This window comes from Crinia signifera, chromosome 3 (genome assembly GCF_055691185.1).
Source record: "Crinia signifera chromosome 3, ASM5569118v1, whole genome shotgun sequence".
Classification (NCBI taxonomy): Eukaryota; Metazoa; Chordata; class Amphibia; order Anura; family Myobatrachidae; genus Crinia; species Crinia signifera.
The window spans coordinates 101,229,164-101,362,930 of record NC_139219.1 but is presented as its reverse complement, the minus strand read 5'-3'; the positions used below and the strand labels follow the sequence as shown (position 1 = coordinate 101,362,930).

Below are 133,767 nucleotides of genomic sequence, written 5' to 3'. Positions count from 1 at the left end.
AATGTCACATATGAGGGTGACTGTGGTCTGGGGCTGGAATGAAGTGGAAGCTAGGCTCTTTAATAAATTTTGTCCACATTAAGGGAATCCCTAAATATATAAGGATAGAGTCCGAGGTACAAAGGAATACTAGAGCACAGAGGATCAGCTGGAACTGAATGAGAGAGTTCAGAATTAGTAGAGTAGTAGACACAATGCTGAGGTATCTGGATAATGAAGTCAGCTCTGACCAAAGCTGACCATTGATGGTCTATGGAGACAACAGAGGAGCACTGAGAAAGATACCATTTACGCAGCCATGGGAGAGGTCCACCGATGATGGCTGTAACCGATATTAATACACTTATAGTAAACTTGGATGGTATTGGGTAGATGAGTAGAAAGCAGATTAAGTAAGCAGTGAACGATGGTGAGCAATGGTATCGCAATGGTATAGCGATGAATATCAGATAACCAATGATAGTAATAGGCTTGGATGGAACCAAGGAGGATTCACAGGGGTTTATTCTGTTTCACTCCTTCAGGCAAATTCCTTTTCAAATGGACAAAACCATGTGCACTGCAGGTGGGCAGATGTAACGTGCAGAGAGAGTTAGATTTGGGTGAGTTATTTTGTTTCTGTGGAGGGAAAATACGGACTGCTTTATTTTTACACTGCAATATAGATCTCACTTTGAAGTAAAACCCCACTCATATCTAACTCTCTCTGCACGAGTAACACCCCACCTGCAGTGCACATGGGCCCTTATTCTAGTTGATTCGGAAGGATGTGTGTTTCGGACAGGAACCCAGTGTTCGTAGCCCCGCCTACCGTACGGATCGCTCACACCGCCCAAATGCGGTAAGACGCCAAGCGAACGGACTGCGAGTGGATGTTTCATGTGAACACCTCCTCCATATGTGGGAACCTCCCCCATCCTGGACTGATGGACCAATCGAATGGAGAAATAGATATTGAATCAATATATCATGCGCTACAATTTAGCAGCCTGAGGTACAAAACCAAAAATGGAGAACCACTCCACAGATACAACATACAATACCAGACAGAATATGGGATTGTTGCCCTGGGCGCTCTTGATGTATGGCAATTTAACTCCTCAATCAAGATGGAGAATACCGAAAAAAAGGAGAGTACACTATTTTGTACTCTCTTTCCTTTTTTTCGGTATTCTCCATCTTGATTGAGGAGTTAAATTGCCATACATCAAGAGCGCCCAGGGCAACAATCCCATATTCTGTCTGGTATTGTATGATGGACCAATCGGTCAGGCAGCACGAGTGCTCCAGACCACTCAGACATTGTTCCGTATGAAACCAGGGATATGGACGGGCAGCTGACATCCGGCTATGTCAGCTGCCCCCCCCCACACACACGTTTGTCACAGCCACATTACCATACGTATGCCCAGCATTTTCATGGGAACGCCCATGAAACGTGGACCATATGCATATGGTAATAAGCCCAAACAGCCCATCACGCCCCTCTCCACCCCCTGCTCGGATGGTTCCGCACAATCATTTTCTGCACAGACCTCACAGACCTCACACCGTGTTCGTACGTGCGAGGCATTCGCACTTGCGCAGATACTGTATGCCTCTGCACATGCGCGAACACCAAACATTGGTTGTCCGACCACACTCGGAGCCATCAGACTCAATCAGAATAAGGGACATGGTCCAAAGGACACAGCTACTCTGTGGACATCATTGCAATGATAATTGGCCAGTGTTCCTCCCAGCATACTTATAGCAACAGGGTGTAGGACTGTTTCTAGACAATTTGGCTCTCAGTGCAAACAATTAATGTGTTTAGATGGCCATACACTACTGCGTATTCTCACAGTAGTGTATGACCATCCAATCCCTCTTGAGCCGGCCAGATCATTTCACATATGATGTACACATGGAGTAGGTCTCATCCTTGCTGGCAGGTCACCAGGACGTCCCCTCTGGCGACCCGCCAGCAGCCTCGCCAGCTAATATACTGAGACGTGCGTGCGTCTCACGCGCACGCGCATCTCAGTCTCCGTCGCCAGCGCGACGGAAACCCTGTCCGTCTCCGCCTCAGGGAGACGGACAGGGTTAGGGGGGTTAGGGGGGGTGCGGGCAGGCGGCGGGGACCCCGGGTTACCGCCGGCAAGCCGGCGGGGACCCGGGGGAACGGATGGAAGCGCCGTCTGAAGGGGACGCGCGCGCCTCTCGTGCGTGCGTGTCCCCTTCGCGCCACGCCATGGCGCTGGCGGGGGATGGCGTCTGGCGACGCCAGCGCCATCCCCTGCCAGGATGAGAGCTGCTCCATCTGTATCACATGCAATCCCGTTCCCCATTCCCAGGAAGGTGTCCTAGTTAGAGGGTCTAGTTGTCCCTACTCCCCCCACACAAACACACAGCAAAAACAGGGACATTATAATGCCCATTACACATTATGCCACACTCCGTAATATTCATTACATATTATGCCACGCACCATAATGTCCATTGTAATGAATTGGGGTGTTAGAAAAACTTTCCTACTTCTCAAGTGTCTCTACAGGCTTGTTCTGCGCAGGGGGTGAATCCTGACATCCTGATACACATGCTGTTAACCAACGTCTGTTAAACACTGTATCAGCACATCATACTGTAGTGCTCACTGTCATACTGTAGCGCTCCCTCCTGACTCTGCTGTGTCTGCATCACCCTGTGATACTCAGCACTGCTCTCCGCCATGACTGTAGGCTGCAGCCATGCTGCATGCAAACCAAAGTTCCCTCCATTTCCTGGTATGGGTGTTGCCATCTTGGATTCAGTCACATGATCGTTTACAACCAATACAAGATTTCCTGGTTCTGACCCCATGAAGTCCAGCCAATCCCCATGTAGCTCTCCATATATCTATAGTGGGCTGAGCCCATGCAAATCGCCAGTACAATGATGTTTCCAGAGTAAGCTGCATGTCTCTACAGCTCCAGGGGGAGATTCTCTAAAGCAGATGTGCGGTAAAAAACGTTATCTGGGTTTTTACCGTATTTCTTTATGCTCTGTCCCCCTCCGCAGTAACAGCGCTGCGGAAGGAGTCACCAGCAAAAGCTGGCGATTCCCTGTTGAAGCCTACCGCAATGCAGAGTGACGGGGACGGCAGGGGGGCATGCTGGGAGGCATCCGTCATGGATCCCTACATGATGGATGCGCAGACGGACTCCCGAATCTCTGGCCCGGAAGTCCAGTGCCGGCACCGCATCGCAAGGGACAGCTCTTATCACAAGAGCTGTCCCTTGCATTAATAATCGCATACGTTAGATCATATGCAATTATTAAGAATGCGGTGACCGGCGAAGGGGGGCAAAAATGGGCAGCGAATGTTATAACATCCCACCCCCAGTGAGATCCTGCTGTCTCTCCGTGCACTTACCATGCTGCTGCATGCTCTGGCGTTCTCCAGTGTCCCCGGAGTCTCCTCTCAGTTCCAGCTGAGTTCTGCATTGCTATGTCCAGTCATCTGTCCGCTCCTCCACCATCGATCATCACTATCGACTGTCACAATTGACTGTCACCATCAACTGTCAATATCGATAGGCACCATCGATAGTCACCATCAACATCTATTGTCAACATTGACTGTTTCATTGATAGTCTTCATCATTTGTTATCATCAGTTATCAACATCGACAACCTCCAATGATTGCTACTATCGATTATCAGCATCGACTGCCACCATGGATTGTCATCTTTTATTATTCAAACCATAGACTGCAAACATCGGTCCATACCAATGACCACTAACTTCACAAGCATTGCTCTCTAGCACTCTCGTCGCACTCTAGCATTGATTTAATCGATAACTTGTTATTGTTTGCTTCTGCTGATTTTAAAGTTATTGGTGTTCATCTATACTTTTATCTCCTCAAGTACTATCTCTGCCCAGTCACCTTCAGAGATATCCTCTACCATCGGTATCCAGCAATGTTAGCCATCATCACCAGGTGTACCTCCCTTTGTTCCTGTTGTGTCAGTACTCAAAGTTCTGAAAAGAGAACAGAGCATAGTCTACCAGTGTCTTCTAAGATACTTACCTTTTCTTCCTCATCCATTGATGGTCAACCTCAGACATCAGTGATGACATCCTTCGGCTATTGTTGATTCCACCTCTAAATGGTTCCATTCCAGCCACAGCCTCCACTCGGGCAATCCTGAGTCGAAAGACTACTACAGTTACTACTGATTCCTCACTCGGGCAATCCCGAGTCCAAAAACTCTTCTTAACTTATTTTGTATAATTTAAGATTCTCTCATAGGGGTTTATTCTAGTTCATTCTTTCTGACAAAATCCTTCTTAGATGGACAAAACCATGTGCACTGCAGGGGGGCAGATGTAACATGTGCAGAGAGAATTAGATTTGGGTGAGTTATTTTGTTTCTGTGCAGGGTAAATACTGACTGCATGATTTTACACTTCAATATAGATCTCACTTTGAAGAAAAACCCCACCCAAATCTAATTCTCTCTGCACAAGTTACATCTGCCCCACCCGCAGTGCACATGGTTTTGTCCATCTAAGAAGGATTTTGTCAGAAAGAATGGACTAGAATAACCCCCATAGTAACAATCATTATTTAATTACTGTTCATTAAATATCAACATTTATTTTATTCTTGTTTCCTCCACCATTGGTCATGCCTTCGGGCTCTGGATGCAGCACCCACACCTGTGGTTATCCACTTATATGGACAAAGCTCCTAAGGGAGCCTAGCTTCAAATTCCCAATAAAAAATACTTGACTTGACACCCATTACACATATACCACACACTGTAATGCCCATTACACATGATACCACACACCAAAATGTCCCTTACACATGATACAACACACCATTAAGGCCAGTACACATTATACCACACACCGTAATGCCCACCACATATTATGCCACATAAGTGCCGCTTACCTACGTACCTACGTACGTGCTCTTTGCTAGGGGTTACATGTGCAATGCCAGGGGTTACATGGTTGTTGAAAGGGATTACAGATGGAGCCCCTCTCTTCTTTGCCCAGAGCTAACCAGAACGTCCCAGCTGGAAAGAGCCGGCAGAAAGGGACTCCATCAGACTGAGACGCGCGTGCCATGGGGGAGTTTACATTCTTGTTGCCATTGGGAATTACATGCTCATTGCCCAGGGGGATAACAGCTCTGGGGTCTGGGTTTAGTGTTCTGCGGTGGGGCTTGGGGATAGGAGAGTGGTGGCTGTCGCTCAGTGACTGGAGTCAAACTGACTCTGTAAAGGGTGTAGAAGTTGCTGCAGATGGACATGTGCAGCAGCACTCCTCGATGACCAGTAAGAGGCAGCCCTGGCTGTCACTAGAACTTTTCAGGCCCCATAGCATAGTTTTGAAAGGGCTCCCATATGCAGAGACTGGAGATATAGGGTATATATGTATTTTGCCTGTTCTCCTGACTACTGCACACACAGTAATGCAGGCCCTATCAAAGGAAAAAATATTGGAATGTACAGTACTTTTGGCACTGAACTACACATCCCAGCATGATTTGCAGTTTTCATAGCAAAACTGGCATGCTGTCATGTGTAATTTAACAACAGCTGGAGTGCCAAAGTTCCCCATCCCATATTATTGAATATGCCCCTTACAAGTACAGTATGTATTTTAAAAAAACGTTAAATAAAGTACTGTAAATAAAAACACATTAGGATGTACAGCACACGTTTAGTTATTATAACTAATTTAGTGCTGCAGTGTATCAGAGCAGACACTGATGTTGTGTGCTGCTGTAGCACTGCTTACTGCCAAGCTAAAGGGCCATACTGACCCCAGGTACTGAGTCACAGTAGCAACCTAAGCTTAGTAGCAGGCAGAAGGAGACCGCATCTGGCCCTGTATTCCCCTCACCTTACATCTGACCAAGGCAGCCAACCTAAACCCCCCCCCCCACCATTTGCCATACTCACGGACACATTCTTGTTGAGACTCCCGGGTATGACCAACAGACAATAAAGCTCCAGTGCTCCACTAAGCCCACCCGAGCAGGGAGAGATCAGCAGCAGCTGTAGGAGGACGGAGAGAGCTAGCCGGGTGGCTCTTCCTCATCCCCGCCAGTGTTGGCTGCACTACAGGGAAGCCCCTGCTTCTCTACAGCCAATAAGCAGTGGGCTTGGTTCTGGGAGGGATCAATCAGTCTATGAGCAAGATTACCTTGTGCTCCACTGGTGCAGCCAGGCAGTTTCATGCGACACGGCTGCAGTAAACACCCACACCCCACTGGCCAGCATTCTTAGCTGCCCACGGCTCGCCCACCAGTAAAAATGGCACCCATCTGCTCCACAGGAGGTTTCTGTCCTCCCTGAGCTTGCCTTAGGACACCTGCGTTACGGTTTGACAGGTGTACCGCCCCAGTCGGACTCCCCACCTGCCATTTTTACTTGCACTGATCTGGAGGCCCTAAGCCCCCCAGCAGAGGGACTCCCGGGATTCTGCAATGGTTGTCCTTGTGCCTGCTCTCTGTGCCCCCCTGACTGCTAATGCCCGGCAGCAAAAGTCTCCGGAAGTTACGCAACTCTGCAGGATGATGTCAGAATGGTATTGATAGGATTGGCTAAGAAACATCTTGTGGAGGAATCCAAGATTGCTGCATCCATACTGGGAACTGGAGGGAAAGTCAGCATGCAGAGGAATATGCCTGAGACCTGCACACATGGTAGAGGCAGAGTGCTTTCAGAGAAAGGTCTCAGCTAATCAGTGGCTGCCCATTAATTTGTATGGGCTTTTTTTTGTAAGCACACCTGCTGCCCTGGTTCCTCTGTCTGGCACCCTGGTCCTCTAGATGGCATCCGCCGCCCTCCCTGCTCCCTCCCCCGACTCTCTGGTCTCCAGCATCCCCCTGTCCACTGCCGACCCCTGCTCACTGGTCCCGCCACCGGCATCCACTGCCCCCATGCTCCCTCTACCTGGCTCTCTGGTCGCTGGCATCCCCCACCTGCTGCCATCCCCTGCTCCCTGTTCCCCTTGGTGGTGTCCGCCGCCCCCTTGCTCCCTCTGCCTGCAGCTCCCCGGGAGTTGCATGTTATAAATCGCATGCAATTTTTTTCACATGCAATACTTGGCACATGAAGTGCCTAATCACGTGTGACCCCTCCCGGGGAGATGCCAGGACAATCAGGTCCAACTTGACCTTAGGACTAATGTATGGCGGCCTTAAGGCACCTGGAACCTTTAATAAGGCCCTATCAGTCTGCCAATCTATACCAGGTTGTCTTAGATATCAAATCCCAGATCAAGCAGATATCCCAACACATTGATGTTACTAAGGTGGGCTGGGCGAAAACGAAAATCAAACACTGCCACAATCTAAAAAAACATTACCATGTTCTGAATAAATTAGATGACAATAATCTTAAAGTTGCTGGTTGATGTGCATCTACAGATTTATTGTGCGATCTGGCTGGTAGGAACAAAAACCTGGTAATACTGTATATGAGAGCAAACGACAGTTGACCATTTGCTTCGAAATGCTGTAAAATGGACAAAAACAGTAATTCAGCTATAACTAGATTTTTATTCAAACCAATCGGATTGGACAATAAATCTTTAGGTGCATGGTTAGCTTTACTATACAGTACATATCAATTTTTGTGTTATAAGCATATTACTATGCATTTGATAAATACTTATTATTTATTCTTTATCTTATTGCTAATTATAAAGTTGTTTATTAAAATTATTTAAAATTGTTGCCCTCATATCTATGATTCTGACTATATTTTATCGACCTTTTTGCATCTCAGAGTCATACTGTATGGAATCTTTCTTGTGTGTATCTTAATAAACAGTTATACAAAAAAAAAAGTAATAGGGTGTATTGTGAATAACGGACACTACTGCATGATGTAACGTGAATAAGACACTTTTGTGATACAGTATGTGAACTATTTTGCATTCATGTGAAGCGTAATTTGAATTGAGAATTGTACATGCCCTTTCCAAGTAAGAACATGCCCTTTGTTGTTTTGCACGCCTTCGGCACGCATTGTAGCTATTTTAAATAAAGATGGTGGGTGTGCAAATGGTCTGGCTGCTAAAGGCACAAAAATTAGGATGACTATAGGTGAGGGGTGATGGTTCTTGACAGCTACTGCTGTGATCTATGGTGATGGGTGCTGAGCTGGGTCAGAAACAGAATTAGGACAGGTGATAGGAGGCACCAGCCAAAATCTTGTCTAGGGCAATAAAGGTAAGCGGTCATCTATTAGAATGAACTTAGGTCTACAGTCATTAGGTCGACCCCACTAGGTCGACTGGCAGGAAGGTCGACCTGACTTAAGGTCGACATGGGCCAAGGTCGACATGACTTAAGGTCGAATTTGCATAAAGGTCGACATGAGGAAGGTCGACTGGTCATAAGGTCGACATGGGGTTTTTCACTGTTTTTTGAGCCGACATGTGCCGACAGGCGTTATTTCATGCCCTACCATCCACTAGGGCGAGGAGGAGGTTATTAAAGCTGTGGCGAGCGAAGCGAGCCACCGTGCCCGAAGCATTGCGAGTGAAGCGAGCGATGCGAGGGTCCGATTCTCATTGCCAACTGTGTCCATGTCGACTGTGTCGACATTCGGATAAAAAAAACAGTGAAAAACCCATGTCGACCTTATGACCAGTCGACCTTCCTCATGTCGACCTTTATGCAAATTCAACCTTAAGTCATGTTGACCTTGGCCCGTGTCGACCTTAAATCAGGTCGACCTTCCTGCCAGTCGACCTAGTGGGGTCGACCTAATGACTGTAGACCTAAGTTCATTCTGATAGATGTACCGATTCCTCAATAAATTGGTTATGCTCTTAAAAACATGATAGTCATTAAATATAAAATCAAATACTGGGTGTCTCGTATTAATGAAACAAAAGAAGGAGTTATTTTATAGTTATGTGGAATTCATAAGGTTAGCCATTGTTCAGGATGCTGGTAATCAGAAGACTCAGCATCCCGAGTAGGGTGGGCGTGGCCAATCCCAGAATCAGCAGGATCCAGGGATTTGGCCTCAAAAAGTCTGGGATTTCAATCCCGGGATTGGAGTATCCAATCCCGGGATTGAAATCCCAGACTTATTGAAACTGGAAAGATTGGTGTAAATGGGGAAAATGTTGCATAAAGGTCGACATGAGGAAGGTCGACTGGTCATAAGGTCGACCTTTATGCAAATTCAACCTTAAGTCATGTTGACCTTGGCCCGTGTCGACCTTAAATCAGGTCGACCTTCCTGCCAGTCGACCTAGTGGGGTCGATCTAATGACTGTAGACCTAAGTTCATTCTGATAGATGTACCGATTCCTCAATAAATTGGTTATGCTCTTAAAAACATGATAGTCATTAAATATAAAATCAAATACTGGGTGTCTCGTATTAATGAAACAAAAGAAGGAGTTATTTTATAGTTATGTGGAATTCATAAGGTTAGCCATTGTTCAGGATGCTGGTAATCAGAAGACTCAGCATCCCGAGTAGGGTGGGCGTGGCCAATCCCAGAATCAGCAGGATCCAGGGATTTGGCCTCAAAAAGTCTGGGATTTCAATCCCGGGATTGGAGTATCCAATCCCGGGATTGAAATCCCAGACTTATTGAAACTGGAAAGATTGGTGTAAATGGGGAAAATGTGGTATAACGTTGATACATGTAATTATTATGGGAACAAAAATGAACAAGCTACTTATAGGCTAAATGGAGTTATTATAGGGAATTCTGTAGTAGAGAAAGACTTGGGGGTCATCATAGATGAAACATTTGGTTATAGTGCACACTGCTCAGGAGCAGCAGCAAAAGCAAACAGATCCAGAACAGGTTGCATACATTAAAAGGGGAATGGATTCAAGGGATGCCAATGTGATAGTGCCTCTTTACAAGTCATTGTTGAGACCACACTTGGAATACTGTGTTCAGTTCTTGGCACTGCACCTTAAAAGGACATACATGAATTGGAACAGGTACAGAGAAGGGCAACTAAGCTAGTAAAATGTCTCGAATCACTAGAATACAAAGATAGGTTAACCAGGCTGAATATGTTTTCACTGGAGAAACGAAAGTTGAGAGGTGATATGATTAGTATGTTCAAATACAGGATTGGAAATCATAAGGTACTGGGAGATGATTTGTTCACTAACAGGCCTATACTTAGGACACATGAGCATGTACTGAGGCTCAAGGAAAAAATATTGTACCGAATTAAGATGATTTTTCACCATTAGGCCAGTGGTTCCCAAACTGTGTGCCTAGGCTGCCCTCAGGACACTTTCAGGGGTGCCTTGGGTTGGTGGACCAGGATCAATACATATTATTTATGGTCAATGTACCAGGCAAAACCAGTGCTTGTGGCTGCCAATCATAATATATGTGGACAAACAGAAGCAAATCCTGTCCCTCACCACATAACTGTGACATATAAACACAATGCACTTAATATAATATTTCTGAATTTCTCGATAAGAAGCATTTTGCCTAGGGGTGCCTTGAACGTATTTTGATGCTCTAGGGTGCCGTGATTCAAAAAAGATTGGGAACCACTGCATTAGGCCCTTATTCTGATTGAATCATTCGGATACGTTTGTTCATTCGTTCGGATTTCGTTTTGCTGCTGAGTGCGCATGTGTACCATACACATTGCGCATGTGCAATGGCAGCACTCCGCACTCGGTGGGAACACTACAAATAAAAAATCTCCTCTGAACATGGTCCAGGGGCAAACGCAGGATTTTCAGAAGGGGGTTTCCAGAGGGGCGGAGCAAAGCACGGTGATGGACACTTAGGTGACCGAGTATATGCCAGGTAAGTATTATAGATAGACCAAAAGTATATAAATAATAATATATATATATATATATATGTGTGTGTATACATATATATACTGTACACACACACACACACACACACACATATATATATATATATATATATATATATATATAGAGGAGCGGGGTCCGGCACTCCCAGTAACGTGGTATCTTAGCGATTGGTGCCTTCACTGCAGGGGTATGCTGAGATAGACGAAGGAAGGTGCGGCACTCACAATCTGTCACTCAAATAACTGGACGCTGCCACAGAAATGTCATCAACGTTTCAAAACTTTACTGTTTTGTCATCAGGATAAGGAATAACAAATTGACTGACCTTAATATAGAAGAATACATACACCACGTGCAGACGCCGGTACGGAGTGCGGGACTGGGTACCCGCCCCTCAGACCAGCTTGAATGACGTCACCATCCGGGGACGCGCATTCGGTTTGACAACCCATCACCATAACAACAGCTTGTGTTTTTGTTTTTTCATGTTGTTATGGTGATGGGTTGTCATCTGACGAAAACTGGAAGGCATCCAGTTGAAACGGCTGTTGGGTCAGCCTTGCTGCACTTTACTTTGCATTATGTTTTGAAATACACTTTTTCTTCACCTCTAACTCCGTGAGTGCTGGTCTTTTTCCTAACCTGGTCCACAGGATAGGTAAGTGCTGCTTATATATATATATATATATATATATATATATATATATACATACATACATATATACATATATACATACAGGGGTGTCAACAGCAGTGTAGACCCCTAGGCATAGCAATGTATTGTGGCCCCTACCGGTCCTAGGGGTGGTAGGAGTTATTATATCAACCGCTCAGCATGTAGGGCCTGGATTAGTAATTTCCACTAATTACCCCTTTACTGCACAGATGGTGGGAGATGGGGTGGGAGAAGGGGGCATTGGGCTGAATGGAGGGGTCCTGATACGTAACTTCCAGGGTGGTAGAGTATGTTTAATACGCAGAGGAGGGGTGTATAATGGAGTGGGCTTATTATTCATAATTTTCTGGTGGGAGGACAGCTTGCTTGACTGCAGATATCTCCAGTTCCCGGTAATAGATTTCTTAGATTTTAATGGAATTAAAAATTAGAGAATCTCACCTACCAAATTAACCCATTAAGTCATTGCAGCGTACACATGGAAGCCAGACATTTGTTAAAATTGTGACATTAAAGAAATTCATATCTATTATTGATGCCATGTGCATTTTTTCCACCATTTCCCCCATTAATACATGTGTTTCTCCTGTTAACACAGTACGGGCCACAATTAAAAGTAGTCGACATGTGTCAACTCTAGTACTTGCATGTAAAATAACCATTATGTAATGACATACATCTATATGATCATGTACTCAAAGCTTACTGATGTGTTAACAAACATGATTGATGCCCTTGTTTTGGATAACTTTTTTTTGGCCTGTCATGCACATGTCTCCATTACCATACATCAATGCTGTTTAGGGCCATTGGCCCAAAATTCTTTAGATGTGTATTGTTGCTATGGCCAAACAATCACATCCTCTCTACTATCTTCTAGAGCAGTGGTAGCCAACCTTAGTCCTCGAGAGCTACCAACAGTTCACATTTTCCAGACAACCTAGCTGCTGCACAGCTGCACTCATTAATCACTGACACATTTTAAAAGATACACAGATGGAGCTAATTAGCTCACTTGGGATTCTGTGAGGAGACCTGCAAAACATGCACTGTTGGTAGCTCTCGAGGACTAGGGTTGGCTACCCCAGTTCTAGAGGGTGCAAAATCAATAGTAAGTAGACTCAGATTGGTTGCCCATAGCAACCTCACGTGTGAAATAGAACTCCCATCTTGGTACATTTCCCCCAATGCACACATGTGTCCATTCCTGAAATAATAATACTATAATATTACTTCATCACTCTCCAAACACAACACAATATGGGTGTGGAGACCCACATTGCACATAAATCTAGCTGCAAATCTGCAGATATATCATTTCACAAACAACACAAAGTTCACTTTAAATCAGTTTTTATTTTATTTTTTTACCTGTTCAGTTTCACAGGAGAAATAATAATGTAAAAGTAAAACATAAGCAAAAAATAAACACAGGCAAGATAAAATATAACATCAGCAGAAACATCTGTCACACAACAGGTGTTTGCCCAAGTGATACACCACACCAGCACTGAATGGGCATCAGCCAAGAATCCTGGCAGCCATGGTCAACATGAAGAAACAAAGAAATAGCATTTCAAGAGAAGGTACGTGCAATTTTGTACCTTTTGCACGGAATTAGATAGAGATTAGCCACAAGAAGCTGGGCCACTCAACAAAGGACAAAAGTAGAGACAAAATAATGGAGATCAATAAGGATGGCACCACATCATTTTCTGCAGGCTGTTTTGGCCTTGGTTTGGCCCTTAGCTGTTCCCACAGCTCTTCGGCCCAGTCGGGCTGGGAGGTTGGGGGGGGGCAGCTACTGAGGAAGGGGGTGATGGTGGACACCTTCGGCCAGCACGGAATGGTGCAGGTTGATTTGCGGCAGAAACGACGGACACTAAGGCCCTGTTGGTGCTGATAAGCTCCGGCACAAGATCATTGTGGCGGCTGAGAAGGTAATTGTGGCAGCTGACGTCATTTTGGTGGATGGCTTGCTCTGCTATGATCTTGTGTGTAGCAGCCATTGCCTTCAGCACCTCCTGGGTCCTATCCTGATGCTCTGCTGCTTCCACTCCCTGCTGCATAATGGCCCTCAGCAGCTGCGTGCCAATATCCCCCTTGGCCTGTGTGGCCGCATGATCTTGTCGGCCATGTTCAGGGGTGGGAGACCCTGGTGTGACAGGAGTAGCTGGGGACGGTGGAGGGACATCTTATTCGAAAAATTGGTGAAACAAATGCTATAATACAATGGAAGCAAACAATAAAACGCCAGGTTCAACATTTACCTCCAAGCTCAGTGACAAACACCTCCGCTGGGACCTCGCTGTTCATATTGGCCACTCCCCGGATCTCCTCAATTGACACACAATGCTGTGCCAGGAGATCCAGGGAGGTGAGCACAAGGTGTTTTGGCATTGGGCCAGCCCCGGTGGTCTGTCTGTGCCTCCCCCATCCAGTCAGCTTTTTCTTTAGTGTGCATTTGAAATCATGCCACCTAAAAAAGAGAAATGACACCTGAATACATAATAGACCAATCCTTTTCATTTTTTTCACCATTATTTGCATTCAATTTAAAGCATGTACATTGTACTTACAGCAATTTACCCATTTTACATGGTGTGTTCATGCCGCCCCCATATCACACCAATACAAATATACATAATTGTTGAACTGTATAAGGTCAAAAAATCTATATGGGTACTTATGTAATATCTGGGCTCCCGTTTTTCTTATGAGACTGTGTCCCCTCGCGGGGCTCGCTGCGCTCGCCACGCTTCGGGCACGGTGGCTCGCTGCGCTCGCCACACCATATAAAATCAACTCCATGCGTAGTTGGATAGTAGGGGTATGAAAAAATGGGGTGCATTTAACATGGGAGCCCAGATAATACATAAGTACCTCTATATGTTTCCCCCCATACTTAGATTCATAGGACAGTAAGGTGTGATCCACCCCATGGGGTGTAATTTTGTAAGATGTGAAATACACTTAACAGGTCATGTTGCTATGGGCAACCAATTACATCCTGTCTACTATCTTCTAGAGTGAGGTACATAAATAAGAAGTACACTCAAATTGGTTGCCCATAGCTACATCACATGTGAAGTGTATTTCACATCTAAGGCCCCCCATACATTAGCCCGACTTGTCCTAGGGACAAGTCGGACCCGATTTCCCCGGCAGCTCCCCGGGAGGTTTCCATCATGATAAGGCACTTGATGTGCCAAGTTGTGCATATGATAAATCGCCATGCGATTTATCATATAAAACTCCCGGGGAGCTGCAGGGGGAGAGCGGGGTGAGGGACACTGGGGAGCAACAGGGGGGGAGCCGGGCATTGTAGCTGTCAAATAGGCAGCGGGCGGTGGGGGGGCGCTGGAGAGCCGGGCTGGGGACACAGGCTGCAGCGGGCGGGGGTGGACGCCGGTGAACGGAGCTGGCCGGGCGCAGCATGACCGGGGACGGGGAGAACGCTCTCAGCCAATCACTGGCTTCCAATTCATTTGTAATGTTTTTTTTTTTTTCTTGCAGCGTTCTCCCCGTCCCCGGTCATGCTGCGCCCGGCCAGCTCCGTTCACCGGCGTCCACCCCTGCCCGCTGCTGCCTGTGTCCCCAGCCCGGCTCTCCAGCATCGCCCTCCCCAGCGTCTGTCACCGCTGACGCTGCCCGCTCTCCCCCTGCCTGGCTCTGGCGTCCCCCGCCCGGAGGCTGCACATAAGATTTAGGAAATCTTATGTGCAGCCGGTCCGACTGCCCGTCTCCGATCCGATGCGCACGGGACTGCGCATCGGATCGGGGGGGCTGTCAAACCATGCGATTTGGGCCGATTTCATGGCCCGATTTATCCGAATCGGGTGAAATCGTGCCCAAATCGTATAGTGTATGGGGGCCTTAAGTCTTATTGATCTCCTCCGTTATTTGTTCCCAGATTTTGCCTGGCTTATCTCTTGGGAAGGCACCTTCTGTGATCCTGATGTTTCTGCTGATGCCGTATCTTGTCTTGCCTGTGAGGTGCTGCCTTGTTCCTCACTCCTCTGCCGCTGATTGTCCCACTGCCGCACGCTGGAGGTCATGGAGTCCATATTTGCATGAATGAGGTGTGGGTCACAAAGAGTCTGAACCAGACATGTTAGCAGCATAGGGTCCTTCTGTTTGGGCCCCTATAAATATCCCTAAAACATCCCTCCGCCCACCCTCCCACTCAGCGTACCTTACTCACAGAGATCATTAGGCGTACACGCAGTGAAAAACCCACCGAAAACCTGGCGGGAATGCCGGCGAAATTAAGAACACGCGTGCAAGCAATTGATTACACACAGGTTGAGTAGAATGTGTAATCAGTGCACATGCCCCACTATGTTGAAGTGTAATGACACCTACTCAATATGTACTTTGTGCTTCTTTATATGTGTTTGTGCGTTTTGCAGCTACATTGCATTCCAATTCAAAAATCCATGCCAGTCTTTCATCAAGCAACACCAGAGCAGCTGCCATTACCTGATGCTATGCCTAACACATGTAACTCACCTATATATGGCATGCTTGCAATGTAGTTGTCTCCCAGTGTGTCCAGTGTCATGGAAAGGCAGGTGAGTTAGGATATGTGTGTCTCATAGTTGTTATTTTCCAATGGTTGCCTCTGGAGGTGTTTAATTTGTATTAAATCAAGTGTTCTATTTGTGCCACCATGAAGGAGCAGGAACATCTGCCATAACAGGAATATGTTCCACTTACTTAATGTGATGTTGGTATGTGCATTTTGTGTTTGGTGTACCCAGGAGTACCTTATATGGTGCATTATAATTGCCTATTTTTTTTTTTAAATGCTGCTTGTGTATACAGTAATGCAGGTATGAGAATACACATGCATAGATACAGTGATACGATTCGATAGCCGTATATTGTTAATGTATTGACAATAAAGTTAATACCAAATAAGAATGTTTGCATCCAATCAGAGTACACCATAATTAATATGTCTCTGCCTTTGTTTACTGCGCTATTGCCAATATGACTTCCCACAGGGCTGCACCCTTCAGCCTTAGGGAGCTAGAGGCCCTCGTGGGAGTGATGGAAAGGAGGCTGGGGCGTGCAGTCCCCTATGTGTCCAACCACCAGAAGCATCGGGCGTATATCCTCACCCGTACGGGCATACGGAGATGCCAACTGGACCTGCTTGCTTGCCTGAGGCGCCGAATAAGACGCTGTGAGTATATGTGCATCAAACACAGGTTCATTGTTGTTTGCAAATATTTGCATGCGTTTATTCATATTTGCCCATGTTAGCACAATTGTTTTTATTGTGTGAGACGTGGTACACGTTTGTTTGTGTGTGTGTGAGTGTGTGTGAATGTGAGTGTGTGTGTGAGTATGTGTGTGAGTATGTGTGTGAGTGTGTGAGTGAGAATGTGAGTGAATGTGTGTGTGTGTGATTGTGTGCGTTTTGGATTGTTTTTGTTAATTTTTGCAAAAAAGACAGATTTATTTTTTGTAAAGAGCCCTGTGTATTTATTTCAAAATACAGCAGTCACAGTATAATGTACAGTATGTTTTTCTTTTTTCCCATTCTCCCTTAATCCCACCTACAACACATAATCTACAATCAAAAAATCAATACACAGCACATGCAAGATCAAGCCAGCAATCCCATACACACTCCTAATCCCCTACCCTCTACCAATCCCCTACCCACTCCCAATCCCCTACCCTCTACCAATACCCTACCCTCCCAACACCCGGCCGGCAACTCCATCGGCTCCCCGCATCGGACTGTCAGCGAGGAGCAGAGATCCTACATCCTCTGCGCCTCTCATCAGAATGATTCTATTGGCCGCTAGGCGGCCAATCAGGATCCGACTTTCGCAGCTCCTGATTGGCCACCTAGCGTCCAATAGAATCATTCTAATGAGAGGTGCAGAGGATGAAGAATCTCTGCGCCTCTGACAATCCGATGCGGGGAGCCGATGGAGTTGCCGGAGTGTCACAGAAGGTGACAGAAGACCAGGAATACGTTGAATCAAACTTCAGAGCTTCCATGGAGGACCTGGGTGAGTAGGATTTCCTTCCACAGGTCCCCCATGGATTTCTTCGGAACGGATGGACGCCGACAGACGCCGCCGACACAGACGCCGTCGACATGGAGCCCACCGCCGACATGGAGCAGGACAATGCACTGGATCAAGACCCTGGGACCTACCTATGGGATCAAGACCCTGGGACCTACCTACGGGATCTAGATAGGTAAGTATCAGTATGTGTGTAATGTATGTATTAAAGTTTTATTTTTCTTATGTGTCAGTGTGTATTTATTTAACTATTTTTTTTACTGTGGAACTACAAGTGCCAGAGGGCCCTTTAATGCCCCGCAGGCTGGGACTTGTAGTTCTCCAAGTCCCAGCTTGCGGGGGAGGCTTGCTGGGACTCATAGTTCCACAGTTTAAAACAATAGTTTTTACATCTATTTTTTTACACTGAATCAGCCTGGTGGCCACCGCACAGGGCCACCGGGGACAGCACCAGGCTTCAGCCTGGTCAGGTAAGTCCTGGAGGGGGGGACCCCTTTATTGGGGGGGGGGGGGGGTCCCCACTCCCCCAGGGCCCCTGGCCAGGCTGACTGGTCAGAGGGTTAATGCATTGGCCGGGGGGACGTGAGTAAAAAGTCTCCCTCCGGCTGTGGCATTACCCTGCTGGCTGGTTTGGCCTGGGGCTGGTTCTTAAAATACGGGGGACCCCTACTCATATGTCCCCCGTATTTTGGGAACCAGCCCCGGACCTGGAGCCTGGGGCTGGTTTTAAAAAATCGGGGATCCCCTATTTGTCGGGTTTCCTGATTTTTTATTTCTGCCTAGTAAATTTCCCCCAATATTGTAGTGGTGCAAAGGTCATTGCAGTATGCAAAATTTTGAGACACATAAACACAGGTAGTTTGGAAAATGCCACATTCTAAAGAATACATTGAAATGTCGTAAGGGTTAATGTAAAGTGCAATTTGGGTAGAAAATTATTTAATTGAAAGTAATAAAGAACATTCACGTTGGATACTTGTTTCATGGGTTAGAACAGCGGTTCTCAAACTGTGGGTCCTGACCCCAAAGTGGGTCCTGATCTTCTCAGCATGGGGTCACGACTCCATGTTGCTGACCATCAGGCTAATGACTTTTCTAATCAGTCAGTGATTCAAGGAGTCTGAAAAATCTGTTCAATTGTCTGTTATTTTAGACTCCTCCAATCATTTAGTGCCTCCACAATGCTGCTATGTATGTGCTGTCTGCTGCCCACACATGTGACGTGATGACCTTCTGCAGTAACTTGCTGGGGTCCTGTCATGATTTTTATTGTCTGATGGGGTCCCAGAGCAAAATAGTTTGAGGATTGCTGGGTTAGAAGAATTAGGTCTGTGCAGATTCGTGATGTGCTGTGTAAATCTCCACCAGAGGGCGTTCGGTCAGCTGTCTGGTTGCTTGGATGCAGAAAGACCATGCAAACTTTGTGAGTTCCGTCGGCACATGGTGGTGTTCATGCACAACCAAGCCATTCCCTCTTATGTGGTAATCTGTGTGAACAGATGTGGTGGCCTTGTAGGTGTGTCTTCGCTCACTATGTCGGTGTGGTTCGTTCGGTCGAAAAAGGTCCGAACACATATCCGACCGAGTTAACCAGAATAAGGCCCTTAGACCAGTAAACATCTGGAACTCATTGCCGGTGGGGGCTATTACAGCACCTACTGTTAATGAATTCAAATCAAAACTGCATGCATTTGTGGCCACTAAGGAAATCCTATAGATATGACTTACTCAAGTCAGTAGTTACAAGTCAGATAGGTTAAACTCGATGGACTAACATCTTTTTTCAACCTTAACTACAATGTTAATATATAGATCTTGCAGACTAGGTTGTCTAGTTTCAGTGGCAAATGCAGGATTTTAAAAGGGGGGTTTCCAAATAATTGGTTACAGACCAATGGAAAAAATAATATATAATATAATAAGGTACTCTTTACTTAGAAGGGCGCCCATCTCGGCCATCTCGGGCATTGAATGCACTAAAAAATCAGGTGCGATGCGACAGACGAGATGCCCGAGATTTCCCATAGGGAACAATGTTAAATGTCTCAATTGACCCGATTTTCCTGTTCAATGCCTCAATTGACCCAATTTTTCCATAGGAAACAATGTTAAATGGGCCACAGAGGCCAAATAGGCACCCTGAAGTGAATAATGGCCACCCGAATTGTTAACGCCACCCCACGATCAACGTCAACCAGAAGCGTGGCGAGCGCAGCGAGCCCGCGTGGGGCGGCGGTACGCGTCCTACGACCTTTTCATACCCCCACTATCCACGTCGGCGTGGAGTTGAGAATAGAAAGTGTGGCGAGCGCAGCGAGCCACCGAGCCCGAAGCGTGGCGAGCGGACGCGGATACCTTCACAGGTATCCGCGTCCCCTCGCGGGCTTCACAGCTGTCCGCGTACCCTCGCGGGGCTCGCTGCGCTCGCCACGCTTCGGGCTCGGTGGCTCGCTGCGCTCGCCACACTTTCTATTCTCGACTCCACGCCGACGTGGATAGTGGGGGTATGAAAAGGTCGGAGGACGCGTACCGCCGCCCCTCGCGGACTCGCTGCACTCGCCACGCATCGGGTTGACGTTGATCGTGGGGTGGCGTTAACAATTCGGGTGGCCATTATACACTTCAGGGTGCCTATTTGGCCTCTGTGGCCCATTTAACATTGTTTCCTATGGAAAAATCGGGTCAATTGAGGCATTGAACAGGAAAATTGGGTCAATTGAGACATTTAACATTGTTCCCTATGGGAAATCTCGGGCATCTCGTCGGTTGATCGCACCCGATTTTTTTAGTGCATTCAATGCCCGAGATGCCCGAGATTTTTTACTAACGATGCCCACGATCAAAATCGTGGGCGCCCTTCTAAGTAAAGAGTACCTATAATAATATAGAAAGACATCACAGCGACCATTATATCCCAACACGTCAAACAAATCCATCCCCCCCAGTACAGCCAGGGCCGGGTACACTGATACCTCTGGGGGCCCCCCAGACCCACACAAAGAGATTAAGGGAGACATTCAATTGGTGCCGAATTTTTCACAGTCAAAAAAATCAACACTTTAAAATGTTTTTAGGTCGAATTTAGATTTGACCTACTCATTGAAATTGCTGATTTTATCACCCAGGTGACAAATTCGTCACGGTCAAGAAATATGTAGATTGGCGAATTACTCATTGTTAATACTACGGGAATTACACGTATAAGCTTCATCTTCAACTTCATCTTCTGTCACCTCGACAATTTCGACACCTACAGTACTTCAGAATTGTTGCTGATTTTAGTTCTACCAGCTATACCCCTATTTATGCTGTAGTTTATCAACACACCCAGGCCCTTATTCACATTGGCGCGTACGCATGCGAATTCGCACGTTTCACCCTGCTACCCCCATTGCGCATGTGCAGCTAGCGCACTGCGCATGTGCAATGTAATTAAAAAATACTCGCAAGCAAACTTTCACAGAGATTTCTCCGTGCGAACGAGTGCATCAGTAGTAGGCGTGCAGTGGGCGTTAGCATTGGCGCGACCATTATAATGAGCAAAAGTGGGCGTACACATGGGCGTACACATGGGCGTTCACTATGAGTGGTGGGAGTGCTTTCGCATGAGTGCAAGAGGGATTGTTCCCCTCCAACGCAAAACTTTTCGCCAGCTCAAAGCAGGTTTTTAGTTTCGCACACCTTGCTCCTTCTAATGTGCTCATTCGTACGGAGCAAACACACGCACGAAATGGCTAAATCAATGGGTAAATCTATGGCACCTGCACACTATTGACACCAATACATGGTTGATTTCATGAGACAATTTCCTCAGCACAACTTCTGATTGCATACCACCAGCAATCAAGTGTTAGCAGATACAAACTTCTTCTGTTGCTAAAGTTATTTTGAGGTGAGTGTGCGTGCGCAAATGTGTGGGTGCGTGCGACCAGTTACACGTACGCGCAATGATAGACCACCCCCCTTCTTAGAATGGTTGCGTGCGAATGATTTCGCAAGCACTGTAGGCGTGCCTTCGCCCGCTGCGTGCGTGTGGTTTTTTCCATAAGAGTGCTTGCGAATGTGCATACGAGCGTATGAACCTGAATGAGGGCCCCTGTACGTTACCTTGTAATTTGTTTTTGTTTTTTGTTTGCTATGTACTGTACGATGCTGCGGACACTTTGTGGTGCCTTATAAATAAACAAACTACTACTACTACTAAGCGGTGTTACTACTGTGGGTGTTACATGTATAATCGGCTTTACTACTGAGGGCATGTAACGCCCACAGTAGTAACAATGCTTATACACATAATGCCCACAGTAGTAACGATACTTATACACATAACGCCCACATTAGAAATGATACTTATACACATAACACCCACAGTAGTAACAACGCTTATACACATAATGCCCACAGTAGTAACAACACTTATACACTTATACACATAATGCCCACAGTAGTAAAGATACTTATACACATATACACGATACTTATACACATAACGCCCACATTAGAAATGATACTTATACACATAACACCCACAGTAGCAACAACACTTATACACATAATGCCTGCAGTAGTAACAACGCTTATACACATAACACCCACAGTAGTAACAATACTTATATACATAACGCTCACAGTAGTAACGATACTTATATACATAACGCCCACAGTAGTAACGATACTTATACATATAACGCCCACAGTAGTAACGATACTTATACACATAACACCAGCAGTAGTAACAACGCTTATACACATAACACCCACAGTAGTAACAATACTTATATACATAACGCCCACAGTAGTAACGATACTTATACATATAACACCCACAGTAGTAACGATACTTATACACATAACACCAGCAGTAGTAACAAGGCTTGTACACGTAATGCCCACAGTAGTAACAACACATACACATAATGCCCACAGTAGTAACGATACTTATACACATAACTGAATATGTAACACGTCTGCCTATGGGGGGGGGGGGGATCTGAATATGTGAGATGTCTGCCTATGGGGGGGGGGGGTGCTGAGCTGGAGGGGCATCTGAGTTGTCACAGTGAGTCTGTGAGTCTAATGCATACAGCAGCCAGTCACAAACAGTCGCAGACCCCCTTCCCCCCATATGCAGGCATGTCACATGTACACAGAATCCCCTCCAGCACATGTCCCTCACACACAGTAGGCCCCCACTGTTAGTACTTTTATCATTCCCTAACAACGTTGCCAGACCAGTGCTGGTCGCCCCAGAGCCCAAAGTGTGACTCATATTGTTCATAAGGCTGCCCGGCCACAGCGCTGCTGCTCCTCGGTCTCTCTCCCCTCTCAGGCTGACATCATTAGCCTGAGAGGTGCCAGTGGCTGTAACTGCAGCTCATTGCAGCCGCAGCAGCAGGGAGGAGGGAAGTAGCACGGCTCAGTGTTACTCGTGGGGGCCGGCTGCGAAAAACATCGGAACCGGCGGACAATATATTGGTCGGCCGGGGGGGGGGGGGGGGTTTAGATACTCGGAAAACCCCCCTGAGTGTGCCCCTGAGATATATAATATTATTTGGTATATTCAATAATATTATTTATAAGAGAGTCAAAGGTTTTGTCCACAATTCAATATACTGTGCTGCATCATTTTTAACATAGGCCTTTGTAATACACTGTAATTCTCTTCTTACACCTGGTTACCTTTCTCTTTTTCAGGTTCGGGTTTCTCCGTTGCGATCAGGGCCGGCGCTACCCGCTCAGCAAAGGATGCAAAGCAGGGAGGCGCCAGCCGAGAGAGGCGCACTCACTTGCTCTGCATCCCCCGCTGTCTGTGTGCTGCTATCGGCGGCTGCTGCTGCCGCTCCTGTCACACTATCTGACAGGCAGCAGCAGCAACATGATCTCCGAGTCCTGCGCATAGCCCACACACACTCTGCTCCTCCGCGCTGCAAACAGCACCGCCCCCTCACCTCCGTTCAGTGGGAGCATCAGACCAGTCACAGTGCTCTGCTGCTGCTGCTCTCAGTCTGTACTTTGCTTCCTGCTAGAAGCAGGAAGTCAGTCACACGCTGCTGCACATGTGACTGTGCATCGGAGGAGCCCAGGATGGCCAGGACACAGGAGATGAAGATAAGCAGCCTTCTCCCCTGCCAGCCACACAGAAGTTTCTGGTAAATTCTACTAATTATAAAAGGGTTTGGGAGAAGTAATGTGTGCTAGGGGAAGACAAAATGTACCTAAACAATGTTTCTTGTGGGGGAGGGGAGGGAGGAGGAGGACAATTTATCTGATCAATATGTGCCTGGGGAATTCTTTATACTGTACCTGAGCAATGTGTGCCGGGAGCGGGGAAGGAATGATGTATTAATGTGTGCTTGAGAGGAATGGCGGATTAATGTGCGCTGGGGAGGGGTGAAGGAATGGCATATTAATGTGTGCTGGGGTGGGGCGGAGGGATGGTGTATTAAGGTGTGCTGAAGTGGAGGAATGGCGAATTAATGTGGGGTGGGGGAATAATGTATTATTTTTTGGTGGGGCGGAGAAATGGCACATTAATATGTGCTGGGGTGGAGGAATGATGAATTAATGTGGGGTGTGGCGGAGGAGTGGTGTATTATTTTACAGTGTGGTGCAGGAATGGCGTATTAATGTGCACTGGGCTGGGGTGGAGGAATTGGGGAAGTAATGTGTGCTGGGGTGGAGCAAAGGAACGTCATAAGAATGTGCGCTGGGGTGGGGCAGAGCAATGGCATATTTGTGTGCTGGGGTTGGGCAGAGGAATTGGGTATTTGTGTGGTGGGGTGGGGCGGAGGAATGGCTTATTTGTGTGATGGGGTAGGGCGGAGGAATGGTGTATTTGTGTGCTGGGGAGGAATGGCGTATTAATGTGTGGTGGGGTAGGACGGACACCAATTCCTTTTTTGGCACAGGGCACAAAAATTTCTAGTTACAGCTCTGCTATCGGGCACATTATGGGGGTTATTCTGGTTCACTCACAAAGGCACATTCACTCTGTAATGGACAATACCGTGTGCACTGCAGGGGGGCAGATGTAACATGTGCAGAGAGATTTAGATTTGGGTGGGTTATTTTGTTTCTGTGCAGGGAAAATACTGACTGCTTTATTTTTACACTGCAATATAAATCTCACTTTGAAGAAAAACCCCACCCAAATCTAATTCTCTCTGCATGTTACATCTGCCCCACCTGCAGTGCACATGGTTTTGTCCATTTGAGAAGGAATTTGCCTTTGCGAGTGAAGCAGAATAAGGGCCTATGTGTATAAGAGGCCCTTTTACTACGGGCATTATACACCTTTTATTCTCAGCGTCTGTCACACGCTGCCTTATTGTAAAGTATGGGAGGGCGCAAATTTATAGTTTGCAGGGGGGCGCCGAACACCCTAGCACCGGCCCTGGTTGCGATGCTTTTCTTCGTTACAGGTAGGTACAGACGGTTGGTTTTGTAAATAGAGATTTATTATAACGGTAAGGAGAGCAGAGTAATCCAAGAACAATGGCTTTTCAATCTTGACCGGTTAGATCACAATACACTATCGTATACAATGCATCGTATTAAATTGCCCAAACTATTTCAACATGCTGCAGTAACATTTCCTACCGACATATATAAATGAACATAAAAAGGTTGGTAAAGTGTATTACCTTTCAACTTTCACAGGTTATGCCAAAATACTTTATAACCTTCAATCGTTTAAACTAGAAACTGCGCCTTTAAACGACACAGCATAACTTTCGTAGACCAAATAATTAACTTTCGGTGAATATTACAATCTTCACTTATGCACTTATAAAGCACTTACAGCAATACCAACTCTCAACTATTACTCTATGGTCAGTTTTGCCGGTTAAGCACACACAGTTAGTACTTTCTATTAATGATATATATTGTATCCCAGATAGGTACTCATAAGTCTTATGGAATAGTCCAATAAATAACAAAGTAATAGTCGCACGCTACAATCTGGGATCCTCAATGAATTTCCTCTCTGTAGTAGCAATACTGTCGCTACAGTGTACAATTCTGTAATCCGGGGGTATAATGAATCGCTAGACTTTAATGAATACAGTTGAGGAACAATGTATCCTTCCCCTGTCTATTTATATCCTATCAATTTATGAGAAGTTTTTCTATATCCTGCCTGGCTTGTACTTGCAGAAACTGAAATCAATGTTCCATAGGGAGTAAGACTCCTGCCTGGCAAATATCTTGTGGAATTACAGCTACTTGTTATGCTTCCCATAAAAAATGTTCTGAAAAAGTAGGCTTATACTCGAGTATATATGGTATATGCAATCCATGCAGAAGCAGGATTGCATAGTTCCATTGAAAGATCTGAATGTACTGTTCAGTGAAAGCTTTTGTTAGCAATCATTATCCTAAGTAAACGTCACAAGTGGAAGAACCCGTTTTGTAATATAATTGTCACATGCTGTCCCATTCCTAAGCTATTATTAGAGAATCTCAGTAATTACGCAAATGCAAATATAACTCAATTGAAATGTTGTTTATATTAAAGAATTGGCTGCTCCAGTAGGTTGTAGTCACAGCCCACTATTTACAATTACATGACTTATGTCCCGTATATTTTGTCCTTCCAATTTTAGGTCCCACAGGAGCCCACGGAATCACTGAACCGCAGCAATGGAAATAAAACACCTGAAGAATGTTATCATTGTTTCTTTTGGATTTTTACTTCTGTTTACTGCATTCAGCGGACTACAAGCTTTACAGGTAAGCTGTGTTTTATTAACATTTTTACTGGACTGATTATTTACACTATGTAGGATTTAGGTGCAAAGATTGGTACAGTAGTAATGTTTTCACGTGTAGATGATGATTGTTTTATTTAGTGCTATAGTGTAAAAAATATGTTACATTTAATGATTAATTATTGTGTGTGGGAGTGCTTATGGGCCCTCATTTTTCCCTAGTAAACCTAATTTCTTATTACTGCATATCAATATGAGCCAGTCCCAGCAAAGCCTAAAAACGAAAGTGATTGCTAACCTATTCAGTTTAGGTCTGGGTTTGACCAGTCCAGCACAGAACAAAACAGAAAAAATGCAGATGCTCATTCTACACTAGAAATACATACTGGCAGGCGCTCAGTCAGTTTAGTGAGATCACCCAGGTGCGTGAAAGGGAGGGTTTAATACTGAGTAAGTATATAGTTACATAGTAGATAAGGCTGAATATAGACTTGCGTCCATCGAGTTCAACCTACTGTAGCTTATCCCTTGATATATGTAGTGTACTATTCTGATATTTATAAAGACAGATTATGCTTCTTATTTGTACCCCTGGATGTTTTTAACCAATTAGTGTTTGTCCAACCTTATTTTAAATGTATTTAAGTAAAGCACATTGTTTCAGAGCAGTACAGTCGAGTACAGAGCATGCTACTGTAAGTCTGCATCAAGGTAATATTAGAGATGTAAGTGGACAATGCATACTGATTTCACCTCATGTTAAGGACACCCCGCCCCATATACTATGCGACTTTGCATATGATCTCCCTTGAGCCATCGGGGACCTTTCATGTAGGCATGTGGGTAATCGCACGCAATCTCATTCCCCACCGGAAGCAGGCTCAAGTCAGAGGTCAGGTGCAGCACATCCGACCTCAGACTATGGTCCAATGCGCACAGGACCACGCATCGGATAAGAACTCATACAAATGCTATTTGGGATAATTCACCTGATTTCTCGGCCCATTTTTGGTTATGCACCGATGTGCCAATTTTTCATCGATTCCTCAAGCGACTGGAAGACCCCTGGAAAGATATATATAGGTGCAGGATCTTGGGTGAGAATGGACTGCTCCACCATGCCCCAGAGCAGGGGTACATGAAGTCCATGCAAATAGTCATTAAGCAATGCAACGTAGTGGTTACCAGTCATGATGCGTGCAGTCGAACCGGCTGACCTGACCCATAACATGTGAACACTATGGAACCAGCACAAGCCCATACAGTTAGCATCTGCAGGGCTGAAACTAGGTTTTTGAGCACCCTAAAAAAATGTTTAAGTTATGCTCTGCTGCTGCGACAGTTACAGGGTGGCTGGTGGGGAAGGGATGCAGAGGAGACACTAGAGACTATGGACGGTGAGTGGCTAGATATATTTATTTTAAGTGTGAAGAGGAAGATATTATCAGTAATTAATAATCATTAAGTACCTGTCTTGGGTCACCTGTTGCTCACCTCACAGTAGTCGCCTATTATGACATTTTAATTTTTTCGACCCCCCACCCAAAAAAGAACAAAGTAGTAGCAGTTCAACATGGCATTAACCAGGATGAAAGTCTCAGCTAGGGAGGCCAATCCCAGAAGTCCCGGAATATTTGGATTTTTCTTCCAGACACTGTGGCATGCTTTGATCTGCTGTAAACCAGTAGTTACAGTAAGGGGGCAGGTGCTGCTAAAAGGGTGGGCAGGCGCATTGCTGCACAGGGTGACCTCTTACGTTATACCAGCACTGCATGGCACGAAAAGGTCAAATGTGGGGGTCTTTTTGATCCTGAAATCCCTGTATTCAAGGCTCAAAACATTTCTCAGTACTTGTGTAGTTCCACGGTGGCACGCTAGGCTATGCTGTCAGTCATGGTACTGCCCCACGAGCTGCAGCTCTGTCCACGGCGTCCGTGTCAAGCCTAGTGAGCATCTCTCACACAGCGCCGGTAACCGCCAGCTCCCCTGCGCTGGCGGATGCCGGCGGAGAGGCGATCATGCGGGCGCCGGCGGAGAGGCGCTTCACCTGCCTGAGACGCACAAGCTTCTCATACGCTTGTGCATTTCAGTAATTTGTGCAGCAGGGTACGGCAACCCTGCCTGTGTCCGCTTCAGGGAGACAGTCAGGGTTAGGGGTTCAGGGAGGGGGAGTGCGGTGCGCAAGTGCGTCTCTTGCACAATAAAGGACGCATTTGCCAGTGCTCCATATTACATACTGGCAAATGCCTCCATTTCAAACCCCCACTTTCCACGTCAGCTGGAAGCGTGGTGAGCACAGCAAGCCCAGAGTGGCTATGCGTCCTCCCGACCTGTTCATACCCCCACTATCCACATCGGCGTGGAGTTGATACTATAAAGTGTGAGGAGCGCAGCGAGCCCCTGAGCCTGAAGTGTGGCGAGTGGACGCGGAAAACGAGCCTGTGGTGAGAGGACGTGGAATAAACGTCAAGTAATCTGCGTCCCCTTGCGGGCCTCGCTACGATTGCCACGCTTCTGGCTCGGTGGCTTGCTACGCTCGCCACACTTTATAAAATCAACTCCACGCCAACGTGTATAGTGGGGTTATGAACCAGTCGGGAGGACACATAAAGGGGGAAATTTACTAATATGAAAAACCTAGTTTTTCTTATTAGCATTTTCCCTACGACTGCATACGACTGTTTCAGTTGTATGCAAAGTCGTGTTCCGGAGGGGAAATTACAAAGCAGTCATATACGACTGCTTTGTAACCCTCCGATGTTGTATTCTTTTGTATTAGCTGGCCTTATATACGGCCGCTAATACGAATTTTTCTGGCAGTCTGCACGGATCAGTCAGATCCGTGCAGGCTGCAGTGTGTAAAAAAAAATAGAAAAAAAATAAATATTTAAAAAAAACAGCGTGGGGTCCCCTCCACAGCTGTAACCAGCACCAGGCTGAAAGAGCCGGGGCCGGTAATTAAAAATCAGGGAACCCGAAAAACCCTCGGCGCCTGGACTAAGACTGAATTCTGGCCAATCAGAAGCCGACTTTCCTGGCTCCTGATTGGCCGCTAGGCGGCTTCTGATTGGCCAGAATTCAACTACAGGAACTACAAGAGCCAGCGGGCCCTTTAATGCCCCGCAGGCTGGGACTTGTGGTTCAGCTTGCAGGGGAGGCTTGCTGGGACTCATAGTTCCACAGTTTAAAACAATAGTTTATTGTTCTATTTTTTACACCAAGATCAGCCCGGTGGCCACCGCACAGGGCCACCGGGGACAGCACCAGGCTTCAGCCTGGTCAGGTAAGTCCTGGATGGGCGGACCCCTTTATTGGGGGGGTCCCCACTACCCCAGGGACCCTGGCCAGGCTGACTGGTCGGTAGGGCTGAATGCTTTGGCTGGGGGGACTTGTATAAAAAGTCTCCCCCCCGGCTGTGGCATTACCCTGCTGGCTGGTTTGGCCTGGGGCTGGTTCTTAAAATACGGGGGACCCCGAGTCATTTTGTCCCCCGTATTTTGGGAACCAGCCCCGGACCTGGAGCCTGGGGCTGGTTGTTAAAAATCGGGGAACCCTTATTTGTCGGGTTCCCTGATTTTTAATTACCGGCCCCGGCTCTTTCAGCCTGGTGCTGGTTACAGCTGTGGGGGGGACCCCACGCTGTTTTTTTTTTTTTAATTTATTTATTCTTTCTATTTTTTTACACTGAAGCCTGCACGGATCTGACTGATCCGTGCAGGCTTAAAGCAAATACGACAGGGAAAGCAAGGTGTATTTTCCTGTCGTATTTGCGTGCCTGTTTTACACCAATTAGCAGCCGTATTCTCAACACGGCTGCTTAGTACATCAGGAACCACCATTCTTTTGAATGGTGATTCCTGTCGTATTCTATCGATGGTGTAGACATTCGTATTTGTAAATACAAATACGAATGTCCCATCATTAGGAATACGAATTGTTGTATTTTAGGGATTGTAAATCCCGAAAATACAAATGTGTAAAAAATAGGTGTATTTCTGCCTACGAATACACCTATTTTTTACGAATCCATTTTGGTATATTTCCCCCAAAGTGTCCCCTCGCTGGGCTCACTACACTCAGCATGCTTCGGGCTGACGTGGATAGTGGGGGTGTTTCAGGAACACATTCAGACCTGTCATGTCAGGCAGGTTAAAAATGGTCAATGGTTTCCACAAAATGTAATAATCGCTGACACAACACTGACTGACTACGCTAACTGCGTAAGCTCCAGTTAGGCGTGAACGTACACACAGTCACAGACACAAGCTAACTACGCTGGTCGCGGGAACACTACGCTAATTCTGACGGACACTGCGCTGACTACGTAAATGCTGCCGTGAAACTACACAAGTACCCATTTCTCAGTATAGTGGGTTGTTGTTACCATCAGTTTATATGTAATTTTACCAGTAAAGCAGCACTGTGACAGACTGTTTAAAGAAAAACTCACCTGATAAGATTATCTCGACTGGCAGAAGCGGCCTGGGGAGTTTTAAGGCTTTATTTGCACAGTGTGTATTGCAAGCACCTGAATTTTGAAAACAGTTTGTGTTGCAATGCAGTTCATTCACAATAATTAGTTTGAGAAGAAAAGTCCATTTTATACTTAAACAGGGAATTATTACACAGAGAGTGCAAGAATTCCACTGTAAAACGAGAGTGCTTGGCAATTAAATCATTGATAGAATCCCTAAGGTAATATCTGTTAGGTAACTTACGGTATATATAGTTTTGTCTAGTTATGGAGCATGCACCCTTTCCGAGGATGCACATGATCAAAGAGGTGACCCATCAGTTTTTGGACCTACAGCCATTTAAATGATCTGATGTGCAACATTGCACTGGGAAGCTCAACCTTCAATCCTGATCCTCCAGTCAAGCCTGCAGTAAATTTAGGTGAGGGGAAGAGGGTAAAGAGGAGGTGGAAGAGGCATCTTCCTAGATGGGCAATGGGAACAAAGGTAGGCAGCAAGTATGATTGCAGACATCTGTCAGCTTTTTTTTTTTTTAAAGGTGTCAAACAGAAGCAACAGGGCTCCTGACTGTGATCTAGTCACTCAGATGATAGACCAGGGGGTGGCTACTGTTAGTGCTCCTGGATCTCAGTATTCTCTGGAGAATTTACAGCACTGTTGATAAAGGTCTGCCATGAACAATGATTTTCTGGTAACTACTGTAATAACTGCCTTTCTGTGGAAACGCTTTGGGAAAATAAGCCTAATGGGGCTATACATGTAGCGTTGAGCATTCTGTGTGATTTTAGATCTCTCAGAATGCTGAGCACACATCACTGCACAGCAATGTGCCACTGAGCGATCTGTCAGGGCCAGTGTTCTCCTGACCCCGGCGATTAACTAGTATTATCCATCGTGCTGGTTATTAAAAGCTGGCGTGATAGTATTGCGCGGGGCTGCACATTGCTCTCGCTATGCTCCTCCACACGGAGCGATGTAGGGGCGTTTTCTAAGTGATCTAGCACACCTTAATCGCTACGTGGCTGATGACCATGGCTGATGACCCATGTGGCCCTTGTGGCCTTCTTGGATGAATATTTGGGGAGGAGTTGTCTTACAAATATATATATATATATATATATATATATATATATATTTCAGCCACAGGACATGGCCTTAATCATGACCACATCAAAAGAACAGACAAAAGAAAAACACAGGTTTTTTTTGTCGGTCCTTCTCATGGTTCTGTGGCCTAAACGTTGGCCTAGACCTGATGCTCTATGTATTTCCTCTTTGAGGATTAATTAATCTGCTGTGTAGTGTTTAGTGAAAAGCCCTGGTGAGTGCCATTCTTTATTTGGAAATATATATGTGGCTCCGATGAGGGATCACCGTTAACCCCAGGCATTTATAAGAGGTGAAGCGATTGCCGATCTGATCTAGGATATATATATATATATATATATATATATATATATATATATACACAACACCGACAAAATTACTGGAATTGCGCTATCAGTAAGTGGTCGCCAACTACACTTAGCTCCCTACTAGCGGAGCTTCCTCTACCCAAATACTACCCCAATAGTGTTATTGTTGGGCGCCCTAGAGTTATTGTAAAGATGATTTCTGTCTTTCCTTATTTTCAAGTTTTTTCAAAAGAACCATACATAAAATTTACACATAAAAAAGTATTTATTAAAACATGAGTTTCTTAAAACAGGTTCTTCTTGGCATAGGAGTACAATCTGGTTTTACAGATGAAATCAGATACCCAACGCGTTTCGTCTTTTAACAAGACTTCATCAGGGGTAAAAACATTTTTTTTACAGTAATCTTCGTTGGAAAGGACAGTAGCTACTGTAAGAGGACCTTATTAGGACCTCCTTAATAGTTCTGAACTTTGAAGTGGACCATACAAGGATAAGTCCAGTTCCTGTAATTACATTTTTTTGATCAACTATACTGGTGTTGTCTTCATTTTCGTCCAACCAGGAAACTAAAAAATATATACAGTACAACCCTTTCTTATCAAGTTCTTTTAAATCTTAATTCTAGACCATTCGTAGGATGTTTTTCACTGTAGTCCAGTTATAGAGTGAACCTTATCCATTCAATTTATTCTGATGGAATAAACCTTAACCCCTTACCGCCGCAGCCTGTTTTTGCCTTCCTGACAGAGCCCTTTTTTTCAAATCTGACATGTATCACTTTATGTGGGGATAACTTTTTTTTGCTTTTACTTATCCCAGTGATTTTGAGATTGTTTTCTCGTGACACATTGTACTTCAAGTTAGTGGTAAATTTTGGTCGATACAGTCTGTGTTTTTTTGTGAAAAATACCAAAATGTCGTAAAAAAATTGAAAATTTAGCAATTTTCAAAATGTTAAATTTTCTGCTTGTGAGACAAATAATCATACCACTCAAAATAGTTAATAACTAACAAAGACCATATGTCTACTTTATGTTGCCATCATTATTTCAACCTCCTTTTAATTTTTTTGGACACTAGGAGGCTTAAAATATGAATAGCAAATTCTCAAATTTTCAAGAAAATTTCAAATACTGATTTTTTTAGGGACCAGTTCAGTTCTGATGTGACTTTGAGGGACTTGTATGTGAGACACCCCCATAAATGATGCCATTTCAAAAACTGCACCCCTCACAGTATTCAAAACAGCATTTTGGAAGTTTGTTAACCCTTTAGGTGTTTCACAGGAATTAAAACAAAGTGTAGGTGAAATTTCAAAATTTCATTTTTTTTGCAGATTTTCAATTTTAATACATTTTTCTAAGGAACACAGTAGATTTTACTAGAGAAATGTGACTAAAAATTGATTCCCCCAATTCTTTTGTGTTCATAAGGCTTCATAATAGAAGGAGCACCTACTTGATTTTGGAGCCTCCTTTTTATGAGATTATTTTTTAGGCACCATGTAGGTTTCTAGGCACCATAAGATGCTAAAAGTTAGGAACCCCCCCACAAGTGACCCCATTTTGCAAACTACACCCCTCAGGGAATTCATCTAGGGGTATAGTGTACATTTCAAACCCCCAGGGGTTTCACCAATTTTGGTACAACTGGGCTGTGAAAATGAAAAATTACATTTTTTTACACAAAAATGCAGTTCTGGCTCAAAATTTTTCATTTTCACAAGGAATGAAGGAGACAAAGCACCCCAAAATCTGTGCCGCAATTTCTCCCGAGTACGGCAATGCCTCATATGTGACCAAAAAATACCATTTGGGTGCATGGCAGGACTCAGAAGGGAAGGAGTGATATTTGGATTTTGCAGCACAGATTCTGGTGGAATGAATGGTGGGTGCTATGTCGCATTAGCAAGACCCCCGAAGCACCAATACAGTGGAACCCCCCCACAAGTGACCCCATTTTGCAAACTACACCCCTCAGGGAATTCATCTAGGGGTATAGTGTACATTTCAAACCCCCAGGGGTTTCACCAATTTTGGTACAACTGGGCTGTGAAAATGAAAAATTACATTTTTTTACACAAAAATGCAGTTCTGGCTCAAAATTTTTCATTTTCACAAGGAAAGAAGGAGGCAAAGCACCCCAAAATCTGTGCCGCAATTTCTCCCGAGTACGGCAATGCCTCATATGTGACCAAAAAATACCATTTGGGTGCATGGCAGGACTCAGAAGGAAAGGAGTGATATTTGGATTTTGCAGCACAGATTCTGGTGGAATGAATGGTGGGTGCTATGTCGCATTAGCAAGACCCCCGAAGCACCAATACAGTGGAACCCCCCCACAAGTGACCCCATTTTGCAAACTACACCCCTCAGGGAATTCATCTAGGGGTATAGTGTACATTTCAAACCCCCAGGGGTTTCACCAATTGTGGTACAACTGGGCTGTGAAAATGAAAAATTACATTTTTTTACACAAAAATGCAGTTCTGGCTCAAAATTTTTCATTTTCACAAGGAATGAAGGAGACAAAGCACCCCAAAATCTGTGCCGCAATTTCTCCCGAGTACGGCAATGCCTCATATGTGACCAAAAAATGGCAGGACTCAGAAGGGAAGGAGTGATATTTGGATTTTGCAGCACAGATTCTGGTGGAATGAATGGTGGGTGCTATGTCGCATTAGCAAGACCCCCGAAGCACCAATACAGTGGAACCCCCCCACAAATGACCCCATTTTGCAAACTACACCCCTCAGGGAATTCATCTAGGGGTATAGTGTACATTTCAAACCCCCAGGGGTTTCACCAATTTTGGTACAACTGGGCTGTGAAAATGAAAAATTACATTTTTTTACACAAAAATGCAGTTCTGGCTCAAAATTTTTCATTTTCACAAGGAAAGAAGGAGGCAAAGCACCCCAAAATCTGTGCCGCAATTTCTCCCGAGTACGGCAATGCCTCATATGTGACCAAAAAATACCATTTGGGTGCATGGCAGGACTCAGAAGGAAAGGAGTGATATTTGGATTAAAATTTTTTTTAAAAAAACCCCACAGCACCCTCAAAAAAAAAAAATGCTGATCAGTGATGCAACACTGATTAGCAGTGAGGGGCAGCAGGCACACAACTTTTTGTGCAACCTGACAGGGTATATTTAAAAAAAAAACCTGCTCCCCAAAAAAACTTGCTGATCAGTTAATTTATACTGATCAGCACAAAAGGGGGGCAGCAGGGGGCAGCAGAGACAAAATTATATCACACAATATTATTCTCTGACACAATGACGGTGCAGCAGCAGCAGCAGCAGCAGCTCAAGCACCAGGAAGTAACAGCAACCAGGAAGCAGCAGCAGCAGCTGGCAGCACGGATGCCACCAACGCTGATCAGGTCAGTATAAGGGCACAGATGGGCACGGAGACCGCTCTGCACGCTGTTCCTGACCGGAATGGCGGCTGCAGGGCTGTCTCCGGTATTTTCTATGTGGTGTATTGGCTGTGATTGGTCCGTCGGTCCGACGGACCAATCACAGCCTTTGGGGGCAGGTGGGGTGAGGTGGGGTGACCACCAGTGACACCCTTACACCCGGTGGTGATTGGTGCTGTACTTAACAGCACCAATCACCACCGATCCCTGTGTCACCGAGCGACGTTATTCGCCGGTACACAGAAAACGCTGTAATTGGCTGTTCACATTTGAACAGCCAATCACAGCGATCGCCGATGGGGGGGGCATCGATGCCCCCCCTGGGCAATGAGGGAAGATGTCTGCTGTCAGGGACAGCAGACATCGTCCCTCTGTCACCGCGTCTATAGACGCGGTGACAGTTTAATGGCATGACGTACATTTATGCCATGTGTCGGGAAGTACATCCCGACCATGACGTAAATGTACGTCAAATGTCGGGAAGGGGTTAATATTTTTCCTATGTATCCTTAAAAGTACAAAGTGGCCATTTAGTATGCCTATGGATCTGAACAGGAATACTGATAGCTCCTGGTGTGGTGATACTTGTGTTCTCCTCAGAGTCCAAAGTACAAGGACTCTGAGGAGAACACAAGTATCACCACACCAGGAGCTCATACTTATCCTTGTATGGTCCACTTCAAAGTTCAGAACTATTAAGGAGGTCCTAAGAAGGTCCTCTTACAGTAGCTACCATCCTTTCCAATGAAGATTACTGTAAAAATGTTTTTACCCCTGATGAAGTCTTGTTAAAAAACTAAACGCGTTGGGTATCTGATTTCATCTGTAAAACCAAAGATTGTACTCCTATGACAAGAAGAACCTGTTTTAAGAAACCCATGTTTTAATAAATACTTTTTTATGTGTAAATTATATGTATGGTTCTTTTGAAAAAACTTGAAAATAAGGAAAGACAGAAATCATCTTTAAAATAACTCTAGGGCGCCCAGCAATAACACTATTGGGGTAGTGTATATATATATATATATATATATATATATATATATATATATATATATATATATATACACACACAACAATAGTGGAGCGCCAACCAATTTCACTTTAAAGATAGACCTATACCTCTATTCACAGATCATCTGCAAACCAAATGTCTGTAAATAGAGGGCCTATCTTTAAAGTGAACCCTTCATTGTTCCTATTTTATATATTATATAAATATATTGACCAGGATCTTGACCAGGGTTGGAGTGCCTGGGTTTAAGACCCATGTTGACCCTTTCACACCAGGGTTTTTCAGCAAATTCCCGGGTGGAAAAGCTTTAACCTGGTAAATTGTTGGGTGGTGTGAATTGTGGTCAGGCTGCACCTGGCAAAATGACTCAGCACTCAAAAGTGCCGGGTAATTGCCGGGTGGCTGGTGTGAAAGTGGTATTAGTAGCAGCTATGCAGAAAAAAAATATTGATGTGGGTTTCACATTCAGTTGATATAGATATACAAACTGACAATACATGTGGACTGATAACTACATGTACAGTAGCTCTGTGGGTTATTCTGGTTGAATTGGTCCGCTACATGCGCAGACGGAACACGGGTTTTTACCACTGCGCATGCGTACCTTACGTAATGCGCAACGACAGCACCCCGCTAGCGGAAGGTACTCACCAATCAAAAAGACTAGTCCGATCACAGACGTACAAAGTGGGCGTATTGTGGGCATTTTTATGGGAGAGGCTAGAAAACAGGGCGAAACTTGGCGTATCCCTGGGTGTACATAAGGGCGTGCACCCAAACTGCACGGAGGTGCATCCGCTTGGCTCGCCGAGTGGTCGGGACACTTTTGTCACCTAAAATACTGACACCTGAACGCAATAATAAGCAATTTACTATAATAGCTCATTTGAGTACCTGCTAGCCATACACAGCCCAGATACACATTGGAAGGTTCACTTTCTACACTTGCCACGGTAGGATTGTTTTTATTGTTTGGTAGCCCAAATACACAAGTTGGAATATGGGGAATTAGGTCTCTTTTAAACATCTACCCCCTTGGTGCAAGTGTGCCTGTCATGTTAGGACAACAAGAACACACAATTCACAGAAGTCGACATGTGTCAACACTCACACTTGCACAAAACCATTCACTTCACATCATTAAATTACACACCTCTATCAGGTTGAACAACACCACTGATATGTTTCTAACCCTCTTTTCCTTTCAATGTTTTAGAAATATTTGCCTTTACTCTGTCCTGCTCATGCACACATTATGGGACACAAGTACCAAGCTTACAAATTGTTAACTTGGACACTGATATTCAACCAGGCAATCTGCTCCTAACTGTCTTTTTCAGACTGTATGTAAGATGGCAGGTAGGACATGATTGCCTCCACCATAGGCGAATCTAGAATTATGGTAATGGGTGGTCCCAGATCTATACACAAGAGGAGGGGGACCTTTGCGTGGCGTAGCCGCGCATCAAAAAGGGGGGGTGGCCTCATGGAAAGTAGGCGTGGCATCACAAAAAGGGGTGTGGTATTACACTTTAGACCATACACAGTAATGCCCATTACACATTTTAGCAAACTCCGTAATACCCATTACACATAAAGCCACACGCCGTAATGCCACACACCATAATGCCCACACACCATAATGCCCATTACACATTGTGCCACACATCATGATGCCCATTACATACTTTATAACAAACCGTAATGCCCATTACATATTGTGCCACACATCATGATGCCCATTACATACTACAGAACAAACCGTAATGCCCATTACATATTTGCCACATAAGTGCTGCTTACCTACGTGCTCATTGCTAGGGGGTTCTTGCTTGATGGCACCATCGTACCCATTACACATGATGCCGCACACCATAGTACCCATTACATATGATGCCGCACACCATAGTACCCATTACACATGATGCCGCACACCTTAGTACCCATTACACATGATGCCGCACACCATAGTACCCATTACACATGATGCTGAACACATAATGTCCCTTACACATGATGCTGCACACATAATGCCCCTTACACATGATGCTGCACACATAATGTCCCTTACACATGATGCTGCACACCGTAATGCCCCTTACACATTAAGCCACACATTATGCGTAATGCCCCCACATACCGCCACTTGTAGCGTCCCTTAAGCAATGCCCCCAAAAGTGGCACTTACTGTAAATTTTTATATGAGCCTTCGCTGCTGCTGCAGGGAGAGATGGAGAGCGGTGCAGCTGCTTCTATGGGGAGATGAGCAGTGCGCAGCGCAGAGCACGCTCCTACTCCCCTCCTGGTGTCCCCTCTAGCCGAGTGGACATTTGAAAAATTGTGCGCGACGTCGGGGGAGCACGCCGGGCGCCGGCACCACATGATTAAGGGGGGGGGGCGGGCTGAGGTGAAAGCGCAGTAGCGCACGCAGGGGGGGTGTCTGAGTACCCAGAAACCACCCAGCCTGAAAGCTGAGGGTCCCCTCTTTCCATGGGTACAAGAATTTTAAAAATCGGCCCTTGGAAATCGGAGATATCTGACTTCAAAGCAGTGGTCCCCATCCAAACCTGTTAATTGCTTTTCCCAGTCAGATATTTCAGGTTCTGTCTGATGTAGAGTTTTTCTGAGGGTATATTACAAAAGCTGGGACTCTCCCCCTTTGACGGACCCTAGTCGCTTGTCTCTACTGTGCACAGAACCAGAGATATCAGCCTTCTAGCAGCTGGTTACTGCTCCAGCTCCACACACCTGGTATGTAGTTGTATATACTCGTTGGCAAATTGCTCTGCCTCCTGAACTCTGATCCCCTAGTCCTCCATATAATTTATAGGTGGGATTCTCTAGTTTTTAATTCCATTAAAATCAAAGAAATCTATTTCTGGGAACTGGAGATATCTGCAGTCAAGTAAGCTGTCCTCCCACCAGAAAATTATGAATAATAAGCCCACTCCACTATACACCCCTCCTCTGCATATTAAACATCCTATACCACCCTGGAATTTATGTATTAGGGCCCCTTCTTTCAAACCAATGCCCCCTTCTCCCACCCCATCTCCCACCATCTGTGCAGTAAAGGGGTAATTAGTGGAAATTACTGATCCAGGCCCTACATGCTGAGCAGTTGATATAATACCCCCTACCACCCGCGGGACATCAAAGCTTCCCCCACCCCTACCGCTGGAGGATAGGTAGGGGCCCCAATACATTGCTATGCCCAGGGGTCTACACTGCTGTTATGTATGTATACAGTATATGTGTGTATTATTATTATTATTATTTATATACATTTGGTCTATCTATAATACTTTAACTGACCCGGCATATACTGGGTCACCTAAGTGTCCATCTCCGTGCTTTGCTCCGCACCTCTGGAAACCCCCTTCTGAAAATCCTGAGTTTGCCACCTTAGCGGGGAGAAGAATTGGAGCGGAAGCTGCAGGGGAGACAGTCATTGACAGCTGGGCAGAGAGCAGGGGGCTGCCCGGCTATATTCAGAGCACTGCAGGTCACGGCTGTTTGAAATAATACCCCTTTCACAACAGAAAATGCAGGGATTTACCCTGGAATATGGTCCCAGGATCATGCAGGGACATTCCCAGGCTGACCCCTTATACACCAGCCTAGTCTCTGCATTTTCTGATGTGAGGGGGAGAGACAACCACTCCACTCTCCCTACCCCTCTTTAACCAACCAGCTATATCTTCGGAACCCACTAACCAATTTACATGAGACCAGCATCATATTGAAGAACTTTTGATTTGGCTTCAAATGATTTTGGTCTGGGGTGTTTGGTTACAGAGAAATCTGCCCCCAAAGAACATAAACAGTCATGAAATTACATTTAAGAAATGAAAAAAAAAACGGTTTAACCTCAATATCCCTGGAACCAATTAACCCATATGGATCCAGCCTGGTATCAGATTGAAGGCCCAGCGATTTGGGTTCGACTGAGATCAACCTCGAGCTTCAGTGATGCCGAAGGTGGAACTGGCAGCCATTGAACTGGGCGGGGGTCAGAATTAGCGGGTCCCATGTTATCTTGTAGGAAAAACGTTCCAGCTTTGCCTGGCAGTATCTCCGGTTCCAAGGGGGCTAGAGACACGGGGCAGGGCTCGTTGGAAATCCCATCCCTCAGCTACAAAATGGGCTAATGGGTGGTCCTGTGCACCCCCGGACCACCCCCTAGATTCACCTATGGCCTCCACCTATCTCTGGTTAAGGCTTCCTACATCTGCCCACCACTCTGTAACATTTTTTTTTTTATTTACAGTTTCTTATGTAGCCCAGCATATTCCGTTGCACTTTAACATTGAATTTGGTAGTTTTTTTAGCTGACTTTTTACCACTCTACATTTTTACACTTTTGGAGGAAACACACACTGGCCCTCTACCACTCACTCTAGCCATCCATCACTGCTGTTTGGGAACTGTGCACACATCTTTGTTCCTCTCTTACAAATGTCACATATATCCATCACTTCATCCACTTCAATACCCTACATAATATGTGTGTGACACATACACACAAATTATTAATAGATCTGTAACACTGCACAGAAAACATTTCACAATAAACTCGTTGACTTCTTCACCCCAGCATAGGACCTGCATCATCCAGGAATTATGCTAGGCAGGATATGCAACATAAAAACAAGACCGTACATTTCCAGAGTGTGAACTTGGGATTTTGGTACCCTTTGCATGGGAATAGAAAGAGTTTGCCCACAGGAAGTGGCCCTCCACAGCAAAAGACAAGATTTGGGGCAAAACCACAGACACAGTCCATAAGGTGGCACATTATATCTTCCGGCCTTTTTTGCCCTTGGCTGGTGTTGACTTGGGGGCGGTCGGTCTGCGTCCTCGTCGGTCCGTGGCCTGAGGAGGCTCAGTTGCTGAGGAAGGGGTGGTGGTGGGTCCCTTCTGGCAGCATGGGGTGGGGCAGCAGGTGGATTGGCTGCCTGGGCTGCTACAAGTGGCCTGGTGATGCTGGCAATAACCACCAGAATGTTATTCTGGTGGCTGGGCTGCTGCACCAGATTGTTAATCGCAGCAGCCAGAATGTCATTCTGGTGGCTGCTCTTCTGCACCAGATTGTTAATCGCAGCAGCCAACTTGTCCATAACCACTACTTGGCACTCATTGCACTTTCCAGTTTCCACCCCAAGATGCCTAATGTCCCTCAGCAGCTGGGTTCGGACATCCTCCTCAGGCTGTGTGGCGTGCTGCTGTTCGCGTGGCCCTGAAGTGGAAGCTACTGGTGACAGTGGAGGCTCCTCCTCAGCTGTGAAAAGAAAATAACATTGTCACCATCACATCAATATATGATGTATGTTAACACCAACAAGGCATTTGCCACATTTACCTGCTAACTCTGCAGCAAAAACCTCTGGGAGCTCACTATCCATGGTAGCTACCCCCCTGATCTCAGCCTCATCAATTACATCTTGTGCAATACGATCCAGGGAGGTGAGCTCCAGGTCTGATGCATACTTGCCTATTTTTGAAAACTAGTTTCAGGGAGATTATAGTTGCTAGTAGAATTTTGCACAGCACCCCATTGAGGGGCCCTGTCATGCTCCACCGAAAGGGCGTGTCTAGTTCCATATATGGAGAAATTGTGAAAAGTTTGCGAAAGTGGCACCTAGAATCGTTAGTGTGTACTGCTACATCTGTGAGGAATCTTTTAAAATGACTTATATCCAAATGTAGACGAGCCCCAAAGCAGTTAGTAAGAGCTACTATACTTGCTAAAGTGCTGGGAAATGGTTCTGATGATTCAATGTAAATGTATCTATCTCTCATTCATTTTTCCCAAAAAATTTAACAGAGTAATGTGGGCTAGGTTAAATGAGGGAGATTGGTAGACTTATGAGGGAGAGAGGGAGATTGCTGCTATTTCAGAGAGTCTCCTGCAGAATGCACATCTAGTAATGGCACATCTTGTTCTGCCTGGTTGATTGGCCCCAGTTGAGCCTCAGAACTTGGGCCTGCTTCTGGCTGTGAGGCTGCCTTGGTCTGACTGGGTCCTTTGGGCTCGCCTCTCTCTCTCTCTCTCTCTCTCTTCCTCTTCCGCTCCTCTGCCTTCCTCTGTATATTTTCAGTCATTGACTGTAGCTTAGACAGGTCGAGAAAGCAGCGCTGGGTTTACAGTGAAAGAAATTGACCAATTTGCAGTAAAAAATAAATTTTATATAGCAAATAAAAATAAGTATAAACAGTACATTCAATCACATATAATATGACATAATAAAAAAGTAAAAAATATTTAAAATTCTCACTCTTAGATTGGATGGGTATCTGAAGGGGCATTGGCCCCTTCAGATACCCATCCAATATAAGAGTGAGAATTTTAAATATTTTTTACTTTTTTATTATGTCATATTATATGTGATTGAATGTACTGTTTATACTTATTTTTATTTGCTATATAAAATTTATTTTTTACTGCAAATTGGTCAATTTCTTTCACTGTAAACCCAGCGCTGCTTTCTCGACCTGTCTTTGTTACAAACTTTTGTAAAAACCCGCAGGGAGTGACTTCCCCTGCACCCCAGCAGCTGCTTGGAGAAGCAACACACACTACAGGCGCCCTTATTGCTCTCTGGTAGAGCAACCTCCTTTTCTCCATTGAATGTAGCTTAGAAAATGAGTTCTTGGTCAGAGATGGACCCATCAGAACTGAAGTCAGACATGTTTGCAGTAAACTTTCCTTCTAGGCGGTCACCTATATGTACGCAGAATCCTACCTTTTTTTGCAAAACTCCTGTCGAAAAAACGACGTAAATTACGCAAACTTAACGCACGTGTGCATGCGACAAAACACAGAGACTGAGTTGAATGTGTGGTCCATGGCCCAGTCTGTAGTGTCATTCCTTAATCAATATGTATGTAGAGTTTCTGGGTGACAATTAATAGGGAGTGATTCGCTGCTTTTGGCGATTTCTAGCCCAAAAACGGGTGAAATCGTCCATTTTTCAGAAATCGTCAACTTAATGATATGTGAATTGCGGCAAAAATCGCAGTTTTTGCCGCGAATTCGCACATTCTGAAGTGGCGATTTCTCAATTCGCATCCAGATGTTTTCCCATTGAAAAACATACAATTCGCAAATTTAATGGGGTGCGAATTTGGAAATCGACAAAAAAAATGTGCAAAAATCGTCAAAAAAATAGACCAAGTTCTGACTGGTGAATTTGTCAGAAACATGCACAGATCATTGCGATCTGTGCATGGTTCTGGTGTTAAAAAAAAAAGAGTTAAATTAAAAAAGTGAAAAAAAAATGGCGTGGGGTCCCCCCTCTTTAGCATAACCAGCCCTGGGCTCAAAGAGCCGGTCCTGGTTCCCAAAATACGGGGGACAAAATGAGTAGGGGTCCCCCAGTATTTCAAGAACCAGCACCGGGCCCAACCAGCCAGCAGGGTAATGCCACAGCCGGGGGGAGACCTTTTATACAAGTCCCCCCAGCCAAAGCATTCACCCCCTGACCGGTCAGCATGGGCAGGGGTCCTGGGGGAGTGGGGACCCTCCAAAGAAGGGGTCCCCCCTACAGAACTTACCTGCCCATGCTGAAGCCTGGCGCTGTCCTCGATGCCCCTGGGCGGTGGGCATCGAGCTGATACTTGTGTAAAATGATAGAAAAACTTTTGTATACTGCTGTGGAACTATGAGTCCCAGCAAGCCTGCACCACATGCAGGGACTTGGAGAACCACAAGTCCCAGCATGTGGGGCAATAAAGGGCCCACTGGCACTTGTAGTCCCACAGTAGCACAAATAGTTAAATAAATACACACATACACACGTACAGTACAACTTTATTACACACGGAGCCCATTCATCCATACATACCTATGTTGCCACGAAGGATCGGTCCCCTTGTCCTGTAGAATCCACTGGGGTACCTGTGGAGATAAAACATACTCACAGCCGTCTTCAGCACTTGTCCGGGAGCCCAGCAGCACTGTAATTACGGTTCAGTGTTCTGTTTACATCTGGGGCTCCGCCCCAAGACCGGGACTTAGGCCGGCTCACCAGCCAATGATGGTCCGGCATGGGGGTTTCTCGGTCCATGATTGGCTGGTGGGCGGGCCTAAGTTGCTGGGACTCATAGTTCCACAGCAGTATACAAAAGTTTTTCTATCTTTTTACACAAGTATCAGCTCAATGCGGACAGCCCTGGGCTTCAGCATGGGCAGGTAAGTTCTGGAGGGGGGGACCCCTTCTTTGGGGGGGGGTCCCCACTCCCCAAGGACCCCTGCCCATGCTGACCAGTCAGGGGGTGAATGCTTTGGCTGGGGGGACTTGTATAAAAAGTCTCCCCCTGGCTGTGGCGGATTCGGCATGAAAAGCCGGCGGTCGGGATCCCGGCGTTCAAAATCCCGACGTCGGAATCCCGAACGCCGAAATCCCAACAAGGGGGGGACGTGGATAGCCCCCCCCCCCTTGCGGGCTCGCTGCACTCGCCACGCAGCGGGCCCGGTGCCTTGCTACGCTCGGCACACTTATTTATTCTCCCTCCGACGGTGTCGTGGACACCCACGGGGGGGAGAAAGTGTCTGGATTTCGGTGTTCGGGATTCTGGCGTCGGGATTTTGAACGCCGGGATCCCGACCACCGGGATTTAAACTGCATCCCGCTGTGGCATTGCCCTGCTGGCTGGTTGGGCCCATTGCTGGTTCTTGAAATACGGGGGACCCCTACTCATTTTGTCCCCCTTATTTTGGGAACCAGGACCGGCCCTTGAGCCTGGTGCTGGTTTTATAGAATCCAGGTAACCCCAACTTGTTTGTTCCTGTGATTTTATGAAACCAGGACCGGCTCTTTGAGCCCGGGGCTGGTTATGCTCATGAGGGGGGCCCCACGCCGGTTTTTTTTTTTTTCACATTTCTTTTTTTTTTTCATAAAATCGCACATTTCTGAAAATGTGCCGATTTTCATGCTCGCATATTCGCATCTCATTAAATATGCGAATTCACCGCAAAAGTGCGAATTTTTAAAAGTGCGATATAGGGCGATTTAGGACAAAATCACAATTTGTAAAAAACTGTAATTTCACTAAATCTCGCCCTCTATGTATGTGTGTGTGTTTGTTATATTGCAATCCGGATAGAAAGGCCATGCGACACTTTACCAAAAAGGACAGCATAACAGGTATCATTAGGTTATATATATATACATATTTGTAAATATGATTTTATTCAGATGCAAACTATTCTCCGAACAATTGCTTGCAGGCAGGCCAGCTGGTCCGTTTTTGTCTGTCGTATAATGTATAATTCATACGTACTATTAGCACAGTACAATAACAATATGGGCAAGCATGTGTACGCCCATGTAGATATTAAAGTCTGGCGTAAATTTAAACACACAAATACTGTCAATATTGAAAGGATTAACTCCTTCACTGGTAATCCCGAGAATTTTCCAGGCTATACCTCAATTCCCAAGCTGGCAAGCCCGGAAAATTCTCAGGATTGCCAGTGACTAGCGCTCCTCCGCTGCGCCCCCGGCTCACCCCGCCACTCCAGCTGATACATTACATCCTGCAGCGCCAGCTTATGACAAGCCAGGTCGCAGCATGTAGGGGTGGGGAGCCGGGGCACAGGGCCAGGCAGCGGCTGATTGACGGTTCAGCGGCGCTGCCCGGACCCGGGGAGACAATGGTGGGGTTTTTTTTAGGTAGCGCTCCCCGTAAAAATCTCGCCCAGTGGGGATTGCTCCCTAAAAAAAAAACCACACCACTGAAGGGGTTAATAAAGTTTATACCAAATAAGAATGTTTCTAATCGATCAGTGAACAGCATAACTTATATATGTACCTGCAATTATGTGCTGCGCCATTGCCAATATAACTTCTACTAGGGCTGCACCCTTTGCCCCAAGGGAGCTGCTGGTGCTGGTCGAAGTGATGGACCAGCACCTGGGGCCCATGGGCCGTTGTATTAATAATGTGGATACGGGCCGGGCGTATAATGCTGCCCAGCACAGAAACCGTGCCCGCACGGGCGTAAGGCATACCGTCACCCAACTAGAGAGGAGGTGGTCAGACCTCCGGAGGAGGCAGCCCAAACTGCTGCGGAGGATCCACCGTTATGTCCGCCACTGTAAGTAATGTATATTTTAAACATTATGTTTGCTGGCGAATGTTTGCAAAATGTGTGTGTATATGTATATGTGTGTATGTGTATATGTGTGCATGTGTACAGTATATGTGTACATATGTATATGTGTGCATGTGTATATACACATGCCGGGGACCAAGACTGTGGCCGGGTCCTGAGCCTCCGGTGAAGTCCCGGGGGCCGAGCTGTGTGCCACTGGTGTCGTGCGGGCAGCTGGGTCCAGTGCCGCGTCCTGTTCCGACTCCTCTGTGCACCTCCTGCATGGAGGTAGTCCTCATGCCAGGGCCGTGGGGGGTGCACTCGTCCCGGCCATGTGGGGGTGGTCATCATGCCGCCAGTGGCTGTGCTGTCAGGTCCTCCCTATTCCTTCTCCCCTTCCATCCTCCTCCGTCCACAGGGCACCCTTTCTCCGGGGGCTGAGGATGTAAGCTCCGGCGGATGAGAGCTCACATGTGTTCGACCATCCCCGGCCCTTACCGGAAACTTTATATTAATTTTGCAGTATCAGGCAAATTAATGTCTTGTTTGTTTGAAGCTGCCTATATCTAAAAAAATAGGAACATGTTTTAAGAACAAAAATTTATTTTAACCCCCCCCCCCCCCCCACAAAAAATAACAACAATAAATGGTACTTGTTTCCTAGCTTGGCCACAATCTTCTTGGTCGTGTGCCTTAACTTTAAGGCACACGATGCCCACGATGGACCCGATTTTCCTTCAAATCAGGTCCATTTTACCGGCAAATGGAAAATCGGGTCCATCGCGTCGGTCGTGTGCCTTTAATAAGGCACACGACGCGACCGACGCGATGGACCCGATTCTCCATAGGCTTCAATGTTAAAAATATTTTAACATTGAAGCCTATGGAGAAATCGCGTCCATCGGGTCCATCGCGTCGGTCGCGTCATGTGCCTTAACATGGCACACGACGCGACCGACGCGATGGACCCGATTTCTCCATAGGCTTCAATGTTAAAATAATTTTAACTTTGAAATCGTGTCGGTCGCATCGGTCTTGTGCCATTATAATGGCACAAGATAAGATGGACTTGATTAAGTCCATCTTAACATAGTAATCAATGGGAAATGGGCCAATATGGGCCATTTCTCATTGTATATGGCCCCGTCATGCCCCCCCATTGTAAACGCCACCCCACTATTGACGCCAACCCGAAGCGTGGCGAGCGCAGCGAGCCCGCGAGGGGCGGCGGTGCGCGTCCTCCGACCTTTTCATACCCCTACTATCCACGTCGGCGTGGAGTTGAGAATAGAATAGTGTGGCGAGCGCAGCGAGCCACCGAGCCTGAAGCGTGGCGAGCGCAGCGAGCCCCGCGAGGGGACGCGGATACCTGTGAAGGCCGCGAGGGGACGCGGATACCTGTGAAGGTATCCACGTCCCCTCGCGGGGCTCGCTGCGCTCGCCACGCTTCGGGCTCGGTGGCTCGCTGCGCTCGCCACACTATTCTATTCTCAACTCCACGCCGACGTGGATAGTAGGGGTATGAAAAGGTCGGAGGACGCGCACCGCCGCCCCTCGCGGGCTCGCTGCGCTCGCCACGCTTCGGGTTAGCGTCAATCGTGGGGTGGCGTTACCAATGAGGGGCCATTTCAACCATCAGGGGTGCTGAAATTGGGGTCTGGGGGCTGTTTTACATTGAATCCTATGTAAAATCGGGTCCCAGGGACCATTTTACATTGGATCCAATGTAAAAATCGGATCGCATCGGTCGCATCGCATGCGACCAAATCGCATGCGATGCGACCGACGCGATTTTTCCGACATGACCATCCTGATGCTAATCGGTGTGGCCGTGCTAGGAAACAAGTACCCAATAAATAAATAAAATACATTAGGACACCTAACAGTGCTAACGGGGAAATTAGCATTTTCAGAAAAATTCACAAACAGTGGTGGCTCCTGTTTAGGTCTGCACATGTACAATCACACAAATCAAGAAGCCAGCTTCTAGGGACTTCCCATTGGAAACGCTCTCTGCAAAACACAGTATAAAACAACACTTTCCCTGCAACTTCCTGTCCAGAGTGTGATTAGCACAGAGGTCCTTAATACTTGGACAATTAGGGTGATGTGAGGACCATGTTTTGGGGACTTTGAATGGAAGGCCACTGCAGTGCAATCACTGGAGTGGCAGATTTTGCTGTGGGGTAAAATCTTCCACTGTTTATAAACCAGAAATTAAAATTAAATTGTATTCTATTTACAGAGCAGCTTGAACCCAGAGAAGGGCCTGGGTGTTGCATCATTAAGCGTCATCTATGGATGTCTTATTGTGTCATCACTTTTTCTTCCACCCATCATAATTAAGAAAATTGGATGCAAATGGACAATTGTGGCAGCAATGTGCTGTTATATTACCTACTCTATTGGGAATTTTCATGCAAACTGGTAATGAAAAGTATTTTACATATAAATAATTGGATAATGATATAATTGCCAATTGAATTATATAATTAGAGGGTTTATGCAGGATGATACACAATAACGACTACAGACTTTTAAATTGGTCACTATCACATATTAATTTTTTGATTTGATTGCTATTATGAGTATTTTACATTTATTTTAGATATGTTTTATTCTAGCTTGTTTTGTGTGGGTTCCACTGATTTTTATATTTTATTCTAGTCTATAATTCTCCCTTTTTGATTCAATTAATTAAAATCAACAATATCTTGCAAATCCTGAATTTTGGTTTACAAATATGCACACTGTCTGCTGTATAACACTGCAACACAAAGCTTGTGTCTAGTAGCTCCACTTTAGCTGTATTGAGGCCCTTTTCCCCCATCTCCTTATGGCTCTCACTGGCTGCCTGCTAGGTACAGGCGCAGCCTTACTTCTCCCCAGCCGGCAAGGCCAGCACCTGGATCTGGGTCTCCCACATAAAACACCCAAAAAGCCAGAGTTGAAAGAGACATAGGGGGCATGAAGTTGGAAAGAAACAGATTTATTGCTGCAAAAAAATAAAAAAGATATAGTTGAGTCATAAGGCTGGAGAGACATAGGGGGAAATTCACTAAGAATACGAGTATGACTCAAGGTGCCCATACACGTCCCAATGCGGGTGAGCATTTTGAGCTTAAATAGCACGCATCACATCTCATTGCATGCCTTGTGAATGCTATGTGGATGCAATGCGATTCGATGAAAAGCAAGTACAAAAAGTATGTGCAGCACATACTTTTTGTACTGTGCGATGAGGTGCCGCGGGAGCGCGCACCTCAAAGCACAGATCGCACCGCCCGCATCGGGACCTGTATGGGCACCTTCAGTCGTATTTGTATTCTTAATACAACAGAATACAACTGTCATTTTTGTTGGAAATACAATTCGTAAATAGGGCAGATTTACTAATTGGAAGAATATACGGCCGCTAAATACAAATACGAGTCGGCAGCCTGCACGGATCAGTCAGATCCGTGCAGGCTTCAGTGTAAAAAAATAAAGAAATCATTTTTAAAAGTGGTGTGGGGTCCCCCCCATGGCCATAACCAGTCCCAAGCTCAAAGAGCAGGTCCTGGTCTTAAAAAATCAGGTAACAAACGTAGGGTAATGTCACAGCCGGGGGACAATTATTATATAAGGTCCCCCGGCCAAAGCATTGACCCCCTGACCAATCAGCCTGGGCAGGGATCCTATGGAAGTGGGGACCCCCACAATGATTGGGGTCCCCCCTCCAGAATTTACCTGTCAGTTAGAAGCCTGGGGCTGTCCCCGGTGCCCCTGGCTTTGGGCACTGGGCTAATGGCTGATGTTTGTATAATTTTTTTTTAATAATACAGGTTGAGTATCCCGTATCCGAGTATCCGTTATCCAAAATATTCCAAAAACCATACATTCCAGAAAGTGGAAAGTTTTTTTTGGGTTAAAACATACTGGGGACAACTGTAACAGCACTAATGATATGTAACTGGCACTATATATGTGCAAGAAAATGATTGCTTGCCATTCAAATTCAGTGCCTGAGATAGTACACACATTTTGTTTCATGTTTTGAAACCTTGTTTTTTTTTTTTTTTTCATGTTTAAATTTTTTATTGATTGTTACAAGTCAAGTTTTACAATAAAGCAATACAAACAAATCATATGAGTAACAATCATTATTTAGGGAGTGGGTACAGAAAGAAGAAGAAAAGGGGTGGGGAAGGAGGGGGAGGGGGGAAGGTACGGTGCGGTTTTGAAGTTATCCTTTCTTGAGAATTATCCTTAAGCTTATATTTTACCTAGCAACTGAAACTTCCCTGTGTGGTGTTCACTCACGCTGCCCATATTTCGTAAAATTTGCCCATTTTGAATTCTACCCATGGTGTCCACAATTTGGTCGCCTTGGTGTTAGGCGGTACGAAGAAGCGCCATCTTGTTGCTTCAAATTCGAAGTGGGATTGTACCTCCTTCAAGATCTCTGCCAGGCCAGGCACCGTCGTTGTTTTCCAGCAACGGGCTAGTAGCCGCTTTGTGGTGGCCAGTATGTGGCCTATTACATATTTGTCAGGAGGCAAAGCCGAACCAGGCAGGATATGAAGTAATGCCACTTTTGGTTGGGGTATAATGGTTTCATGTAGTATAATGGAGATACATCTGAAAACTTGATTCCAAAGGTTTATAAGTGATGGGCAGGACCAGAATACATGATAGAGGGAACCTATTCCTCCACACTCGCGTCAGCATGCACATGGGTTAGTGTTACTAATCTTATTGAGAAGGGCTGGCGTAATATATAGCCTATGCAGTACTTTGAAATGTTGTTCTACATGAGTTGTACAGTTAGAAAGCTTAAAGCATATTTGGAATGCCATTTGCCATTCCTCTTCTGACAGGCTTAATCCAATATCCTTCTCCCATTTAATCTGGGATGCTAGTTTGACGTATGTTTTAGGAGTGTTGATACAAGTGTACCATCTAGATATTGCTCCTTTTGAGTTAGTTTTAAGCAGTAATGCGCGTATGTCATTGGGTAGGGTCTTAAGAGATTGGGGTGATGGAGATATCGTATGCAGCCAGTGTCTTATCTGCAGGTATTTGTAAAAATCCGTTTTAGGTATTTCAAATTTTTCCTGCATTTGTGTAAAAGATAATAAAGTATTAGCCTCAAATAAATCTTTCAGTGTCCTAACGTTCTTGGTCGTCCATGTATCCAGGGACAAATTTGGTATTAAGCGTGCCATTCCCCCTATAGACAAATCTAGGGTAAGTTGAGTTCCCTCTGACGCCATTGACCTCAAGGCATACCAGGCTCTGCATGTCGTTTGTACAGCAACAGAATTTTGTATGACGTGTTTAGCCTCCTGTGGTGGAAGCCACAGAAGGTCCATTAGCGGGAACTGGGAGACCATTCCCCTCTCCACTGAAACCCATGGTTTGGGCTCATCTGATGCCATCCAGTCTCCCAAGGAGGAGAGCACCGAAGCCAACTGGTACGCCCTGAGGTCTGGATATGCCAAACCCCCATGAGATTTAGGCAGGGACATGGTCTTCCTTGCTAGTCTGGGCTTTTTCCCCTTCCAAACATAAGAAGTAAATAATTTATTAAATTTAGCCAGTAGGGTTTCAGTTAGCAGAATTGGTATGGTTCTAAATAGATACAGTAATTTTGGTATAAGGACCATTTTTAAAGCTGCTATGCGCCCCATCCAAGATACATGTTGCATCATCCATTCCTGAGTCAATTTTTTAAAGCTTGACAGCAGTGGGATGTAGTTCCGTAGTAGTAAATCCTGAATCTTTTTCGGGACATGTACACCCAAATATTTTATACTAGTTTCTTGCCAGGCGTATGAGTACTTATTTTTCAGTTGGTTTACCAAGGGGGAGGGGAAGTTTATCGGTAGTGCCTCCGTTTTGGTACAGTTTAATTTATAAAAGGACACCGCTGCATACTCCTCCAAAACTCTATGCAGACTCTCCAAGGAGGTACTTGGGTCCGTGAGGGTCAAGAGGACGTCGTCAGCGAACAAACAAATCTTGTGTGATTGACCAAACAGCGAGGGCCCTGAGATTGATGGAGTGGATCTAATTGTCTCAGCTAATGGTTCAATTGCAAGGGCAAAGACCAATGGGGACAACGGGCAGCCTTGGCGGGTACCGTTTGTTATAGGAAAAGGATTTGATAACAATCCATTAATTACCACTTTTGCAGTGGGGTTCGAGTAGAGAGCCAATATTGATGATAAGGCCCTACCTCTAATCCCAAACTTCATTAACACTTCTTTCAAATATCCCCAGTGCAGACGGTCAAATGCCTTCTCCGCGTCCAGGGAAAGCAACAGTAGCGGTTCCGAGGCCGCGGAGAAGGCGTCAAGAACATCTATCACCCTTCTAGTGTTGTCAGACGCTTGGCGTCCCCCCACAAATCCCACCTGGTCTTGATTAATAAGGGATGGTAACAGCTTTGCAAGCCTGTTAGCTATAAGCTTTGCGTAAATTTTCACATCCGTATTAAGGAGTGCTATTGGGCGGTAGTTGGCCAGCATAGAGGGGTTTTTCCCTGGTTTGGGGAAAGCAGCTATTTTAGCTTCCAACATTTCAGTAGGGAATGTCCCCCTCAGGGTCGCTTCTTCAAATACCAATTGCATGGGGTGGGCTAGGGTGTCTTTAAAAGTTTTATAAAATTTATTTGGGTATCCGTCAGGGCCGGGAGCTTTCTCTGAAGGGAGATCTGATATGACTTTGCTTATTTCCTCCACTGTCCAGGGTTTCTCTAGAGATTCCAAGGAGGACTGATCTAAGGAGGGGAGGGATATTTTTTCTAGGAAGTTTGCAATACCCTCCTTAGTGGGTTGGGGTGTGTTTGCATCATCTTTCAGATTATATAGTGAAGAATAGTATTCTGCGAATGCATTGGCTATGTCGGCTGGGTCCGACAGTTTTGTTCCCTTTAAGTTCACTATCCCCTTAATTCTCTCTTGTGCGATTTTACCTCTAAGTTTGCGCGCCAGGAGTTTCCCTACCTTGTCATTTTGTGAGTAAAATTTTTGTTTTAGCCTGAATAAGTTTTTGTTAACTTCCTGCAGGGAGAGTATGTTCCATTCCTCTCTTACCTTGAGTAACTCTTTATACAGAGATTTATTCGTGGGGAAGGATTTAAACCTAGCTTCTAGTTCTGTCAGTCGAGTTTCAATCTCACTCATTTGCCTGTTCAATTTTTTACGTCGCCTAGCTATTGCTTGTATCAGTGTGCCCCTTAGAACCGCCTTCAGCGTGCACCAAAAATTAAAAACCGTGGTATCCCTGGGGTCATTAGTGTCCAAAAACAACTTTAAACTTTCCTGCACCGATTCTTTGATACTTGGGTCGTCCAATAGATAGTCTCCCAGTCGCCACCGTCCCGCGGACGGACCCTGGTAAGCCATGTTCCATCCCAGAGACAATGCCGAATGATCCGACCAAGGTATAGGAATTATATTAGCTTTTTTTATCTGTTGCAGCGTCCATTTATCTGATAAAGCCAAGTCAATTCTTGAAAATGAATTATGGGCCTGAGAATAAAACGTGTAGTCTCTACAGGTGGGGTTTCTGGCTCTCCAGATATCATAAAGGGCAAACTCATTAAGTATTCGCCTAAACTGATGTGACTGATCTGTGACTGTTGTTTTGGATAGAAGGTGTCGTGGGGAGTATTTATCAACGTGAGGGTCTAACACTTGGTTGAAGTCGCCTAGTAGTAGTACCTGGCCTGATTGGTTGGCACGCAAAGCCATACAGAATTTCCGGATGAACCGGGTTTGCTTGGTGTTAGGTACGTAAACATTTGCCAATGTCACTTGCTTATCTTCTAATTTACCCACAAGGATTAAGTAACGGCCTTCCTCATCTGCTATTTGCTTGTCTAATGCAAACTTACAGGTTGCGGAGAAAAGAATTGCTACCCCCGCCTTTTTTCTAGGTCCGTTGGAGGTATAGATCGTCGGGAATTTGTGATTAGTGAATTTAGGCGCTGAGGGGGCCATAAAATGAGTCTCTTGCACTGCCACCACGTTCGCCTTCAATTTAGCAAAGTGGTGCAGCGCTAGGTTTCTTTTATTTGGGGAGTTAAGACCCTTAACGTTTAATGATAGGACGTTAACCATAGTCAAATTTCAAGGGTAAAGTGCTAACGGTTACTGTAGAACAAGTCGGAGCTTTGGCCGCGTTGGCCGAGACCAGCTCGACCCCCGTGGTTCGCTCCACTAGTTGGGAACTTCGGGGACTAGAGGCGCACCATCTGCACCGTACCGTAGGGATGGGCAAGGAGGGTAAATTAGGGTGCCATAAAGGGGATTGAGAGTACCAACTTGGCACTGTTAGTTATGGCCGCCGCTGGGGGCAGCTCATTTAGGGGGCGTGGAGAGAAATTTGTGCCTCCGTCCATCCTAAAACTTTATAACTGACTGGGTGTCAATAGTGCAATATACTAATAAAATATTAAGTGAACGCAACATTAATAGCATCCATATCATAACCATTAACATATCTACTGCAAGCCAAACTGCCATTTACATATGTCAGTATCGGGAGGGGGGGCTACCCCACCCGCCCACCCCCGCTCCGGTTGCACATGTGGTCTGACCCATATTCAAGCCTCGTCGGTCTGCCCGGGCAGAGTGGCGTCGGCGGAGAGTCCCCCCCCCCCTCAACCACAACATAACATTAGATGCAATCATAGAGCATGGCAGTTCTCAACAGTAATTCTCAGCTCAACGGAGCATAAAGGTTACTGGCAAGCAGTAGCAACCAATAACAAATAAGATCGTTCAATTCACTTAGCCTTGGACCATTCCGTTTCGATCCTGGGGTGTCTTGAGTTCGCCGCTGAAATATCATTTAAGTTCCATTTCACAAGGAGCTTGACGCCGTCCTCCGGGGTTGTCACCACCGTAGTAACCCCGTTCTTTCGAACAATCAGCTTAGTGGGGAAGCCCCATCTGTACTGAATTTCCGCTTTCTGGAGTGCCTTGGTAACTGGTAGAAATGATCGGCGACGAGCTATGGTGGCAGCTGAGAGGTCGCCAAATATTTGGAGATTACCGAGGATTGAGTCCGCTCGTTCTTTTGATCTTGATGCTTGTAGGACTTTTTCTTTAATGTGGTAATAGTGAAACCTCATAATAGTGTCCCTGGAAGCCTCCTGGGGCGCTGTTCTTGCTTTCGGGAGTCTGTGAATACGATCCAACAATAGATCTTGATCGCTGGCGTCTGGGAGCAGATCTTTGAGTATTCTTGTGACATAATTTTCTAGATCTGAGTTATTTACTGATTCCGGGATTCCTCGTATCTTGATGTTATTTCGTCTAGATCTGTCCTCGAGTTCTCCCACTTTGTTGCGCAGAAGTTCCACCTCCGCCAACAGTTCCTCATGAGATGTTAGGAGGGCATTGTGAGATGTCACCATTTCTTCACATTTATTTTCCAGATGTTCTGTTCTATGGCCAATCTCATCTATAGATTGCTGGCACGAATGCAGGGCTGTTTTAAATTCCGCCGTCATGTCTGACTTAAAGGATGCCAGCAGTTGTTTCATCAGACCCACGGTTAATGGGGCGTCGTCGCCCATATTTGAATCGTCCGTTAGGGTGTTCCTCCTTTGATCGCTCGTTGACTCTGCCGATTGGGCTTTGTGGTTCGGCAGGGCAGGGGAGGACGAGGGCTTTGAAGTTGATGGGGAGGGTTGGGTTCTGAAGAAATTTGTTTGTGGGGTATTGGAAATGTCCTTCTGTCGTTTCGTTGGCATGCTTTTTCCGTATTGGGTTTTGGTTGAAAGATTCTTGTTATGACGCTTTGCCCTTGGTCTCGGTAACGGAATGGGCTCTGAATGCACTATTTTCGATAAGTAGGATGGCAAAGGCACTTTTATAGAGTTACTTCATACTGGAGCCTATGCAAAGGTAAGGTAAATGAATTATTGGGTGTCTTTTCTCCCCTGAGCCACTGGGTGGTGCTGTGGGGCTATATCAAGTGTAATTGGCTTGTTTCTCCAGGCTCTGTTCACTGAGTCTGGAGGCCTGCTTTGTTTTATTATAAGGTCAGTGAGGAATGATGCAGTGAGTAATCTTATCCTGACATGCACAGAGCACAGCTCACAGCCCGCACAGGCAGTCTCTAGGGTGGTCAAAGCTGCCCGGTAAGCGATGGGGCTCTGAGGATCTGCACTTTTTCCCTCTGGAGGGGGGGCTCACTGTTTCCTCCGAGTCAGTGACAAGGGCAGGGAGAGGAGGGTTTCAATTATATGCCCCTGCGAGTATTCCCAGGTCAAAGGGGGGCCAGGGGTTCTTAGGAAGTTGGCACAGGGGGGTTAATGTTGTATTCTTGGAGGTGCTCTGCTCTGTTGGAGGCCCAGCCACCGCGTGCGCCTCCTCCAATATGGCGGCCGCAACTCGGGCCGCGCTGCTTCAGGCAACTTCCCTGGACTTTCTAGTGGGGTGCCACCTCTATGGCTAGCGTTGCAGGGCTGAGGGGGCTCTTTTAAAGGTGGCTGCAGGTATCGCCGCTCGCTCAGACGGCCTCCAGAGCTCGCGGCGTCCCGCGCGCCACATCCAATATGGCGGCAGCGACTTAGGCCTCGCAGCTTCAGACGGTTCCCCTTACCTCCCTGGCCGGGATAACGCTGGGTCCTCAGTTGGTAGTGGGCAGGGGGTGCCTCCTCTCCGGTGGACTCCAGTCAGTGATCGCTGGGAGGTCCTCTAGATGGGCTAGCACCTCTCGTCAGGCGGCGATTAAATCGAGGCCCCGGCTCCTAGGGGGTACTAGGCCGCAGTCCGCAGGGACCTCCAAACACGGTCCCCCGACTCCGCAGCCGTTCCCTCACCTTCCCCTTACTGTCCCCAAGCTGCTTCTGGTCCCTGGGGGCACGGATGGGCACAGATGGCGTGGATTCAGCCTGGATTTAGTGGCGCTGGACAGGAGCTCAAGGAGATCGCGTCCTGCTCCTTCCACTGTCAGGCCACGCCCCCTGAAACCTTGTTTTTTGAACAAATAAAATATATTTGTGTGCATTTCATGTGGTTGATGTGTTTATACAGCATAAATGCAAGATACTTCAAAATACATAATTGAAATATTAAAATATTCTGAAATACGGAATAATCCATTATCCAAAATTCTGCTGGTCACGAGCATTTTGGATAAGGGATACTCAACCTGTATTGTGTATTGCTGAGGAACTATGAGTTCCAGCAAGCCTGCAACACATGCAAGGACTTGGAGAACCCCAAGGCCGGCATGCGGGGGTATTAAAGGGCCCGCTGGAACGTGTAGTTCTACAACAGTATAAATAGTGAAATAAACACATACACACAAACCATTAAAGTAAAACTTTATTACAAACACAGTCCATACATACAGATGCCTACCTTGACACGTAGGTTTGTCCGTCCGTCCACTGGTCCTGAAGATAATCCATATGGGGTACCTGTGGAAGGAAACCAAACCATTCATTCAATGGCGTGTACATTCGTATTTGTAAAAACTAATATGAATGTGCCATGAATACAAATAGTAATAGTCATATTTTCGAATACTCCTAAAATAGGTGTATTTAGCTTATACGAATATGCCTATTTTTAGTAAATTTCCCCCATAGGGTTTTACAGCGGCGGATTGGGGATTAAAACCATTCCGAGAAATATCTTGAAGCAGCCCTAATGGGGGGCGGTCTCCCCAAAATCCATATGCATACCTCCCAACATTGGCTGCATTAAAAAGAGGGACCTAAAAAAGGGATCTCTATATGCTTAATTACTAGTACATAGTGCTATTTTTCAAGCGGGTGATGTCATCCGCCCACACAAGATTCTCATTGGCGGAACTCTGGGTTTAAGCTTCTTCGGGTATTCATGAAGCCATGCCCTCTGTCGAAGTCCTTGTGACGAAACGCGTTATGGCGTGGCTTCAGATAACCGCTTGTCACCCAGCGTTTTCCCTGGTCCATGTCCTCCATAGCTTCCGAGGTTGGAGATTCCAGAGCGCAAGCCAGCATCTGTGGTTCCCCGAGATTCAGCGTTTGTGGAGTGTACATTGGAACATTGTGCCCCAGGTATATCTGTATATATATACATATAGAGAGAGAGAGAGAGACAGAGAGCACAGCAGGATATTATTACTGACTGTCACTCACTGTACTGTAGCCTGGCTGCTGCTCACTCCTGTTTTCAGCACCGCCCGCCAACGCCCATCGGATCCCCACTCCTGTGTACTGCCGCTGCGTGCTGCCTGCTGGGGTCAGGTTCATGTGGCAGCTGGTATCCTTCCTCTTAGTGCTGCGGGAGCAGCTGTGTGTGGCCGCGCATGCGCACCAGTCATCCCGCGGCTATTTTAAGTTTGGGCGAGCCGGGGCTGGCCGTGGCCATCTTAAAAGTGGGCATAGTGCTGCGGCTGCTAACCATGTAGATGGCGGTCCGCGGACCAGCAAGGGAGGGCGGCGGCCACATATATACTTAAATGAGCCGACCCACCAGAAAAATACCAGTTTCCCGGCAGGCCAATCTGCCCCTGGGGTTTTATGAAGCTAGAAAGGAGGAGACATGAGGCTGAAGAAACTCAAGGCAAGCATGAGGCTGTAAGGACACATGGGGGGGGGGGGGTTACTTTAGACTGTACGTAACATTATGGACAGTATGGGGCTGGTGAGAAGGGGGGATATGCTACATGGCAACCACACTAGCTAGTGATCATGTCATAAATAGTAGTTGTTTAATAATGTGAGATTTTCAAATTAGCCATAATATTCTAGAATGTCATCTATGTTCTTAAATAGTTATCTTGTTTTCTTTTTTTGCTATTTCTCTACTAAATTGTATAAATCATTTCAAATACTACTTTGCTTACCTAATGTTTTGTTGCTGCATTAACTATGGGCATTATTGAATGAATACATTTAAACATACTGTACTGGTTGTTCGAAAAAGACTTACAGTATGTGGATATTGATTAAGGGGTGACCTACGCTAGTTATTATTTCTTAACATTTTCTTAGTTACTGTAGCACCGCAAATTCCATTTGCACTTTACAATAAGAAAGAGCAGCAATAAAACACACAAACTGCAACACATAGCTTTGGTGGGTAAGTGTGTTTAGCATAAACACAGAGCTGCAGTTGAGGATTAAATTATGTGGTGTGTGAGTCTTCTATTGTTTCAAATACATTCAATAGTACAGCAGTGTATATACGGTAGGATTAGGATTTATTGTACAGTACACAGCTTTTCATACAGTGAGGTCATTTCAGGTATTACCAGCAGATGAGCGGCAGAGAGGACGGCTTTCCGTAGTGTCCTGCTATAGAAAACCATTCACCTGTGGGGAACATGGCTGGGCAGGGGGAAACACGTTCAGTGTGTATGTACTGAGCATTTTTCAGCCCAGCGATTTTCCCCATCATGCACCATACACGCTGGGCATAATCGCCCAGTGTGTATGGACCTTAAGTATCTTCCCCCAAACTTTGCAGCTGCAAAGGCAACCCATGGAGGCTTGGGCCAGCGCATGCACAGTATGTATGAATTTAATGCGCATGTGCTGGCCCCGTGCAGGGGACTGGCGGCCGCGACCAGACCTGAAGGCGACCGGACTCGGAGCGCAGCAGAGGTGGAGGCCGAGGCACCAGAAGTGGAGGGGAGCGCATTGTGGCAGCCACCCCCCTCATAAAGAGTAAGAGCCGCCACAGCACCCCACCATAGAAATCATGGCCATATACGGCCATATTCTGTCGATAGTGTATCGATTCATAAACCAGAATTCGGTTGAGCGTGCTGTATATAAATACAGCACAATCGCCAGCCCCTGCAAGCATGAAAGGGGCTCCATCTGTAGTTAACAGTTTATCCATGCCTACCCCCAGGGGCATAACTAGAAGTCTGTGGGCCCCATAGCAAATTACTGAAAGGGCCCCCCCACCATCCCACCACTGTCAATACAATGGATGGTGAAGAAAAGAGTAAGGAGAGTGAGAGACAAAGAGGGTCTCAGGGAAATAGACAGAAAAAGTGAGGCAAGAAAAGCAGGAAAGAGGGGTGGTCAGGGAGAAAGAGAAGACTTCATGGATAAAAAAGGGATGAAAGCAAGATGAGAGAGAAAGAGAGAGGGGACATAGCAGCATATGGTGGTACAGACTGACAGGAGGGGGTCGGGTGCTTACCTTCCCCAGGTCTGCCAACAACCGTGTACTCCTTCCTCTACTTTATGCCTTAGCTCAGAGCAGTGGCAGCAGCAGCACCTCCATTCCAGGTATCGGCTCCTCTTCCCGATTCCCCCCACCACATCAGAGCGGTTTTGGGCAGCAGCAGGGGGTCCTTTCCCTCTCCTCCACCATGCAACATGGGTGGCAGAAGCGTGACCACTCTCCGTTTCGCCGCCTCCGCCTGACACGGAGTGGCTCCAATAGTGCATCCTCACTCCTTCCCCCTCCACGGAACAACTAGGGAGGGAGATAGAATGTGCAGCAGGTCCCCTGAACGACCACATAGAGCAGCTCCGGGCAGTATAGGTGCCTCTCCTCCCCAGCACCACGAAGCATCTTCATGCAGCAGCGTCTGTTCCTCCCACTATGCCGTCATCACTGATTGCCTCCCTTCAGCGGCAGCCCCATCGGCTCCCCTTTCCCTCTCCCTGTCTCCAGCAGTGCTTCCCAGGCAGCAGACGGACCTGCTTCTGTACCTTCACCACACACTAACGCTTGCTTCATCACAATTCTAAAGGGTGCAGGGGATAGCCTGCTGGACCATGCCCCCCCCCCCCAAGCCGCCTGGCCCAGTAGCAGTTGCCTCCCCTGTATCCTCAATAGTTACACCACTGCCTACCTCTCCTAGTATGTACTGAATAACAGATACAGTATGTGAAGAAAATGTAATTCATTTTTAAGTACTATTTTACGTAGGTGTTTTTCTTTCTATCTTTTAAGGTACAGTATGATAATCACCTCTGCCATTCTGGGATTTGGAGGTGGATTGCTTTGGGCTGCAAACAGTACCTATCTGACTACCCATGGAAGTAGGTATGCAGAGCTGACAGACAAGAATAAAATGGATGTTCTGAACCAGTACTTTGGAGTATTCTATTTAATATATCAGACATCGGGGATATGGGGAAATCTCATCTCATCACTTGTGCTGGAACAAAATCATGATAAGGGTAAGCATGTAACAAAGTAATAGACAGAGGGCTGGATTAATGGGGGTGGCCACTACTCACATAGAAAGTATCAGGTTTCTGGAACTCCAGCTGCTGTGAGTAGGTGTTCTATCTGAGCCTGTGAGTTTGTGTGTCATGCTTACCAACACTTCTGCATTCTGCGAGAGACTCCTGTTTTAGTCATCAGTCCCCCAGTGCTTTGCAGAGCCCTCCCAATCCCCCGCAATACCCAAGCCCCACCATAAAATCCAGACAGCGCATGCATGAGTCTGGCCGTGATGGGGGAGTGATGGAGAGCTACCGTGGAGAGCAGCTGGTGGGGAAGATTTATAACCCGGGCCCGCTGGGAGTACGGAGTAGAACATATTTGCCTACTTTTGAAAACTAGTTTCAGGGAGATTATAATTCGTAATAGATTTTTGCAAAGCACTACATTGAGGGGGAGTGTCATGCTCCACCCAAAGGGCGTTTCTAGTTCCATAAATGGAGAGATTGTGAATGTGGCACCTAGAAGTGTGGGTGTGTACTGCTACATCTGAGAGGAATCTTTTAAAATGACATATAACCAAATGTAGATGATCCCCAAAGCAGTTAGTAAGAGATACTATACTTGCTAAAGTGCTGGGAAATGGTGGTGATGATTCCATTTAAATGTATTTATTTCTCATTCCTTTTTCCCAAAAAATGTAACAGTGTAATGTGGGCTAGGTGAAATGAGGGAGATTGCTAGACTAATGAGGGAGAGAGGGAGATTTCTGTTAATTCAGGAAGTCTCTTGCAGAATGCAGGAGGGTAGGTAACTATGTAGGAGAGGCTAGGGGGAGGAGCAGGGGCAGACTGGCAACTTTCAGCCTGGGGAACAAATGGAACGTGGCCCATAGCTTTTCTACTAGCCCATCCAGCATATATCCCTTACTGTCCTCTCCATAGCTGTCTCATATGAGGGGGGGGGGGGGGGGGGGGTGTATTCAATCTCTGCCAATACTTCCTGGTAGGGTAAATATAAAATATAGCAAGTATTTGCAAACCCTGTACGCTGCAAAAATTTACACTATAATGCCCCTTAATCATAATGCCATACACCATAATGCCCATTAAACATAATGCCAGACACTTTAATGCCCATTTAACATAATTCCACACTTCATAATGAAAATTAAATGTAATGCCCATTAAACATAATGCCACACATTGTAATACCCATTAAACATAATGCCATACACCATAATGAGCATCAAACATAATGCCCATGTCAAAACCTAATTAATATCAAACCGATGGATAATAAGTGAAGTGCGCAGTTTACGTACTTTGTCCGTAAACTTACAACCTTTTATTCCTAGCTATGTGCGACCTAAATTGTAGCACCACGTAGCGAACCTTATCCGTGTATCAAACACACTGAACCGACCCCCTGATGGCGGGATCCTTTCGCGGTACTTAGTACTTAATTGTAAGAAAAAAAAACACGGTGTAATTTCCTTTAAACTTTTCCGCTTATTGCGAATAATAGTCAAGACTCGGTATAAATTCCGGAATAAGGGTATAAAGTCCTTAACCATATATTTGAGTCCCTAGCGGACAGCAGGGGGTTACAGAAATATATATATATACAAGTAACAGGATATACAGATCACAGTACAATAAAAAACAATACAGTATCTACTTACAAAGGGGAAAAACAGATATAAATACAATCAGCCACAGTACAAATATAAATGCAAGACATTGAACAGTTACCATCTCTCAACACGCGGGCGCAAAGCGGATCCGAGTATCCTGTATTCTATCCGGAGTACAGTCCAAGATTGAAGATAGTAGAAGGGGAGACTTTATGCTGGATTCATCATTATATAGTGTCCGAACAAAAGGGGACAGTAAAGTTCTCCATTGGCCAGGAGGTCAGATTTCGCTACTCCTTGATTGGTACAGTAGAATGCCCTTTGTCCACAGGCTTCGTCATAGGTTTAGAAGTCAAGCTGTGCAGTCCTGTTATATCCTGTTCTCCCAATTTTACATCTGCTCCCCTGCAGTGCACATGGTTTTGTCCATCTAAGAAGGATTTTGTAAGAAAGAGTGAACTAGAATAAGGCCCAATGTGACCATTAAATATGTATTTGTTCCAAAACTTTCAGCTGTTACAAGTTGCATACTTTAGACAAGAACCGGAGACAGAACACACAGATGCAAAATATGTTTAGAAAAGATCGTGTTTTACCATTTATACTATGGGAAGCAAATTTTAAACTATATGTCTACATATGTTAATGCCAATTTAACATAATGTCACACACCGTAATGCCCATTAAACATAATGTCACACACCATAATGCCCATTAAACATAATGCCACACACCGTAATGCCCATTACACATAATGCCACACACCATAATGCCCATTAAACATAATTCCACACACCGTCATGCCCATTAAACATAATGCCAAACACCATAATGCCCATTAAACATAATGCCAGACACCGAAATGCCAATTTAACATAATGTCACACACCCTAATGCCCATTAAACTGTAATGCTCATTACACATAATGCCACACACTATAATGCCCCTTAGACATAATGCCACACACCATAATGCCCATTACACATAATGCAACACACCATAATGCCCATTAAACATAATTCCACACTGTAATGCCCATTAAACATAATGCAAAACACCATAATGCCCATTAAACATAATGCCAGACACCGTAATGCCAAATTAACATAATGTCACACACCCTAATGCCCATTAAACTGTAATGCCCATTACACATAATGCCACACACTATAATGCCCCTTAAACATAATGCCGCACACCGTAATGCCCATTACACATAATTCCACACACCATAATGCCCATTAAACATAATGCCATACACCGTAATGCCCATTACACATAATGCCACACATCGTTATACCTATTACACATAATGCCGCAAACCTTAATGGCCATTACACATAATGCTGCACACCGTAAATCCCATTACACATAATGCTGCACACCGTAATGCCCATTACACATAATGCTGCACACCGTAATGCCCATTACACATTATCACATACACCACAATGACTATTACATATTAGGCCACATAAGTTCCACATACCTGAATGCTCGTTGTCAGAGGTATAATCCTCAATGCCAGGGGATACATGCTTCTTGCAAGGAGTTTCATTATCGCTGCCATGAAGAATTACATGCTCGTTGCCCAGGGAGATTTACATTCTCATTGTCATGCCATTATATGCTCATTGCTAAGGGAAATTACATGCTTGTTGTTATGGAGGGTTACATGCTAGTAGCCAGGGGGATTTACTGTATATGCTTTTATCAGGGGCAAGGGGGGTTTGCATGCTTGTTACCAAGGGGACTTACTTGCTTGTTGCCAAGGGGACTTATTTGCTCTTGGCCAAGGGGTCTTACTTGCTCATTGCCAAGGGGGTCATACTTGCTTTTTGCCAAGGGTTCTTACTTGCTCATTGCTAAGGGGTCTCAAATGTTCGTTGCCACTTTTGGGAGGTGGTAAATGCTCATTGCCTTGAGGGGGTTCCTTTCAAACAGCGTGCCAGCCATACCGGAATCCACACTTCCAGGTAGCACTGGGCATGCGCTGCGCTCCTCCGACAGACACTAGAGGTATGGCAGAGGTATGATATTTTAAAACACGAGTCCCATTCCTCTACTGTGAGGGCCCTGGCCAAATCTGTCAACCATTTAAATTGGGCCAGCATTTAGTCTATAGTTAATTCCTTGGGGAAAGGGACTTTACTGGGTTGTCCAGATAAATGACTGCTTAACCAATGGCAAAGCTGTAAATACTTATAAAAATGCTGCTTAGGTATATAATAATATGATTGTAGATATGAAAATGGTGCTAACTCTCCTGCTAGACAGTCATCGTTTAAGAGGGAGAGACCTAAACTATTCCAGAATTCAAATCATAACCCATATATTAAATGTGCAATAGTTTATAGGGACAGTTGTGGAGGAATCTCTCTCTCTCTCTCAGCCAATCAGAGGACTACCCAGGGTTTTAAATTGTTTTTTTAAATTCTGCCACCGCTGCTGAGACCCGCCGCCCCCAGCGCTCTTTCACAGTGCTACGCTACACTGCTCCAGTCCCCACTCCACCGCCACCAGCATTCCAATCCTGCTCTGCCAGCCCTCTTCCAGCACCCGATGTGGCAACGCAGATGGCATGCGACATTGGGTACTGAAAAAAAACACACTGGGCACCACAGATGTGATGGGACATCGCATTGCAATGTCACATCACATAAGTGTATGGGCACCATAATTTATGCCAGACTAGTGAAGTGGTACGCACTGCCTTACCGAGTCCCGACCCAGAAGGGATAGCCATTATCAAGCACACACAGCGCTGACACATCTACATTGCTCAGATCACTCAGCAGTGTCGCCCTGTGTGTAGGCCCCTTTACTACTGTAGTGCATCGAGCACCTGATACCTTTTTTCAATACTTCTCATTAGTTTGTTTAAAAAATGTTTTTTTTTCTGCACTGCTTAGTCCACTCTTGGTCGAAGGCATCTCGTTAGACACCTAAATATAGTCGACAGGGTCTAGAGCGACAGTGATGGGAGTTAGACGCAAGCGGGAGATCAACGGAGATGAGGTCACCACCAGTTTTTTCATTTATTTTGGTGGAAACCAACTTGGTTCGTACTTTACTATCCAAGTGGACATAGAGCTACTGTAGATTATAATAGTGTGCTGAGCATATCTTGAAGCATGGCTAATGCAGGGAGCCCCTGTGATATTCGGCACAAAAAAAACCTAATGATGTGGTGACTGTTAACCTTGTCTCCTTCAATCTCCCACTTGCATCTAATTCCCAACACTGTCGATTTAGACCTCGTTGACTACCTTTAGGTGTCTAACTAAAAGCCTTCGACTCAGAGTAATCGATCCCATAACTTTTGATCTAGGCAGCATTGATAGTGTATTCCATAACCTAGGGTAACATGGTATTACCCAGTTATTGTCTTGTTTATTCCCAAATCAGAATCAGACTGCAAGGTAATCACATTATGTTTGTAGCAAATAGTATAACAACTTTTTATTTTCCATTGCAGTGGTATCTGACAATGCTAGTTACTCTTACTGCGGGGCAAATACATGTCCATCTCCTTCTGTTGGATCTAGCAACTTTACTGTACTGCCATCTGGTGTATCAGACAACCTACGTTACATTCTTATGGGCATTTATACTGGTAAGTGTGATTCACACAATTAATAGCTGTCATGTATTGCAATGGTTACTACCTTACATTACTCTTATTTATTTGTCCAGGACTGTCAGTCTGTGAGTGTGTGTATAATGCTGGGTGGAGTCATACACACTGTCACAGACTCATCACACACACTATAGCTGCCGCAGGGCACCAAAATAGTCACCCATCATGTGCACACATCCCGACACACAACTACTATTTACATGGGAACACATAATTACCAACATCCACTGATATCGCTGCTGGAGGCGTGCCCTTGCTCCGATAAGGGGCGTGCCTATATGTAGTCACTCACCTCACATGCTGCCGTCTTTAGATGTGGGAGGAGCCGCTGCAGTCCCAACAGCTGTTTACGTATGGCGCTGGCACACCGCCCATGACTGCTGTCCGTCCAATGGCCACTTGCCACCCGGCCTGGTACACTTTTATTGGTAAAAGGGCCACTCGCAGCTGTCCCCTGCATATACTGTGTATTGCTGGCTGCAGGAGGTTGTCAGTGTGCATCTACTGCGGATGCTCCCGGACGCTCTCATGGCCATACTATTGGAGCAGCCGGGCAGCTCTGCCTCCTTCAGCTCAACTTATGTGATCTCTGGAAGAGCAGTGACAGTGTGTGCCACTGCAGGGAAGAAGGAAGTAAATAGGAGTGAGAGTCACTTATATATATCACCAATTCACATGACAGTAAAGTAAAGGTAATTTTGCTGCTGCTACTGCCACCGTGGGGCGTTCTTTGGGGGGGGATAGTCAAATTGCTAGGTGGAGGAGAACACTGAAGGGGGAGTGCTGGAGGGGATACTGAAGAGCAGGGGGTGCTTGAGGGGGGTAATGAAGAATGAAATGGAGGGGAATACTGAAGAAGAAGGACGTGGGGAAGTGCAGAAGGGGGTACTGAAGGAGCAGGGGGTGGGGAGGTTCTAGAGGGGGGGTACTGAATGGGCAGGGGGAGGGGAAGTGCTTAAGGTGGGTACTAAAGGAGCAGTGGGGAAGTGCTGGAGGAGGGTACTGAAAGACCAGGTGGAGGTGGAAATGCTGGGGGAGGGTACTGAAGGCAGCAGGAGGAGAGGAAGTGCTGAAGGAGGGTACTGAAGGTAGCAGGAGGAGGGGAAGTGCTGAAGGAGGGTACTAAATCAGCAGGGGTAGGGGAAGTGCTAAAGAGGGGTAATGAAGGAGCAGGGACAGAGAAAGTGCTAGAAGTGGGTACTGAAGGAGCAAAAGGGAGGGGGAGTTTTGGAGGGCGGTAATCAAGGAGCAAGGCAGATGGGGAGTTACCGTATGGAGAAGCCACATAAGTGTATGGGGACCTTAAGGTTAAGCACTAGGGGAATGTTAGGGGGCAGGGCAGCCTGCATGACACTGCTGCATGTAAACCTGACAATCCCCCACCCGCAGTACACATGCACCCATATGTCCACCACAAATCCAACCACAAAACACCTTACCCCACCCATCCTACCACCAGCTGCAACTCGCCCACCCCGTGGGTCCCTGCACCCCTCACTCACCCACCCCAACCCCAAGCACCTTACACCAACCATCCCTCCCTTGCACCTGACCCTCACCCACCTAACATACCCCAACCTGCAACAACACCCCACCTGCAACTTGCAGTATCTGCACTGCTGCATGTGCACCCGACCACCCCCCACCCACAGTACACACACACCTATCCTTCTCCCACCCACACCTTAACTTGCCTATCCCACCTTGCACCCCCACCCTCACCCACGAAAGCAACACTACCTGCTACTCACCCAGCCCATATATACCCGCAACCCACACACACCCTACCATCAAGCACCTTCCACCACCCATCACACTCTTGCACCTTACCCTTCACCTCTCTACTAACATATATTCTCTTCAAGCTCAACTTCATTACAACTTATTTTATACAATAAAGACCTTCACAGGGGCGGATCCCATTACAATGGTGTGAAGAGCACCCGTAGGGCACAATGAATCACCTAGTCTTTTATACTACACAAGACAAAGATAGGATTTAGAGAACCCAATGTTTTTCTTATGTCCCTCTGGTCACAACACTTGAGAATTGCTAGCATTCCTGGGAGGGTGGACCAAGGGAGTTTCAGGGACTTTTTCCTTTGACCCTGTCGGCCAAATTCCGATATACATTTTAAACAACCATAGAGTTTCTTAGAAGAACAAAAGGTGCAATAGATATCTTCTCATTACAGCCCCTTTGTGCCCACCATGTCAGATTAGACCTGCAGCTGGTGGGCATCTCGATAGACAGCCTAATAGCTTAGCTGCAGCATTAGCCATAATGGTCGCAGCTGCTACTGCTGATTAGAAACCACCTCTGAATCAGACACTAAAGCTGGGTACTGTCACACGCCCCCATGCGGTGACACGGCAGGCACAGTACTCACCCGTCCGTGTCCGCTGCTGGCTGGCATGTGTCCGGTGGAGTCCTCGGTTGGGCTGGCGGCAGCAGGTCATGGCAGCTCAGGATGCTGTCTTTGAAATGCTTGTTGGAGGCGTGGCAGTCTGACTGTGTGTTAGTAGATGCTGGGAGGCTGGCGCCACCATTTAGGAAAGGAACAAAACAGTGATTGGCCAGGTCTGGGTCTTTCCCTCCTCCTCTGTCCAGGTAGCCAATGGCAGCAACCCCCTTGCCATAAAGGGGATCTGCCTAGGCTATCAGTGCATCAGTCAGTGCAAAGAGTCTCTTGGGCAGTACACAGCTCTGGGAAGATCCTGACTCCTGCTAGTGCCTCTGCTCACTGTGTCCTGCCAGTCAGTAGTCCTTGCTGGCCTCTGACCTCTTCTCAGCCTCTTCCTGGTATCCGGCACATTGATCCACCTCCATTCCCAGGGAGCCACTGGACCATCACGGTACCCTCCAGTTCTACCTCCTGATTCGGATTCAATCTCCAATCTTCAGTCATCCAATTGTCCAATCATCCAATCATCCAATCGTTCAATCATCCAATCATATAATCTTCAATCATCAAATCTTCTAATCATTCAATCTTCAATCATTCAATCATCCAATCATTCAATCGTCAAAACTATCTTCAAACACCAATTCCCATATTTATGCAAATACTTGTTTCTCAGTTCTTTCCAAGGTTATTGCAAAGACTTATTATGTATGATTTGTGACTGCTTATCAAATAATTATTTGAAGTATTTTATTTAAGATTATGTCATTTATATATGAATTCTTTCATTAAACCTGCTCGTTTTAAACATACATCTTCTGGTCAATCATCCATTCCTGTGCACCACACAATACCATCTAATCCACCACCTGTGACAGTTTGCACTGACCAGATGGAATTCAGTGGGAATCAGGGAATACCCCCAGAAGTCCTGTAAAGTGTTCTGAATCGTCTGGAGCAGCTTGAGGCATCACAATGGCAAATGGCTCAGTACTTACAGACTCTCGCATTGCCTCGCACGGCTCCTACTACTACTGCTACTTCATCATCTACAACTTCTACAGTTTCCAACTCGGCCTCAATCTCTACTACACCAAATCATTTGCAGTTACCCACTCCAAATGAATATGACGGGTCGTCCAAAGCCTGCTGGAGGTTCCTAACTCAGTGTGATGTACTCTTTACTCTTCAGCCATCCCATTTCCCTACTCCTAAAGCTCAAGTGGCCTACATTGTGTCTTTACTCACGGGTCCAGCCCTGGATTGGGTTTTGCCACTTTGGGAGAGGTCCACTACTCTCTGACTATCCTGCCTTCCTCTCTACCTTCAGAAGAAACTTTGATGAACCTGGCAGGGTGTCTTCTGCAGCAACAGAGATTCTGAGAATTCGACAGGATAGTCGACCGGTGGGTCAATACATTGTACAATAATAATACAATAATTCCAAACCCTGGCCTCTGAATTGAGTTGGAATGAGGAAGCTCTCATAGCTGCCTTCTGGAATGGTATTTCCAGTCATCTCAAAGATGAACTTTCAGAGTTTCCGGTGGGCGGACCTAACGAACGGCTGCATTCTCAGCAAGCTCCCTGCTCCAGTCTGAACCGGCCTGGCTAATGAGCTATTCCCCAGCCACGAGCCAGGAAGTAACCCCCTTTAAAACAGGGATCTTGGAGCCTGAATACCTCGGAACTAAACCGCCCACATCATCGGCGGGATGCACCATCTCCCACCGGCAGTAAGATCTCCCATGCCTGGTTACCTTACTGGGAGTCCGGGTGTGTGTTAGCGGGTCTTAGATGCCAGAGGGAACGGAGGAAGAGTGGCAAGCTGACACGGCGCCGGGAGCGGAGATGAGGTGGCGCTTGGCGCTATTGATTGATACGCCGACTGGAGAGCCGCAGTGAGGGAGCTGCTGGCATCCTCATGCTGAGCCAGTGGGAGCTGCCGGCGAGTGAAGGGGGAGAGAGGACTGTGAAATCTCTGGCTGTGTGGGGGAGAGCGGCCGCCCTCCTCCTCCCTTTGACTCCCTTCTAAAAGTGCCAGTGAGTGTCAGTTACTGTGCACCTGGGAGCCTTGTTGGCTAATAGAGCACTGGAAAGGTGCTGGTGCACTATAAGCAGCAGTGAGGAATAGAAGATCTGGGCAGAGACTCTACCCTAAAGTGTAAAAGAAAGCTCCTGACGAGGATAATAATGGGGACAAGCTGGGGGACATTCATACTCCCCTATACAAGCACTAAAATAATATCTCTAAACTCGCTATGGACAAATATATGGGGAAATCACAAAAAGGAGGAAAAGGGAATGTGGCGACACGGCCAAAAGACAGTAAGAACAAAGGGCAGCCTGCCACTAGTCCCTCTGCATCCTTGTTAGAGGAGAGCTTGTTGAGAGATTCAAATGAATCCTCAAGACAAAGTCTTTCCCCAAGTCTTAAGGCACAAGAAATATCAGCCATTTTAGCTCCTTTATTGGATAATAAACTGGCAGGGTTAGGAGAAGCTATTGAATCCGTGTCAACCCAACTCAGAGAGTATAATTCATGGTTTGAGGAAGCAGAGAGGAGAACTTTAGCTATAGAAGAAGAACTGGATGAAGCAAAGATAACTATAGCAGCCCAAGTGTCATCCTTAATAGCGGTACAAGAAAAATTAGAAGAAATAGAAAACAGATGCCGCAGAAATAATATTCGCTTAATTGGCCTACCAGAAACCATGAAAAGTAAGAATTGATGGAGATCGTTTCAGAATGGCTGCCTAAAGAATTACAGTGTTCACCAATAAATGGCCCTATGTAAGTAGAAGGAGTGCATTGTATCGGTCCAGAACAGCAACCAGATCGACGTAGACCGCGACCAGTGATTTTTAAAATGCTAAACTATACGGATAAAATTAAACTTATGGACGCATTCAGGAAAAATCAAGTTCTAGAGTTCAAAGGAGAAAAACTTTTGCTCTTCCAAGACTTTTCACACCAAGTGGCAATGAGGAGGAAGGAATTCACACCCATATGCAGCTCACAATGCAACGCAGGGATTCCTTTTGCATTGATGTACCTGGCAAAGCTGAGGATCTACCATGGGGGAAAACACCATGTTTTTTATACTGTACCCTCGGCCCATGCCTTTGTGACAACAATAATGAATGGACGGAAAGAGAATTCGGGACATGGGAATTGACTATAAGATGGACACGCAAGTATAGCATTGCCTAAAAAAAACTGCTATAAACTATTTACATGATTGGTTGGTTTGACAGGGATATTAGTTTTTTTCACCTATTCCAAGCACTTATTGATGTAAGAAGATGGAATTTTCAATTTTTTGAATTCAGGAAAATGCACTATTTCGTAATAGGCAGGTACAAATGTTTATCTAAATTTTCATGTAATTCACTATATAGGGGTTTAATGAAACATTGTGATGACGTCTGGAGGGGGAAAGGCCTTCTAGCATTCGAAGTAAGGAGAGGGTCGATAGTATAATTATTAATGTACATAAACTTATAAAGAGCACATATTTGGGTCATGTAAACACAAGAGATTGTAAGATGTCAAGTTTTAATTGTGGAAATATAGAGGACACTATTTTTATGGTTTGTGAGAGGGCGCGGATCCCTAATGCACATATAAGGATAAACATCAGAAGGATTGTTAATATTGTCTCACTTTGTGGGAATTTGATTAGTTTTGAACAAAGGGAATATAGGAGCACTAGGAAATGTTATTATATCATATACTTGCTAAGTAGAATAGTCATGGCAAATATTAAAAAACAAAATACAAAGGGAATTGATATTTGGGATACTTTGAGGTATCCAGCGTCCCGGATGTTAATGTATTTGTGGGAACAGTGCTACGAACTAGGGCACTGGGGATGGATACAAAGGGGAGAAGAGGGGGAGATGTCAAGTTACAAGACTGTAATGTGGGGACGGTATGAATGCATTGTTAGCGTTAGATCTTAATACATAGAAAGTTATGGTTATAGGAGATAGTTCATATAGGTATACGAGAGATCATCAAATTCTTGTCATGGAATGTAGAAGGTCTTAATAACCCCCTAAAAAAGAAGAAGATACTTCAGCAGTTGAGAAGGTATAAGCCTGATATAGCTATTGTAGATATTATACCAGCATCATACACCGCTAAGCGGAGAGGGGTCTTGGTTATTGTTAATACGTCACTACACTACAAAATTATAGATCTATTAAGAGATCCAGAGGGGAGATTCTTATTTTTAAAAATAGAACTAGAAGGAGAGTTATACACGACAGTTACAGTATATGCCCCTACAGGCCCCAACACGGCATTCTTTACCGACATATATGTACAATTACAGGAATGGGCGGAAGGATATATAATAATGGGAGGAGATTTTAATACCACTATCAACCAAAGTTTGGATAAATCTGATAATATTAGAAACAAAGCCCCTCCACCGGCATTATCCTTAATAATGGACTCCCTACACCTCACTGATCCATGGAGATTCCAACACCCTGTTGATAGGGAATTTACATTCTATTCCAATCCACATGGTTCCTCATCCAGGATTGATTTCTGGTTAATCTCAAATATCCTTTTGAGTAGAGTGATATATTCTAAAATTGAAAACATTGTGGTCACGGACCATGCCCCCATATGGTTCACCCTTGCATTATTAACTCCTTGATCTTATGCAAGGAATTGGAGAGTCCCTACATACTTGACGGAATCATTGGATTTCAAGGTATATCTGGAACGTCAGTTCTTAAATTATACGGAAGACAACAATATCGAACAACGGGTCTTTTTCGGCCTCACAGCGCTCCCTATAATCGCTGCCTGGTTATTCGTTCAAGGAGCACCACTCCCTAACACACGTAGTCACAAATACAAAAGAACAATAACCGGCGCTGATTATAAACAATGACTTGTGTGTAGATTTCCTCTTTAGTCTCCACAAGTCCTACTGGAATCCCAATGGATTTCACTAGTTGGACCACACTGACCTGAGTGTGGGTCCCTATGTACACATAGCGTTTTCTTTGTCCAAAATTCCTTTAATCACCAATCCACACGTCACAAATAATTTCAACGACTGACCTGGGAAATGGTCCCTATATTCACATAAAGGTATCTTTGGACAAAGTATGTTCTTCAAATAGACTCCAGAATCAACCAGCAAGGCACATCAATGGCATAAGGAACCAAACTGACCTGTATATAGGTCCCTATGTTCACGTAGCGTGTTCTTTTAGTCGCTCACTCCTTTCTTTGGACCAAATATACACGATAATCGGATTTTCTCCAAAACACGTTTTAATTTCCAAGTGGATAAAAAATACAATAAAATGTAGTAAAAAATGGGAGCTATTCACAGGTATAGACCAATAACACTCTATTATTCCTCCTCACCCGGAATGAGTCGGAACAATCTGTGCCTGATGGTAGGGTGGATATCGGCCTCTCCTGTGTCCAGCGTCCCTGTACACCAACGCGTTTCTGACGTCACCGTCCTTCCTCAGGGTGTGAGGTACACATAGAGGATATCAACTTATTTTGGGCTACATCAAAGCCAGTCCTACAAGGGTACATTATTGCATATGTGGCATCTAAATGTAAGCAGCTTAGTAGAAAGTTGGAGGAACTCAGCAGAGAAGTCTCAAAAGCTTATTCCTCTATGTTGGTTATAAACACCCCTGTATCTCGTAAAGAATATTTGGACATAAAAGCATTATATGATGCGGTTTGCACAGAGAAGGCGCAAATCAGTATAGACTGTCAAAAAAATGATATTTTAGGGAAGGGAACAAAGCAGGAAGGCTGTTAGCTTCCTTGATAAGGAGCAAACAACCAATAACATATACAGTATTTCTAAATTAGTGGCTGGATCACAAGTGAATTCAACAAATGAGATCGCTAGCTCCTTTTTAAAATATTATTCACAGCTATACGAAGCGCCAGAAGATAATCCTTCTCTAGGGATGAATTTTATTAATAAAAGCTAATGCCCCTCAGTTGTCAGATGCGGAAAATATGGAATTATCGAGACCCATATCAGAAATAGAAATCAGGGAACGTATTGGTAAACTAACCAGGTGGCAAAGCCCCCGGCCCAGATGGGCTGAGTGCGGAGTATTATAAAATGCTGACACCACACTTGATACCACATCTGCAGACTCTATTTATTTCTATATTAGAGGGTAAGACCCCATATAAGGAATTTAATAAAGCGAGGATTATAGTACTGCCTAAACAGGTAAAGACCCTACCCATATATCTTCATATCGACCGATATCTTTATTGAACCAAGAATTCAAAATATTGATGGCTATTATGGCAGAACGATTGCAGAGGGTACTCCCTAAATTGTTACACCCTTCCCAACTTGGGCTTATACAGTACGTGGCAAATCGTCAGTCCATAATATCTGTCAAGCTATTGCAGCTATAATCCAAGCGGAATCTAACCCAGAGGGGAGATCCATAATAATAAGTTGTGATGCTGATAAAGCATTTGACCGGGTGTCCTGGGCTCATCTTCTTAGAGTATTTCATTCTCAAAACTTAGGGGTCGGTTTTATTACCTTTTTCCAAAAAATGTATGCATCACCCACAGCAACTATAACCGGTAATGGAGTGAATACCCCAGAATTTACCCTCTTTCGTGGCACTAGGCAAGGATGCCCACTATCCGCTTTGTTGTTTGATTTAGGGATAGACTCCCTGATAAGATGTTTCCACTTGGATAACACATGGAAAGGAATTCAGATTGGTCAAACAACATTAAAGGTATCAGCCTACGCTGATGACCTATTACTATATTGTTCAAATCCACATATAGAAATTCCAGGTATTATGCAAGCACTACAGGAGTTTGAACAGGTGTCTGGGTTTAAGATAAACAAAACAAAGACTAAGGCTCTAGCACTTCATAACAAAGCAAAACAGGAATGGGTAGAAGAATTCCCTTTTACATGGGAACCCTCATCATTGATTTATTTGGGAATTAGTTTATCAAAAAAAATACAAGATATCTATTATAATAATTTCCAACCTATCATAGAACGAATTTTGAGAGACTTTAAATCATGGAGATGTCTTCCATTATCGTTCATTGGAAGATGTAATCTGATTAAAATGATGGCATTCCCACGTTTATTGTATTATGTCCAAACTTTGCCATTCCTCCTCAAGAAAGTAGATTTAAAAATATTAAATAGGGCGATCAGTACCTTTATATGGGCAGGGAAAACCCCCCGGATATCAATGGCCAAATTAAGTCAAAAGGCTAGTTTAGGAGGTATAAATCTACCATGCATACATAGTTATGCCCTTGCAGCAAATTATAGATATGCAATCAACTGGATAAACAATACTGATAACTACGCTAATGTTCTGATAGAACAAGCGTTCTGTCTAGACATTCCATTAAATAGCCTCTTGCATATGAAACCTGCAAAGCTTCCAATGGATATAATAAATAATCCTCTTTTAGCAACTACCTGTAAGGCTTGGAAAATGACTCGGTCTAGACAAGGAATGTCCCCATGAAAATCAGTATTCTCCTCGCCATATTTTTAATATATTATCTCAAGAACCTTTGATACAAAATAAGAAAATAGTTCAGAAATGGAGAAATGCAGGTATAAGATCAATAATAGATATTGTAGAAGTAAAAGATGCCTCAATATTATCACTTGAAGGGTTAAAGGAGAGGTATGAGGATTTGGACATTAATAGTTTTCAATATCAGCAGATGAGAAGTTACTTGAATGATGAGGGGGTAAAACCAGTAAAGAAAGATATTACAGAAGGTTTGGAAATATTAACAGGAAAAGCCAAAGAAAAAAAATGTACTACGTCAGTGCTGTACGCACAGATTAAGAGGCAAATCCAAGCAGACAATATAAAAACGGGGTTGGCAAGATGGAAAGAAGATCTGCCGGATTTGACTAACCAATCTGTGCTTGCGGCATTCATGCGTATAAATAAAAACTTGGTTGAGTCATCTTACATGGAAATGCAATACAAATTGCTGCATAGAGTATATTATACCCCTTAAAGGAGATACCAAATGGGTATATCTACAGATGCTAACTGTTTTAAATGCTCAACGTCAGATGCAAATTTGTTACACTGTATGTGGGGTGGTAAAGAATTTCTAGGATACAGTAGCTCAATACGTGCAAAGGGTATATGATATTAAAATACCCCTTAGGCCAGAATGGGCAATATGGGATATTAGACTATAGACAAACTAAACTGTCCCATGGACAACGGATATTTATAGCTAAAATTGCCACAGCTACAAGGAAAACGATTCTCTCTCAGTGGATACTGAGAGACACATTAACACTATCGTTATTAATTCCTAGAATAGAATATCTATTCCAAATGGACTGGATAGAAAAGAATAATAACAAAAAAAAAAAAAGAGAAAAAGATCAAAAAATTCTTTGATATTAGGCTCCCATATGTTAAAACGTTACCCCCATATACAAAAAATTTGCTGAAGAAGGCAATTGCAGCAACAACTTGGTATAATGAAGAGTTGACTATAAAGGGAAAAGATCCGTTTTGAGATAGGATATGAAAATAGCTGCCTACTTTGGTGTTAATAAGAAAGGAAAATTGAGAATTTTATACTGTTTAAATGAGGCGCCATTGGAATAGATATATAAGATATTATATTTAGAAAGAAGATAAGTGCGATTTAATAGAACAACGGTATAGGAATATTTATATTGTTAATACTGAGTGTAATGTATGTAATGTATGTAATGTATGTAATGTATGTGAAAGTAAGTGTTTTAATGTTTGTGTTGTATTTGTGAAAGCAATAAAATACAAAAAAATATGAACTTACCACCCGTGATATGCCCGCCAGTCTGGCTGATTTAATCTCCTTATGTAATAAAGTAGATCTTCATTTACAAGAGCGCCAGTTGGAGAGGACTCGTTTGGACCGTCACAGGTTTTGGTCTTCCTCAAGTCCTGACACCACACACAGGCCAAATTCCTCTCCAGCCCTGCCTCCTGAAGAGCCTATGCAAGTTAACTTCTTTTGATTGTCAAATGAGGAGAAAGCTCACTGAAAAAAAAAGAAGAAGTTATGTATGTACTGTGGTTCTTCTTCCCATATGCTTTCAACCTATACCCGCCGTCCGGGAAATGATCTCTCCTAGTCTCCACGGAGGAGTTTAGTCTAGGAGTTTTACTCTCATCCTCCACAGCCGGTGATTCCACTATCCTCGTCAATCTTGTTACTTTCTTGTTAAAGAAAATCAAACTTAAAGCCTTGTTGGATTCCGGAGCAGCTGGGAACTTCATCTCCTCTAAAATTACTTCTCGGTTATCTCTTCCTGTACAGTCCCTGGATCAACCATTCAACCTCACGGCAGTTGACGGCAGCCGAATTCTTAATGGACAGATTTTTTTCCAGACTCACCCCCTAGAACTCTGGATAGGGGCGTTACATTGTGAATCATTAGAACTCCTTGTAATTCCTTGAACCGCTCATGATATTGTCCTCGGAATGCCTTGGTTATCTAAACACAACCCTTGTATTGATTGGCCTACTATGGAGATCAAGGCATGGAGTAATGACTGTTTTTCTTCTTGTTTGTGTTGTACATTACCCTTGCAGCAGGTTCGTTCACTGGAACCTCCTTCTTCATCTCCTTCTTTGCCTCCTCAATATGCCTCCTTCTCGGACGTCTTTAGCAAAGGAGGTGCAGATGCTCTTCCTCCTCACAGACAGTGGGACTGTCCCATCAAGGTAATACCCGTGAAGACTCCGCCCAGAGGTTGCATATATCCCCTGTCTCTTCCAGAGACCGAGGCTATGTCCAACTACATTTGAGAAAATCTGCAGAAAGGTTTCATCAGGCCTTTTACATCACCTGCTGGTGCAGGGTTCTTCTTTGTTAAGAAGAAGGATGGGTCCCTCAGACCATGTATAGAGTATCGTGGTCATAATAACATTACAATCAAAAACTGGCATCATTTTCCTCTCATCACCGAACTGTTCGTCAAAGTCAAGGGGGCCACAGTCTTCACAAAATTCAATCTACGAGGCGTCTATAATCTGATTCGCATTCGTCAGGGGAATGAGTGGAAGACAGCCTTCAATACCCATGATGGACACTATGAATATTTGGTAATGCCATTCCGCCTATGTAATGCTCCCGCTGTCTTCCAACAGTTTGTTAATGATATCTTCAGAGACTTGTTATACACTTCCGAGGTTGTTTATCTGGACGATATTCTCATTTTTTCTTACAACATTCATCATCATAGAAAGACAGTAAAGGAAGTTCTACAGCGTCTTCGTCAGAATTAACTGTTCTGCAAATTGGAAAAATGTGTCTTTGAGGTTTCCTCCATTCCATTCCACATTCTGTCCAGCACTGGGTTAGAAATAGATCCCCTGAATGTAAAAGCCATTCTAGACTGGACAGCACCCAAAACCCTTAAAGGGATACAGAGATTCCTGGGGTTCTCCAACTACTTCCGCTGCTTCATTCGAAACATCTCTACCATAGCGGCGCCACTCACAGCCCTCACCCGAAAGGGGGCAGATCCAAGTCATTGGTCCCCTGAAGCCATCAATGCCTTCCAGCTATTGAAACAAGCCTTTGTGACCGCTCCCATTCTTCAACAGCCAGAGGTAGATAATCCTTTTTCCTGGAGGTTGACGCATCCTCCGTAGGAGTTGGAGCCATCTTGTCACAGAAAGGAGAAGACCAAGAACTGCATCCCTGTGCATACTTCTCCAAGAAACTGCTACCCGCCGAGAAGAACTGTCCAATAGGTGAGCAAGAGCTGTTGGCAGTCAAACTAGCCTTCGAGGAGTGGCGGTATCTGCTTGAGGGAGCTCGACATTAGATCACTGTCTATTCGGATCAAAAGAATATCTCCTTCTTTCATAATGTCCAGTGCCTCACTTCTCGACAAGCTCGGTGTGCGATGTTCTTCGAGTGCTTTCACTTTCACATAAAGTACCGTCCAGGTCCTCAGAATGTGAGGGCAAATGCACTATCTCGGTCCTTTGATACCGCCAGTGACGAGCAGTCCTCTTCTCAACACATTCTCAACCCAGTGGTTTTTGCACAAGTTAGCACTCATCCTAGACCACCTCCAGCCAATTTGTTCCACCTGATCTTTGTAAAAGTTTGCTGACGGGCTCATTCTTCTCATTTCACTGTTCATCTTGGAATTCGGAAGACTCTGGAGTTTCTACTATGGTCTTATTGGTGGCCTACCATTCGAACCGACGTAACCAACTTTGACTCTTCCTGTATCAAATGTGCACAGCATAAAACTCCTCATATTTCTCTAGCCGGAGCTCTCTTGCCTCTTCCAGTGCCCACGGAACCCTGGACCCTTTTGTCCATTGACTTTATATCTGAATTGCCTCCTTCAAAGGGACATTCTGTTATTTGGGTGGTGGTTGATAGGTTTTCGAAAATGGTCCATTTCTACCCTCTAAAAACTCTCCCATCAGCACCAGTTTTTGTGCAACTCTTCATCAATACCATCTTCAAGCTCCACGGTCTCCCCAAGGAGATTGCTTCCAATAGAGGAGTACAATTTGTCGCCAGATTCTGGAAATCATTATGTTCTGCTGTTCAGGTGAAACTCATGTTTTCTACTGCTTACCATCCTCAAACCAACGGTCAAACTGAGCATGTCAACCAAGATCTGGAAGCCTTCATCCGTCTTTTTGTAGCTTCTTTACAAGACGACTGGTTCGACTTAATACCCTGGGCAGAGTTTGCTCATAACATTTCCTATCACTCCTCTTCAGGAACAACTCAATTTTTTACCGTCTTTGGCAAACATCCCAGAGCTCCAGAAATCAGGAGTTTACCAACAGCTGAGATTCCGGCAGTAACCTCTTCCTTGCACCATTTTCCCCAAATCTGGTCCCAGGTCCACAAGTCTCTTCTTAAAGCCTCTGTTCATTACAAAAGATTTGCTGATAGGAGGAGAAGGGCAGTTCCTAATCTAAAGGTAGGGGACTTAAGGGGTTATTCTAGTTCATTCTTTCTGACAAAATCCTTTTTAGATGGACAAAACCATGTGCACTGCAGGTGGGGCAGATGTAACTTGTGCAGAGAGAATTAGATTTGAGTGGGGTTTTTCTTCAAAGTGAGATCTATATTGCAGTGTAAAATCATACAGTCAGTATTTTCCCTGCACAGAAACAAAATAACTCACCCAAATCTAATTCTCTCTGCACATGTTACATCTGCCCCCCTGCAGTGCACATGGTTTTGTCCATCTAAGAGGATTTTGTCAGAAAGAATTAACTAGAATAAACCCCTTAGTCTGGTTGTCAACTCAGAACCTACAGCTACGACTTCCATCAATGAAGTTGGCCCCACGTTTAATAGGACCATATCCGATAATTCAGGTCATCAATCCTGTGGCTTATTGCTTGAGACTCCCATCCTCAATGAAAATCTGAAATTCTTTTCATATTTCTCTGTTGAAACCGTTGAGGCTAAATATGTATCAGAGACGGGTACCTAAACCTCCAATCATCAATACAGAAAGAGACACTGAATTCGAGGTCAAGAGAATTCTGGACTGTCTTTATCACAATGCTCGTCGACAGTTCTTGGTTGAATGGTCAGGTTATGGTCATGAAGAGAACTCCTTCGTAGAGGAGACTGATCTACATGCTCCAAAACTTGTTAAACTATTCTTTTGCAGAAATCCACTTAAAAGACGTAGGTGTCCAGAGGCCACCCAGAAAGGAGGGGGTTCTGTCCAACTCCACCGTGTGTACTCACCTGTTCGTGTCTGCCACCGACAGGCATGTGTCCGGTGGAGTCCTCGTCGGGCTGGCGGCAGCAGGTCATGGCGGCTCAGGATGCTGGCTCTGAAAGGCTTGTTGGAGGCGTGGCAGTCTGACTGTGTGTTGGAAGGTGCTGGGAGGCCGGTGCCACCATCTTGGAAAAGGGCAAAACAGTGATTGGCCAGGTCCTGACTCCTGCTAGTGCCTCTGCTCACTGTGTCCTGCCAGTCAGTAGTCCCTGCTGGCCTCTGACCTCTACTCAGTCTCTTCCTGGTATCCGGTCCATTGATCCACCTCCATTCCCAGGGAGCCACTGGACCATCACGGTACCCTCCGGTTCTACCTCCTGATCTGGATTCCATCTCCAATCTTCAATCATCCAATCGTCCAATCTTCAAACATCCAATCATCCAATCATCTAATCTTCACTCATCCAATCGTTCAATCATCCAATCATCTAATCTTCAATCATCCAATTGTCCAATCATCCAATCATTGAATTGTCCAATCTATCTTCAAACACCAATTCCCATATTTATGCAAATACTTGTTTCTCAGTTCTTCCCAAGGTTATTGCAAAGACTTATTATTTATGATTTGTGACTGCTTATCAAAGAATTATTTGAAGTATTTGATTCAAAGTCATGTAATTTATATATGAGTTATTTCATTAAACCTGCTCATTTTAAATTTACATCTTCTGGTCAATCATCCATTCCTGTGCACCACACATTACCATGTTATCCACCACCTGTGACAGGTACACACTGGAGACAATGGGGGAAATTTACTAAAGGAAATTTGTAAAAAAAAAAATAGGTGTATTTGTATCCAGAAATACACTTATTTTTTACATTTACTATACCGAAAATACGGCAATTTGTATTCGTATTGATGTGCTATCAATACGAATACGAATTGCCCTATTTTCTGGATAGTAAATGTCAAAAATAATTGTTTTTCTGGATACAAACACACCTATTTTTTACAAATTTCCTTTAGTAAATTTCCCCCAATATGTTAGCCTGATAGGCTGACATATTGGAACCTGGGAACACATTAATAAAGGTCAAAGTGACATATCACTTCTTCCTTCATTGCACATTCCATGGTCGCTAGCATTATTTTCAGATGTGTGCAGCACATTCAAACTGATGATGTCTTAATTTAAGCAGCCGCAGGTACTTGCAAATTTGGCATACACACTACACGATCTGGTCAATATGTTGTTCCAATTTGGCTTCAAATTACATATTGTGCTGATCTGGCTCCAGTGTGTGTGCCCAGCTTTAGAAAGACAAATGCATCTACAGTATAGTAAAAATAAGTTTTCTACGTAAAGCATGTTTCATCTAGTTATAGGGAATTTCTGCTATAGGGACCACAAACTTTGGTACTTGTGTATTATCTGGGCGCCCGATTTTTTAATCTTATGTCATTGTACAACCAAAAATGTGATGCAACGCGATTGGACCCGATTTTTAATTGTACAAGCACCCAGATGAGTAATGACTATGTCAAATGCCCCCCCATTGTTAACGCCAACCCAAAGCGTGGCGAGCGGCGGCGGTACGCGTCCTCCGACCTTTTCATATCCCCACTATCCACGTCGGCAGGGAGTTGATTTTATATAGTATGGCGAGCGCAGCGAGCCACCGAGCCCAAAGCGTGGCGAGCCCAAAGCGTGTGCTGATCTGGCTCCAGTGTGTGTGCCCAGCTTTAGAAAGATAAATTTATTTATTTATTTATTTACAGTTTCTTATATAGCGCAGCAGATTCCGTTGCGCTTTACAATAGTAGACAGTGATAAGACAAACTGGGTAACAACAGACAGACTTGGAGGTAGGAGGGCCCTGCTGCAAGCTTACAATCTATAGGGAAATAGGGGGGAAACATAAGGACAGGCACCAGTAATAGCATAGCAGTTACAAGTCCAGAAGGAAGCTATATAATACATAAGTGCCTCGGAGGGTTATGCATGTAGAACTTAAATATGATAGGCTTGCCTGAAGAGGTGAGTTTTCAGGGAACGCTTGAAAGTTTGGAGACTGGTGGAGAGTCTTAATGTGCGTGGAAGGGCATTCCATAGGATGGGAGCAGCCCGATAAAAGTCCTGTAATAATGAATGGGAGCTAGTGATCCGTGCAGAAGAGAGACGCAGATCTTGTGTAGAGCGTAGTGGTCGAGATGGGAGATATTTTGTGATAAGTGCAGAGATATATGCTGGTGCAGTATGGTTAATAGCTTTATAAGCAAGTAGAAGTGTTTTATATTGAATACGGTAATATACAGGCAACCAATGGAGGGACTGGCAGAGCGGATCAGCAGACGATGAGCGTCTTGCAAGGAAGATCAGCCTAGCAGCAGCATTTAAAATTGATTGCAGTGGTGAGAGTCTGTTCTTGGGAAGACCAGTTAGGAGACTATTGCAATAATCAATGCAGGATAGAATGAGTGCATGGATAAGAGATTTGGTAGTGTCTTGTGTGAGATAGGGTCGTATTTTGGATATGTTTTTTAGATGCATGTAACATGATTTGGAGACAGATTGAATGTGGGGAAGAAAGGACAGTTCGGAGTCGAGGATGACCCCTAAGCAACGAGCTTGTGGGGTAGGGTAGATTATCGAGTTGTCAACAGCGATGGAGAGGTCAGGATGGTAACTGTTCTTAGTTGGCGGGAATATAAGTAATTCCGTTTTGGAAATATTGAGTTTGAGTTGGCGACAAGACATCCAAGATGAGATGGCAGAGAGACAATCAGAAACTCGACCCAAAACCACTGGTGACAACTCTGGGGTTGATAGATAGATTTGAGTATCATCAGCATACAAGTGATACTGAAATCCGAAAGAGCTGATTAGTTTGCCAAGAGAGGAGGTATAGATTGAGAAGAGCAGAGGACCTAAGACTGAACCTTGCGGAACTCCGACTGATAGAGGTAATGAAGAGGAAGTAGAGTTAGAGAAGCGAACACTGAAAGAGCGATCAGATAGGTAAGATGTGAACCAGGAAAGGGCTGTATCATTAAGACCTAGGGAGTGTAGTGTTTGTAAGAGAAGAGAGTGATCAACGGTGTCAAATGCAGCAGAAAGAAGAATAAGTAGTGAGTAATGGCCTTTAGACTTAGCCGTTACCAGATCATTCACCACTTTAGTCAGTGCTGTCTCAGTGGAGTGTTGAGAGCGAAAACCTGACTGAAGTGGGTCTAATAGGGTGTTAGAGTTAAGAAAGTTTGTGAGGCGAGAGTAGACAAGTCTCTCCAGTAGCTTGGAGAGGCATGGGAGCTGAGATATAGGACGATAGTTAGAGAGAGAGTTAGGGTCAGAATTCTGTTTTTTTAGAATAGGAGTTATCACTGCATGTTTGAGCAAAGAAGGAAAAGTACCAGTAGTAAGAGAGAGATTGCAGATTTTAGTTAAGGTTGGAATAATCACAGGAGATAGATTTTTAATGACTTGCGCAGGTATAGGACAAATGCATCTACAGTATAGTAAAAATAAGTTTTCTACGTAAAGCATGTTTCATCTAGTTATAGGGAATTTCTGCTATAGGGACCACAAACTTTGGTACTTGTGTATTATCTGGGCGCCCGATTCTTTAATCTTATGTCATTGTACAACCAAAAATGTGATGCAACGCGATTGGACCCGATTTTTAATTGTACAAGCACCCAGATGAGTAATGACTGTCAAATGCCCCCCCCCCCCCCCCCCCCCATTGTTAACGCCAACCCAAAGCGTGGCGAGCGGCGGCGGTACGCGTCCTCCGACCTTTTCATATCCCCACTATCCACGTCGGCAGGGAGTTGATTTTATATAGTGTGGCGAGCGCAGCGAGCCACCGAGCCCAAAGCGTGGCGAGCGTAAGCGCATTACTTCACATGTATTCCGCGTCCCCTCGCCGGGCTCGCTGTGCTCGCCACGCTTCGGGCTCGCCACACTATATCAAATCAACTCAACGCCGTCGTTCATAGTGGGGGTATGAAAAGGTCTGAGGACGCGTACCGCCGCCCCTCGAGGGCTCGCTGCGCTCGCCACGCTTCAGGTTGGCGTTTATCGTGTTGTTGCGTTAACAATGGGGGGGGGGCATTTTACCTAATAATTAACCATCATGGTGGGTATACAATTAAAAATCGGGTCTGGGGGGCCATTTAACATTGGGTACAATGTAAATATCGGGTCGGTCGCATCGCATGCCATTGTAATGGCATGCAATGTGACCGATTTTTACATTGTACAAAGAACGTCTAAAAGGCCCGAAAATCGGGTCCCACCGCTTCTCATCGGATGCCTTAAGTGGCATGCAATGAAAAAATCGGGCGCCCAGATATTACACAAGTTCCCAAACTTCTAGTTATGCTCATACGCTCTCCCCATGTTGGGCATAAAATTGGCTAAAAGTTCCCGTTTGATTGTTCAAAAATCTGGGCTTGCGTGCTTTGAATGCACAAACTAGATTTTCAACATTTTTATTTGTCGCACCTCTGAAGGCTGCAAGAAAAATGTGTGCTGTTACTGCCCCAATCACCAGCAGCCTGGCATTGTAACTGGAGCCACAGAGCTTTCACTACACATGAGCCCTGATACTGCTTAGCCTCCAACAATGAATCATACCCAGCGTTACTTCCCTTTTTTTTTCTTTGAGTCCACTCAATAATTCAAAGACATGTGAAAGCACAGTATTAGGTTATAGAGGCTGATTGTAAACATTTCTTTACAAATAGGTTTTCTGTGGTAACCTGTCACCAGGGAGATTCAGCTTCTGGGCATGTTTTGTTATGTGTGGCATTTGTTTGCATTCTTTTCTTACCCATTTAGGTTGTTATTCTTGCAGAAGTTTTCACCAGTCAATGGGAAGATTTGGGAAGAGTGAGAGCATCCTTGTTGAGTGCAGCTTTGCGGAGCAGTGCACAAAAACAAGAATACAAAGTAAGGATAAGGTCACTAGGTCGACCCTATGAAGATTGACATACATTAGGTCCAGTGGCGGTTTAAAACTATGGGCTGCAGGGCTGCAGCCCCCCAGGTAAAAACCGCCACTGTAGTGAAGCCAGATGCAGTCAGTGAGACTGCACTGGCTTTACTGTGACTGGCAGTGACTTCCTAGTGAAGCCCGGTCAACATGGCAGTCCCAGTGGGAGGTGTCCCCTCTTTCCGGGGCACCTCTCTACGGCTGCCAAGCATAAGCCCCTAAAACCTGGGAATTACGCATGTGCAATACCTACTGTACGTCAGTACTGCACACGCGTGAGTCCTGGTGCCTGTCATCTGTATTATACAGGCTCTATGGCCATGATTCCCCTTCTATGGGCTGTTGCCAAAGCAGCAAATGGAAGCTGGGCACATGCCAAGTACAGAGGTTTGTACTGTGCATGCGCCAGTCCTGGCACCTGTCATCATAGTACAGGCACCGTGAACGCAGCGTGGTGGGGCTTGGGAAGAGCGGCAGTGGCTGTGGCATGGGAGGAGTCTGCATCATGGCCAGTGGCAGCCTCCCTCCTGCCATAAGGTACAAGCCGCCACTGATTAGGTTGACCACTGAAGGTTGACAGGGCTTAGGTCAACACCTGAAATATTTCAACATGGCTAAGTTCGACAAGGTCGGAAGGTCGGTTCGAGCATTAGGTCGTCAATAGGACTGTAAATGACATGATTTTAAAAAAAATTGAGCCGACGTGCTGACAGGCAGTATCTCATACTCTACCATCCACTGTGGAATGGTTAGAGAATATAATAGTGTGCCGAGTGCAGCAAGACATGAGAGGGGTACACATATACGGTGTCAATGTCAACTATGTCAACATTCAGGACAAAATACATTAAAAACCCATGTCGACCTTTTGACTGTCCAACCTTCCCATTGCTGACCTAATGCTTGTGTGGACCTTGATTGATTGAATTTATTTGTTTTGGCAGTGTAGTAGGTTGTGCTGCCATTTCACTGGGTCTGTCACTGTTACTGAGATATACACTTTGCGGCAAGACAGGGCCTGATATCAGTGTCATCAAGCCCCGCCCTAATCCACCAAATACCGGGATTTGTGGGTCTCCGACGAGGGGGTGGGGCTAAAATGATGTCCTCAGGATTTAAACATCAGGGAAGAGGGTCCTGGCCAATCCGGGAGGGTAGACAATCCTGATGTAATCATACATGTAATATATGTCATGGATTGATCCCCTGGGTATCAGTGGTTGAAAGTAGCAGAAATACATTAACCTCTAAGTTCAGTCAGGATCCTTCCAGTGTTTGACAGGAACAGCAGAAAAGTAGAGAACTTTTTGTTGATGGCATGGGCATCTATATAATAGGTGCAGTACGGGCCCCCAGATTGCTGTAAACTGAATTTATAATAATCTCCTTAGATCTGTTTTGTATGGAGAGAAGAATATTGTTGACTTGTGTATTATCGGCACATGTAGATGTGGTAAACATTGTCAAATTATTGTTATCTAATCTTTATTTGACCTTTTCATTTGTACAGCTTAATCTCTAAATTCTAATTCAAATTTTACAGCCTCCATGCTCAAATATTTGCTTGTAATTCACTACATTATAGAGGGACTATTAGTAATGTTTTCATAGCCACTCAAAGCTTTTCTTATTTAAAAAAATAAATAAATTATAATGATGATGCTGTATAAGAATGTGCATGCCTCAGAATTCAGGCATTTCTTCCATCTTTTTGTTATATCTTCATACTGTATGTGCCTTTGCAAGCCACACAAGCTGCATTTGTGAAGGTAGGTATGCTCTAGAGCAGCAGTTCTCAAACTGTGGGTCCTGACCCCAAAGTGGGTCCCAACCTTCTCAGCATGGGGTCACGACTCCATGTTGCTGACTATCAGACAGATGACTTTTCTCATCTCAGTCCGTGAATTAAGGAGTCTGAAAAATCTGTTGAATTTTCTGTTATTTTAGACTCCTCCCATCATTTAGTTCCTCCACAATGCTGCCATGTATGTGCTGTCTGCTGACTACACATTTGAGCAAGATGGAGGAGGGAGGATGCCATCTGGATTCGTTCTCATGTTTTGGTTTTGCAAAACTCCCTTCAAGTGTTTTGGGGCTGGATTTTTCTTTTTAAGGAAAAAATTAAACCTCCTAAAATCATATAAATGTTGCAATCCAAAACCATTCCAACATCCAAAATTCAGATGTAAAATCTATGGTTCATTTCAGATCCACAAAATTCAGGTAGGTTCTGATGGCTGGGGAACTGAACTGTACATTTCTAACATTGGTGTAGGAGGGAAGAAAGATAAGGGAAGACAGGGGAAAAGAGGGGGAGGAGCATATGAGGAGGTGGAAGAAGCAGGCATAGTAAAGGAGACTGTAGCGAGCATGCATGGAGGTCCGTGTATATGAGCATAGAGGGAGCGTACGTGACTAGCATTGATTTCAACTTACATCATACAGTATAACATACAAGCATAAATACTGTAGAAAACATTTAAGATTTTGAAAAGGCTCCAATTTCTGTATGTTTTGGTCTATTGTAAGGCCTAAAATGCATGATACTATTTGAATGGATTTATCCTTATTTGCATGCTCATCCTGGACTTAAAGTAAAAGCATGTTAGGCCACAAGGATGGTCCAAGTTGAGGGGCTAAACACAGTGGTTCCTAAACTGTGTGCAGTGGCTCCCTGGGGTGCCTCAGGTCACTTGCAGGGGTGCCACGGGTTGGTGGTCCTGGACCAATTCAAATTATTTATGGTCAATTATTTATGGACAAAACCAGGGCTGGTGGCTGCCAATCATAAAATATGTGTACAAACAAAAGCATATCCTGCCATTTACCACATAGCTGAACCTCAGGATCACATATAAACACAATCTAGTTATTTTAACATTTTTGTCTACATTTTTTGGGGACCTAGGGGTGCCGTAAAACAATTCTGATACTTTAGGGTGTCGTGATTCAAAAAAGATTGGGAACCCCTGCCTAACCAACAGTCACTAGTAACATACACTAGAGGGGAAATTTACTAAAGGAAATTTGTAAAAAAATAGGTGTATTTGTATCCAGAAATACACTTATTTTTGACATTTACTATCCCGAAAATACGGCAATTCGTAATCGTATTGATGTCCTGAAACTGCAAGTGGGGCCCCAGGCAGTAGGGCCCAGTGTGGGTTTACCATGTACCTCTGTGAGCCAGTCCGACCCTGGTGGGTAGTGTGTGCAGCGGTGTTGCATGAAGCAGTTCTGTGAAATTGTGATGTTCTTAGACAATGTAAAGTGCACTTGTGGACGTGTGATGTTCTTTAAAATCACTTAGTACAATGCCAAGCTGGGTAATACTGAACAACCCACCCACATCACTAGTTGGATAACTTTAATCTTGCATGACTTTGTAGGTAAGGTATTTTCCCATAACCTTTGGAGGAAGAAGACATTTGAAATCCCTTATTTTAGAGCAGAATTTATCAAATTTCACCTAGGTTTTATGCAGTGGACATAACAAACACTGATTGACACTATTAGACTTCTACTAATTCCTTACATTATTTGCAGACTAGTAGGCCAAAGCAAAATTGTGGCTTGACAATGGGAGCTGTAGTCAACTATAATCTGTTCCATGAGTTCCATAATATTTAGAAAAACTGGTACTCATGTCCAATACTACATATCAATAAAAAAAAAAATTGTTTGTCAAAACCTTCTCAGTCAACCACATATGCAACTCACTATTTTCACACTTTGGGTTTTTTGTGGTACTGGCAGGGAGGAGACAGGATGTACTGTAGTGCTTTCTCATATACTAAAGTACAAGATTAACAGAGGAGAGTTGAGTGAGGTTTAGAAGATTTAATGATAAACTCTTGCAGTAAACCTCAATGAAACGACAAGCAAAACTGATATTTGAGATGCAGTGAACACAGGCAACAGTGATAACAGAAGCAGTTTGTATATCGGTAGACAGACTCTTGCCTGTGGCGTAAGTTCATACGATGTGATTGATAGTGGTGCCCCTACACACAAACACACACACGCACTTACACCTCTCACCCCCTGGCCTGGACCACTCACCTCCACATTACTCACTCCCCGCTGTAGCACAGGATACATGCCGTCACCAAGTCTGTGGACAAGGTTTTTTTGAGCGCTAGGGGCAAGTGTGCTGTGTGTTGTACAGAATGCTGCCCTCTAGTGGAGGGTTGCCGCCCCCTACAAGAGAAGCTTTACAAAAAGGAAAACCAGTGGGCGCCTTCTTTACACTAAAATAATTTAATAAGCAATACACATAACATATATCACAATTCACAAAAACATAAAACAATAACTTGCATGCATGCAAAAAAGGCAAAAAAATAAAAATATATACTCTAAAAGGCCATTTCGGTACTTGTGACTTATCTGGGCACCCGATTTTCTTCATCGCACCTAAAAATCGCGTCAAATCGCATCGCATACAATCAGATTGCATGCGATGCAATTTGCCGCGATTTTAATATGTAAAGGCACCCAGATGCATGTTTCATATGTGAAATGGCCCCCCAGACCCCATTTTTTATTGTATACCCACCCTAATGGCTAAATGCCCCCCATTGTTAACGCCACCCCACTATCAACGCCAACCCAAAGCGTGGCGAGCGCAGCGAGCCCGCGAGGGGCGGCGGTACATGTCCTCCGACCTCTTCATACCCCCACTATCCACGTCGGCGTGGAGTTGATTTTATATAGTGTGGCGAGCGCAGCTAGCCACCGAACCCGAAACGTGGCGAGCACAGCGAGCCCCGCAAGGGGACGCGGATACCTGTGAAGCCCGCGAGGGGACGCGTATAGCTGTGAAGGTATCCACGTCCCCTCGCCACACTTCGGGATCGGTGGCTCGCTGCGCTCGCCACACTATATAAAGTCAACTACACGCCGACGTGGATAGTGGGGGTATGAGAAGGTCGGAGGACGCGTACCAACGCCCCTCGCGGGCTCGCCGCGCTCGCCACGCTTCGGGTTGGCGTTGATAGTGATAGTTGATAGTAGGAGGTTTTCCGCTGTGTGCCTTTTACCGAAACTGGTGATACACAGTGTAGCCTGCCTCTGAATAACAATGGTGAGATGATGTTGCTGTTGCTGCAGTTGGTGCTGCTGCTGAAGGCAATACATCCACCCAGTGAGCAGTCACAGACATTTAGTCTTTTGTTTGCCCTGTTCCGCTTGTCCACATATCCGTGGTTAAGTGGACAGTGGGTACAGAGGCATTTTTAAGGACAGTAACAACACTTTTTTTAATGTCCGTGTACAGTCTGGGTATTGCCTTCCTGGAGAAGTGGAACCTAGATGGAATTTGGTAACGGGGACACAGGATCTCTAGCAACTGGGTAAAACCCACCGAATTAATTCCGGATACTGGACGCACGTCTATTACCAACATAGTTGTTATGGCGTCAGTAATACGCTGTGCAACGGGGTGACTGCTGGCATACTTCATCCCCCTTGCAAAGGATTTACACACAGTCAGTTGCTTGGCTAAGTGATCAGGACTAGCATTCCTGTCCCCTTCCTGGAAGCAGCAGCACCAGCATCAGAAGCAACAGGTGTAGCTGTTAAGGATGCTTCTGAGGAATCCAGGATAGGAGAGGATTCAGTCAGGATCATGACATTGGGCCTTATTTTGGTTCATTCTTTCTGACAAAATCCTTCTTAGATGGACAAAACCATGTGCACTGCACATGTTACATCTGCCCCACCTGCAGTGCACATGGTTTTGCCCATCTAAGAAGGATTTTGTGAGAAAGAATGAACCAAAATAAGGCCCATTGTGTGCAGGACTACTTCCCAATCCCATAATCTCTGAGGATGTGGATGATGCAGGTGTTTGAGGAGATTGCAGGCCCTTGGATTTAACAGAGAAAGGGGAGCAAGACGGTGACGCTGGGCAGGCTGCTACATGTTTGTTCACAGTTTCTTTTGACAAAAACATCTGATGGATGCGCTGAAAATGACGTAACAGTGAGGAGGTCCCAAGGTGCTGCACGTCCTTACCTCTACTTACAATAGCTTTACAAACGCTACACACGGCTTGACAGTTGTTGTCCGGAATTGGGTAGAAATAATTCCATACATACGAGGTGGATTTTTTGGTCTTTTGCCCTGGCATGACAATGGGCTTTTCGGTACATGTGTAGTTTCACGGCGCCAGTATGGCGCCGTGCGTCTGAGTCCCCTTGCGGGGCTCGCTTCGCTCGGCCACGCTGCGGGCTCGGTGGCTCGCTACGCTCGCCACGCTATTTAAAATCAACTCCATGCCAACATGGATAGTGGGGGTATGAACTATCCATGTTGGCATGGAGTTAAGTTACTTTTTTTAACATAGTTTGTGGCGAGCGTAGAACCCGGAAGTAGCACAGCGCCATGCTGGCGCCGTGAAACTACACAAGTACCGGCTTTTCCATACCCCGGACAACAACTGTCTCCGTCGGTGCCTTAAAACAAACAACATCATCCTCAACATCGTCATCATCCGCATCCCTCTGTGTGCCAGCTTCACCAACAGAATCCACATCCTCATCCAATTCCTCAGAAGCATCCTCAATAACCAGGTCAGCATCTTGACTGGGGATGCTCTTGCACACACTTGCAGAGGGCACGCAAATGGTGGAATGAACCTCCTCTTCATGAACAGTATTTGAAAGGTCCGGCTCACATATGGCATCCGCGGACACACTTAGACTCTCTTCTAATTGTGACACTTGTGAACTCGCCTTTGTCTTAAAAACTTTCATTCTTTTTTTGTAGTAGCAGAAGGGCTACCATCATTCTTCTGAGACGCTGTACCATCAGTCAGAAACAAAGGCCAAGGCCGTAGCCTTTCCTTCCCACTACGTGTGGTGAACGGCATATTGCCAATTTTATTTTTCTCCGCACATGACTTTTTTTTTTTATGGACCATTGTAAAATGAGATTTCTGCTTTGCTTTTACATGGCCTCTAGGCCTTTGACCATCGACCTTGCCTTCATGAATCTGACTGGTGGTAGCAGCTTCAGTACTTCTATCAGGTTGCTGATCTCCCACTAACTTCTCCTCCATCATCCTCCAAAAATTTGTTTTTATTTTAATACTTTTATTTATTTTTCTTATTCTTTACACTGGACACAGCCTGTTACACTGGACACTGGATATATGGCGTCACACTGGACACTGGATATAGTCCGTCACACTGGACACTAGATATATATGCCGTCACACTGGACACTGGATATATGTCGTCACACTGGACACTGGATATATGTCGTCACACTGGACACTAGAAATATTTCGTCACACTGGACACTGGATATAAGTCGTCACACTGGACACAGGCTATATGTCGTCACACTGGACAATGGATATATGTCACGCTGGACACAGGATATATGCCATCACACAATGGTTAGATGTCACACTGGACACTGGATATATGTAGTCACACTGGACACAGGATATATGTCGTCACACTGGACACAGGATATATGTCACGCTAGACACTGGATATATGCCATCACACAATGGTTACATGTCACACTGGACACTGGATATATGTAGTCACACTGGACACAGGATATATGTCACACTGGACACTGGATATATGTCGTCACACTGGACACAGGATATATGTCGTCACACTGGACAATGCATATATGTCAGGCTGGACACAGGATATATGCCGTCACACAATGGTTACATGTCACACTGGACACTGGATATATGTAGTCACACTGGACAATGGATATATGTCACACTGGACACTGAATATATGTCTTCGCACTGGACACAGGATATATGTCACACTGGACACTGGATATATGTCATCACACTGGACACAGGATATATGTCGTCACACTGGACACAGGATATGTCACACTGGACACTGGATATATGTCATCACACTGGACACAGGCTGTATGTCGTCACACTGGACAATGGATATACGTCACTCCTGGACACAGGATATATGCTGTCACACAATGGTTAGATGTCACACTGGACACTGGATATATGTAGTCACACTGGACACAGGATATATGTCGTCACACTGGACACAGGATATATGTCATGCTGGACACTGGATATATGCCGTCACACAATGGTTACATGTCACACTGGACACTGGATATATGTCGTCACACTGGACACAGGATATATGTCGTCACACTGGACACTAGATATATGTCACACTGGACACTGGATATATGTCGTCACACTGGACACAGGATATATGTCGTCACACTGGACAATGGATATATGTCACGCTGGACACAGGATATATGCCGTCACACAATGGTTACATGTCACACTGGACACTGGATATATGTAGTCACACTGGACAATGAATATATGTCACACTGGACACTGGATATATGTCGTCACACTGGACACAGGATATATGTCGTCACACTGGACACTGGATATATGTCGTCACACTGGACACTGGATATATGTCGTCACACTGGACACAGGATATATGTCGTCACACTGGACACAGTATATGTCACACTGGACACTGGATATATGTCGTCACACTGGACACAGGCTATATGTCGTCACACTGGACAATGGATATATGTCACGCTGGACACAGGATATATGCCGTCACACAATGGTTAGATATCACACTGGACACTGGATATATGTCGTCACACTGGACACAGAATATATGTCGTCACACTGGACACAGGATATATGTCACACTGGACACTGGATATAAGTCGTCACACTGGACAATGGATATATCTGTCACACTGGACAATGGACATATCTGTCACACTGGACACAGGCTATATGTCGTCACACTGGACAATGGATATATGTCACGCTGGACACAGGATATATGCTGTCACACAATGGTTAGATGTCACACTGGACACAGGATATATGTCGTCACACTGGACACAGGATATATGTCACACTGGACACTGGATATAAGTCGTCACACTGGACACAGATATATGTCGTCACACTGGACAATGGATATATGTCACACTGGACACTGGATATATGTCGTCACACTGGACACTGGGTATATGTTGTCACACTGGATATATGTCGTCACACTGGATATATGTCGTCACACTGGACACTGGATGTATGTAGTCACACTGGACACAGGATATATGTCGTCACACTGGACACAGGATATATGTCACACTGGACACTGGATATATGTCATCACACTGGACACTGGATATATGTAGTCACACTGGACACTGGATATATGTCGTCACACTGGACAATGGATATATGTCACGCTGGACACAGGATATATGTCGTCACACTGGACAATGGATATATGTCACGCTGGACACAGGATATATGTCGTCACACTGGACAATGGATATATGTCACGCTGGACACTGTATATAAGCTGTCACACAATGGTTAGATGTCACACTGGACACTGGATATATGTCGTCACACTGGACACAGGATATATGTCGTCACACTGTACAATGGATATATCTGTCACACTGGACACTGGACATATGTCGTCACACTGGACACGGGATATATGTCATCACACTGGACACAGGATATATGTCGTCACACTGGACACAGGATATATGTCGTGACTCGTGACACTGGACAATGGATATAGGCCATCACACTGGACACAGCACCTTGTATTACTGCAGCCCCTGTACACAGTGTACTACTCAGCAGCACTGCAGCCCCTGCGTGTGAGCACTGCAGCACTGAGTTAGTTAAATCACACAACACAGGGCTCAGGACTAAATAAATCACAACACAGGGCTTAGGGCTAAATAAATCACAACAGGGCATGGGCCACAGGACAGCCCCTGGACAGTGGACACTGCAGCCCCTGCGTGTGAGCACTGCAGCACCTAGTTAGTTAAATCACACTACAGGGCTCAGGCCTATAAACAGTCACTGACTCTCAGTCAATACAAGTCTACAACACAGTGCACAGGGCAGTAAGGGCACAGGGCAGGTCACGGAGCACAGCACAGCATGGCACGGAGCACAGCACAGGGCACACGGAGCTTCCCAACCACCCTCTTTCCTCTCCAAGATTGGAGTGAAGATGGCGGGGCGCGCGTGCGTCTTTTATAAGATCCCGCGAGAATCCGACAGCGCGATGATGACGTTTTGCCTCGTTTTCGGTCCGGAATTGAGGCGGGAACTTCCGAGCCGTCTCGGATCCTGAACCGGATCCCGAGATTCGGATCTGGCGGATCTCGGGATCCGGACCCGCTCATCTCTAGTTGGCATACCTTGGTTGTCTTTGGGTCTTTTTGTGCACAAGTTTATGCCCTAACACCGCTGTTAGCAGTGTTAGCCTCCCCTTCTGCTGTTACTAAGCAGAATGCATGTGGGCATCTCCACATTTCTCCACCAAAGCATCTCCTTTCTTTTCCAACTGCACTCACACACTATGCAAGAACAACACATCTCAATTCATCTGCAGCCTGAAAATGGCTGCTTCAATGCCAAGCACCACTTAGAATCCATTGTTACATAGGACCTTATTCTAGTTCATTCTTTCTGAAAAAATCCTTCTTAGATGGACAAAACCATGTGCACTGCAGGGGGGCAGATGTTAAGGGGGAAATTTACTAATATGGATTCGTAGAAAAAAGGTGTATTCGTAGGGAGAAATACACCTTTTTTTTTACGAATTTGTATTTTCGGGATTTTCTATCCCGAAAATACAACAATTCGTAGTCCTAAAGATGGAACATTCGTATTTGTATTTACAAATACGAATGTCTACACCATCGATAGGATACGACAGGAATCACCATTCAAAAGAATGGTGGTTCCTGATTTACTAAGCAGCCGTATAGAAAATACGGCTGCTTTTGTCCACAAAAATACGGCAGAAAAATAGAACACCATTTTCCTGTCGTATTTGCTTAAAGCCTGCACGGATCAGTCAGATCCGTGCAGGCTGCGGTGTAAAAATAAATAAAAATTAAAAAATAAATTAAAAAACGGCGTGGGGTCCCCCCCACAGCCGAAACCAGCACCAGGCTGACGGAGCCTGGAGCCGGTAATTCAAAATCAGGGAACCCGACAAATAGGGGTTCCCTGATTTTTAACAACCAGCCCCAGGCTCCTGCTCTGGGGCTGGTTCCCAAAATACGGGGGACAAAATGACTGGGGGTCCCCCGTATTTTAAGAACCAGCCCCAGGCAAAACCAGCCAGCAGAGTAATGCCACTGCCGGGGGGAGACTTTTTATGCAAGTCCCCCCGGCCAAAGCATTCATCCCTACCGACCAGTCAGCCTGGCCAGGGGCCCTGGGGGAGTGGGGACCCCCCCAATGAAGGGTTCCCCCCCCTCCAGGACTTACCTGACCAGGCTGAAGCCTGGTACTGTCCCCGATGCCCCTGGGCGGTGGGCATCAGGCTGATTATGGTGTAAAAAAAAAGGATAAAACTATTGTTTTTTACTGTGGCACTACAAGTGCCAGCAAGCCTCCCCAGCAAGCTGGGACTTGGAGAACCACAAGTCCCAGCCTGCTGGGCATTAAAGGGCCCGCTGGCACTTGTAGTTCCACAGTTAAAAAAATAGTACACAAAACACACTGACACACATTTTAAATAAAAGTTTAATACACACATCACAAACACACTGATACTTACCTATCTTGATCCCGTCGGTAGGTCGCTGGCTCCGGTGTCAGCGGCTCCGGTGTTGGCGGCTCCAGTGTCGGCGGCTCCGGGTCGGCGGCTCCGGGGTCAGCATCCTGTCTGAAGAAAATCCATGTTGGACCTGTGGAAGTAAATCCTACTCACCAGGTCCTCCATGGATGGTCTTCTGTCTTCTCTCTTCTTTTCCAGGACTTATTTCTTTATCTTCTGTCTTCTTCTTTCTTTACGCTGCTGCCGGGACTTTCAGAGCTGGAGAGATGTTGCCTCCTCGACGTCTAGACTAAGAATGAATTCTAGCCAATCAGGAGCCGACTTTACTGGCTCCTGATTGGCCACTAGGAGGCTCCTGATTGGCTAGAATTCATTCTTAGTCCAGACGTCGAGGAGGCAACATCTCTCCAGCTCTGAAAGTCCCGGGAGCTGCCGGCAGCGTAAAGAAAGAAGAAGACAGAAGATAAATAAATAAGTCCTGGAAAAGAAGAGAGAAGACAGAAGACCATCCATGGAGGACCTGGTGAGTAGGATTTACTTCCACAGGTCCAACATGGATTTTCTTCAGACAGGACGCCGACCCCGGAGCCGCCGACCCGGAGCCGCCGACACTGGAGCCGCCGACACCGGAACCAGCGACGGGATCAAGATAGGTAAGTATCAGTGTGTTTGTGATGTGTGTATTAAACCGACGGGATCAAGATAGGTAAGTATCAGTGTGTTTGTGATGTGTGTATTAAACTTTTATTTAAAATGTGTGTCAGTGTGTTTTGTGTACTATTTTTTTAACTGTGGAACTACAAGTGCCAGCGGGCCCTTTAATGCCCAGCAGGCTGGGACTTGTGGTTCTCCAAGTCCCAGCTTGCTGGGGAGGCTTGCTGGCACTTGTAGTGCCACAGTAAAAAACAATAGTTTTATCCTTTTTTTTTTACACCATAATCAGCCCGATGCCCACCGCCCAGGGGCATCGGGGACAGTACCAGGCTTCAGCCTGGTCAGGTAAGTCCTGGAGGGGGGGGACCCCTTCATTGGGGGGGGTCCCCACTCCCCCAGGGCCCCTGGCCAGGCTGACTGGTCGGTAGGGATGAATGCTTTGGCTGGGGGGACTTGCATAAAAAGTCTCCCCCCGGCTGTGGCATTACCCTGCTGGCTGGTTTTGCCTGGGGCTGGTTCTTAAAATACGGGGGACCCCCAGTCATTTTGTCCCCCGTATTTTGGGAACCAGCCCCAGAGCAGGAGCCTGGGGCTGGTTGTTAAAAATCAGGGAACCCCTATTTGTCGGGTTCCCTGATTTTTAATAATCGGCTCCAGGCTCCGTCAGCCTGGTGCTGGTTTCGGCTGTGGGGGGGACCCCAAGCCGTTTTTTTTTTTTTCATTTATTTATTTTTTACAAATTTTTTTACACCTTGCAGCCTGTACGGATCTGACTGATCCGTGCAGACTGCTACAAATAATTAGTATTAGCAGCCGTATATATGGCCAGCTAATACGAATTGTTACACCATCGGAGGGTTACAAAGCAGTCGTATATGACTGCTTTGTAATTTCCCCTCCGGAACACGACTTTGCATACGACTGAAACAGTCGTATGCAGCCGTAGGGGAAATACCAATACGAAAAACTAGGATTTTCATATTGGTAAATGTCCCCCTAAATGTGCAAAGACAATTAGATGTGGGTGAGTTATTTTGTTTCTGGCTGCTTTATTTTTACACTGCAATATAGATCTCACTTTGAAGTAAAACCCCACCCAAATCTAATTCTCTCTGCAAAAGTAACATCTGCCCCACCTGCAGTGCACATGGTTTGGTCCATCGCTAAGAAGGATTTTGTCAGAAAGAGTGAACTAGAATAAGGCCAATAGAACCTTACTGCTTTCTCTTTCCTGGACTTCCAATGGACTGCACATGCATTTAGAATTCCTCCTCCAGAACATGCTAAAAAACATAGGCCCAAAGATTGTAGCAATCCTCAAACAAGTCAACAGGGGGAACCAACAGAAGAGTTACCCTCGCTTTTGAGGTTTATAGCACCCAGACTCTCCAACATTTGTGGAACTACTGTAAAATTTCAAGCATAAAGGATGTGTGTATCCACAAAAGATGAGAGCCAAAGGTTGCCCAATCTTAGAATAAAAATAATAAAATCTAAATAATTAAAACCAGACGAGAGAGAGAGAGAGAGAGAGAGAGAGAATGAGATAGAGTGAGAAAAATAAAGGAGCAAGTTAGAGAGGGGAAGAAAGAGTAGAGAAACTGTTTTAATGGGAAAAGAGGGAATAGTGGAAAAGAGACAGTCTCAGGTGAGAGAGGAGCAAGAGAGTGTGTTAGGGAGAGAGGGATAAGTAGCAAGCAGGATAGACACTACTTGATTACAGCAAAGGACGGGGGGAGTTATCAGGGGCGTCAACAGCTCGGCTGGGCCTTGGTAAATTAAGGAGGGGCCTACGGAGGGGGCATGGCCATGTTCCCATCAGAAAAAAATCAACAAGACTGCTGCTGCAGTTGTCTCTCTCCCTAGCTCAGCAATCGGCACTGAGCAGTGTGTACTGAGCTGGGGAGAGACGCTGTGCAGCGGTTGGAGTCTGTCATCTCTCCCCACACATTCTGGCTCCCTGCAAAAGGGGGGGGGGGAGCGGGCCCCGGGCCCCTCCAGCAGACCTGGTTAAAAAGTGCCCGTTCTGCCACCCCTCTCAATAGTTCTGGGAGTAATAGAGGGTCAGATGAACAAGGAAGGGCATGGATGGATGGATGGTGCCATTGACTGACAAATGAACACATGGAGCACCATATGGGGGGTATAAGCGGACAGACGAACAAACAGGAGGGGGCATAAATGGAAAAGATGGGAGGGGGCATGGACAGACCAACAGACTTATATGGAGAGACACACAGATCCATATGTGGGCATAAACAAATGAATGGATAGAGCACCTCCCTCCTCCTCCTAGGAAGCACACTGCCAGGCCCCCAACATTGGGCATCAGCAGTAGTTAATGATAAAACAAATGGGAAAAAATAGAGGTTGCAGTGGAATTGCCTTGGGACCACCAAGCAGATATCCCCAATAACAGCTACATCCCCTGCACCCTCTATAGTTACACCACCGCATGTATGGGTTGTTATTACAGTGGTATAGTGTGGAATACTGTACTCGGATTTCAGAAGAAATTAAAGAAGTCTGGCCAATGCTGAGCAACTAGAGGGCTGGAAACTGTCCTTTGGCTAAGGTCATGTGTGTTTTCTCAAAATCAAGGTTGCCAGCTTCAGATTGGCTAAAACAATCTGTTGTATAATACACAAGAGAATTGATGGACCCCATTCCAGTTGCACAGGGACTTACCTGCATATTTGGAATAGTCAGTCATAATCATAGGTGTGCGCAGCCCATTTTATTAGGGGGTGCACCATTGGAGGGGCTTGTCCATCACCACCTACTGGGCGTTTCCAGCACAGCCTACTGGGCGTGTCTATCAAAGGCGACTTTTAGTAAAATAGGGACAGTGCATGCCAAAAATGTACACCGTAACTATTACTATTACACGTTACACAGCCATTACATAATAAACCACATGCCATAATGCCCATTACACGTTATGCTGCACACCGTAATGCCCATTACACATTATACCAAACACCGTGATGCCCATTACACGTTGTGCCCCACACTGTGATGCCCATTACACATTGTGCCTCACACTGTGATGCCTCACACCGTGATGGGGGTAGTGTAGTGAGGTGTGAGGTGACGGGGCGAGAGGGGGTCAGTTGACGTTGGGCATTATGACGGGTGAGAGGGGGTGAGGTGACAGGGCAAAAGGGGATGAGGTGATGTGTGGTGAGAGGGGGAAGAGGAGAGGTTAGGGAGAGGAGGCAGGTCTCTTTCTTTTACCAGCATTGGTTCGCAGGGCTCCCCAACACCCCTTCAAGTCTCCCTCTCTCCTCTGCCATTGTAGATGACACACTCATTTTGTAAAAGTGGGTCCCTGGTGTGCAACTTAAAGTAAAATAGGCACTATAGCACATATGTGTGGTCACTGGGCCCCAGTGTATACAGAGGACACACAATGTACTAGTCTCTGAGTTATGACACACTGCAGGTAAATGCTCCTCCTCCCCCACCAATTGATATCACTGTGTCCCCTGCATGACATCTGTCACTCCAGCCTGCCTGAAATGCACATCTATTAAATATCTATTAAATAGATGTGCTTCTCAGCCAGGTTGGTGTGTCAGATGTCATGGCTCTGACATTTGTGCACTCCCCCTCTTTGGACCCATGCCACACCACTGACCTCTGTATGTGTCACCTGCGCTAGCTAGCAGCCGCAGGCTGAATCATGAGCGGAGACAGACTCAGCGCTGCTGCTGACATTATCATGTGCCCTGGACCGCGTCCTCCGTGTTCAGCAGCCATCCCATTCCCTACTGCGGATCACAGGCCCGGCGCGCCGTGGACTGTGAGGGGGTTGCGGCTTCCAGCCTCTCAGGAGAGGCGGGACTCGGCAGCCGGCGGGGGACCTGACCGCGCACAGGAAGCGCTAATAGGCTGCAGGAGCCGAGATCCCCTGTCTCGGCTCTTGCTAGCACTTCTTGTGCGCGCGGTCAGACTGGTGTGTGAGGCATCAGAGAAAGTGCTTTCAGAGCTCCGGGCTCTATTAAAAACAAAATGCAGGGCTTGACTGGTCAGGTCATTAGGAGGTGCCTGTGCACCCCCGGCACCCCCCGTGCGCACGCCTATGGTCATAATGCTAAGTAGTCATAATCAATTTTTGATTATTCTACACAACTTGTTTGGTTGTAACTAAACGGGTTATCCTCCTTTTATGTCCCCTGTCTACTAAAAGCAATTATCTCAGCTCTGAGTTGAAGGGATCTAACTTTTGGCGTCTGGGACTGAAGGCCAAAATTAAAGATTAGCAAAACAATCTAAGGATGTGATCTGAGTAGGATCAGTGTCCAGCTTGCTAGCTCAGGAATTGATCAATTTTAAATGTTAAGCTGGGTACACATATATACAATTGTCGGGCCGTTCTTCCGTTCTGGGTCAGACGGCCGTTCAATTGTATATGTGTGTATGCTGTCCCGTACGAGCGATAAACGGCAAAAAACTGTCTTGACCGTCCATACTCGGTCGGTCGACGGTTCTTTGCTGTTTAATTTTCATCCGACAGGACGGCCCCATATCGGTACAAAAGTGCAGTGTGTACGCACGTTCGACCGATATGCTGCTGTCCTTGCGACTATACTGCCAAAGCTGGAACGCCCATGTGGGCGTTCCATAGCTGCATCATCTCTCCTACAGCACAAGAAGCATTCACCTCTCCCCATGTATATTTAAAGAAATAATCATAATATACATGCACCCCATCTTTATAGCAGGTCGCCGTATCTGTCCCTAGTCACGCTGCCGGCTGCTATAAAGACGGGGGAAAGCATCTTCAGTCAGCCGGCAATTATACCTTGATTGTATTACTGCAACTGTTTCACTTTGTATGTTTCATACGTTGCTCTTATAAGCATTAAATTGAGACAAAGTATCAGATTGCAGAATAGTGTTAAACTGCGTTAATTGCTGCAGTATGATATTGTAAGTACTGTATATGGTAATAGACTGGGGGGAGTTACAAATAATGAACTACTGTACACTAGTTGCTGCAGTGTAGTATAATAAGCACATTGCATTCAGAACGCACAGTTCAATAAATCATGTGTGGAGGTGACAGGGTTAATGTAGTTTACGGAGCCACGGCTTGCTGCTCATGATATATAAGTGCAGGCTGTCACAACAGAAAGGAATTTGAGCAGCACAAGCAGACAGGCAATAGCCCTTAAAAGGGCTAATTGATATCAAGGCACAGTTGCTAACATTTCAATATACATTAGATAATGTGACACACATGGAGCGACAAACTGCTATAAAGACGGGTATGCGAGTATAGTCAGTTTGCGGTAGTCACCCTAGTCATTTTGCGGTAGTCACCCTGGTATAGTCAGTTTGCGGTAGTCACCCTAGTCAAACTGACTATACTCGCATACCCGTCTTTATAGCAGTTTGGTCCTCCGTGTGTGTCACATTATCTAATGTATATTGAAATGTTAGCAACTGTGCCTTGATAACAATTAGCCCTTTTAAGGGCTATTGCCTGTCTGCTTGTGCTGCTAAAATTCCTTTCTGTTGTGACAGCCTGCACTTATATATCATGAGCAGCAAGCCGCAGCTCCGTAAACTACATTAACCCTGTCACCTCCACACATGATTTATTGAACTGTGCGTTCTGAATGCAATGTGCTTATTATACTACACTGCAGCAACTAGTGTACAGTAGTTCATTATTTGTAACTCCCCCCAGTCTATTACCATATACAGTACTTACAATATCATACTGCAGCAATTAACGCAGTTTAACACTATTCTGCAATCTGATACTTTGTCTCAATTTAATGCTTATAAGAGCAACGTATGAAACATACAAAGTGAAACAGTTGCAGTAATACAATCAAGGTATAATTGCCGGCAATGTTTCAGTCTCAGCAGAGACTAATAAGTTAATGGGAAATGCCGGCAAGGACTGTATGAATTAACGGTGGTTAACAGTGATTAATGTGACTTCACAGAAACCTTAACCTTAATTATCCTGTGATGGTTCTCTAATGTGTCTTAAATAAACACTGTTATCACTGCGTCTCTGACCCCTGATTTTTATGGGGGGATGACACCGTAATGACTGAGATACTGCAACCAACATTTCGAGTTGAGGTGATCCCTTAACTAGAGAATGTCAGTCACCTCTGTGTTGTGGTAATAAATCCACACCATGTTCAGTGGATGCAGCATCTGGGGATCAAGTAGGTTAAATGTGAGCGTAGCAGCTACCGTTAAAGTATAGACGCTAGTCACAATATAAAGGAGACGCATCACAGAGGCTATGTGTTCTGTCTATGTGTTATCTATGGTCTTCTATCTGTTCCGTCTAGCATTTCAAAGATGCTCTGTTCTGAACATGAATTTCCCAGACATGGGGCACATTATGTTACACTGTGGCAATGTAATGTGTAACATAATGTGCACCATGTCTGGGAAATTCATGTTCAGAACAGAGCACCTTTGAAATGCTAGACGGAACACATAGAAGACCATAGATAACACATAGACGGAACACATACTCTGTGATGCGTCTATGACCTGCCGGCTGCTATAAAGATGCGGAAAGTGACTACCTAATCACTTTGCCGTATCTGTCCCTAGTCAACCTGCCGGCTGCTATAAAGATGCGGAAAGTGACTACCCAGTCACTTTGCCGTATCTGTCCCTAGTCAACCTGCCGGCTGACGCGTACCCCGTCTTTATAGTGGTCCACCTATATATTTTGTTTAGGTTCTGTAATCACACCCCTTTATTTTGGTATGCCCTTAACCCAGCCCATTATGATAATTATGTTTATATATATCGTGTCAAAAGCCCAAATCGGGAGAGTGTGTACGGTGGTACAATCTTTTTCTTGCAACTGTTTGGACGGGAGTACATCGGACGTCGCAAGTAAAATTGTACAGGTGTGTACGCTCGTGATCGGCTGTTGTTTGTGGACAGTCCGACGGGAGTAAGGTCGGCCGAACGGTTGCAAGAAACAGGGATTGTATATATGTGTACCCAGCTTTAGAATTGTAATAACATCTTTCTCTGTATTTATAATACTGAAAAAGAGCATTGTTTTGTTAAATGCACCGGCAATATTCATTTATGTTTTATTCATAGGGGCAATAAACAGGGCAGGCGACAGGGGGGGGGGGGGGGTCAAGGGGGACACTTGTACCGGGCCCTGACCAGAAGAGGGGACCACAAGGCATTGAGAGACATAGGGGCTGTAAGCATGGCTACCTAATCACCTGTCTGGCTACCCATACTAATGAGTTTAGTGACGCAACGCAACAAACCAAACAACACACAATGCTGTGCCCTCCCAAACACTTTTATTGGTAAGCTGCTCAATCAGAGGTCTGTCATTCAGGTGCCAACAGGGAGGGGTAAATCTGGTTAGGAAAAAAAAAACAGTTTGTATCCCTATTGCACACTGAATGAGAAATATACATATAATAATCAGATAATAGAGAGATCTTGGTTGCATATATCTGCAGATATAGGGTTAAGCCCCCAGGCCGTATGTCAAGGCGTCTCTGTCACTGGGGGTCCCTAACACTGGGTATGGGTCTGGGGTGTGGGCCCCCAACATGCCGACACAGGCTGACTACTTCCAGGGCAGCACACAAATGAAAGTTAGTAGGTGTTAAATAAGAAGCACATAAGTGCTATGTAGGGAGGTGAAGGTGTGATTAAAATAATACATACAATAGGGAAAAAACATAAATGTTAATAAAGTGTTAGGGTGTGCTACCCTGGAGCAGACCAGCCATACCAACAAAGGGGGAATCACACTCCCAAACCCATCCCATGCACAATAACAAATTTATGGGCCTAATAGCCCAGTGTAAGGCCACATGATAATGGCTTACAACATCTGAGAGCCAGCTTACCTGGAGATACCCCTGGCTTCTCCAATGGCACTCAGGTGTCAGCAATCCCTCCTATTGCTGACCCATCTATGCCTCTCAACTGCACAACACTTTTATTGGTAAGCTGCTCAATCAGAGGTCTGTCATTCAGGTGCCAACAGGGAGGGGTAAATCTGGTTAGGAAAAAAAACAGTTTGTATCCCTATTGCACACTGAATGAGAAATACACATATAATAATCAGATAATACAGAGATCTTGGTTGCATATATCTGCAGATATAGGGTTAAGCCCCCAGGCCGTACGTCAAGGCGTCTCTGTCACTGGGGGTCCCTAACACTGGGTATGGGTCTGGGGTGTGGGCCCCCAACATGCCGACACAGGCTGACTACTCCAGGGCAGCACACAAATGAAAGTTAGTAGGTGTTAAATAAGAAGCACATAAGTGCTATGTAGGGAGGTGAAGGTGTGATTAAAATAATACATACAATAGGGAAAAAACATAAATGTTAATAAAGTGTTAGGGTGTGCTACCCTGGAGCAGACCAGCCATACCAACAAAGGGGGAATCACACTCCCAAACCCATCCCATGCACAATAACAAATTTATGGGCCTAATAGCCCAGTGTAAGGCCACATCAGTTTATTGCCAGATGTATCAGTACAAGATGCATAATACAAAGGAATTTGTGTATTATCTGCCCATCCCTATTACAGTATATTGCATAGTAAATATTAATTATCTGTTTATTTCTAATAATAAAAAAGTACATTCAATATGCAGTGTAATAAAAATCTGCATTCGGGGGGACCCAGAGATATCAGTGTTCAGGGCCCCAAGATTTCTGTTGCTGGCCCTGGCAATAAATATAACTCTGCACAGGTTGTTATCAGATCACTGTAGAATGTAGTAAGGGCCCTCCTCCCTCATTTATATCTCTTATTCAAACTATGTTCGATGGCGCCAAATCCTGCGCTTTTCTTCCAACCTGATACTTACTGTATTTCAGTGTGATCTGCTAATGCAGCTATGTTTACATACCTTGTACTTGTCTACTGTTGTCATCAACTGTAAGTCACTGATTCCTGTTTTGCTTACTCATTTACTGTATGTACTCTGTAATTGGGCGCTGTGGATCCCTTGTGTCACCATATAAGTAAATAATAATAATGATAATAATAATCTATAAAATGTTCCTTCAACTGTTTGACAGGGTGTGGCGTGCTTGCTGTGCTTCTTGTTGTAATCTTCTTGGATCAGATTGATTTAAAAGATGAACTGAAAAAAGATGAAGTGCAGCCATCTGTTTGCAAAACATTACTTGGCGCAATACTTCAATTAAAGGACTTACGACAATGTCTCCTTATACCTATAACAATGGTCTTTGGGTTCCAGCAAGGATTTCTTTCAAGTGATTTTACTAAGGTATGAACTGGAATAAGGAATCAATGCGCTTATTTTTTTAACATAACATTGTGCAATAGCTCATATTCAAATGCCCTGTGTAGATTGCAGGATTGCTGTCCGAGGTTGGAGAGCACATTCTAGCAAAGTAGTACTCCCTTCATTCATGTCTTTTCGACAGCCTTAATTTCATGCATGGCATACAGTATGTACATTAAAATGTTGTTTATTACATTAAAACTAGTGTGCATAAAATGAATATAAATTACATCCCCATTAAACCTTTTACCGATGTGAGTTTTCAACCAGTTCCATGGACATGTGAAATGAAGATCTTTCTGTTGGGGAAATAAGAGCCTTTGGGCTAGATTTAGTAAAGGCACTTTTCAAAGCCACCAAAATGCAACCTGAGAGAAGTGCATGAAAAGTGTGAAATTATCCTGGACCCCCAAAAAGTGGCAACTGAGATAACAGGACCATATAGAAGCCTGTCTGTTTTTTTTAATGGTTTCAGATGCCTGTTCTTTGCACATTTTGTTAATAGTTTAAAAAATATTATAATTTTTTTTTCTGCAATAGTTATTTTGGGGTACAGACAAATATCTGTAAAGTAATTTTATAGTGTTTTATATGGCTGGAGAGGCACTTTTCTACCCTGCTTCTGTCAACTTCCTGGACGGTATGTGCAAACCATATGTGGTACATATTGCCACCGATCGTCCTATACTAATCGCATATGTACTAACAAGTTCCACAGAGGGCAACTCTCCCAATGAGAGCTGCTCTTTGTAATGCCTGGACTTCTGTGTGTGTGTGACCCGGAGTCCCTCTGTGCATGAGTGACACTGTCGGGTTTGGAGCATGCTGGGAGTGATCCATGTCAGATCTCTTACACGGCTCTGCGGAAATAAGCCCATAACTTTTTTTATACGGTAATGTAAGCTATAGCTGGCACTATCCTCTGTCTCTGCATTACTGTGGGCATTATGTGTAAGGGGAAATCCTGTAGGCAGTGCATAAGGGGCACTTCTGTGTGGCATAACAATTATAAATCTACTGTGTAGCTTAATGTGTGTTAGGAGCACTACATTGTTGTATATCTTGTAAAATGGATACTACTGTGTAGCATAACATGACTAAGGAGCTCTTATGTGTGGTGTAATATGAATCAGGGGCAATACATACAGTGTAATAAGAATATGATTGTTCTACTCTGTGGTTTAATTTGAGCCACATCCCTTTTTGTGGCGTACACCTTCAGTGCGCACTCTCCTTTTAGAAAGTTTGGGAGGAAGGATGCAAATTTATAGTTTGCAGGAAGGCGCCAAACACCCTACCACCAGTCCTGCTTGTATCTGCCCTGTAGCGAGTGCAAAGAATACATCATCTAACAAACAAACACATAAGGGTGAACATGCTCTCACTGAAATCTAATTGACAATGACCCTTTCTTCTTATCCAGGCTAAAACCAAGCCCTCTGTATATAAGTTGATAGGCATATTTTCTGTAGAAAGAACTGTGTAGGATACACTTTGCAAACTCATCTAGTACTTAGGGACTTATTCTAGTTCACTATTTTTGACAAAATCCTTCTTAGATGGACAAAACCATGTGCACTGCAGGGGGGGAGATGTAAAATGTGCAAAGAGAATTAGATTTGGGTGAGTTATTTTGTTTCTGTGCAGGGTAAATACTGACTGCTTTATTTTTACACTCCATTATAGATCTCACTTTGAAATGAAACCCCACCCAAATCTAATACTCTCTGCACAAGTAACATCTGCCCCCCTGCAGTGCACATGGTTTTGTTGATCTAAGAAGGATTTTGGCAGAAAGAGTGAACTAGAATAAGGCCCTTAATCTGCATCTGCCTCAGTGTGTGCTCCTTGGGGTCGATTTACAAATGCTTCCAAAAATGAAAAGTTTTTGTGGATAACAACCAACCAGATTCCAGCTATCATTTCTCTATTACATCCTATAAATACATTTTTGGAAGTTTTAAAATATCTACCCCCTTGTGTTTTGACTTAATACAGCAAAACTCAGCTAAACAAGTTACTTTCCTCCTGCTGTTTAACTGCTGATGAATAATAATAATGATTCTTAACTTGATATATCACATTTATTTGAAATGGAATTAAAGAACTTTACACTATTGCAAAATACAATTGATTTAGTAATTGAATTGGCTCCAAAAACCTTGATCTTTAGAACTGGAGTTTATATTACAACATAATTACAGTACACATTTCTTATTATACAGTAGGCAAGGATGCAGCCACTTGGCATATACTGTAAATATAATTGCTGCACATACTGTAATTTGGATGTATGCTTTTGTTGTGATAACATTGTCAAGACTTCATCTATTAAGGACATATACTGTATATGTATAGATTGTTTTCATTTATTTTAATTGACCTGCATACACTTCTAAAAAAATAAATAAGATCTGTAATATATAAAGACATTACAATTAATTCTCAAACATTAAAGTTAAAAGCGTTCCAAAATTTGAACCACTTATTTTGATTAGGGTTACAGATATGGCTAGTACTATTTTATATTTTCTCAATGAAAGTAAAAATCTATGTACAGTACTGTATATTTAATCTTTAGATTTCATATTAAAATGCATAGTGTACCGTATATACTCGAGTATAAGTCGACCCGAATATAAGCCGAGGCACCTAATTTTACAACAAAAAAAATGGGAAAAATGATTGACTCAAGTTGGACCCTCACTCGAGTATTAGCCGAAGGGGGCTTTTTCAGCATAAAAAATGTTCTGAAAAAGTAGGCTTGGCTTATACTCGAGTATATATGGTAATGTATCCCCTTTAACTTACCACTAAATTGAAGAGTCCAGTTTCAGCACTAAGTAAAGTAAAACCAAGACGTTATTTATTTTTAGTTTTTCCACTAGAAATGGAAAACAGTAACAGAGTCTCCCTTATCCATATATTCCAAACACCAAAATATTCTGAAAACCATGGTTTTTCAAAATATTTTGGGTTTTTTTTGTTCCCCCCCCCCCCCCCACCTCTTTTTCCATACTTTCCTCAATCCCCGGTGTCCACGGCGGCCATCAGAATCCTCTTCAGCTGCATCACTGGTCCAAAGGATGCATTACGCAGGCGCACCGGTGATGTAACCGGCTAACCTGCACCCTCGCGCAATGCACCCCTGGGACTGGAGTTGCCGCTGAGGAGGATTCCGCAAGACTGCCATGGATGCCCGGGGACAACTGGGACATCGGAGGACCATCAGGGCACCACCGGGGGACCAGGTAAGTATGAAAATAAATATTCTATAATCTGCAAAAATCCCATATCCAACTTGCTCGTGATCCCGAGCATTTCTGATGAAGGATACGCCATCTGTATTTACAAATGCAATACTTTAATACTTTGTTACTTGTGTATTATCATGGCACCGGCACATGCAACGTAGTTGGCGCAGTCAGAGCTACGTAGTTAGTGTCAGTCAGCGTAGTCGTAGTAAGGCAGCGTAGCAAGCGTAGTAGCATAGTGTAAAGTAACGAGTAAAGCTGCCGGTGTCCACAGGGTCGGGTGCGCTGGCAGACGCAGGAATAGCATCGGAGGACACGCTTCAAATAAAGTCCTGGGAACCACCATATCCAAAACCCTGGCGGATGCCGGCAGAGAGGCGCTCCATGTTAGTTGAATGCGTGAGCATCTCATATGCACGAGTCTCCCAGACCGCACATGGTTAGAACCAACAGGTCCCCAACCCTGGTGGACGCCGACAGAGAGGCGCTCCATGTTAGTTGAACGCGCGCCACCAAAGAGCCACTACTAAGGTAATGGGCACCGTGATAATACACAAGTACCAATAATTTTTTGTAACCTAAAAAGCAACACCGAAAATCCTGAAATCCGGGTGACAAATGATATTGCCATTGTTGGAGGCAGGGTAGAGGGGAGGTATACAGTATATTACGGCATATTCAAAGCATCCAGCTTCAAAACATATTTGGAATACTGTATTCTTTTTGTTTTTTAATAAAAAAAGAATTAAAATAAAACGAATGTGTTTGCAAAAAATAATATTAAAACCTTAATGATAATTATGTATTTTGTACTGTACATGAATTGCAAATTGATGGTTATGGGCTACTGGAGTGGATCTTTCATGGTCTTTTTTTATATACAGTATATATCTTATTGCAGGCTTATGTTACCTGTAGTTTGGGGATACAGTTTGTGGGATATGTGATGATTTGCGGTGCTGCAACAAGCTCTGTTTGTTCCCTGCTCTTTGGAAAACTTTCCCAGTACACTGGAAGGATTGTTCTTATTATATTCGGTAAGAAATATGTACAGTATTTGTGTCAAATTGATCCAAAGTGAAAAATCTCACACACTACATTATTACATTTCCCAATGTTGAATTTATATTGTTAGATTAACATTAATTGAGAATTTTGAAATGGACTTAACTATCTAAAATCTGTGGTAAACAAAAATTAAAACTGCAAATTGATGAATGTAACACTCTAATACCTACTGGACCTGCACAATCACTCACCAACATGAAGGGGCAGTTTTATCACAATCTCCATCCCAGAATTGGCTAAATTAACGGCAGGTGAAAATATTTATTTTGCTGGATTTAGCAGCGGCCCTGTCTATGGCGGCTTGCTTTTGTGACACCACTGTTCAAATAGCTGGCCAATGGTGTAGATAATCCAGTGCAATAACATACTAGTGGTACCACTTCTGCTTCCATGCAAGCAACAGCGAAAGCAACTCCAAACACATCAGGCGCCATGAATCCAGATCCAGGATCCAGAAATAGTGCAATAGATGCACTATGATAAAATCATCCTGACAATGGGGGTGATTTTGGTTCACTCTTTCTGACAAATTCCTTCTTAGATGGACAAAACCATGTGCACTGCAGGGGGGCAGATGTAAAATGTGCAGAGAGAATTCTATTTGGGTGAGTTATTTTGTTTCTGTGCAAGGAAAATACTGACTGCTTTATTTTTACACTGAAATATAGATCTCACTTTGAAGTAAAACCCCACCCAAATCTAATTCTCTCTGCACAATTTACATATGCCCCCCTGCAATGCACATGGTTTTGTCCATCTAAGAAGGAATTTGTCAGATAGAGTGAACCAAAATAACCCCCAATGTTTCAAAAAGCCACTCATGGTCACCTGAATCTGTTCTCAGTTTCCATATTTGTCTATGCAAACAGCAATAGTCAAAAAATGTAATTAATAAATTGCACAAGGCCCTTTCAAGGAAACATATTACATACTATTTTTATTTCTTTGTGACAGCGGCAGCAGCAAGTGTTTCAGGTGTATGTGCCCTATTGCTTTGGAAGCCAAACCCTAACCAACTTGCATTATACTTCATAATTCCTGCTTTGTGGAATATGTCTGATGCTATACGCCTAACACTTCTGAACAGTAAGACACCAAAATATTTTAAATCGTATTTATATGTATTTGTATATATATAGCACATGTTTAGAATTCACATTACAGGTTGAGTACCCCTTATCTGAATATCCGTTATCCGAATTATTCCGAAAACCATACATTCCAGAAAGTGAAAAAATATATATTTTTTTTTGTGCTAAAAACCTAATGGGGACATTTGTAACAGCACTACTAGGGACAAGATATATAACTACCACTAAATATGTGCAAGACAATGATTGCTTGGTATTCAAATTCAGTGCCTGAGCTAGTACACAAATTTTGTTTCATGTTTTGAAACCTTGTTTTATGCACAAATAAAATATATTTGTGTGTATTTCATGTGTCTGATGTGTTTATACAACATAAATGCAAGATACTTGAAAATACATAATTGAAATAATAAAATATTCGGAAATACGTAATAATCCGTTATCCAAAATTCTCCTGGTCCCGAGCATTTTGGATAAGGGATACTCAACCTGTATTAACAAAAGTACAGTCTATCAAATGTATGTTTAGTAACTAATAGTTGATGATCTCAGGCAACAGTAGTGTCTGTAACAAAATGCATTGTTAACACGTAAGAGGATACATATCACAACATCCCAAAGTACAAGAAGATCATGTATATGTTAATAATTTTACAGTAAATTGACATACATTGTCAGTAAGCAAAACATTAACATTTTCTGTATTTTTGTTAATGTGTATAATTTTTTTATATTGCTTGTTGGTGACATCACAGGGCCTGATCACAACATGCAATGTTCACTATCTCGTAAGGTACTACAGGTTGGGTATCCCTTATCCGGATATCCCATATCCCAAATTTTCCGAAAAACAAAATATTCTGAACCCCCCTGCCTCTTTTTTAATACTAACCTTGTCCCCAGGGGTCCACGGCAGCCATTGGAATCCTCTTCAGTAGCATTTCCAGTCCCAAGGATGCATTGCATGGCATGGGACGGGATTGCCGCTGAAGAGGTTTCAGATGGCTGTCGTGGATGCCAGGGAACACCGTGGACGTCAGGGGACATCGGGGCACCACCAAGGGACCAGGTAAGTATTAAAAAAAATCCTAAATCTGCAAAAATGCCTTATACCAAATGCTTGTGGTCCCGAGCATGTCGGATATAGATACTCAACCAGTATTTAGTACATTGTCTGTATATCGTAAGAAAGAGTAAGTGAACCATTATGGTGGGTTTCTTGTTTAACCCTTTGAATGCCAACATCTCTGCGAGAGATGTGCAAAATATCCGGTAAAAATGTCAGCGTTGCTCACATTTGTAATATAAATTCAAATAAAATATGTTGTGTAATTATAGATTATATTTGCTGGGTTAATGCCCAGAGTTCAGTCCACTCAAAGGTTAAGCCATATCACTGCTGGGCTATTTGTGCAGCTTTCCATTAGGTTTATGGTTCTCTGGGAAATTCCCTACTTTTATGCAGCTGGCTTGTACATATACATGTTTACTACCTTACCCCTAAGGATGTTTTTAATTGGCAATTCAAGCAACTTACATTAGTAAATGGCACCAAGTGCTTGATAGTGTTAATCTACTCCAGTGATGTAAGATCATGCATGATATAATGAGAAGCAGACAGATGATTGTATACTGTATACTGTAACTGGATAAGTAACCAGTATTGAAAGTAATAAGTACTGTACCAAATTTATTATCAAATATGATTGAGGCTTATATTTAATATGTAATAAAAAAAGAAAAAACATGTTGAAGACAAAGATGGTTTGTATTTCATTGTTTTTTTAGAGTTATTTACTTCTAATGCATTTTTCATGCAAAATTTTATTTTAGTATTTATGTAATGCTATCCATGTAATAAGCAGTCATAAACGACAAGAACTTTGTTGATTTAATGTTTTTGTCAGCAAGATAATCGCACCATCACAATGTTGATCCCATTAAAATGTTCTTTAAAGCATTTCAAAAGTATTGGCGGTATAAATGTAAATATGTTGCTTAAAGAGCATGTTTGCAGCTATCTTGCCGACAGCATTAAAATGCTATCATTAACATTTTACCATGGCCATCACCATGGTGCCGGAAGGGTCTAGGTCAACAGTCAAAAGGTCAACCACTATTGGTCAACAGTCATAAGGTCGACAAATAAAAAAAGGTCCCTGTGCATTAGGTCAACACGGTCAAAGGGTCGACACAAGCAAATGGTTGAAAAATGTCGACATGGGAAACAGTCAATGTGTTTTTTTTCTTCACTTTTTGGAGTCTATGTTGACATAGGTTTTTTTTTTTTTTTAAATGGGCATAATCTTTAATGAAAATAATTAATTGTCCAACAGTATGTGGAAAGCAGTCACACTGTACAAAGAAAACAGACAATAAAAAGGTTTCAGTAGTCACTTAAATATAGTTATTGGTTTATGTAAATTATAATGCACTATTTGGTATTAGTATACAATACAGTATTATGCAGCTGTATGAATTAATTCCTTTTTTCTCTTTGCAGCATATTATGGCGTTTTATTTGCTGATTGTAAAGAAGCTGCTTTTGCCAATTATAATGTCTGGCAGTCTCTTGGATTTGTCATAGCATTTATATACAGCAATCTCTTGTGTGTCTACATGAAGATCTACATTGTTCTTTCCATCATATTGCTTGGGCTTATTCTTTATTTAGTAGTTGAATTTATAGAATACAGGAAATCTCCAAAAGATGATAAAAACATAAATACAATAACAGAGTCAGAAAGCACTAATACAGAAACTGAGTCAGAAAGCACAGATACAATAATGACGTTGGAAAACACAAATACAATAATGGCGTCAGAAAACATAAATACAGAAACGGAGTCAGAAAGCACAAATACAGTGAAGGAGTCAGAAAGCACAAATACAATAAATGAATTAGAAAGCACAAATTCAGGAAATGCGCAAGAAGCCAAAAATGCTAAATAACCAACAGAAGACATGCAATGATGTGGTGATGTGATTTGCATACATAATATATAGTTATATTATCATATCACAAGACTAAGAAAATATGCAATTCTTTTCATTGGAATTATCTAACGAAGTGCACTGCATTATGATACATAAATAAACCTTTTCCACAATTCTCTTTTTTTCCCCATTATATTTCTGTTCATTTTAAAGTCAGTAGACAACAGGCATTATAAAATAAAATAAAAAAACAATAGAGAAAAATGTGACTCCAAGTCAATCACACTTCTGTGTAATCAAACTGTCCACTTAGGAAGCAACACTGATTGACAATCAATTTTGAATGCTGTTGTGCAAATGGAATAGAAAACAGATGGAAATTATAGGCAATTAGCAAGACACTCCCAATAAAGGAGTTGTTCTGCAGGTGGTGACCACAGACCACTTCTCAGCTCCTATGCTTTCTGGCTGATGTTTTGGTCACTTTTGAAAGCTGACGGTGGGGATTGTGCTTACAGTTTGTAGAGAAAGGGACCAGGGGCGATGAAGAGGTGTTAACACATCCAAAGATGAAATGAAAAGAAAGTTTCCAGAAAGAAACTTTCCAGAAAGCAACCGTTAATATGTTTGGGATAAAAATGTGATTTCTTTTTAAAAGGGTTAATGGTTGAACTACTAGTAGTTGATGTTTCAGAATCATTAAGTGCAAAAAATGTCTTTAATGACAAAAGTCTGATGAATTTTTGAACATCTATGTACAAATCAAAGAAATTAATTTGATTGCTTAGGCAATTTACTTCATTTATTATGTATATCATGCATTTCTATCATGTTTTTAATGTTTTGCTGCTATTGTAAAAGCCGATTTTTCTACCCCTGCTAATTTTTTATCACTTTTTTGCACTTTAATCCTTCGCTGGCCGTGCGTTTCACAGCCGTCTTGAGAATATTACAGTCTTGTGCCTATTTCCGTCAAAATGGCCTTGCGTTTCACGGCCATTAAAACCAATGGATCTGTGTATATACACAGTATCCATGCACTCCACGGCCAAAGCAGACTGGGGTATGACGCGGCGCTACGTTTCCGTTAATCCGGAAATGACGCAGACGCCGGAAGACATCATACGTTCCACTGCCCGAAGCGCGTGCATTCCACGCGACTTACGGGCATTAATATTACTGTTTGGGACCCCATTTTTGGCCGCAAATATGGCTATTAGGCCAGTGGGCCTCCCTACATATTTCTAAATGGATTAAAAGTCTTTTAGTAACAGGGAATTAACGTTTGGAGAAACGTTCCCTGACTTCCGGTTTTCCCCTTACTTCCGGGGTTGTCCTAATAAGTGCAGGGGTATAAATATCGGCTTGATGTGACTCCTCTCCAAGCCTTGAAAAAGACAGGTTATCCTGTCGAAACGCGATGGCAGGAGAGGAGCCTTGCTGTACTTCATTTTGGGGAATTCACCATCTGTATGCAGTTACGATTGGGGTATAAGGCCAATACCCCAGTCACCAGGTACCGTGTTCTTTCCATCTGGTGTTCCCCAAACCTTGTTTTATGCAAATAAATTTGTACACCCCTTTTCTTGAAAGAGGTTTTTTCTGTCTTTTTTATATGGTGCAATTTATGGACATCCACTGCACCTAAGAGACTGGGTTCCCTTCTTTAAAAAAAGAAACCTTGATGCGCCTGTGCTAGCAACTCATATTTGTGAGTACGGTACGCATCCAGCATTTCAGAATCCACTCGTGGTGAAATCCCCTAGTGTTGCAAAAGATACCTTTATGAGCACAATTTTCAATCTTGAGCGTGAGTACGGGTATGCAATTGAAGAACCCTCTCCCGTTTGTTGTGATAAAGATTATCTCCCAATAATCAAGGTTGTTCCTAACCTATTATCACCATTTCTTTTCATTTCATCTTTGGATGTGTTAACACCTCTTCATCGCCCCTGGTCCCTTTCTCTACAAACTGACCCCTTCTTTCGGACCGGCAGAAGAAGAGTGACTGCGCCTTGGGACTGTTGACTTTTGTTCCTTTTTGTATTGGGGTTGTGCTTACAGCCCAACACCGAGCAGGACGTTTGGCATTTGCCAGAGAACACCAAGATTGTCAAATTCGCCACTGGCGCCCTGTGCTCTTCACAGATGAAAGCAGGTTCACTCCCTATTCTATTTGGAATATGTTAGCTTACAGCCTAGATAAACAAATCCAACACTCCTCAAACAGACGCCAACCTAAATTAGGGGTAATGGCGTTGGCCTCAAAGCTACAGCTCTTAGATATATGGCGAACTCTACACCCCACTGATAGGGAATTCACATGCCTGTCTTCATTCACGGGATTGAACCTATCTTGCTGTCAGATCATGCAGTGACTTGGGTAAAACTTACCTTATCAAATTAAAGCTCAACATTCATATCATGGTGTTGCCCTGCCTCTCTGGTGACATCCACCTCCTTGAGAAATGCGGTTTTGAAAGCCTGGGAAGCATACCATCTAGACAACTCTCCTACATTAATATCTGACCCCCTCCTTTACAGGCAGACCTTGAAAGCGGTAATCCGCTGTGTTATAATCTCCCTTCACGCCCATCAAAAAGTAAATTAGCCTCAGATTATATTTTAGCTCAACCGAATCTAACCAAATCGTATAACACTTTTCAAGCTAGGCCCTGTCCTACTAACCGTAATAATTATGTAAAAGATAAATCCTCATTTGACAAACTCTACAAAAATGGAAGCCCAATACACGTTTAATAGAGAATATATATTCCACAAATTCGGCAATAAGTCAAGTAGACTGTTATCGAACTTAGTACAAGGTCAAAGACCCCCCTCCACTATTCACCTTCTAAAATGTCCAGATGGCACCCAAACCACGTCTAACGCCCAAATAGCCGAATTTCTTAACTCGTTCTACTCCAATTTGTATTCTCTTCCTCAATCTGACGAGGCCCAGGGCGTACAATTCTGGAGCAATACAACACTGCCCCAATTACAAAATGATATGTGTTCTACCCTAATTCAAGAAATCTCCATCCAAGCGGTAACATTGGCCATTAATCACCTTAAACTGGGAAAGGCCCCTGGCCCAGATAGATTCACATCTGACTATTACAAACTTTTGTTACCACATATTGCCCCCTGACTTGCCGCCATGTTCAATACTATATTAAAAAAGGACAGAATTCCCCAATGCTTTAATTCTGCCAACATTCGAGTTTTGCCTAAACCTGGGAGAGTTTTCCCCTTTTTTTTATAGCAGCTGCAAAACCAGGTTGATTTTGCCATGTAATTGATTGCTGCTTTAAAAAGACATGGGAAAACTCTTCCAAAATCTCTCACTTTCTGAAACTCTCACCCTATTACATTTGGCTCACGGTGACTAACCTGAGAAGGGTCCTGGCGGTGATTTGTGAGATGCAGGGTGCCGTGTCGGGGGCCCCGAGGGCTATACTCTCTCTTGATGCGGAGAAGGCCTTCGACATGGTGCACTGGGACCACTTATATAACACTCTACAACGCTTTGGTTTTTCCAGATGTGTTCATATCTTGGCTAAAAACCTTGTACCATTCATCCTCTTCCAGAATTATCTGTAATGGGGAAATCTCTGAACCTTTCATGGTGTTGCAGGGTACAAGGCAGGGGTGCCCACTATCCCCATTATTGTTCGCTCTGGCCCTAGAACCCCTTGCGGTAGCAATACGAACCTCCCCACTTTTTACAGGCATTCAACTAGGAAACGTCGACATGCGTCTGTCCCTTTTCGCAGATGAAATGATCCCTATTGCCCTAACACTAATACGTCAATTTGGAACTTTTTCTGGTTACAAAATAAACATTAACAAATCAGAATTATTAAATTTAAGAGGTCCCCCACCCGAGTTTCCTAATGACCCTGACCTAAGCACCATTCGCATGCAGCCATCTCATATCAAATATCTTGGAATCCAGATACCTCAAAAAATAGGAAATCTATATAAACTGAACTTCACTCCGTTACTGACAAAATTACGCAAATCTATGGAGGGATGGCAAGAACTACCCCTTTCCTTATTAGGCCGCACAGAAATTATAAAGTCAGTATTGATGCCCAAGCTTACGTATGCCATGCAGCTATTACCTGTAAAGGTGTCTAATGCTGATGCACTCCAGCTCACCAAACATTGCAGTACCTTTGTGTGGAGATAAAAAAATCCCAGATTCTCTATTCAAAAATTGCAACAGCCCAAGTGCTCTGGAGGCCTAGGTTTCCCAAACCTAGTGCTATATTGACTAAACAGGTATGCTCTGGATTGGTTGCTGGACCTGGATCATTATTCTATCCCAGAATTAGATAAATCACTCTTCCACCCTTACTCCCCAAGCACTTTATTCCATACCCCAAAAAGAATGATCCCTCCTCACATTTATACACATACTTTCTTTAGAGATACATATGACGCGTGGCACTACCTTTGTAAAACCCTGGAAAAAAAAAACTCAATTCACCCTGGCTGACAATATGGGGCAACCCATCGTTCACCCCAGGCATACACTCTGCCGCTTTTAGATGAATACGAACAAAGGGTCTGACCCTTACCTCTCAGGTTTTCGACGCAGGAGGTTCTGCCAAGACTTTCCCGCATTTACGTGAAGAATATGGGTTGCCTCATAGTGCTCTTTTCCCAATCATGCAATTAACACATTATGTTAAATCCTTACCTGCCCGTTAATGTTCTGCCTCACCCCAAGACACTTTTCACAACATAGTCTTGAAGTTCAAAAACAACAAATTCAAGATCAAACTCATCTATAGTGAATTCCTTAAACCTCAAACCCACAAATCATGGGCACTGGCCACTGCAGCTTGGTCACAGGACCTTCCAGATATGCTCACTACAGACACACTATTCAAATACCATAAAGAAACAATGAGCTCAATAAAATCATCTTTATTGCAGGAGACACATATAAAAATAATATATCATGCATATATTTCCCAAGGACAGAGAAGCCACTATGTAGAGGGCGAATCTGGTAGATGTCCGAAATGTTCATGTAGTGCAGCAACTCTTTTCCATCATTTATGGACCTGCGGCCCCATCAAAAAGTTCTGGAACAAAATAATACATTTTATTAAAGACAAACTTAAAATCCCAGCCAAGATTCACCCAATACCACTTTTATTTGCAAACTGACGGGTCCCCACACCCACTATATACCCTTCTTAACAATATTAGTAACATCAGCTAAGAAACTTATAAGGAAACAGTGGCTATCGCCCAATCCTCCATCTTTAACTAACCTACTATTGATGTTAAATAAACTGATGCAATTTGACAAATACAAATGGAAAATACTTCCAGCTACTCCAAAAGATGTAAAATATATGAAATGCTCCAACAGGGTGAATAGCCAGAAATGTTATGTTGATTGTGTTTTCTCTTGAATGATGCCCCTCCGCCGCCCCAAAATGTGTCTCAGGTTTGAACGACAAGATTTTGCTGCCTAAGGATGAAATGTAGAACTCACTGTGTCTAGGAATTTTTATTGCCATGCTCATTACTGGTTTAGCCCCACCCCCCTCCCCCTGCATTAACATCCCACCCCAACTTCCCTAACTGTCTCTTTCTTTCCATTATTTCCTACTTTTATTGTATGCTGCTGTTTTAATATATGTACATTTATGGTGAAGACGATGTTACCTTATAAGGTGGCCAAGGTGGCGGTGTGGGTTTTCTCCTCTCAGCCTCATGCACCCACAGTGTCATTCACCCTGAACCCTCTCTCCTTTTCTCCTCCTTTGAGTCTCACTCTATCCGTCTATACTACCCCTACCACCTCCGTGTCGCTGCAATCTACCGCCCCCCTGGCCCTATCTCCCAATTTCTTGACAACTTCGCCGCCTGGCTTCCACACTTCCTCTCCTCTGACCTGCCATCTGTCATTCTTGGTGACTTTAACATCCCCTTGGATAACCCCGCTGATCCTGGCACCTCCAAACTCCTCTCTCTCTGCTCCTCTCTTGGCCTATCTCAGTGGACTACCTCTCCCACCCACATCCAAGGACACTCCCTCGATCTCGTCTTCTCTCGCTCTTGTTCCCTTACTGACTACACTATCTCAGCTTTTCCTCTTTCTGACCATCACCTAATCTCCTTCTCCCTCACTGCTTCCCCCTCTCCCACCCCCCCTCCCAAGCGCATTGTCTCACGGCATAACGTCAACACACTTGATCTTGCTGCCTTCTCAAACACGCTGTGTCCTCTTCTCGCCCCAATCGCCCTCATGTCCTGCCCGAACCTCGCTGCTTCCCTCTATAATGACACCCTATCTTCGGCATTGGACTCTGCCTGCCCTCCCTCCTCTATCCCCCTTCGATGCTCCAACCCCCAACCGTGGCACTCACCTATCACCCGATTCCTTAAAAAGTGCTCTCGCACTGCTGAGCGCTTCTGGAAGAAATCACGCTCCCTTGCGGATTATCTCCATTTCAAATTCATTCTTTCCTCCTTCAGCTCTGCCCTTGCTCTGGCCAAGGAATCCTACTTTAAGTCCCTCATCCTTTCCCAATCATCCAATCCCCGCAGGCTCTTCGCCACCTTCAACTCCTTGCTCTCCCCCCCTTCTCCAGCTCTTCCGTCCTCCATCGTAGCCGCTGATTTTGCTACCTACTTTTCAACCAAAATCTCCTCTCTCAGGACTGCCATCACTGCTGCCATGACCTCACCCTCTCCCTCCTCCCCTCCTACATCTCCACTCCCCTCCTTCCAACCCCTGTCCTCATTTTACCCCACCACTACTGCTGAAGTCCACTCTATCCTTCAATCCGCTTCTCCCTCCACCTGCCCGCTTGATCCTATCCCCTCCAATATTATCCGTCGTCTCAGTCCATCAGTCTGCTCTCACCTGGCTCACCTATTTAATCTTTCCCTATCCTCTGGGATCTTCCCTTCCTCCTTCAAACACGCTCTTGTCTCCCCAATTCTCAAAAAAACAAATCTGGACCCCAACTCTCCATCCAACTACAGGCCCATCTCCCTCCTCCCTTTTGCCTCCAAACTCCTAGAACGTCTGACCTATAATCGTCTCCTAAGCCACCTTACTGCTAACTCCATTCTAGACCCCCTCCAATCCGGGTTCCGCCCTTTACATTCCACTGAAACTGCCCTGACCAAAGTCACTAACGATCTACTATCGGCTAAATCCAAAGGCCTCTTCTCTATCCTCATCCAGCTTGATCTGTCGGCTGCCTTTGACACTGTTGACCACCCTCTCCTGCTCAACACCCTCCGCTCCTTTGGCATCACTGGCACGGTCTTCTCCTGGTTCACCTCATACCTCTCCGATCGCTCCTTCTCCGTCTCCACTCCGAGCTCCTCCTCTCCTACTACCCCCCAGCCAGTCGGTGTTCCCCAAGGGTCAGTCCTTGGCCCTCTCCTCTTCTCCCTCTACACCACCTCTCTGGGCACCCTCATCAGCTCCTATGGTTTTCATTACCACCTTTATGCTGATGATACCCTAATCTATCTCTCCTCCCCCGACTTATCCCCATCACTTCTGTCCAAGGTCTCTGAATGCCTCACGGCCATCTCAGCCTGGATGACCCAACGCTTCCTGAAACTAAACATGGCTAAAACTGAACTTCTAATCTTCCATCCCCCGAACATCCCCTCTTCTCCCACTATCTCCATCAGCATTGGTGAAACCGAGATCACGTCCACCGACCAAACGCGCTGCCTCGGTGTCATCATTGACTCCTCCCTCTCTTTCACCCCCCACATTCGTGCTCTCTCACAGTCTTGCCGCTTTCACCTACGCAACATCTCACGCATCAGACCATTCCTCTCCACTGACGCGACCAAAATTCTCATTCACTCTCTTGTCATCTCCCGCCTTGACTACTGCAACATCCTTCTCTCTGGGCTACCTCTCACCCGCCTCGCACCTCTCCAATCCATTCTTAACGCTGCTGCTAGGCTCATCTTCCTCTCCCGCCGCTCTACCTCTGCCTCCCCCCTCTGTTTATCTCTTCACTGGCTCCCCATTCCTTTCCGAGTTCTCTTTAAACTCCTCACCACCACCTACAAGGCTCTCTCCTCCTCCACAGCTCCCTACCTCTCTTCACTGATCTCTATCCACACTCCCTCCCGTCCTCTTCGCTCCTTCGCTGACCGCCGACTGACCTCTCACCTAATCACCTCCTCCCACTCCCGTGTCCAAGATTTCTCTCGCGCTGCCCCCCTGCACTGGAACAACCTCCCGCCACTCATCAGGCTATCTGATTCCCTTACCTCCTTCAAGCGCTCCCTCAAAACCCACTTTTTTCGACTAGCCTATCCCTCCTCCTAACCTCTTTTGATCCTCCTATCCTGCCTCCGTTCCCCTCCGTTCCTACTTATCCTATTGTATTTCGTTCGTCCACCCACCTATTTTTAGTATGTTAACTCTTATGAGCAGGGCCCTCCTTCCTCACGTACTCACCCTACCTCATTACCTCACCTGTGCTCCTGTCCTGTTCTTCCCTTCCTCTACTTCATCTTCGGTCTCCTTGACAATTTTGACACCTACTTCTGAACTGATGCTGATTTTAGTTCTATCAGCTATACCCCTATTTATACTGTATCTTTCTACACACCCTGTGCGTTACCTTGTAATTTGTTTTTTTTTGTTTGCTATGTACGGCGCTGCGGACACTTTGTGGCGCCTTATAAATAAACGTACTACTACTACTACTAACTTATATTAGATATGGTTATACCATGTGTTGTTTTCAATACAATATGCAGAATTCTCCACCACTACTGCTCATTCGGTGCAGAGATATACTATCCCTGGTATTATTTAAGACAAATGGCTCCTCAGAAATAGTAGTATCGTATGTTAATTTCAAATTGGACTTTAAAGCTCAAATAAACCTGCCTGTCAAGTTAATTTACCTATTTCTCAAAAGCCCACAGCATCACTTGGACACAAAATTGCACCAACTAAGAAACTGGAGCTAGTGGTCTATTTGAAATGGATATGTTTACTTACAAAATATGCTGTTCAATAGATGTTGTATAAGTGTTATTAGATTGGTTGACCATATCTGCACTCTTATACTCCATTGTGCCCTTATATTTCGTTGTCTACTTTGATGTTTGTCAAAAACGCAAAAAGCCCAATAAACAAAGTTAAAAAAAAAAGAAAGCAGGTTCACACTGAGCACATGACAGGCATGACAGAGCCTGGGGATGCCAAGGAGAACGTTCTGCTGCCTGCAACATCCTCCAACAAGACCGGTTTGGCAGTGGGTCAATAATGGTGTGAGGTGGCATTTCTTTGGGGGGCCACACAGCCCTCCATGTGCTCGCCAGAGGTAGCCTGACTGCCGGTAGGTACCGAGATGAGATCTTCAGACCCCTTGTGAGACCATATGTTGGTGCGGTTGTCCCTGAGTTCCTCCTTATGCAAGACAATGCTAGACCTCATGTGGCTGCAGTGTGTCAGCAGTTCCTGCAAGACGAAGGCATTGATGCTATGGACTGGCCCACCCATTCCCTAGCCCTGAATCCAATAGAGCACATCTGGAACATCATATCTCGCTCTGTCCACCAATGCCACATTGCACCACAGACTGTCCAGGAGTTGGCAGATGCATAAGTCCAGGTCTGGGAGGAGAACCCTAAGGAGACCATCCACCACCTCATCAGAAGCATGCCCAGGCATTGTAGGGAGTTCATACAGGCATGTTCAGGCCACACACACTACTGAGCCTCATTTTGACTTGTTTTAAGGACATTACATCAATGTTGGATCAGCATGTAGTGTATTTTTCCACTAATTTTGAGGGGGGCTCCAAAGCCAGACCTCCATGGGCTAACAAATTTGATTTCCATTGATATTTTTTGTGTAATTTTGTCAGCAGCTTTCAACTACAGTATGAAAAGAACAAAGTATTTAATAAGAATATTTAATTCATTCAGATCTAGGATGTGTTATGTTATGGGCCCACTAACAGCGTGATGTTCAGGCATTTTCTGAGCAATTTTAACAAATCACTCAGAAAATGCCTAAAAATGCTTGTAAATAGCTGTGTGTATAGCCCACACAGCGATTTACATGTGTGCTGCTGCCATTCTGAATTTGCCTAAGATTCAGAAAGGACCCGCTGGACAATTAAGAGCAGTCGCCCAGAAAGCTCCTGCTCATCTCCCGCATGTGTGGCTGCGGGCAGATGAGCAGGGCCGAGCAACTGAGGACACCACAGACCCGCCGCAGACCGCGCCGCAGAACCCGCCACCACCCATGCCCCCTTCCCCCACCAGCAGGAGCACCGATCACCACTGCCACCCCTACCACCGAACCCCACCTCACCTCTCCTCTCTGAAGATAAAAAAAAATCACATTTCAAAATGGCCGCAGCCAGCCAATCACGGCTCGCTACGTAATTGCCCCGCCCCCTAAAGCTGGCTATATTAGCCAGCTCGAGACAGGGTAGGGGCAGTTAGTCCGACGGCGGAGGAGAAGAAAAGAGCTCCTGTAGTCATGGGAGGCGCAGCCAATGCAAAAGAGCATTTAATGCCCCACATGCTGGTACCTGTGGTTCTCCCAAGTACCAGCATGTGGGGCAGGCTTTCTGGGACCTGTCGTCCCACTGTAAAGGACAATATTACTGTTGAAACAAGCTATCAACCCAGGGGTGCAGGGGATAGCCCCGGCCCAGCCCAGGCCTAGGGGGGCCCTGGAGAGGGGGGACCCCTTTATTTGAGGGGTCCCCACCTCCCCATCAACTCCCAGCCTGGGCTGATTAGTTAGGGTGGTTAATGCTGTGGCCACAGGACCCCATCAAGCATGTCCCCTGGCTATGGCATTACACCCCTTGCTAGTGGAGCCTGGTGCTGGTCCCCAAAATACGGGGGACCCCTATTCATTTTTCCCCTGTATTTTGGAAACCAGAGCCAGCTGAAGAGCCTGATGTTGGTCCCCAAAGAAGGGGGACCTCCACTCGCCTTTTCCTCCATATTTTGGGAGCCAGGACCACTCAAAGAGCCCGGGGCTGGTCATGCTTGTGGGGGGACCCCACGCCATTTTTTATTTAAATATATTTTTCTATGCCACTAGCCACCAATGTTTATTTGGTTGGGGGAGGGGGGACACACTATGACACCAATGTGTATTTGTTTGGGGTGAGGGGGGGGGGGGGGCACTATGTTACCAACATTTATTTATTAAGGAAATGTATTTTATTTATTTATAAGTATATTTAGGAAATTACTGTCTATACCATATAACATTATTTTTGTGATGAAGTGCAGTTTGTTCCGTCACTTTCTGTGACTGTTGTGACAGATTTGAAATCTCCCGTGCTGAATCTCCTATTATAAATCTCTGACACAAATCTCTCTGTATGTGGCTCATTATCTGAGAGAGTGAAATCTCTCATGCTGAATCTCCCGTTATGAATCTCTGGCACAAATCTCTGCGTATGTAGGGCCCTTTAGTGTTCCCTTTATTTTTTTGAGCAGTGTATATACCTATATACTGTATATACCAATCAATTGCGTTTGGCACTCCCGTACACTACGTTAATTGCCGTGGTGCACTAAAAAAAACTGCTCAGCATACAAGATCCTGAGGCACTCAGCTGACTTATCCACATATAATATACCACACCAAGTTTTGCATCTTATTTTATATATATATATATATATATATATATATATATATATATATATATATATATATATATATACAGTCCCAGTGAACCGGCACTCACGGGGTAAACCAGTGTTCTTAAGTCTGTACCTTGCTCAGGTGCCTTCTCAAATCGATACTCCGGTCAGACCAAGCAGCATATACATATAGGAAGAGGGAGCAGCACTCGGAGACCTGCAATCAATGTGAAGAAAAACTGTGGTTTATTCAAGCGACGTTTCGAGGCTCGCACCCCTTTCTCAAGCCACACAGAGAGCTTGAGAAAGGGGTGCGAGCCCCGAAATGTCGCTTGAATAAACCACAGTTTTTCTTCACATTGATTGCAAGTCTCCGAGTGCCGCTCCCTCTTCCTATATATATATATATATATATATATATATATATATATATATATATATATATGGGGAAGAAAGGATGTATGGCGCCACTTGTGTCCTTAGACTGTGCAAATATTCTGGTAAGAAATGAGTGTATACTGGTACCCTTTTGTAGAAAAGGGATGTCAGCTAACCTCTAAAGATGGGCACCTTGGTGAGGGGTGTCACAGAAAACAATTGCAATTGGTTGGATAGAGGTAAGCGACAATAAATACCTGTATAATACACGAAAAGCTTTTTATAATAAAAAAGGTTTATTTAACATATAAAAAAAGTGCACAATAGCACGTTTCGTCTAGGAGACTTCTCACCCCTTGAAGAAGTCTCCTAGACGAAACGCGTTGGGTACTGCCTGCTGACTCCTCTACTAAGATAAGTCCTTTACTTTTAAACCTCCTAATTTATTTACCTCCCTATTTTTTAGCGACATCGTATGTAGGCCTTTTTTAAGAAAATATTTCGCATTTTTTACTTGTTTTTTCTATATATATTGTATTTTTGTCTGTTCTCCATTTTTAGTGCTATTGTGCACTTTTTTTATATGTTAAATAAACCTTTTTTATTATAAAAAGCTTTTCGTGTATTATACAGGTATTTATTGTCGCTTACCTCTATCCAACCAATTGCTATATATATATATATATATATATATATATATATATATTTATATAGCGAGGTAGGATAATCCAATAAAGGCACTCACCAAAATTATGAAGAATTTATTTAAGGTACATTACCAATCAGACAAGTGTAGGTCTACGTTTCGGCCACCAGGTGGCCTTTATCAAGACAGGTCAGCATAGACGTCCTCACAGCGCAAGAGTCAGGATAGTACAGGATTGCGCTGTGAGGACGTCTATGCTGACCTGTCTTGATAAAGGCCACCTGGTGGCCGAAACGTAGACCTACACTTGTCTGATTGGTAATGTACCTTAAATAAATTCTTCATAATTTTGGTGAGTGCCCTTATTGGATTATCCTACCTCACTATAAATTGGGACACATTGCGTCGCCTTAAAGGAGCACCCCCTGTATTTCACACTGTTGGCTGGTAGTGCGGAACTACAAAAAACTATATATATATATATATATAGACGTTAGGATCCCAACATCAAGAAGAGACCAAACACGGCACTGGAGGACTTGTAAATGGTGGTTTTTATTACCTCAACGTTTCAAGGCTTGCTGCCCCGTCGTCAGGAGGAAAAGTACACACAACTCTAAGCTGTTGCCAGCTCACCTTATGTACCTGTGCTCCTGCTTGCATCCACCCTCCACCACGCCTCTAATCACAGAACTGCCTCCAGCTGGAGTGGCGACATGAGATGACATCAGCGTCAACTACCAGCTGGTTGTTGCTAAGCAACGAGTAACAGATCTGCGAGTCAGGAGCGGGGGATGTGTGTTAGCCTGCAAGGAACACCTGGTTACACAGCAAAAACAATACATACATAATAAAAAAATACATATACATTTAAAATACATGAATATAAAAATGAACACACCATGACAATGTGCCCAAACTAAAACAACAAGAATAAAAATACAGAATAAAGATAAACGTACATTTTAACCCTTCTGACCAATATCGCCATGTGTGTATCCATCTCTTCACATCAATGTGTTCCACATGATCCTCTCATTCAAACCCCTAGGACAAACAGTATCCAATTTATGGATCCACATTGCTTCCAACTTTAATATTTTTTTATTGCGATCACCACCACGTATGCTATCAGGTATCTGGTCAATAATCATATATCTCAGAGTACATATTTGATGATTGTGCTGTTTAAAATGGACAGCAACAGGTTGGTCGCAAGGTTTGCCTAATAAAGCCGCTTTAATAGAAGAGCGGTGGAGAGCCATCCGCTCCTTAAACTTTCTGGATGTCTTTCCCACGTAATATAGTCCACAAGGACAAATAATAATGTATACCACGTAACGTGAGTCACAGGAAAGAACATGTCTGATTTTAAATTTAAAGCCAGAATGTGGATGGTTAAAACTCTTGGCTGCAATCAAGTAACCACAGGTTACGCAATTAGGGCATTTATAACACCCAGGTTTTTTCTTAGTTATAGCAGAATCAGTTTTAAATCCGCTGATATCTGCATGAACTAACATGTCACGTAAATTTTTTCCTCTTTTGTAACATGTCAAAGGTTTGACATTATGGAAGCATTTTAGACTTGTATCTGTGGATACGATGGGCCAAAGAGTTCTAGTGGCTATAGGCAGAACTGCGCTCGATGTGTCATAGGTGGTGATGATGGGGAAAATATCATCATGTTTTCTGTCTGAAGATTTCAAAAGTGTCTCTCTATTTAACATCAAGACTTTAGACTTGGATTGCAACAATGATTTCAAGGGATAACCCCTTTCATGAAATTTATCAATCACTTTGTCCAACTCCATTGGTAGGGTAACCCAATCGCTGCAGATACGTGCCACTCGTATCATCTGCGAATAGGGTAAACCCCTTTTCAATGATGGTGGATGATGACTATTCGATGTTAATAAAGTATTCCTGTCAGTGCTTTTAGAAAAGACAGTAGTTGTCAAATGCCCATCAGATATTGAGACCCTGACATCTAGAAACGCAATTTCACTAGTACTCGATGTATAAGTAAATTTAATAGGTGTATCTAAATCATTAATCTCTTTCATCATGACCTCAAACTTCTCCAATCCCCCGGTCCATAAAACAAAGAGGTCATCTATGTACCTGCAGAACATCCGGATATAAGGGCAAAACCTGTGTTTAAAGAACATTTGTTGTTCAAGTTCGAACATATAAACATTGGCATACGCCGGAGCGACGGCTGCCCCCATCGCACACCCGGATGTCTGCAGGTACATTTTACCATCAAAAGCAAAGTAATTGCGTGTCAATATCAGCTCCAATAGTGACAGAAATAATGAAACATCGAACCCAAAATCGTTCACCTTATTGCACAAAAAGTTTTTCATGGCAATTAAGCCCTGATCATGTGGGATAGATGTATAGAGGCTGGTGACATCCATTACACATAATAATGTGTCAACTGGAATGTCACCAACCCCATTCAATCTATTCAAAAAACTGGTAGTATCCAGGAGATACGATTCCTGAATCACAATATGTGGCTGTAACAACATATCAAGTAACTGTGATGTTGGTTGATACAAACTACCCCTGGCCGATATTATTGGTCGACCAGGGGGGTCCACTAACCGTTTGTGGACCTTTGGAAGTGTATATAAGACAGGCACGGTAGGATGTAAAACTTTCAAAGCAAGGCAACACTTCTCATTAATCAGGCCACCCTTACATGCATCATCAAGGATTTTAAATAATTCAGTTTGAAAGACAATCGAGGGGTCATTAGGTAATTTGCGATAAACTTTAATATCAGCTAATTGCCGATAAACTTCGGCACAATAATCATCTAGATTCTGTATCACTATGCCGCCCCCCTTGTCGGCAGGGCGTATAGTGATACTTTTATCCACACTTAAATCATGAAGAGCACGTTGCTCATTCTTAGATAAATTGTAATGGTTCACAACGTTAGCTGTAGTATATTTAACCATAGTGTCCCCCAAGAGTCTATTAAAAGTTACGTGGTATACATTATTATTTGTCCTTGTGGACTATATTACGTGGGAAAGACATCCAGAAAGTTTAAGGAGCGGATGGCTCTCCACCGCTCTTCTATTAAAGCGGCTTTATTAGGCAAACCTTGCGACCAACCTGTTGCTGTCCATTTTAAACAGCACAATCATCAAATATGTACTCTGAGATATATGATTATTGACCAGATACCTGATAGCATACGTGGTGGTGATCGCAATAAAAAATTATTAAAGTTGGAAGCAATGTGGATCCATAAATTGGATACTGTTTGTCCTAGGGGTTTGAATGAGAGGATCATGTGGAACACATTGATGTGAAGAGATGGATACACACATGGCGATATTGGTCAGAAGGGTTAAAATGTACGTTTATCTTTATTCTGTATTTTTATTCTTGTTGTTTTAGTTTGGGCACATTGTCATGGTGTGTTCATTTTTATATTCATGTATTTTAAATGTATATGTATTTTTTTATTATGTATGTATTGTTTTTGCTGTGTAACCAGGTGTTCCTTGCAGGCTAACACACATCCCCCGCTGCTGACTCGCAGATCTGTTACTCGTTGCTTAGCAACAACCAGCTGGTAGTTGACGCTGATGTCATCTCATGTCGCCACTCCAGCTGGAGGCAGTTCTGTGATTAGAGGCGTGGTGGAGGGTGGATGCAAGCAGGAGCACAGGTACATAAGGTGAGCTGGCAACAGCTTAGAGTTGTGTGTACTTTTCCTCCTGACGACGGGGCAGCAAGCCTTGAAACGTTGAGGTAATAAAAAACACCATTTACAAGTCCTCCAGTGCCGTGCTTGGTCTCTTCTTGATGTTGGGATCCTACCGTCTATTTCAATTTTTGCAAAGGCACGCTGGCAGTTGAACCAACCTGAGTGGAGTGCCGGTCCGCAAGTTCTC

The 133,767-nt window shown here is 44.5% G+C and overlaps 1 protein-coding gene across 3 annotated transcripts; it reads left to right on the top strand.

The window, feature by feature from the left end:
• Positions 1-23,461: 23,461 nt before the first annotated feature.
• LOC146063690 (protein unc-93 homolog A-like) lies at positions 23,462-117,356 on the top strand. Of its 3 annotated transcripts, none has more exons than XM_083176299.1 (9): positions 23,462-23,698; positions 26,156-26,282; positions 48,934-49,115; positions 61,601-61,689; positions 66,932-67,069; positions 108,601-108,812; positions 112,986-113,121; positions 114,107-114,238; positions 116,747-117,356. In XM_083176299.1, exons 2-9 carry the CDS (start codon positions 26,193-26,195, stop codon positions 117,193-117,195), a joined length of 1,428 nt encoding a protein of 475 aa, XP_083032425.1. In that variant the 5' UTR covers positions 23,462-23,698; positions 26,156-26,192; the 3' UTR covers positions 117,196-117,356. The 3 variants fall into 3 exon arrangements, with proteins under 3 accessions (XP_083032425.1, XP_083032424.1, XP_083032426.1); XM_083176298.1 differs by having other exon boundaries at positions 23,468-23,698; positions 61,601-61,830; XM_083176300.1 differs by lacking the exon at positions 48,934-49,115 and having other exon boundaries at positions 23,472-23,698; positions 61,601-61,830.
• The last annotated feature ends 16,411 nt before the right edge of the window (positions 117,357-133,767 follow it).

Coding starts and splice junctions, on each gene's coding strand:
- LOC146063690 (XM_083176298.1), top strand. CDS start 26,193: ATGGAAATAAAACACCTGAAGAATGTTATCATTGTTTCTTTTGGATTT. Junction 26,283..48,933: donor GCGGACTACAAGCTTTACAG/GTAAGCTGTGTT, acceptor TTCTATTTACAG/AGCAGCTTGAACCCAGAGAA. Junction 113,122..114,106: donor GATTGTTCTTATTATATTCG/GTAAGAAATATG, acceptor TCTTTGTGACAG/CGGCAGCAGCAAGTGTTTCA.